The sequence below is a fragment of the Sabethes cyaneus genome, chromosome 2, assembly GCF_943734655.1.
Source record: "Sabethes cyaneus chromosome 2, idSabCyanKW18_F2, whole genome shotgun sequence".
NCBI classification, from domain to species: Eukaryota; Metazoa; Arthropoda; class Insecta; order Diptera; family Culicidae; genus Sabethes; species Sabethes cyaneus.
The window spans coordinates 13,622,501-13,759,193 of NC_071354.1; the positions used below are offsets into that span (position 1 = coordinate 13,622,501).

The 136,693-nt window shown below is 41.1% G+C and overlaps 6 protein-coding genes across 6 annotated transcripts; 4 read left to right on the forward strand and 2 right to left on the reverse strand.

The window, feature by feature from the left end:
- The first annotated feature begins 19,338 nt into the window (after window positions 1-19,338).
- Window positions 19,339-79,968, forward strand: LOC128737543 (uncharacterized). Its single transcript, XM_053832211.1, has 7 exons — window positions 19,339-19,528; window positions 52,999-53,238; window positions 71,240-71,376; window positions 71,448-71,697; window positions 71,964-72,220; window positions 79,493-79,566; window positions 79,770-79,968. Exons 1-7 carry the CDS (start codon window positions 19,339-19,341, stop codon window positions 79,966-79,968), a joined length of 1,347 nt encoding a protein of 448 aa, XP_053688186.1.
- Window positions 79,969-88,185: 8,217 nt separating this feature from the next.
- On the forward strand, window positions 88,186-90,763 carry LOC128735115 (centriole and centriolar satellite protein OFD1). The gene is made up of 2 exons (XM_053829609.1): window positions 88,186-88,342; window positions 88,398-90,763. The coding sequence occupies exons 1-2, from the start codon at window positions 88,186-88,188 to the stop codon at window positions 90,761-90,763; spliced, it is 2,523 nt and encodes an 840-aa protein (XP_053685584.1).
- Window positions 90,764-90,913: 150 nt separating this feature from the next.
- Window positions 90,914-91,511, reverse strand: LOC128737812 (cytochrome c oxidase assembly factor 5). Its single transcript, XM_053832549.1, has 4 exons — window positions 91,431-91,511; window positions 91,251-91,376; window positions 91,089-91,190; window positions 90,914-91,027 (listed from the first exon to the last, which is right to left on the reverse strand). The coding sequence occupies exons 2-4, from the start codon at window positions 91,353-91,355 to the stop codon at window positions 90,986-90,988; spliced, it is 249 nt and encodes an 82-aa protein (XP_053688524.1). The 5' UTR covers window positions 91,356-91,376; window positions 91,431-91,511; the 3' UTR covers window positions 90,914-90,985.
- Window positions 91,512-91,580: 69 nt separating this feature from the next.
- Window positions 91,581-93,561, forward strand: LOC128737477 (probable cysteine--tRNA ligase, mitochondrial). The gene is made up of 2 exons (XM_053832119.1): window positions 91,581-91,683; window positions 92,026-93,561. The coding sequence occupies exons 1-2, from the start codon at window positions 91,678-91,680 to the stop codon at window positions 93,559-93,561; spliced, it is 1,542 nt and encodes a 513-aa protein (XP_053688094.1). The 5' UTR covers window positions 91,581-91,677.
- A 1,943-nt stretch (window positions 93,562-95,504) lies between these two features.
- LOC128738936 (proteasome-associated protein ECM29 homolog) lies at window positions 95,505-101,899 on the reverse strand. The gene is made up of 9 exons (XM_053834431.1): window positions 101,785-101,899; window positions 101,429-101,673; window positions 101,251-101,369; window positions 100,815-101,198; window positions 100,493-100,756; window positions 98,506-100,433; window positions 98,266-98,449; window positions 95,867-98,130; window positions 95,505-95,804 (listed from the first exon to the last, which is right to left on the reverse strand). The coding sequence occupies exons 1-9, from the start codon at window positions 101,810-101,812 to the stop codon at window positions 95,596-95,598; spliced, it is 5,625 nt and encodes a 1,874-aa protein (XP_053690406.1). The 5' UTR covers window positions 101,813-101,899; the 3' UTR covers window positions 95,505-95,595.
- An 8,310-nt stretch (window positions 101,900-110,209) lies between these two features.
- LOC128735116 (uncharacterized protein K02A2.6-like) lies at window positions 110,210-112,348 on the forward strand. Its single transcript, XM_053829610.1, has one exon. It carries the CDS (start codon window positions 110,210-110,212, stop codon window positions 112,346-112,348), a length of 2,139 nt encoding a protein of 712 aa, XP_053685585.1.
- Window positions 112,349-136,693: the final 24,345 nt, after the last annotated feature.

The window sequence follows — 136,693 nt, forward strand, 5'->3', positions numbered from 1 at the left end:
ATCATGATTCGTAAGTCGAATATTTAAACGGTTTGCTACATTGAACGTTCTATCAAATTGATTCAAGAATACTTCGTTTGGGTGCATCTTACATTTGTGTAAAAAGATACAGACCAGCCCTGGGACCTGGTTGTAGTTAAGCAATCCTTAAAGTAAATCAAGCCCAGGGCTCTTCGCAAACTTTATTTCCAGAAAAAAACCTGTTTTTATTTTAAATTGACCAGTGTCATAAGAGACAAAAGTATGCAGAAATATTGATTAATTCTAAAGTGGATATAAATGAACATTGAAAGCATCCATTTTGCAGCACATGAATTTTGCTAGATTATTGAATAATTTAATCAATGCAAAAATTCAATAATTTCATGAATTTGCTGATGGTTACCAAACCCCAAATCACAATTTATTTGGGAAGAAGCCTTTTCTATGTTTAAACCTTTATTTGAAAGTGTTAGATTGGAGAATACCATATTTATAAATGCCCATACGCAATTGGCTACCAGTTCGAAAGCGGTAAAATTCGCCGTTTTTTCACTGGGTTATCTGAATCCACCATAAAGTGCTAATAAAGCTAATATTTCTTGCACAAGATAAAGAAGATTTTTCCAAGAGCGCGATAAGTTCATCCCTACTTATTGTATACTTGAAGAAAACAAGTTGCGCTTGAATAAAACTTGAATTATCTAAGGCAACTAGTTTTTTTTTGCAAGATAGCCACAAACTCCGTCCTTCTAGTATTAACAAAGAAAACGTCAACGAAGTCTTTCGGGATACCGGAGGTATTGTTTGTCTGGGATTTATACTTGTGACGCTGTGCATCACTATTCTGCACATCTTTGTTGTTCAAACAATTGGACTGTTAAATAAATATTGGACAGCTTTTTAGACCTGTTTTCACGAAAATGGCCATATAACGGTTGATTCTTCACAAACCACACTATTTTCACCAGTCGACTGAAAATTGCTTCCAGATTCTAGAAAAAAATATTGATATGAATAATTCCTCTCGATTAAAATTGGTTGTATTTAAAAATCTCTTATTTGAATAAGTTTCTGCCGTTTGAATTTTGCTAAAATTTTGCCTGTTGCAATGATTTTGTTTAATCCATGTAAATGTGAAGGCTTCCAGCCGAAATAAGAAAAAAACAAACGTGATTTAAAAAAACTTAACCGAAACATTCGCTGAAATGTGCTATAAATACTCTCTTACGGAAGCGACGCCAGATTAAATGTCCAAACCATAGGAAATTGAACATCAGATTCGCACTCGTAATAACACAGATGGTAAGGGTGGCCTCTTCTAACCTAACAGCAGGAAACGCAGCGTAGCACTAGTTACACGATGACCTTGAAAGTACGAACAAAGTACTTGCTTCACTGTCTGGAACTGCAAGTTAATCGTAACAAGACTAATCAAGACTAGTTAGACTAATAATAAAAACCCACTTTTATTTAATTGGTGATGATAAATTAAAACTTGTCGAAAATATCGTCTCATGCGCTCTTCAGTTATTATTAGTATATTAAATTAAGTACGAAAATGAGAAATATAATTCAATCTCTCAAACGCATAAAGTTTATTCTCCTGATCTTCCTGGGTTTCAAATAAAATAAATCTAGCAAAGTGTTCGTTGGCACACCATAAGCGCGATTTATAAGCTGATTCCAGGCTCCACCCGTTGTTAGTTAGATGTTCAAAACAATAAAATATTTTGCTCTGCGGTGACGGGAAGGAGAGAGCATTGGATCGCTAACCGGATTTTCTATCGATTCAGCAGCACAAAGATGAAAAACGATAACGACGGTTTGCCTTTCCACCACAAAAACACTTGAGATCCGCTCTGGTGGCCAGCTTTTGGTTCGACTAAGGGCAACTTAATGTGCCCTTGCCGCTCCATCGGTTCGTCGATAAAGTGTACTGCAAAACCATCCTCGCCTCGATTCGATTGAATAAAATTATTGCTATGTTCGACTGGCTCATGTTTTGCAGTATTTTATCTTATTGGCTCGCTTCGTCGAAAAATCTACTCATTGTTGGCGAACCACAAGCTAGCGTACGACGAGTACGGAGTGTTGGAAGAACGAGAATTCACCGCAAAATGCTGGGCTTCGGAACGGAGACGACTAAAGTGACCACCGTGGCTGGGCCCGGTTTGCTGAACTTTAAATGCGATTTTTTTTGGAAGTCGACCCACGGCAAAATTGAAGGAACGGCTAATTTATGGCAGCTAATAAAACTAAATTTTAACGGCTTTTTGTTGATTAACTTTTACCCGTGGATGGCGAAAATTTTATCTCGTCGTTTGTATTTTTTTACGGCAGTAGCTCAACATTCTGTCACATTCATAGTAGTAACTGTGCTTTTCGTGTTGTCTAGAAGAGAAGCTTATCATTAATAAAATCAATTTAAAGTTGTTTAATTCCGACGTCAAGAAAACTTTCGTGAGCAAATCTGCTAAACGAAATCTTAATAAACGAGCTTTTAGCACATTTTGGCTAAGCTGGAGCAAAGTGATTTTTGGTTTTTGGTGATATACTGTGAAACTTTGCTATTGTTTTACCAAACGACGTATGTACTAGATTGGAAGTTGTTCCATTGAAAATCAAAATTACTTTTCAAAGTAACTCTAACGTGCTAACCCACAGTTTTTCTGTTGTTTAAGCGAGAAGAGAAAATAATAAACTTTGTAAATTACTTAATTTAATAAAAAGTTAAAAGATTCAAGTCTGAAAGATTACAGCCATTACTATAATGGAACCATAAATTTGCGATCGTAATTAAAGACATCCGGTCATATTGAATAAAATCAGAGTTGCTTTTATGCATTTCACTTTTCATAGGCCGTTCGCCATAACTTTTATAAGGTAGGTTTGATGTCATGCATAAGCTTCTCTAGTTCGTAGCCGCTTTCACAGACTTGTTAAGCAACACCGTATCCGTCAAAGCCAGACTAATCCTGCTGTATTGAATGTATAAATCAGTATGCTATGTACCGTTTTGGTTCAATCTTAGACCAGTGCATGAAATAATACATTTATTATACATCATAGTGTTTCATCGGTCCCCCTTGCCATGTTCGGAAAGGATTTTCATTCAACTGTTCGAAATTCGTACCGAAACGGTAGAAGCATTACCATACTTTGTTCGAAGTCCGCTCACGTAAAACTTATAATTCAATTAACCGGTGAATAATCCTCCAAGGAAGAACGGGCTTCGGACCGTGGCGGTGGTGCTGTCCTGACTGGAAAGCGCATTTCATGCCATTACTTTTGTGTATCCGATCACCCGTTTGCCGCTCGAGCTGGCCTGGCCACTTCGGCTGCCGGCGCCGGCGGTCGGTAGCAGGAGGCGTTTTGAATTAAAGGATTAACTTGATTTATCGTTCGCACATTGCACGGAAATTTATAGAAATCTCGTACAGTATGGCGTTAGAGTGCTGCCATGGAAAGCGATGAATTTGATTGCAACGTGCTTCGTGCTACGTTTTTAACTACAATGGTAACCGACACTTTCGTTTTAATTAAAGTAGGAGAGGAGTAGAATGATTTTCCGTATAAAGCGCAAGTGTAAACAACTGAATTTGAATGTTTTCATTATGAAACCTTTAATTTCCGAATTTGTAAACTTGATTCTTCAATGCTTCAAATGCTTATTTCATACAAACAGATAACTCAAGTCTTCAAACTGAGGTTAATGAATATTGGTATACGGTCTGTGGTCTGCCTTGCGGCGCAGCTAAGTCATAACATTGAAACATGACCATTGGACAGCTGCCACATCGATTTTCCGGATGCACCTGTTGATACTGTAGGTGATGTCCTTGGCCTTCCACTTATCTTTGTATACCGTGGAGCTCAACAGACCAAAAAAATCCTGCCACAGATTTATCAGATTCCGAACATTGGCACATGGTATTTAGGAACGTAAGCCTTTTCTTGACGATGGCAATATGGTGCGGTAAATGCAAAGAGTATCATATGAATGACATCTGCGAGAAAGGCACTGGAAGATGCCTTCATTGTAGGGAGACGCGACACACCACATTACGCGATGATAAGGTGAAGCAGTCTTTGACAGAGTGCTCCAAACGCATCTTCGCTCTCCAAAGCACCAAATGCTCAAAAAGGTCGCTCTTAGTGATCCAATCCAATGTTGCAAACCGAGCGAGAAGCAAACGATGCCGACCCATACGCGAGCGAGTGTGAGAAGCATAACATCCAACGCTTACTCCACTGACGCAAGCGTACGACAAACAACCGCTGTTGCTGTGTTCATACAATCTGCTGCAACAGGGTCGTAGCGTCGTTCTGCGCAGCACGCTCACAAAACCAACAGCTCGTGAGCTATTAATATCCCGCGAGCGTGAAGAGGATGCATAACTGCAGATATTGCTTTCCTTCTTCTTTTCTACTACAGTAGGGTTTTTAACGCTAAAGTTTATGGGGAAAACGGTACCCCGGCTAAACTTTTAAAAACGGGTAGCGAGCGACTGTACGAAGCATTAGCATTGTCTGTATGAAGCAACGTATCATTGTCTGGGAGGAAGAACAAATGCTGGAAAAGTGGCTGGTTGGCCTCATTTGCTCTATTTTTATAAAATTTTGCCTTTAAACCGAAGTACTCTCCCAAATCCTATTCTGTAGACTGCGACCGTAATCGGAATCCTTTGTCGGTGAATATCAAGCTGGTTTTCGTGAGGGTCGCTCTACGACAAATTAGGTGTTTACCCTGCGTCAGTTACTAGACAAGTTCCAGGAGTATAACTTGCAGACTCATCATCTGTTCGTGGACCTTAAGGTGGCGTACGATTCAGTCAAACGAAATGAGCTGTGGCAGATAATGCTATAACTTTCTGTTATCGAGAATAAACCGGCAATTCCTCGTAAATTAAAACGACAGAGCAATACTTGATTCCACTATTTTGCAGATGATAATAAGGCCAAATATGTGAAAATAAGTAAAATCGGAGCACAAAGAGCAGGACAGCCTAGGTTGTATAATAGTTTTTTTAGGAAAAAACTAGCTTTTTTTACTTAATTACTTATGCAGGTATGATATCCCTTAGGATGTTACCAGTATAACAATGTTCCGCCAACATACTCGATCTCCACCATGGCACTATGGGCCAGAAATTAAAATTTCAGGACAAAAATATTTGTGGTTAAACGGCATGTCTCAGCTTAATGTGGTCTTCGGCAACTTTTTAAATGAAAAATTGATGCATATTTTGAAGGGGTCGTCCAATATTTAAGCGTTACTTAAACAACAATTTAAGTAATAACTTTTTAAGTAAACTTTTTTCATCTTTTTGGTTTCAAAATATTACAGATAAACCAATTTCAAGTAATTTTTCTGAAGATATGAAATTTCTACCTTTTATCCATTTTTAGCAATAGACCTTTGTTTCTAAACGACCCCTCAAATCACATTTCTTCTTGTAACATGTTTATTTCAACAGACAGCTTAATGTGATGTTCTAGAAAATATTTTGCACATAAAAGAGGAATATTTTTGCTGAAGACTGTTTTACTTTATATGCATTAATTAATAAGATATAACTGATTTTAGGTTAAAATCAGTCATGGTTGAGCCACCATAATTTTAAGCGCAGAAGCGCAATAATAGCTAGAGAATAGTAAGTCAGTCATGTAAAATGTGATGAAATAAAGCAAAATTAATACGATAAAAACCTAGCTTTTTGCTGTTTTTTTCATTGTAGTTGTACACTTCGGAAAAGGCTATTGTAGCAATATTGATTTTACAAGCCAAAATTTCGCAAAAATGAAATTAAAAATAGGGTATTTGTATATATATGAGCCGTTGTTCACGGAATTCATTCTTTTCATGTCTCTATATAGAATTTCAGTACGTATGTCTTAGACTTTCTGCGGTGACCCAACCTGTACAACATGGCCCGACTATGACAACATTTTTTGTCTTCACGTAAATGCCTATAACTTTTTTATTTTTCAAGCAATCAGTTCAAAACTTTCCGGAAATATACCTTATTCTTAGACCTTTGCAACGATGCATTTAGATTTCCGGCGAAGCCGCTTTTTGCGACTTTCAAACTGAATAAGCGGCGGTCTTTTGTTTCAGTATTTATAGGCTAGGTTAGAGCGAGGCTAGTTTTCAAATAAAGTTTACATAACAATTAATAACAGCAGTTAAATTACTATTGTTGTGTGTCTTATTCTTCAGTATTCCTGGGATTTAATAAAACCAAAAGCAATGTTGCAAATCGAACGAGAAGTCAACAATGCCTATTCACACGCGAGAGAGTATGAGAAGCATAGTGTTCAACGGATACATCGCTCACGCAGTCGTAAAAGAAACAGCCGCCGTTGTTGTGTGCAGACATTCTGCTACCCACACACTCGCGGACGCACAGTCTCACACCGTCTTTCTGCGTAGCTTATTCGCGAGTCGAAAAACTCATGAGCAATCAGCTGCCCGTGAAGCTAATGAAGAACTGTGATACAAATTTTGCATTACTTTTTCTTTTCTTCGTCATCTTTGCCTTCGATACTATTCATGGGCGGGAGTGCGAACCCTCGCGAGTAATTGATATCAGCAGCTCGGGCTTCCACGACGAACGAAAGCGACAACCGTAGCTATTAGCTAAACACACACTCGCAAAAATTCTTTGCTGTGCATGAATAAATAAGAGCGAGGGTCCGAAAGAATGAGTACGCGTCTGTGAGGAAATTAGACCACTCTAGTGTGGGCTTCGCAATACCGATCCGAAAGTAAAGCTTTGGTGCTACACTCCGTACATCTTCTGCTTTTATACAACAGACTTCGCAGCCAGCCGATTCCGCAACCTTGCGGTTACGGAGCTCCCAATGTTACATTCGGGATTGTGTTACATTCGGGCTCGTGCTGCATTCGGGCTTGTGTTACATACGGGCTTATGTTACTTTCGGGCATGTGTTACATTCGGGCTTGTTTTATTCGGACTAGTTGCTTTCGGGCTAGTGGTTTTCGGGCTGATGTTATAGAATCGATCCTTAGAACACTGGTGTGAAAATTTGAAGTGATCAGCCGTTTCCGAGAAATCTTGCTCGCCGACTTTGAAAACACGATTTTGAGAAACACGCGTTCCTTCTTCAGTCGCTCTGACACGTCGTTACAAATATGGGTATAACTTCGTTAATATTTGCCGGATTGGCATAAAATAACCCCTTGAAATGGTCAATTTACCACAATTTTCATATAATTTTTGTGGCCAAGTAACATTGAAAGTTCTAATAATAGGGGTATTATGGTTTTTGTGATCAAAATCAGCCAACAAATATCGTTATAAGAGTGCAATAAAACTCATTTTGAGATATGTAAAAGTGAGCCTGAGTATGTTTGTATGTTCCGCCATAACTCCAAAACGCGTTGACCGTTCTCCACCAAACTTGGTATCCATGTTTCTTCACATAAGAGAATCAGCACTGGGTGGGAGGGAGAGCCAGAACTCTGTAACGCCTGAACGGTTCTTCATCAAATTTGGCACACATGTTCCTTGACATAAGGAAATCAGTACTTGAAGGTTGACAAAAGGGTGGATAAAAGGGGTTGCGTTTTTCTTGCGATTAACGATTGAAGTTGTGACTGCCGGAGCGACTGTCGGCAACGCGCTGTCTGTTTCTATCGCACTCATAGAGTAGATAACAGTCTAACTTCTCGGCGGTAGAAACAAAGAGCAGTCATACAAAAATGCTATCGTAGTAAAAAGAGTGCGTGATGCAAATATAGAATGATGGAATTGGTGAAAAAAACAGGTATTAAACTACCTAATATCACGGCAGTAGTTTAGTTAGTAAAAGGTTCGAGTACCAACCGACGAAGCGTGGGTGCGAACCCTGCCTGCCATTGCACAAGCCGATATATTTGTGGTCTGCATCGAAATTTTACAATTCATCCAATTAATCAGTCTTCGCATCAGACCCTTCCTTCCTTTCCTAAAAAGTGCCAAATTAGATTTTCAGAAAATCCAATCCAGAAAATTAAAGTGGTTCAGTTTCAAAAGAAGATTATAGCAAAAAGCAAACTTAATAATTACAAGAATTTTTGGGTCACTGGTTTCATATTTGTAATTGAAGAATTCCAAAAGAAGATTTCAAGGCTGGTTCAGAAAAAAGAGTTGGAACAATGTCCTTTTTTCTTCGCTTCCTTCCTTGGGTTTGCATTATCCACATCTATACAGCCATTGGCTGCATACTAGAATCTCGACAGGAAGGTTTTGTTAGATTCTTTTCGTAAAAGCTCTTCAACGGCGCTAAACGTGCTGATGTACGTCGTTCTAGAGCAGTTAGGTATATCCTTTATTTGCATTCAAAATCATTCAAATCTGTTGAGAATTTCTGCTGAAAAATCGCGGTGCGCTCCAGCACTACCTTTATTCATCTTGTTCGAGAGCCTCCTGTATTATATTATTTCTTTCGCAATTTTTCACCTCGTTATTTATTCGTTTAGATAACGTTGTATAGCTTACATCCGCATTCGTAGACGCATTAAATCTTCAACGACAGCAGCTTTTCCATTCTGTAGAAGTCGAAATCAAAAAGCATAATAGTATTGCAAGTTACATAAAATTAAACATTACATAACGGTACAGTTACGATACACGTAAGGGTATGAACGAGACACTTTTGCATGCCATTTAAATTTATATCTAGCAAACTAAGCTTTAGTAATTTTGATTTTCCCATGCGCTTTTGCCCGTTTTTCACTTGTTCAATGATGCTCCTACCTCTTACCCCAAACAATTTGCAATCCTAATATCCGATGATAGCATTACTTACACGTCATTAAATGTGCACATCAGAGCTTCATTAGCGAGCCCAGAAAGATACGTGCCTGCAATTCAATAATATCTGTGACTATTCCCCATGTTCCTCACGATATGTAGCTTCGTTAGCATTCACAAAATCGTTGCGAGTTAAATAGTTTCTGTTCCCCTACCCCTACCAAGCTCGAAATTAATAGTTATATATATTTAATTAGTTGATTAAAATGTGATTCCATAGAAAATTCTCACCTTTCTAGCTTCCAACTGCTCCTACCCTCTGGTATTTTGCACTTCAAAATAATGCCTGTTGCATTGGTGTATGCTGCTAAACCTAGACCTTTCCTTAGCTCGAAAACAATGCCAACAAACCAACCGACTAGCATTAGGCAATCTAACCTTTACCTTTCCCTTGAGAGAGTCGCATCCTAGATTAGCATCTACTGTCTACCATAGAGATTAACGTCGCGAATGTAGTGAAGACTCACCGGTGCCAGCAACAGACGACGATTGTTCTGAAGTATTTTTCTCTTTCTTTTTCTCTCTCTTCTTTTCCGCCCCCCGAAACTTAATACCGAAAAATAAACAAATATCCACAACAACCAAATGACAAACAACTGCCACTAACCACGCCCGCAATGTTGCTGCTAATCGTCCTCTGGCCATCCCGAAACCCCACCCATCCGCACGCACCGTCTAACTGCTGCTGCTGCTGCTGTACGTTTCCCACCGGGCGATATCGGTGAAAACAATTGTCCCGCTGGCGGCCTACACACAAACACTTACTGCCATCGTGAAAAATTGTTTCCCACGCTGACGCCGGTGTTGTTGCCGTTTGCTGCTGCTGCTGCTGCTGCTGCCGCTACCAACACCGCCCCCGCTGCGGCTGCTGCTGCTGTTGCTACTGCCATCAACCAACCTGCCTGCCTGCCTGGCAAGCGCGCGTGCACTTTCTCTCGCATTTGGTTGCTTCATAAATTACAATTAAAAATAATTAGGAAAGCGCTTTATCATTGTCAGCGACATCAAGAAAACAGGTACACAATTTACTTTCTTCTTCCTGCGGTTAGCTCATTGTAGAATGTGAATTACGTTACATGAATAAAGTAGATTGGTTACTTTCCTACATTTTTTTTTTTCTTCGGCGAACAAATATTTCAAGATATTCTTCTTGACATTTGGTTTTGCATGTTAGTTGTTTGCATGTACGTATAACTATGTAAGATTTAAACTGAATGTTGACGCCACTTTTCTGTTCATGGAAAAAATACTTTTGACCAAAAATCAGATAACAAAAATTACCATTCAGAATGTTTGTTTTGAAATGAAGTAGTATCGTTGGGAGAAAGTAATGGAATATTAAATTAGATAGCCCTATAAGGGTGAAGCAAAAAAATGAAAGCAGAAATTCAAAGCGGAGACACAAAGTCAGATCGAGTCACGTAATAGTGTGCCCGACACTTGTAGGTAAGATATTACATTTTAAAGCTCTGAATTTAAACCATGATTGCTATCTTTGATATTGGCAATAGAGTCAATCCAAAACTGATAAAATCAATGCTAAAATTTTCAATAGGTACATCGAACATCAGTACATTCAAAATCATCCAATCACAAGAAATGGAATAGCAAATTCCACTCAGTAATATAATAGAGTATCAAAACCAGTAAAAAATAAAGCGCTACAGAATTCATCACAAAAACCAACCCTCACAGTAATTGTCTTCCCCGGTTTGATTATCCTTTTCCACCAACCATCTGCTGCTACCGCTGCTATCTCTGATGGGCAGCGTTAGTTTTCAACTCCGGACCGCACGTTCCGGTGGGTAAATATAGCCCCCTACCGAAGTAAAACGTGACACTGAAGCCTTAGCCAAGCCCGCAATGCTCGAACGAACGAAGCCCACAAGCTGATAGACAGACGTTGGTCTCTATAAAATATGGATGCCACTTTCAGCAAATTAAATTAACTTTGGATAATGCTTTCATCAGTAGCAGGAAACACCACAGCGGCTCACTGAGTCATGAAAAGCGAAACGGGACACCGAGCGCGAATAAAAACATTTCATCTGAAGCCATCTCGAGCATTTTAGATTCTCTCTGAAAATTAAAAACCATTGCAAGAAAATCATTAAATCAAAACGAAAACTGCATAAAAACTTCCAAAACGAAAAACTCAAGATGCCAGGCATTCCAAAGTGTCTATTCCACTCAACCTTTTCGAGCCTTCCAGTAAGTGTACAACACGCAACTAAACCTCACCATTGCTGCTGTTGCATTCTGGCTATCCGCCAGCATATTGGTGACAGCCATGTCCAGAGTTTGTAATACGCATTTGGCAAGCAAAGCCTGCAAGCAAAAATACCTCAAAACCATCGGAAAACAAAAGAAGAAGCCAGTTTTGGCAAATGAACGCAAATAAGCTTTTAATGAACTGTGCCTATCAACGTGCCCGGATTATGTTTACCCAAATTTAATCGCCTCTGTGTCGACAAGAACAAACCGAGCATGCTGTCCCGTGAATCGATTTTTCGTCACTGGCCGTTTCAGCTATTTAGCTGTTACAGCAGCAGAGACGGTCACTCACTCTCTCGGCTTCTAGTCGGAGCATTCTATGCAAAGTTTGAGCGAACGAAGGTCCTCCAACAGGAAGGTGAAATTTCTCACGCTATTTTATTTATAATCCGAATGTTGTCTAATTATACCCGTCCCGGCATCGGACAAGTTTCCCGTTTACTTTTTTTTGTATCCATTTGAAATTCGCCAGAGCACACACATCCCACATCGTATCACCCACCACGCGAATGTTGACGTTTTCATCTCCACTATTTGCCGACAACGTCACAGACCATCACCTCGTGAACAGACCGCGAATGTTTGATGCAATTAGACTGAGCTACCTGCTGTGTCCATCGGAGCGGAAACAGAAACCACGCGTCTCCACCGCGCGTACAGGCGATAGTAACAGTAGTGTTACGTTAGGTTGTGCCACAACGATGTCAACTGATCTGACCCCGACTCGTTGGGCGGCGGCGTAGACAGGGCGCTCGGTGCTCTGTTTAGCATGTGTCCACAGAATTGAAAAAAAAAACCAAGAGCGGTTTGCATTGAGCGAAACGATAGAACGGTTGAAATGCGACACCGCACACATCTTGTTAGCCTAACAAGATTAAACTGTAGTACTCAGCAGCGCATGGTGGGTCTGCGAGTGAGTTGGTTGGTTGGTGCTTCAAATGGTTGTAGCATTTATTTGCTTCCTGCTTTTGCTGCAACGTACGATCCCCGTTTGAAGGTAAACAGCATATTGTTCTGTTGTGCATAAACTAACAACAAAAAATTGTTCCGCATTACTATTGCAGTATGCTCGCTGCTGGCGTATTTTTTCCGTTTTCTCTTTGAGAGTAATTAATTAACACTGACAATAAAAAATACCGCAAATGAAAGCAAAGCAAATGAAAAGGTTTTCGACCAAAATTAATTTACTCTGATGAATTATGTTTTTCCTAATTCAGAGCACTATAATCCTTCATTCAGTGGATTTTTTTCTTACTATCTCAGCAAACTTTCTGAATAATTTTATACAAATTTAATAGGTATCCAATTTATAAAAACTATGAGCAATGAAAATTATTATCAGAGAAAGTATGACAGTGTTTTTTGATTCCCTACGCGATCATGACGTAAACTCTTTTTTGGGGAGTGAGGAAGTGTCTGGTGCGAAGAATGATAAACATGACGAACTATAAAATTTCGATATATAGGCTACAAATATATTGGGCCGTTCAATGGTGGGTGGAACTCACACCCATGCTCTTTCGGTTAAAACCCGAATGGTTTACTAACTAAACTACTGCCGCACCATTATGTTAGTCTAATATCCGATTTTGTTTTATTCTCCTAGTTCTATCACTCTACAGTTGCACCATATGGCGTGTTTTGGGACAATTGTTACTCGAATGGAAGCACATTTGTCTATGTACACATTTAATTTTTCTTAAGAACGTACAAAGTGACTAAACTTACTTTACTTATTCAGTGCTGATTTTAGGATACGTTTCCACATTTGTCGGCCTTGGGATGTCATTCAACATCCGTGCTTTATGGCCGTTGAGTATCACTGGAAAAATTAGCGTTCCATAGAACACGGGTTTCGTACGGAAGTCCAGGCTGTGGGACATAAGCTGGCTACGCTATCCGTAGAAGGCCTATTTTCAGCCGCCATTTCTTTTTTTTTACTTCACGGCTCGCATCTTTGGTACATGTCGCTAATGTACCAAGACAGACAAATTCATCGACTTCCTCAAAAGTATCTCCAACTATCACCGCTGCAGTTCCAACCAATGCCTCGAAGTATTACCACGCTTTATACTATCCACGCCATTTCGGCAGAATTTATGATAAACCCTATCTTCGCAGTTTCTTCCTTAGGATGCGTATACGCCACGGCGTTAGCACACATTTCCTTCAAATGGCACCTTCTAATGCAATCATCTCCGTTATCCAATAACTCACCCGCTATTCTGAAGCTTGATTTTAAACCACCAAGGGTAGCATGAATCAGTTTAATTCGTTTTGTGGTAAATCCATGTTCAAGCCTTTCGCTCAACTGAATCGTATGCTGCCTTAAAGTCTATCAGGTAGTGGCGAGTATGCAAGTTGAATTCTAGGATTTTATCGAGGATCAGTCGCAAGATGAACATTTCGTCTGTCGTAGAGACCGCAATGATATTTGCCAACCAAGGTTTCGGCCCGCAACGGCCCTTTCAGGGTCATCAATGGCGTACGCGACCTTTCAACCAGCTGGTAGGAAGTTCCTCCACAGTTTACACCTTTAGTAACGTATATGCATTAAGATACAAACTATACTACGTCCTACCGGCCTTTCGACAGTTATCCGGGACTTTAGCCATGATCAATGAAAAGATGGATGTAGGGAGGTTTTTCAACTCTTTATGACTTTGGCGATCAGCTGCTTCTCCGTTTTGGACACGAAATTATTGGAGTAGATCTTCCGCATGATGTTTCTTTAAAAAAATTTGCAATAGTCGCCGCTGGCGGACGTTGGAAGGGTTGGCGATCTTCGGTACAACGTTTATGTTCAACCCAATCCAGATCAGATTCTACCAAAAGACCACATCTTCCTTCGCGTGATACTTCTTGATTAAGGTGGCAACTACCGGCAGGCCTCTGTACTGTAATGTACTGCCCTGCCAGTCGTTGCCGTCCAGCGTCAAGTAGCGTCAAGTTCTTCTGAGTAATTGCTTGCTGCTCAAACGCGGCCGCCCTCGACTGACGCTTTCGCATAAAAATGTCAAATTTGACCAGGTACTACCGCTTGGTCGGTTACTCCGAATTGCCGGCCCAAGGCACGAAGCGATGAGGCCATCTTGCTCTAGGACTTCTCCTTCGGCTTCTGCTGCACTTCACGCAGTACCGTCGGGCAGCCGTAAGCAGGCTTTAGTTCGCCGCTCTTGCCTTTCTCCAGAAGGGACTGGATGTTGTAAATGTCGGCTATAAACGACGGACACAAAGCATCCAATTTCTGCGTTCCGTGGTGAAGCTGACAGTACGAACAAAGCATCGAGCATAGTTGCTTGACTGTTTTCGCCAGGGCTGCTGGAGCCCACAGTCGTGTGATCTAATTTTATCACACACGCGTACTTATTCTAAAGTACACACCGGCATAAGCAAATCCTTCTTTTATTTCTTCATGCATTGCGACGAGTTTTAGCGAGTGTGTGTTTAGCTAACAGCTATAGTCGTCACTTTCGTTCTTAGTTGCTGCCCGAGCTGCCGATGCCGATTACCTGCGTGCGCTCGCGCTTCCGCCCGTGAGTAGAATTAGGGGCGAAGATGAAGAAGAAACGAAAAAGTAATGTAAAACTTGTATCCCAGTGCACCTCCATTTGACTCGGGAATAAGCTTTGCAGGAAGACGATGTGAAGATGTGCGTTCGCGAGTGTGTGGGTAGCAGAATGACTGCACACAGCACCGGTGGCAATTTCTTTTACGCCTGCGTGTGCGGCGCACGCTATGTCTGAACGCACGTGTTATTTAACTTTCATGCACCTCAAATTTCTCTTCACAGGATGTTAGTATTATTCAAAACGAGTAATTTAAAAAAAGGTCTTAAAATATTCTATCTTGAATTTTTGGAAAAATTCAATTTTTAAGTTTATACGGAGGTCATTCCTTCTCAGGTGATCCTACCCATTGTAATCGACCACCTCCGATTTCAACCAAATTTGGTATTGGCTCAATTCAACCCCACATTCAATTTCCCAAAGTATTGTACGGGTTGATCAATCTCCCTTGCAGTGGCATGCAGTAAAAAATGAGTTTTTTCAAAAATCTGAGTAAAATAGAGAAGCGGCAATAGAGAATATAAACCCGTATATGACCCGTATATAAACTTAAAAATTGAATTTTTCAAAATACTCAAGATAGAATATTTTAAAACGTTTTTTAAATTAATCGTTTTGACCAATACTAACAAACTGTGAAGAGAAACCTGAGATGCATGAGAGTTAAATAATAAGTGCCTTCAGATATAGCGTGCGGGGTGAGCGTTGAATGCTATGTTTCTTATACTCTTTCGCGTGTGAGTAGGCATGGTTGACTTCTCGCTCAATTCGCAACATTGCTTCTAAATGTTGTTTTCAACATCTGGCCGCTGGCCAACGCCTAAAGCCGGAAACATCGTTCTTATAATTTTTTTTCACTGCAAGTCTATGTAGAGGTAATCAAGAACAGAAGAAGAATAATTTTTTATAACCAGAGAAACCATTTTTTATAACCTTTATTTCTTCAAAAATCTAAATAGGGTATGGGAGGGTATTTTTGGCATGTTTCTAAATTCTGCCTATTTTCCCTCTGTTTCGTTATTATTTATACTTTGCCAATACACAACTTTACCATGTTATAACAATTTACTCAAAAATGTTAGTAATTTACTGTTTTTTGTTGAAAGAACATTAAAACCACCTGTTTTTCCACTAGAATAGATGCGATCTTATGGGCTGAAAATACCTTAACATTCAAATGAAAAAGGGTTTTGTTTCTTGCATTATGAGAATTTTCGTTACAATAACAGATGTACAAGTGACTGAGAGACAAAGGGGTCGCCGAGTAAAATCGGGCAATCAGCTAGTATAGGTACAATAAATTGAACGAAATAAAAATCTTAGAAGCAATAGACTCGACCGCATGGTTTTGATTGAACTACGTTAGGTTAGCTTTAACTTTAAAAGCTTGATTTATTGAAGCAAACTTTGATATTAACTCATCTTCTAAATATCGCAGCTCTGAAAAGGGCCGTTTGGATTGAATGTGGAGATGTTCATGCTTCGGGTCGACTCTGAACTCTGAGGAAAAAACGGTTACGGAAAAATTCTAATATTGAAAATCAAATATTAGTGGTTGGATGGACATTTATATTCTTCTCAGATACGCCGATTTTGAAAATGGACCCACAAACTGATGTGCCCAGAAACTCTACGTATGAAGTGAAGTTGCACAAATTTAACATTTTTTATCATCAGTCTTGCTACCACTATACGAAGAATTGGAAGAAAAGGATCGTTCATAGAATGAATTGTTTTACTGCTGCTGCTACTGCTACGACTGTCCGCCAAAGGAATCGTCAGTTGAATGAATTGATTGCGATCTATGAGAGCACTTTTATACACGGTAAAACCCCCGGTTTCGTGTCCATGAATAAGATCATGTCATCGTAAATTTTGAAATTCGATGAAATCATCACCATAACTCATGATTTTATGACTGAAACAATATCAGCCAATAGCTCTGCTGCTTCTGAGTTTACTTACTTACTTTACTTTACTTTTTCGAGGGTATGAAATGGGGAAGGCAACTAGGAAGAAGCGCCCAACATAGCTCTAGCCATCCCAAGCCCCTACCTAGCGCCTCCACGTGGCCATACCTGGAAATACTTCAATTTGTATAATTGAGTAGCCAAGCTAGGAGGTGCGGGGTCGTGCGGTTTTCAGTTCCTAACCCTACAAATGTAGTTTTAGTCAACCATTAAACCACACGACTTTAATTTCAAGTATTATATGATTTATACTAATTTTTTGGTAAACTAATCTATTTTCAGAGAGCGAAATAAGGCGCTATATCCTTGGCCAATTGCAGCCTGGCTTCTGGTCTAAATGCCATTAGTTCATCCCTGAGGGTCCGGAGTATCACTTAACCCTTATTAGCAAAGATACTTCCAACGACTGTAAATAAATCATTATCTATGTATATGGGAAGCGTTTGGTACGGGAGGTCCGCGCTTTCTTCCTTCCCTTGATTTCAAGGAGTTTGATGGAATTAGGTATTTTTTCTAGTTCCACTTGATTCCTTGGAATTCTCTCTGCGGTACATGCTGCGCAGTTGGCCTGGCCGTTGACAAGAAAAATGATTGATTCAAGTAATCGTCATTTTCCAGGATGCCTTCCAGAATTGGCTGCGTTAGTGTGAGATTAGATTAGATTAGATTACTTTACTTTACTTTTTCGCATATCGAATTTGGGCCGAATTGAAGAGTCGTCTCCACATTACTCGGTCTTGGATTGCCACTCTCCAGTCGCCTCAAATGCCCACTGTTCTAGCATCCTCGCCAACAGTGCTCATTCAGCGGGTACGGGGCCCACCTCGAAGTCGACGGCCTCTGTCGGGTTCTCTGCTAAATATTGTTTTCGCTAGTCTCTCACCGGCATTCATGCAACGTAGTCAGCCCACTGTGCCGTGATTTAGTCGCTCCACAATATCCGCATCTTTGTATACTTTGTATACTTTGTATACCGATGATATCGATGTCGTCCGCAAATCCTAGGAGCATATGCGATTTCGTGATGATGGTACCGCTTCTCTGCACGCCTACCCTTCGAACAGCACCTTCCAATGCAATGTTGAACAGCAAATTCGATGGTCCGTCACCTTGCTTCATACCATCTAACGTCAAACACAAGTCCGATGTCTCACCCGCTATCCTGACGCTTCATTTTAAACCTTCAAGGGTAGCACGTATCAGCCTAATCAGTTCATGCATAATCTGCCACAGCTCATTACGTTTAATTGAATCGTACGCCGCCTTGAAATGTATAAACACATGGTGGGCCTGCAAGTTAAACATTTAGTCCGTCGTGGAGCGTCCCTCTCGAAAACCACACTGTTATTCGCCAACAAAGGTTTCCAGCAACGGCCATAGGCTATGAAACGGGATGCGGGAGAAAATTTAGTATGCAGAATTGAAGAGAGTAATGAGAGTAATTAGTTTACTGCGTTTAATCCACAGTCAACCAGTTCGATGTGATGATCTTATTAAATTATCAATTTTCAATATTTGGTAATTGATATCCTATCTTTTTTCCATGCGAATTGATTCGTAGAGAAATCAACTGACAGGTTGACGCAAAAATCTTGTTGATCATTGAAAGCATTTAATATCGATCAAAGTAAACAAAAGTTTTGCTAACTTGAAAATTAAAAAATACTTGAAACTTGCAGAATTGATGAAAATATGCATGTAGTACCGCGTCGTACATTGAAAAGAAATTAGCCACGTGACAAAAGGATTTTGCTGTACGACAATGGTCGAACACACACTGCTCAGGTTTTAAAAACAACCTGTAAACAATGACTTATGCACCTCCTTTCTGTCAATCATTTTTCTAGACATCACCGAGCTGATTTCTCAACAATGTCTCAAATTTTAAAAAAATATGATGATGTGTTGAGTTGTTATTCATAACGATACTAAGATCTCAACCGCCGCACTCCCCTCCAAAATTGCGAAACCACTTGTTTTAATTACCCTTTCGGCTCGACAGCACGAGAGTTTCCCGTGCGTGCTGTACTACAATTCATCTGTAAGACAGATCGGTAAAATGGGAAATGAAGCGAAAAATATCGAGCCGATTTAAATTTGCCGCGAACCGAGAGCGCAGCGTCGCACTACTGGCACTGCACTTGGTTGCCGTGTCGTGCCGTGTCGTGTCGTGGAATTATTACCGTTATTATTAGTCTCAAAAAGCCACTTTAAAATCACATCAAAGACACTTTCTTCGCGCGCGCACGTGAGAGCCAGCATATTATACTCCCTTGCAAAAATAAACATATGCTCTGCGGCTCTCGTTAGAAATCTCCCATCCCATCAGCATCAGCGGAGTGGACATTCGGTCTACGGCTGAAGTCGATTCCAACGAACTTTTTTCCTGTCTTATTTAACTGCGCGTGGTACTTAGTCTCTTCCGAGCAACGGCTCTAACCGGTCGGTCGCGTATTTAGCCGTGAAACGATTTGCCTCTGCAAATTGTGACTGGCAGGGTTGTCACATAATAATACACTTATAATAATAAATGTTAAGTTACGCGCGACAGTTGATTCTCTGTCCAAATTGAGTGTGAATTTTCAGTGCAGCTTTTGGTTTAATTGAGTGATCATAAAGCCGTGCACTTGAGCAAGTGTATTTGAGCCAAGTGCAAACCTGTGATTCACGGTTTAGGTCGTTGATTCTATCGGAAACCGAAAGTGTGGCTATAAGAGTTCCAAGATGAATTTGATGTTTCGGAAAAACATGCGCGAAGGTGGAGGGCGCACCGGTGGCGGAGGAGCCAAAAGCAAGATGAGCGGCCGTCACCAGCGGAAGGCGCGTGAAAGCATGGGTGGTGCCGGCGCGGACGAGTATCACTTTCGGACGCACATTTTCTTCTCTCCAGCACATCTCAAGATGGACAACGAAGGTTATTTCCACCCTCTTGCTTTGTCCCTTTTCGATCGTTTCCTCTTGTGATCCTTTGCTTTACGAACTTACTGACACCTACAACATGCAATTGGTTCTTCGCGGAGCGTTTTTCCCCCAAATCAACCCTTTCAGTCTAACGTAGTTTGCCCGCGAATGGAAAATTCATCGAATGTATCCACTAATAATTGCGCTGACAACCTTCAATTTGAATATTTTCCGAAATAATTTTCCAATCAACCAATCGGAACAGAAAATATTTGCTCAATGCAAATGTTTGGATGCAAATGTGTCCTTTAAAAATAAGTTTATTCACGTCCCCTAGTGCGCGCACTCTTTCTTTCTCTTTCACATACATTTACACACACTCGAGTTTTCCCATTTTTCCTTCTGGCAGAATGTCAATTTTTCAATACAGCGAAAAATTACTGACACCTTTTTTCGTTCATTTATCGGCTATACCCACAGGGTACGGTATGTCTCCACTGTCAACGCCGAGTTATGTTATTTCCCCGTAGCATTAAGCGCCAAAGGTTTACGTGCCTTTTTAATTGAAGCCGGCTGTTAAGAGCAAGTAAACAACGGATTACAATCAAGAATATTTTTTATGACATTCCTATAATAGCGAACATGGCAGGGCGACGAAATCAAAAAATCATTCAGCACCCATCATCGGGTCTTTCACTTTTTGAGAAGAGAGTGTTCAGAGCAAAGCTTATGAGACGACTCGATTCGATGGTGTTGATGGATCTAAACGAGAATGTTCAATGTTGAAAAAAAGCGTCATCACACCAACTGTGACAATCGAAAATCAACAAACACAAACTGCAATTACCAACCATAGGAGAAAACTCTTGCATTCGATACAAACCATCGCAGAAGAACACGGAAAGTTAAAAATTACGATTGTGCGAAACTTTCGCAACCGCAGGTTTATGAGATAAACTTTTATGAGGAGGACCAACGAGCTAGCGGCCACTGAAATCACTGAAACACTGACCAACGCGGATTTCACTCTAGGGATTGAGTTTGGCGAAATTAGTGGCAACGTTTGAAACTCTGAATCTGAATCATGAACTAAAAATGCAAATCTTCTCTGGGTCATTTTGACGTTTTTTGTCGGTTGATGTCTTCAGAAGCGTCATTTAATGAATATTGCTTCGCGGATTCACACAGTTATTACTGAAACAGTGGTAAACCAAGCGTCTCCATCAATTCTTAAGAAAATGGAAAGGCACGCTTAATTGTAAGCAAATGCTTACCATAGCGGGTAAATATTTTTCTAATTTTCGTCGTCGAGTGTAATCACCCAAAAAACCTAACGGAACTGCTGTAATATATCTTCGAATGAAAGTTAGTAGATAAATCTTTTTTGACTCATACAGAATGACTAGGACTATTCGTTGCTTTCTTACAATAATTAGCAGTCCGTTTAATATTCATCGCAAGCCTTAATAATAGAATCAGTTTCAGAATAAATCATTCTACAGCGGTTTCATCCATTTTTTTCGCACTCACTGCATGTCAACCGGCAAAACAAATGAAGCGCGAAATGTAATGAGCCGGCTAATGCTCGCTTTTGAATACATGAAGCATCGTCAAAAAGTCGTTTGCCCTGAGCCGTCACGCCGGAGGCTGTTTTCTTTGGTGTCACACGATAAGCACTGTAGAAATAATCTGTCCATAAACGGCGTCGACGTTCGGGCAAATGATATCGAGCACAGTTCTTAACTGATAACGAGAATTCCCCCCGTTTTGCACTCCATTAACATGTGTCTAATAGAAATTCTGCTAGCTATTCGTATCGATGAAAGGTTTGTTTTATGATAAACTTTTATCAAAACCACATTAACTTGAAATGAGTTACTTGAAAACACGACTAATAGACGAAATTCTTCGAACATTGTTGTTGACAAAGCACTAAATCTCTTCATTAAGAATTTAGTATTTTGGCCCCATCCGTACTTGTTTGTGAGTGAGGTTACCCAAATATTTATAATTTGCTATTGCGGCACAAAACCATATTCACCGTTTGTTGGGTGCAGCACACCACATTCATTTTGCTCATCTGCGCGGTCTTTTGGGTTTACTATCATGACCGAAATGAGCCATTTTAACCTCCACCAAATAGTCACCACAAAATAGTTTACATTTTCGACTGCAACATAATTTTCGTGTTGACCCCAAAAATTTGGCACTTTGCTTCGCATTGAAATGTTCGTTGTTCTATGGTTTCGATTATTTCGACACATAATTACTGTGATTTAACTCCTTTTATACCAATGCTATTTAACAACAGCTTTCCACCGTTATATCATTACAACGGAGGATTCATAAATATATTTTTTATTTGTTATCAAACACCAAAGGTTTTATTGGCATCGGTATTATATCTAGATGATGGGCTATAAGGTTTGAAGCCAGTTGACGCAACGTTAAAATAATTTTTTATCTTTAAAGGTGTTCAATATTATTTATGTAACAATGGTACGTGCTATGTCTTGTCTGTAAATATTTCTGCTTTCAAGAGCTAGTAAATGACGTTTAACGATCAAAAATATTTTTATGACAGTCCTATAAGAAAGAGTATGGCGGGATGACGAAGTTAGTTTTCAATTAGCACCCTATTTCAGACATTTCACTCATTAGGGAGAATACTTAGAGTAAAGCTCATAACACTGCTCGTTACGACTGTGTTGATGGATACTAATGAGAACGTTAAATGGTAGAAGTACTTGGCAAAAATCAAGGTTCTTCACAATAACTGTGACAATCAAAAATCACCCAGCACAAACTACATACCAACCGTAAAAAACTAAAGTATAACGAGTCTTACTTTCGATACAAACCATTACTCTAGAGCAGTACCGAATAGACTTTTCTTTGAAAAGCACATGAAAAACGACACTAGAAGCAGAAAACGGCGATACTGTGAAACTTCATTTTCATGCCAAATGTCGTTCGTATACACTTGATCGATAAATATATATCCTAGGGTTCTAGGGTTACGAGGTCGATCGACTAATGATTACAATGATAGTTGAGAGAATTTTGATATCTTTAATTTATCGGGCTTTAACTGTTATCGCTCAGAATGTATCCCTTGAAAGCGACCGTCTATCGTCTGTCCGTCAATCCAAGTAGCAATATAAGTTTTATTACATTCCTCTAGTCTCTAGTGGTTTTCATATCCAATTGCATAAAATCGCTAATAAAACTATGAACTCCACTAGAACCTTCTGATGACTGCTATAAAACTGCATACCGACCTCTTCAAAAAGTTTTCATAGCCTCTTTAAGAATCAAGTTATAAGCTCAGATAGTTTTATCACGCTCTGCTGAAAGTAACAATAAAACCGATTTTAATGCAACCATAATAAAATATCTGATAGAATAAATAATAAATTTTCAGCCCTTTCCGTAGTTGTGCAGCACATGCGCTTTAAAGTTAATCGTGCTAATCGGTATGATAGGTGGATAGAATAATGCACCATAGAATGCTTTGGGAACAACACCATAGAATTTTGCAATGTTTGAAAACCAGTTAGGTCATTACAAATATTTTATAAAGTTATTGTCCTTCCAATGTTGGGCCTCTGAAGGGGGGGTAAAAAAACAATGAGATTTTTTCAATCGCGCAAAAAATGAGGTTTTTTATGCATTTTTATTCAAGGGGACATAAACGACCAAAAATTTTGAAAAAATCATTGATTCTACAGTCTTTTCCGCTTATTTTGATACTAAATTTGTAATGATCCGTCCACGGGAAGTGGCCGAAAAACGATCATACACATAAGCATTCCAGTGCGGCGTGGAACAACCTCGGCGGAATAAAACGCCGCTCCTGAAAAACCATGATTTTAAAACTTTATGTACCTTTTTCGCAAAAACTACACAACGTATTGGAACAAACGTTTGTTTGTTTTGTTGGTAGTTTCGTAAACAAAACACAGCTTGAGAAAAATGAAAAAGAAGAAAAATAGATACCTGAAAAAATAAAATTTTGTCTTCTTTTTCTTTTTTCTCTGGCTGTGTTTCGTTTATAAACCTCATTACCTCTGATTTTATTATGGTATTATGCAATACCAAGAGGATACGAGTCAAAACACAATTATAGCTAGCTATAAAACCATAATAGAACTGTTAATGAAGCTATTTTATTATGGTTGCTTACATTACCACGATAAAACGGCTGCACCATGTCTCTTATAACCTTACCTTAAGTGTGGCGTAGCAATACAATAGAGCGCACCAATCAAAATTGATCTTAGTACGGTTGCTTGTCAAACCGCAATAAATCTGTTAACTTTAGCTATTAAAACGGCAACACCCTGACCAATCAGATTCATTTGCTGCTATTCGTTATAACGGAGCCGAAAAAGATTTTAAGGCCTGTTCGCAAGTACATGAAATCCCATGGCGAACTGTAAACGCGTGCGTGAAAACCAAAGCAAAAATATTTTTCTCCCTCTTTTGCTCATACAAAAACCAGAAAAATATCAACAGCTCCGTCATAGACAGTTATGAAGAATATTAGAGCTCAACACCGAAATCATTTTTTAATGCGAGGCCATAGTATTCTATTTTAGCTCGCAAACAAAAATTCTGCTTTATGTTGCATTAATGTTTTTCAGAAAAGTTACTATCAATCAGTTTGTCTGTCACAGGAAGCAACTTAAATGAATTTGCTAGAAATTGAGATTTACTAACTGAATACGTAACTATATTTTTGGCTGTTGGGGCAGAATAAATGCTTAATGCGAAAAATGTAGATTCAGGCAAACTGAAAATTCTTGATATTAGACCAAAAATATAAACTTATCGAAGGTGAGAGATTTTTGGTCTAATATTAAGAATTTTTCCCCAAGAGAAAAGTAAGCGGACTGCTAAACTGTAGATAAAAAAAAGAGAAAGAAATAACTAAATATAGTTATTTTGTTAAAACGACTAGTTTTCGAAATTTGAAACATTTTGATGACGCGTTGATGATCAATATGCGCATATGCTGCAAACCAACCGAGACTGCTAAAATTTATTATCTATTCTATGAGCTATTTTATTATGGTCGCTATAATCGGTCCAAATCGATCTGGATGATCTGACAGTAAAACTTCAGCTCAAATACACTCACGAAGTATTTGTAATAGGGATCAATTTCCCACAGCCATTGCACAAATTTTCCAGTTGATTCTCCAAATTAAAATAGTCCTTCAACCTAAGTAAATGTCCTGAGGCATTCATTCATTAATTCGAAGGTTTACTTTATTTAGATACGCTGAGGAGTCTATGATATTGTTTATAATTGTTGCCACTAGCGTTATCTACTAAACTTTGCGGTGTTGTTCCCAAAGCATAAGCCCAAGACAAGCAAACGATAATGTACTTTACACCGAGGGTAGATTATCCCCATTACGACTGCAAAATCTACTAATTTAGCTTTACCGGTTGTTAGTTTCATTAAATCAGAACAGATTTTATACTTTTTCTGACGTTTCGATTGTATATTTTTAGTCTTTTTCAAGAATTTCTAAAATACATTATGAGTTAGATTAGTTACACTTTTTTTTTGTTATTTTCGGTTATAGTGTATTTGCTCCAACAGTTATGGTAGCAACTAAAGTTGCGCTGATACTCAATACTGTGCAAAAAATATTTAGTTTTAGATGCATGAGATATTTTAGGTAAATTCTATGTTTTCGAGGAGCTGAATCCAAAACTGATTTCCATTTCTCTTCATCACGTACGGATTTTTTGCAAACTATGCTTCTTATATGGAAAAGTCACAAAATCGATGTAAAAATCAAAACCACAGATCCGTAATATAAAACCCAAAAAATCTATTCTTTCTTTGACAGAAAGCCCATAGAAAAACTAAAAAACAGTTTGAGATCATCAGCGTAGATAAGTGATCGTTCAGCTTCGAAAGTAAGACAATCACGTTGTTGAAGAATACGATGAAGAGCAAAGATCCCATATTGCTTCCTTGAGGAATAACGTCAATCTTCCGGAATCAAGCATGCTCGCAAAAGACTCATGAGCTCGTGCATTATGATTCCATGCGCTTTAAATATGTCAGAATAAGTAGAATGCCATCCGAACCAAGAGACTTCATTGATTCAATGACAAGGGTCAAAATGTATCCTATTAAAAAAAATTAGCTTCGATATTAAAAATGGTATGCCTGAGATAAGTTGGAATGATCAGGCACATGCCAGTTTTTAATTTTCGTGGCTATTAATGTACTGGATGATCTGTTGGTCCATTAAATTCGCCATGCTTGTATAGAGCAGCAATCGTTCAGATTTTGGAAGAGATGTGGATTCTCTTACTCGTGTAATTCGCGCTATTCTAGTAAAATAGGCTAGTAAAATGAAGTAACAATATATACAAATTATATTTATTTCGAAAAGCATTCCAGCAACCAACTTTCATAACAAAATATGTGCTTTGTTTCATTTTTGCAAAGTGGTATAGATAGACTACTTTATAGATATTAATTATAACTTTAGATAATCCCGCGGTTTCTGTATTACGGTTTTCAAAATACAGATGGGAGGTATCATCACCATCACCATCATCATTAACCAGGGGGCTGATATGACGTCATATTTTCGTTGCTCACATGAAAAAGGCGGCAAACGATTTCACAAAACGAATTTAACTAACCATTTTCACAATTTCACGTATTTTGCATCAATTGCCTGTCTGGCATTGGCTATGTGATGCTAAAACCTTGACTAAAATCAAACTAAAACTAACAAAATTCAACAATTTACACATCCTACTCAGTTGTCAGCTTGAGCCCATCTATGAAGCGGTCTATGAAGCTTGGGCCCGCTCTATGTTGGTTTTGTTTTTTTTGTACAGGTTGGTATAGGAAGTGTCATTCCTGTGCCTTTACCATATTGTAAAGGCATGCGGAAACGAATGGAGCCGTCAACTGTGTAACACTCTAAAGACCATACTTTTTTAACGCGAACAGAAAATTTATGCAAATCCAACTGTGGGACAGCAACACTACCGGCATTTTTTAAATTCAGCGAACGAAAAAGATAACCATTCGTTTGGCAATGTCTGCTGCAGTGGATGGAATAGTAATCAGCTTACACTATGTCACCACACTGATGACCGATAACAGGTGGAACATGGATCAGCTTATTTTTTTAACAAACTGTGTGACCTATCGTCACCTATCTGCGACATAGTTTATTCTAGAAATCTTGCTTAGAATTATTTATATCGCAGGACTTGATGATGAATTACTACCGATAGGAACAGGAACAGCACCAACAATAGTCGATTTTACTCAGGCCAATAAGTCATAACGATGAAATCAGCATAGCCGTAGTTGTGAATGTTTTACCACTAAAGTTAGTTTTCGAACGATAAGTGGTTGCTTGTTTTGGCATTTGTTTATGCTCATGTCTCACACGAAGATAAATCAACAATTATTTATTGCCGAGCGTGAAATGTAAATATTCTTTTAGGAGTGTGTTGAAAACCTGTTTGGCGGTAACAACAGCAGAGCTGACTGTTTTCTACCGTAATATGAAAACTGTACCGTAGAGGAAGTCAACGTTTAACGTAACGTAATTTGTTTTAAGTCGATGTGATAATAATAGGATCATTCAGAATTACAGCTGTGTTGAAATGAAATGTTAGGAGTTAAGCAACCGATTTTCAGTGCTAGTATAACAAAGAGACTCAGTTGCGATACTTTTTCACGGTTTTAGACATTTATAGAAAACAACCCTAATCAATTCTAAAAATACCTCTATTTTATTAATAGATGGTTCCAATTTACCGGATGACATCAGCGCCTCCTCGCACAACATGTCAGCTGCATCCTTCGGGACGCAAACAGGTGCCATTGAGGGATTCTCTGGACTAACGCTGACTGTTCAATCACGGCCGCCCGCTGCAGGTAGAACAACATTTCATTAAAATTTATTCCGATTCTTGGCCGAAGTTCAACTTATGGAACTGCCTTGAATCGATCGACCCTGAGCTGCACCTGATGCATGTTTGCGCCAGCTGCGAAAAGGAAAGATGATGCCCAGAGACCAATCGCTACTGCCGCATCCATCCAATCACTGACTGCCGAAGTGCCGAACGAAGCGATAATAATAAATATTTCTATGTGCATTTCCGGCCAGTCGATTCCGAGTGTTGGGTTTACTTTGTCGGATCGATAGCTAATAAATTTTTCAGTGACAGGCCGTATTTGTTGTAAAGCGGAGTGGATTAGATGCACAGAAAAATGGAAACTCGCATGTGCCTATCGTTTTCATCGCTCAAACGATGGCACAACTTCATCGGTCGAATTTGAATATGATGTATAACGGATTAACATCGGTTCAGTCAAATATGACTGCATAGCTTGAATTGTTGTTAAAGTTTAATTTATGGCTATCTAATCCCAACCGCCGGCGGTAGTTGCACTGAAGGATAGTAAAAACTTTTGTTGCTTCCCTACTCTACCGACTATCTGAGCAGAGGGGCCACTTCGGTAATAGAACACGGCAAGTTGTTGCACGTCTTGTCGAAGCAGTAAATCAAATGGCGATTGTATTGGCAGTTTGAAGCACAAGTGATTATCGACTTCGATGAGCCAGCATTTTTATGTTAGTTGTTTCTTTTACGTCTGTTTGTTGCACTAGAGAAGTCATTAAAGCATGGTTGGTTGTTTACTGCATCCTATTGCGCTGTTTCGCCTACGAAACGGTTTACTCGTAAAATTCCAACTATTTTTACCTAGGACTTCGGTGGAGGAAAAATATGTGTTAAATGCCACTAACGATGCCGTTGCTGATTACTAGGGTAGTGTGATTTAATATTAAACCGGTTCATGGTATGTTGACATATGGCGATACAGCTAATTGAACTTAATTGCCATGATTAATTTGTTCAAAGCGGCTGCGGAACGTGAAGTAATGTCATTTTAAATATACTGGCATTGGCATGCAGGCTCATAAATCTTGCATGCATCAAAATTCATTGTCGCTAAAAACCTGTCATCGTTCTTAAATTAAGTGACTTTTTACAGCACTCTCGGCAGCGACATCAAAAGTCATAACAATTTAATTCCTCTCAACATAGGTGCCAAATTTTATGGTGAAAGTTTATAATGCATAGTTTTTTTATCTTGCGAGGCTGAATCTATACCACTACAAACAGCTTTTGAAATTTCAATGAACCTTTTCTATTCGGTTAATGAAAATAATAGATTTTCATGGCCGTTGAAACCCTACCGGGATAGGCATTAGACACAAAGATTCGGTTTTTTATTCACTTGAGCTAATTTAGTTATTGAAATTAGAATAATATCTGTTGGTTCGTCAATGGTATTACATTATAAAACTAGAGTTTTACATAAAAACTGACTTTATAGACCGATTAAGTTATATTCTTAAATTTCTTAAACGAATATACGTGTTTAGCTGCTGTTATGAAAAATAGTAAACTTCAACACCGAAAACGTCTTACGGCAGGGTGTCAATTCAAAATTTGGAGTCAAGCCAGCGTCACGAAAGAATGAAAGATTTTGAACGCTAATAGCCCTTCCAATTTAAAACGCATTTTGAACGTTCGCATACCATTCGATATCGATTCATAAAAGATGCAGCAATTGTATAGCTTTCTTGAAAAGATTGTTTTCCAATCGCTAAATAGTGAAAATTAACGAAAACTTTGAAGCTATAATTTTTCCATACATTTTCCGTATAATAGTCTTGCTTCCCAGGCACGGACGGCCATTACACACACCAAGCTTGTGGCTGCTGCTGCTGTTCCAAGACAAAGAAGCAAAATAAACTTGCGGTGGTTGCGTAGTTCCGCCGTCTTGACATGTGAAGACTATTGAAATGACATAAAAAGAAAGCAGAGCCATTATCATCATTCAATTGCTGCTCGACATCCGAGCTGATCATTGCAACTTTTCACTTCAATCTAAACTTAAATATTATCGTTTGGAAATTTGTTGTACAAGCAGCATTTTCGATCGTGTTTTTTGCTTGCTACAAAGCACAGTAAAGCCTAGGTGCTACATTCCGATTTAAATTTTGATCTTCTGTTTTCATACAGAATTTCATTTTCATTTCTGATCTTCTGTTTTCATACGACAGATTTCCCAGCCACCTGCAAAAGTACAGGACAATAGTGGGACAAGTGCTACAAATCGTATTGACTTTTGCAGCCTCTTCCAGTCGAGATTCGAACATGCGACGTCTAGCTTATTAGACCAGTACCGTACCTCGAGACCAACTGAGAGGTTCAGACTTTTTGCTTTTCTTACGCTGCAAATATTATTATTAAATCATGCGTCAATAGCTGGACGCGTGAGGGAGATTTCGATACTGAAATACGATACGATTTTGGCACTGGTAAAAATATTCGTTTTTGATATCACAACCATAGCTTACCTACCATAAATACTATACAGTTTATTAAGCAAGATAGTATTATTATTATGCTATTTGTTTTTTCTCACATTACACTATTTTTCGCTATACATATATCAACATGGTGTAAAAAGCATTCTTTAATATTCAAGGTTTCTTCGCGAAAACCAGTCTAACGTAGTTCTAGTCTGAAACACAACTTTTCTGATTTGTTTATACGAGGCCATATTGCCAAATTCTAATATTTTTTAAACCCGCAAACACAAATTCATCAAAACAAAGTGTGAATTGCAGAAAGAAAATTATTATCAATTGGTTTTCAAGTCACAGGAAGTATGAATGATTTTGTTAGAAACTGAAATTGACTAACTGAATATATTTGTTTTGTTAAAATAACACGATAAAATTTAATGCGCATATGCTGCACAACTACGGAAGCTGCTGAAAATTTATTATTTATTCCATCAGATATTCTATTATGGGCGCTGTAAGACAAATCCAACAAAATGATTTGACAGTAAAACTTCAACTTTTCTGGTCAACGATATATATTTTCATGTCAATAAAACTAGCTAACTGATTTAGCTTTTTACCAGAGCAAGCCATATGCTTTATAGAACAAAGTGAAAAGCTTCATCACGTTATGGCGGTGGTTGTCAGCAAAAAGCACAATCGTGATAAAACTACTTGAGCTTATAACCTGATTCTTAAAGAGATGAAAACATTCTGGAGAGTGGGCCTCTTGGTCGAAAAACAGTTTTATAGCGGTCATCAGAAGATGCTAGTGGAGCTCATAGTTTTATTAGCCAACCACTACACTATGGGCCAGAAATTAAAATTTCGGGACAAATATATTTGCGGTTAAACGGCGTGTCTCAGGTGAATGTAGTCTTCGGCAACTTTTTGAATGAAAAAATGATGCATCTTTTGAAAGGGTCGTCCAATATTTACGTGTTACTTTAACAATAATTTAAGTAATAACTTTTCGAGTAAATTTTTTTCCACCTTTTTGGTTTCAAAATATTAAATATAAACCAATTTCAAGTATTTTTTCTGAAGATATCAAACTTCTACCTTTTACCCATTTTCAGCAATAGACCTTTGTTTATAAACGACCCCTCAAATCACATTTCTTCTTGTAACATGTTTATTTCAACAGACAGCTCAATGTGATGTTCTAGACAACATTCTGCACAAAAAAGAGGAATATTTTTGCTGAAGACTGTTTTGATTTTTCTGTATTAATTAATAAGATATAACTGTTTTAGGGTAAAACCCATTTGATGAAAAATGTGTATTTTTTCAAGGGTGGTTACTTCGGAGAAGTAAAATAATAAAATATAGCGCATCTTCCTGCACTATTAGGGTGACCATGAATTCACCTATTAGGGTGATACAAACTTTTGTTTTCTTAAAAAAAATTTAAAACAAGTTTTTTTCTCCAAAAGTTGCAAAAAATACTAAAATAAGCAACTTTGTTGAATAAAGTAACTATCTATCTCTTACCGGTTACGAAATATAATGATGTGTTAAAAAAGAGCACTTAAAAATCAATTACACTCAATAACTTTGCACACGATTATTTTATTGCTTTCAAATGCTCTACAAAGTTATTTAGTATGTTGAAATACATATCTTCTGTGAAGACTGTTTGACGCTAGGACACATATTTATTAAATTATAAAATATATGAAAAAAAATCCGCACTATTCCCAGGTATTCCCAGCCATGGTATTCCCAGGTATTCTCTGAAATACACATTTGGGCAGATAGCCTTAATAATTTCCTACAAATTGGTATGCAAACTAATTGCAGATACTTGCAGATGGCTAAGATATTCGGATTTTTCATCAGACGGTTTTTAACCTAAAATCAATTATATCTTATTAATTAATGCATATAAAGCAAAACAGTCTTCAGCAAAAATATTCCTCTTTTATGTGAACAACATTTTCTAGAACATCACATTGAGCTGTCTGTTGAAATAAATATGTTACAAGAAGAAATGTGATTTGAGGGCTCGTTTATAAACAAAGGTCTATTGCTGAAAATGGGTAAAAGGTAGAAGTTTCATATCTTCACAAAAATTACTTGAAATTGGTTTATCTTTAATATTTTGAAACCAAAAAGATGAAAAAAAGTTTACTCAAAAAGTTATTCCTTAAATTGTTGTTTAAGTAACGCTTAAATATTGGACGACCCCTTCAATATATGCATCAATTTTTTATTCAAAAAGTTGCCGAAGACCACGTTGAGCTGAGACATGCTGTTTAACCGCAAATATTTTTGTCCCGAAATTTTAATTTCTGGCCCATAGTGCACTAGAGGAACGTAATGAAATTTATACCGTTTTTGTTTTTGTTGAGGTCCATTCTAGGTTCGCTCTGGTTCCAATCGAACGGCTATCAAAGCGTTTGTTTTTTCACTCCGGCTGAACTTACCGGCTGAACGTTTGTTTATTCCCCCGAAAATGTTTGTTTATTCAGTGGTCGGGTTGGAACTAACCTAGGTTAGAAAACAAAATCGCTATTAAATTGCTACTCCGGTAGATTTACGTTTACTGTTATACTTTGAATAAGAACACTATTCCACGACTTTGACTTAAGTACAACCAATGTAGCGTAAAAAGAAAAAAAAAACAAATCGTAAATGACTTCAATGGTTTCAACTAAATTTTCAAATGCGAGAAAAAACTATTCATTTTTGTAAAGTGAAGGTGTTACTGGTGCGAAGAATGATAAACTAGATGAAACGGGCAATTTCCGATATGAAAGTCAAAAATATATTGGGAGGTTCAATGGCAGGTGAGACTCCAACCCACACTCTCTCGGTTTGTACCCAAGTGTTTTTGCAATTAAACTACCGCCGAACCCTTACATTAGATAGTCTCCTATCCTACCAGTTCAACCATTCCATACACGCACACATTCAAAAACAAAACCGAAACCTTCTGTTCTTATACGACAGACTTCGCAGCCAGCTGTTAGAATACAGGACAATGGCGGGGCCAGTGCAACGATCCTATTGACTCGAACAGCCTCTCCCAGCCGAGATTCGAACATACGACGACTGGCTTACTAGACCAGAATCGTACCTCGAGGCCAACTGGGAGCACACATTCACACGCACACATTAACTCCGTTTATATTCTCAGATTTTTTAAAAAGACATCCTGCCTTCCCATTAAGACGTACTCCTACGCAGTGCTGCAATTTTTCGACTGAAAATTCAATTGCCGAATTGTTTTTAATCTCAATGTAAAGGATTACGTTTGATAGAAAGCTTTTTCGCACTCATTTATATTTTTTACCTCTCGACTGCTTGCATCTGTTTCACTTACACACAAAGCCGTATGAGCATAGCTGTCAATGCCTGTCATTCCTGTATATTGAGCAGTGATTGACATACAATATCAATATCATTAAGATCCTGTTGATATTGAAATAGCAATATCATTGAGATGCTGTCAATATCATGAATGTTTAATATTAAATGCTGAAAAAGTATTGTATGATTCAAGAATTGAGTTAGATAATATCAATGAAAATGATAATATTTGACTTTTTAATTTCAGGCATTCGATATCATCAGCGTCTTAGTGATATTGATATTGACAGCACCATTCAATACGTGATAGAACCTAGTGAAGGAACTCGTCACTACCAAAATAATTTTGACGGATTGCACTGAAATAAACCTTCACTCGGGTTCAGCGCGTTGTTTTCTTTTTCGATTAGTGTGCTATGATGCCGATTTTGACTAATTGTTGCATTCATTTTCATGGGAATTTCCCTCCTACGCCAAAATATCGACCAGTCGAGAGAGAAACGCCTCAGCTGAGGTTTCACCTGCTATTTTTATCCACTTTTTTCGGCCAAAAAAACCCATGTCCTAGCATTATCTTTCACAGTTTATTTCATTTGACTGAATCAAACGCCGCCTTAAAATCCACTCCAAATCCATGAGTCCGGAAATTGTACTCCCAGAAATTGTCTAGTAACTGATGTAGGGCAAACTTTTGATCCGCCGTAGAGACACTGTCACAAAATCCAGTTCGGTACTTAAATAATGTTACACATCGATAGTTTTTACGCGTGAGCCAATGTCCTTGTTTAAAAATAGGATTGCTTTGTATCCGTGCTATCAGCACGGATACCATCCTTCCCAGCAGCCAATCCCTGTACTCATGTGTTGGGTGTTGCCCGTGCGTCGAATTTAAAAAATTACGAAGCGAAGAACTCCAAAGAAAACCATATGAAAACACTTTCACTATAAATTTTATTCGCGACAGATACGTACAGATACGTAACCGCTTAGTTGGTTTCGAGGTACGATGCTGGTCTAACAAGCCAATCGTCGTAGGTTCGAACCGCGGCTAGACGGTGCTGCTAGATAGAGTCAGTAGGATTATTGCACTGGCACCGTACCTGTCCTCTACTCTAATAGCCGGCTGCGAAGTCTGTCGGTAAAAAATGTTCAAGTCTTAGAAAAGACGTTTAAACCCAAGGCTTTGCTTTTTACGTATTTCGCCAATGACTTGGCAGACTTCATCACTGTCTGTTTTTGAACTTTCGTTAATTCAATCAAGTTATAACAAAACAGTTCAAAACCTGATTTCCACTTTTAGATATTGATTTTATCCCTACCTTCCTGTAACACGAAACCTTACATACGTCAGAAATACATTCCATCCGTTAGCTGAATTATGTTTTATTTTTCCTATCTTTATAACCAAAAATTCGAATTTAGAACCGTAAATTATGAAAACGAAGGATAGAATTGAAAGCATTCTTCAAAAGTTATTATGTAAAACATAGAATTAAGAATTTAAACATTTCAGAATCAATTCAGAAGCTTCTATCCGTATTTCCGTGAGACTCATCTCACTGTACTATGGTGGCGGTTCACGATAGAAGTGAACATTGATTAAACTGTGAGGCTAATTTATTGTACTCTAAGCTAAGAGCCGTCGTTATTCTTCCAATAGAAAAATGGGAAACACGATTTCCATTGAACTTCCAGCAAGCTCTGACAGGAAAATAGGAAAAATGATTTACGATAAGCAATGATGAAGAAAATTGAATATAGACTGCACGATGGATGGTACAGTGTTTTGTTTTTTATTTATTGTTTCCAAGGAGTCACTATTGCACAGTGCACTGTTTGTCAATACCAATGAAAGTTATCTAGCGGATTATTTTTCTCAAAATTCAACGCAGTATTGCTAATGAAATAAAACTTGCTTCATTTAGAATTGGAACAAACTTTTGCTCATATTGTGCCGCTCTGGGTGGACGGATTCGGAAGTTCTGGCGCCCACGTGTCGGAAATTTTGTTAGCTTCACCTATGTATTTTTGACATTCCGCAAAACGACTGTATTTTGTATACAAACAACATGGAAGCCGAAAGAAGGGAAACAATTGTGCACAGTTTTTTTTGGAAAATCCATTGTCGTCTGCATCTAGGCTAGCTAAACAGCTGAAATTATCCAGAAATACCGTATGACGCGTTATCATACGGTATAAGGAAACATTGACGACAATTTGGAAGCCTCAAGCTAATCATCGGAGTGGAACTGTCAACCGGAAACTGGGTGGTAAGATTTTGAAGACCATCAAGAGGAATTCCAATCTGTCGGGCCGTGATTTGGCCAGAAAATTCGGTGCTGCCCATAGTACCGTGAGGAGAATTCGACTCAGGGAAGGAATCAAGTTGTATCCAGCTAGCAAACAGCCAAACCGAACCATCAAACAGAATAGTGTGGCCAAAATCCGTGCTCGAAAGCTATACGACCGGGTGCTAACCAAGTTCGATGGGTGTCTTTTGATGAACGATAAAACCTATGTCAAAGCTGACTTCGGCAAATGCCAGGTTAAAAATTTTACTTGGCAACGGCTCGGGGGGATGTTCCAAACAAATTTAAATTTGTTTTTGCCGACAAATTTGCACGAATATTTATGATTTGGCAGGGCCCTTGCAGCTGTGGCAGAAAAACGAATTTTTTCGTTATAAATAAGACAATGACGTCGGAACTGTACCAAAAGGAATGTCTCCAAAAACGAATTTTGCCGTTCATTCGATCCCACCACCATCCCGTGATGTTTTGGTCAGAACTGGCAAGCTGTCATTACAGCAAAGTCGTTCAAGAATGGTATGCAGAGAAAGGGGTCCAGTTTGTTCCGAAAGACCTTAACCCACCCAATTGCCCCCAGTTCCGCCCGAATGAGAAATACTGGGCAATCATGAAGAGGAGACTCAAGGGAAAAGTTGTCAAAGACATCAATCAGATGAAGACCTGGAGGAATAAGATAGCCAAAACGATGGACGAAGAAAGTATGCGCCGCTTAATGAGCCAAATTACAGGAAAAGTTTGAGAATTCATTCGAAACCGTGACGAATAATTTTATCCGTATGTTTTCTAGTATGAAGAAAATGCTACATTTGCGTAAGAAGAGATCCCGAATTCAATAATAAATAACAAAAATATGTATACGCAATAGTTTTTGTTTCAATACTTTCTGAAGCACGCTTTATAAAAAAACAGATATAAAATCATAGCAACTATCAACAAGAAAATGAAATTAATGAAAAGCTTTGATAATCCAAATTTTGTTCATTCAGTAAAAGACCTGTTATGTATATGTTTACAAATAAGTACATTTTCGTTCTAACGAAAATTCAAACAGCGTCGACGAATTAGTAAGTAAGTTGAATGATCTCTAACCTTCCTCTTTCACAGTTGAGAATTATTTTTTCTCCAACAATTAGTTTTTTTTCACTTTCTAGTGATGAGCAAATAGTTGCTAATGAAGCGCGATTAAACAATATGATTTACAGGATAACTGTCCGGCACAATCTGTAGCTCCGTGCCAAAATCCATTTGTTACAACTCATCACAAGTTTGACTTATTGCCAAGCCCCTATCTGTACCGTCTCGGTTTCAATTATACTAGCCAGTTTATTCTATCTGAAAATGGTTGCCGTTTTATTATGACATTATCTGACAAATCCGTATGAAAAGTGTGCTGTTTAAAAATTTGTTGACATAATTTATCGCAGATAAATTTATCCTGAAGGTAAAAAAAAACTAGCAATTCACTGAAAGGTGGCACCATTTATTTCTATTTTTTGGTTCATGTATCATGGATCGATACGTGATATGCAATGTCAAGTGGTTTGTAAACTTGTAAACTTTCTCAACTGCCGTCCATTCTTCAAGTTGACACCATCTGACAGTGCGATATTTCGCTGACGGTGACACGCATTTTAAATTGGCTGCTGAAAAACAGTCGCTACATGTTTACAGGTAATGTAAGCACCATGCAGTGACACGGTTCGCCGTGGCAGAAACGGTTTCGCGGTTTACGTCAGAGACCACACTCTGTGCATCCTCCCACTTCGAGGTGCAGCCGCGTGGGCGGGTGTCGAGAAGGTAATCAAACAGAAAAATTGCCAACATGGACCTAAATTCCGCTGCAACCAGTTCCACATAGGCATGAATGAGTCTATTAATAGGTGTGACTTTGGCCAACATGTCCGAACATCAGACTGGTTGAACCGAATTATGAGTTTGGATGTGGAGCAAATTGCACTATTTGCCAATCGCACGACACCACCACTCCCTTCCTAGGCTAAATTACAGAACTTTTTACCTTTCGCTTTCATTTTCCTGAGGTGTTGCGATCGACCAACTGTGAAGCCAAATCCGGTGTGATTCACCAATATTAGTTTTTTTAATACCGAAACAAGAGAAAAATACTAAAACCAAAATGAAGGAAATGAACTAACTTCACTCTAAAGTACCATTAAACACCCGTTATTTTCAAAAACTCAAAAAAAAGTTTTAAAATTCCCTTAACTCTGGATGAATCAAATTATTTTGCTGCTATTTCAGATTTCCTAGTGTTCTCTTGATGGTAGTAAAACCAGCAGTTTTATTTCTTTCCACCCTTATTACTGCCAGACAACCACGAAAATACTTTATGCTAAACATATAGATGGCTGTAAAAGGATCGTTCTCGCCATTCTGAGCAATCGTAAATCTATCAAGTCCTAGTTGAAGATGGTGCAGTTTTTTGGCTGACAGTAAAATGGTAAAATTTAAAACAACATTCATGGTTCCTCTCTCGTATTCTACAGGAATGATCACGTGAAGTGGTGTTCAATTTCGCAAAATAAACAAATCAGAAAGCATATTTAAAGCATTGTGGCATTGTGTTGACATAACCAAACAAACAGACGTGATCAGAATGTGGCAGCTGTAAGCTTGCATTACGAAACAGCGGTAATAAATAAAGGGAAGCCACAGGACGGTAGTATATAAAACTATGTCCGTCTAGTAAATGGTATATTATACTACCAATACTTTTCCACTTTGCCCATTATAATCAACTAAAATTATATCTTCGGCTATCATTCTTCAGGTTCAGCTCAAAAGGCGGCTGCACAGTAGCACAATCACCTTGTTGTTAATCAAGCGTAGTTAATGTCACGCTTTATTTTGGGTTGATATTGCGAAAATATCACGCTAAAAATAGCGTATAAGTTCTAAAATTAAACCATCTAATGTCAGACGAAGTTTTGAGCATAGCTAATAAAAGCATTTTATCCATTAAAACCATCACATATTCTCAGTTCATTCAACGATGCAAATGCCGTACCGCAAAACTGCAGAACCGTTCAGCGGCACATAACAACCGTCAGCAAAGAATCATTTTCCCATTCCATTTCCAATTGAATTTCTCGTGATCGTAAAATTACACCAACGCAAGGCAAAACGAATGACACTCGCAAAAAATATATAATTTAGTTTTTAGTTTCGCCTACGACTGACTGACTGTAAACCTAACGCGCGCGCAGTTCGATGACAATAAAACCAGAGAAAACCGGAAATCCGAGCAGTAAAAGTAGAAAACCAGACTCACAAAACGAAGCCAGCAGCGAAAATATTATTACTATTATTATTATACGTATAAGTTTAGCATACAATCGCTTTAACCAGTTCTGGCTGCTGACCGCATCCGGGTAATTGGAAAAGAAACAACACTTCCTCACGGCAGTTCAGTCGCTCTAAGGGTTGTTGTGATTTTATTTCGCTGATTGGTACCGCCTTACTTCACAAACGAAAGCTACAATTGCACTTTTGTTGTTCTAAATAACATTGTACTTTAACCACTTCTGAGCACTACCACGGCTGCCACCGCACCGGTGTGGAATAGCTTTCAATTATCCGCCAATTAGGAGGCGTGCTTAACAGTGAGTGAGTGAGTGAGCGGACACAGAAACGAAACTGCAGCAACTGAGTAATGAATATACCTGAACACTGGTCGACGGGATTGTAACATTTTATAAAAATTGTGAAAAAACAATGGAAATTTTTTTACTGGAACATTCTATGAATGAGATTCGAATGCAACCAGAAAAAATCAAAGTACAATGCGCTAGCATCACTGTTGCAATCATGGAGACGCGTGGTTATTAGTTTCTATTTGTAAGGTTAATCATGGCCCAAATAGAATTTCTTCGATTCAGATAAAAATTTACGATTGTCTGTAACGTAATACCTTGTTTAATCCAAAGAAGAACTTCGAGAATTTGTTTCTCGGAAGCGTCTGTATTTAAAGTCTTTAGGATATTTTCAAGAGGCTGGTGTCGAATGGCCGAAACACAAACGGCTGAATCACGAATGACCGAATTTCAACAACAGTTACAGAAGGCCGAATCGCGAAAGACCGAATCACGAAAAGCCGAATCACGCCTGGGTGGGTGTGCGCCTTTGACCCACCGTCGGAAGTGCCGGCCACTGCGAGGGGCAGCCCCCTGCAGAAACCACTTCTATTTAGGTGCATACATTTTCCTAGGTTTACTTACTAGTAGGGATTATCCCTTAGTTAAGTCCGAACGAGCGGTAGCGAGTAAGGACAGCATGCACAACGTTTGTGCAGGATGAAGGCCATTAATATTTTCGGCCAAATATGACATTCGGCCATTCGTGTTTCGGCCTTTTGTGATTCGGCCATTCGTGATTCTGACATTAGATATATTATGCCATTTGTTATTACGGCTATTTGTAGGTTTCGGCCATTTGCAGGTAATCCGTTTTCACGATACGAATGCTTATACCTAATTCCGATTTTTTTCCGATTCCGATCATGCATGACTAATTTGGTCACAAATTAACTTTCAACTAATCCGAAAATTTAGCTTCTTAAGTCATTGAGGTTAGAATGATAAATGATTTTTGTGCGTTGTTGAACGACGATGAGTCGTTGTCGACCGTTGGCTATCTTCGATTGATACGTAGCGATTTCCCTTAACAGTCGAGGGTAATAATAGTAGGGAACCAGATAAAATTTAATATTGATTCTATGCTCATCAGGCATTACACGCAAAGCCTGGGTGCTAATTCCGTTATCGAAATTTGACCTTCTGTTTGTATACGCCAGACTTCGCAACCAGCTGTTAGAATACAGGACAGTGCGGGGTCAGTGCTACGATCCTATTGACTCTAACACCCTCTCCCAGCCGAGATTCGAACATACGACGACTGGCTTATTAGACCAGCGTCTTACCTCGAGGCCAACCGGAAGGTTTACACGGCCTTACATTACACAGGCATTACACGGTAATTCACGGTAAAAGTGATTCCAGTATATTCTGCTCTGCGTTCAATTAACTTGCATATTTGTTCGTTGACATAAAGGAATCATCGAAGAATCAAAGGGAGTTGATGAAGCCTGGCGACGAGGGGAGAGAGAGAGTAACAGCGACAGCGAGAACAACATCGAAAGTGACAGCAACAATGAAGCAAGCATTATGTAGTTATTCCCAGGAACGGTCCGATCACTTTGACTCAATTTTGATTCATTTGACAGTATCGTCTCAGTCGAGCAAAATTTGACAAAGTTATATATGGGACATTTGAAGAGCTAGTTAAAGCAAAGCCAAAGCCTAGGTGCTACATTCCGTTATCGAAACTTGCCCTTCTGTTTTTATACGACAGACTTCGCAGCCAGCTGTTAGAGTGCAGGACGATTGCAGGGCCAGTTGCTACGATCCTATTGACTCTAACAGCCTCTCCCAGTCGAGATTCGAACATACGACGACCTGGTTATTATCTACTATTTTGCTGAACAAAGTTTTGCTGTATCTTTTGTAGTTACGATGCTACAATGCTAATACTTCATTAGTAACTAAGCGAATGTTCATTTAAAATTGAGTCAAAGTGATCGGACCATTCCTAGGAATAATCGTCCGATCAACTCCCTTTGATTCATCGATGATTCCTTTTCCCTGGTTATTCCTCTATTCTCGAATTTGAAAGCAAAGTTTGTTTTAGCTTTCAGGTCGAATGGTGCCATTGCCTCTCGATTAATGGAAGCACTTCCATTTGTAAAAAAAAACTTGTTTTTATCAAATCGTCGTCATTCTCTTTTGCTTATATCTTCCGAAATATTATATTTAGAATGAGACTATTTTGACGCTTTTAGGAAACGACCCAAGGAATTCAAAAAAAAAAAATATTTTAAAGTGACAATGCTGCTAAATATTTTTTAATCCGATTTGAAAACTTTTTTCTCTCAATCAGTACAATTTGATCTCAACAATTCTGACCCCATCATGGCCATAGATCAAATGCACATTGTGAGATACTTCTCGGTGAAACAGGCATATCTAGCTGGCACTTCATACTGCATATCTATCCGTTCACCACAAGGCCCGAAGGAAGGAACAGTCGCAGCGGTTTGGATCAGCAGAGGCTGATCACCAATCGTTGTCGTCAGTACTAGACCGTCAAACAGGTCTCGTCATCGATAATGGCTACGAAGTCGCCCTTCGCCGGAAAGATATTTTCATCAGCACCTTCAGCCACTTCTTCCGGGTGATTGCCTGCTACCCAAACAGAGCCAGCCTCTGATGACGTTTCCACTTAAAAATATCCACTTTGGTCAGGTACTTTTTTTATCGTATGGCCGATTGCTCCGACCTGCCCGACAAAGGCGCGGAACGATGAGGTCACCTTACTCTCGGTCTTCATCTTCAGTTTCTGCGGCCACTTTACAGTCACGCAGCGCCGTTGGACGACCATGACCTGGTATCTGTTCAACGGTCTCGCCTTTTCCAAAAAGCAGAGGATGTTGTAAATGAAGGATCGAATATCGGGCGAACACGAAGTGCCACACGCTCGTTGTTCAAATTCTCCGCTCCGCGGTGGAACTAACAGTAAGACCAACGAGCGTATGGTTGCTAGACTGTTTTCACAATGGCTGCTGTCACGACTAAAATACACTAAAATATTTAAGTCGTGGGCTGCTGTAAACCAACTAATAACGCTGTCCTTTTTTCTGTAGACAACAGAGTTGCTACGATTGACGGTGCATGGTTCCAATTACTAAAACCATTTTTTAATACATGCGTTAGCTTGGTGTGGTCAATTATTCAGTTGCTATACTACACTGAGAAAACTTTTCGTATAGTTTCTATATGTCCCACATATAGATTTTTGCAATGTGCCCAGTAAATGATCTTTATGTGCCAAACAGTTATCATTTACGTGCAAGCGAAAAATTAACACATACTAATCATATGCGTATAATTTTTATGTGTATAATTGCACATACTATTCATACGCGTATAATTTTTATGTGTATGTGAAGGTTTTTATAACCTCTTTAAGAACCAGGTTATAAATTCCAGGAGTCTTGTCAAGGTCTGCTGGAAGCACTAATAAAACCAACTATGCTTTCCGCTACTCGACAGCCACCGTCATAATTTAATGAATTTAATGCATAGAGCTTGCTATGGTAAAAAACTAAATCAGTCAGGTAGCTCATTCTGATCAAACTGGTTTAAAGCGTATTAAAATGTCCGATAGAATAAATAATAAATTTTCAGCAATTTTCGAGCGCATATCAAGCGAAAACAGCATAAACAAACGCATAGATACACAGGGATTGAATATAATATACGCAGGAGTATTACACACACTAAAAAATATTAATAAACACAAATTATAGCTAGAGTCAAACGTCAGTAGAATCGATGTACAGTCACAGAAGCAGCAATAGATTCGTGTGCCGGGTTGCGCAAAAAGTTCAAAGCAGACACCAACCGTAAAAGCCTGTCGTTTCGGACAAAAACAAATTTTAAGCAAAAGTGATAGAAAACATTTAGTTAAATGCAGTAAGTAATTAAACAAATAGGGTAAGACGGGGTAAGAAGGCCCGGCGGGGAAGACAGACCACATCGATTTCGAATAGAAATCCTTTAATTTTTTGCAATTAGGTTACCGTACTTTCTTTTTTAGCGTATTTGAGTACTTTCGAAACACTCTGCGATGATTGGCCACACTAAACGTCAAAATTGGAATCAAAACAAACTATTCGCTCGTCGTGACTTTATGTGATCTAATTTTAACAGCAACAAATTTAAGGGATTTTTGCAAAACAACGGAGTACTACGACGTTCCTCCGTATCGCTGACGTTTGTAAATCGATTTCTGTTTTGTGTGTGTCGAAATAGGTATGTAATTGCTTAGGGGGGCCGTCTTACCCCGTCTTCCCCTAAACTAGGACAGAAAAATTATTAGAAACAATATATAGCCATATTAGAAGCACGCCATTTGTTTGACTGTAAAAATTGCTCAAATTGTCGAAATATTTTTGATTTACTTGATAAAAGTGAAATAAAATCACCGAAACGTCTGAGTATTAGAAGCAAAACGTTGTTTTAGCTGCTATCAATCGACCGCAAAGCCGAGAAACCATCCCAAAAAAATAAATATATTCAGCTAGTCAATTTCAAAATCATTTTAGTTGTTTCCTGCGACATGAAAACCGATTGATAATAACTTTCTTGCTACAACTCACATTTTGTTTCGATGAATTTTTGTTTGCAGGCTTAAAACTAGAATATAGCAATAAAGTCTCGCATAAAAACTTCCGCGTATTGTTTTGAAAAGGGCCTAAGTAACATTGAGAAACTCTCTTTGGGGTCCCTCTCTTTCGATTATTACGGTGACATCAGTGCAGCTCAACGAAAATTTTCTTAACGTTTAGCTAACTAGTGACGCCAGCCACCGGTTCATGCAAAGCTGCTGTTTTCTACCTATCCCTGTTTCAAAGCTTGAAACCTCTGGCCAACCCCAGGATTAGGTCAATAGAAGAGTGTTTCCATATAACAAATTCATTTATAAACCTGATTTATCTGATTTTAACCAAAGCGATATTAAAGAGGAGCTAATGAGGCTAAACGCTTAATTTAAACTAGGTTGAAAAATATCTAATTGAATTCGTATATACGGAAGAACTCATGGGATATGCAGCTTTAGGCAGAAAGAGATTTAATTAACGCTACGGACGGATTAGAACAACTGATTTATGAAATTGTTTCATGTCTATATAATCTAATTTAACCCGATGATAATGCCATTTATGTCATCCATCTGTTTCCTATGCTCGACTGCTTGCCTCGATACTCCATAAGCAGTCGAGCATTGCAAATTGTGATTAGAAACAATAATAGCATAATGCACCTACTGTCTTCTAAATCAACTTTTTTAATGATTGCTCCTAGATATATTTTGTCGATCAGGAAAATTTCCTGTGGGAAATCATCTTAATCAAATCAAGAAGCCGAGCTAATTTTACTACGTATTTTTGAGCTAATCAACAGACCATAGCACCGTGGTGCAATAAACAACATAAAAAGGAATCTGTTGGCAGAAAAGACGGTTTTTACGATTCCGCTGCACCATTTCGAGACCAATCCATAACTAAAAATGACCGAATTGGGTGCAATCCAGCCAGAAGGCAAATGCCCGGTGTGGTATAATTTATTGCTTGGAAACGCGTTCCACGGACATCGGACGTGAAACCGAACCGCGGAAATAATTTCCGAGCCGAGTGCCGAGCACTAATGAGTGGAGCTGACGAATATTGGGAAAGCAGATAGTAGAGAAAATTTTTACCGATGCTTTCGCGGTGCCATAAATTATGATCATGATATTTCATTCCCCTTTAGCGGTCGCTAACGGAATGAAGGAACCAGCGGTGTTGAAAAATTGCTGGCAGCACGTCGTCGCAAGATACCGTACGGGATATTCATGGTTCAAGAACATAATCGTTAATTGCATAAACTGAGGTTGTAATAGCATTGATTGATGATATCAAGAAACGTCAGATGGCACTCAGTGTCATGACATGCAAACGAATCATCAATTTTAATGCCATCCCGACGCGTGGGTTTTGATTTATGACAACTGCAAATGTAAAAAGGTTAGGTCACATAAAAATAAAACATTATCCCGAACTACCGAATTATTTTCGGGGCATAGACATTAAAATTAAACCCATAATAAAACAGTAAATTAAATGTGTTTCCTTTACGGTTGCGAAACAATGCATTTTATGCTGCCATATCAGCAAAGAACCGAGCTGTCTAATTTAGCAATTACGACTAATGTGCAATGAGCTTTTGTTTCATATCACCACTCACCATCAGCGGAATTTAACATGAATTTTTCAAACCTAAATTACCATACCTACAAATGCTACGGATTGCATTATATATTCCAACCGAACGTTCCAACCGTAAAGTGCTGAACGGTTTCTCCCTTTATTACCCGTCAGGCAAAAAATACGATTCGATGGCAGGTTCTGATTAGCGACCTACAAACACCGTTGAAAACACGAGCGTACTAGAATTTCCCGCGTAACATAAACTATAACATCAGAGAGAAGGTGATTGAAAGCATTCAGATTTCTGGACCTAGATACCAATCAATTACGGCACGCAACAAAGGTGTACCGAAAGCAAATTACTCGGTCCGCACGCCTGGCGTTCCGTTAGATGCGATTCTGAACTATCCCAATCAAGATTATGGGTACGCCAGCACGGGGACCGCGAACACGCCACACATAAACAAGTGATGAAATACTTGCATAATTAATTTCACTGCGATTTTTTCTGCACCTCCTACCAACACACAGACTAATCAAATAACATAAAACAGATACTAATCTTGCCGTACGCCGTGAGTTTGTTCAGCGCCGCAATATTATATCCCCTCCGCTCTCCACCCACACACCCTGAGCAAACTTTACTCATACCTTACAGGAAGAGACAATCATCCTATCTATTAATTTATCACCCATCTGGGAACAAAAAGTGCGATGATATATGAGAAAGCGTAGCCAATCGGCCTCCTGGCTGAACGTGTACGGGGAGAAAAACCCGACGAAGTTCGATCCAAACCACCAGGCTCGGTTCCCACACAGTCCATTAATCAACCGATCGGGCGTTTATTGGATTGTAGCCCGTTTAATAGAGTCGGGTTAGGCACAGCGGCGTGTCGCGCCTAGTATTTGCGCCCTGGCGGCGGCATTCAGCAGCGGAGTTGGTCCGCTCCGTGCGGCGACCTTCCATAAATAAGAATCATAATGAAGTTAAACCATCAAAATCACACGCACGTTGTAATTATTTACTGTTCGGCTAACATTGGATTAGGTGTGTGTGCCACGGTCAAATCAAAATGAATTGCTTTGCCGCCGTGATCGGTGCCAGGCTGAAATGGTCAGAGAAAAAAGCGAGAACTGGAAGGCTGCAGATTATGTCTTAATGCTTCTATTGTTTTACCTTTGTTTTGGTCAAAAAAAAAATTGTGGTAATTCTGAATTAATATGTTCGTTTTTGTCAGATTAATCAGATTACGGATAGGAAAGGAAAACCAATACGAGAGCATCAAAAAGCATTTAACATCAAAGTGACAGTTCGATTTGTTTTTTTTTTTGGAAAAATATAATGAAGACAAAAGATACAAAATACAAATAAAGAATTGCAGGAATTTATAAAATAAGAAATAAAAATAAGATATAAATGCAAAAAAGCGAAGACATAATACGTAAAGCAAGACCATGGAAAATAAAAATAGAGTTGAAAATGAAAATTGTTTTATGATCAAATGATCACTTTCCTAGATGATTCAGGGCGAAACGTCCGCAGACCACGTTTTAAGTTTTAATATTAAGAAATCGCTAATATCTAAAAGTAAACCAAAAAACTTACGAATCCAGACAGTCAGAAATGCAAAAATACAAAACTAAATAAAGAATCCAGAAATTATTCAACCAAATTCCAACAATTCAACAATATAAAATCCTTAAATCTGGGAACCTGAAAATTGCAGAATAATCAAGAACAAAATAATCAGAAATTCTTAAGTACTGAGACCCAAAATCGCTCAAATCAGAAAGCTGAAGTTCCAGAACTCTTATAATCTCCCAATTCAGAAAACAAGAAAGAATGGCAAAATCTAAGATTTCAGTCATGCAAAACTCGAAAATAATGAAATCTGAAAATTATAAATGTATCTAAAAAAAATCTAAAAATTTAGAAATCCGGAAACCCCAAAGTTCTGAAATTCAAGAGTCCACAATCCAGAAACCAAAAATCAGACTCTAAAAGCCAAAATTCCAGCAATCCAAAGTTCAAGAAATGCAGAAATACTGAAATTGAGTCTTCTAAAAATGGACAGAACCAGATATTCATAATATCATCAAATTGATTGATTACGAACACAAATTATATTGCCTGCCAATACTTACTTTAGTTTAGTGGCAACGGTCCGTTACCGATCCTGTGCCGAACGAATTATGGTCCTCCAGTACCGTCGGTCCTGGGCTGCCGTTCTCCAATCCCCACGAACACCAGCTGAACGTGCATCGTCTTCGACAGCACACACCGACCGGATGCGGGGTCTGTCTCGGAGTCTACGGCCTCTTCCTGGTTCTCTGCTGAAAATAGTTTTGGCTACTCTTTTGTTGGGCATTCTGGCCACGTGCCCAGCCCACCGCAGGCTGCCACATTGCACTACCTTCACTATATCAGCATATTTGTATACTTGGTACAGCTCGTGATTCATGCGTCTGCGCCACACTCCATTTTCCATTTTGCCACCAAGTATAGATCGCAGAATTTTACGCTCAAAAACCCCAAGCACTCGCCGATCAGCTTCCTTTAGCGTCCATGATTCGTGTCCGTAAAGGGGGAGGATTAGTGTTCTGTAGAGCGCCAGTTTTGTGCGAATTTGCAAACTACGGGACTTCAGCTGGCTACGTAATCCGTAGAAAGCCCGTCGCGGCTGCAACTCGTCGTTTCACTTCGCGGCTTACATCGTTGTCACATGTCACTTCATATCGTTCCCCATCTAACTCCAGCTCGATACCAACACCACTTGGGCTCCCACGTTCCCACTGCTCTACGGTTGATTCCGATGATATCGACGTCATCCGCAAAACCAAGAAGCATGCGAAATTTCGTAATGATAGTTCTATTCCTTTCCGCGTTTGCCCTTCATAATGCATCTTCCAAGGTAATTATGAATAGCAGGTTAGAAAGCGCATCCCCTTGCTTCAGTCCATACAACGTCACGAAAGCAGCTGAAGTCTCACCCGCTATTCTAACGCATGATTTGGATACGTCCAGCGTCGCACGAATCAGCGTAACTAGTTTCGTCGGAAAACCATGTTCTAGCATTATATGCCACAGCTCATTTCGTTTAACTGTATCGTACGCCGCTTTAAAGTCCTGTGTCTGCAAGTTGTACTCCCGGAACTTGTCTAGCAACTGTCGCAGGGTAAACATCTGATCCGTCGTGGAGCGACCCTCACGAAAACCAGCTTGGTACTCGCCGACGAAGGACTTTGCTAACGGTCTCAGTCTGCAGAACAGGATACGGGAAAGCACCTTGTAGGCAGAATTGAGCAATGTAATTCCTCGATAGTTTTTACACTCCAGTCGATATCCCTTTTTGAAAATTGGGCAAATGAGGCTATCCAACCACTCCTCCGGCATTTGTACTTCCTCCCAGATCCTGACTGCCATTATGGTACAAAAAAGTTGAATAATAGAAATAATTTTCAAAAATTCTGAAATTCATGAATCCATTGATTGTCTCAGTGCAACAATTTACATACCCGAAAATTGCAAAAAATCAACCGCAAAAACTTTAAAAATTCAAAGAATCAGATAAACGGTATACCCACCCAAGAAATTGAGGAAGACAGAAATCCAAATTACCAAAATTTCAGAAGTTTTGAAATGAAGAAAATCTGTTAAGCAGAAATCTACAAATTTTTAATTACTTTACTTACTTACTAACTTTTTCGGCGACAATCCACCTATCGAATCCAGGCCGAATGCAGCAAACGTCTCCAGGTTCTCGGTCTTGGCCTGTCGCTCTCTAGTCGCCCCTAACACCCGCCTAACTAGCATCCACGTCAACAGCGCTCATCCAACGGGTACGGAGTCTGCCTCGAAGGTGACGGCCTCTGTCGGGTTCTCTGCTGAATATTGTTTTCGCTGGTCTCTCATCCTGCATCCTTGCTGCGTGCCTGGTTTACTGTAGCCTGCCGTGTTCGCTCCACAATATCTGCATCTTCGAATACATGCCTACACCTCTGAGCCAATTTAAAAAAAAATCGATCGACGAAGTTTTGAGTTACGCCCTTTTGAAGTTTTAAAAGGCAGACTGCTTATATAAAGTAAATGAAAATCTTCAATGACACTTCCAAAATGAACATAAATCACAGCCGGTATTGATTTTTATGCAACATATGCCCATTGCCGACCATTTTAGGAGTTTTACGCTGTATTGGGACTAACCGGAAATGTTCCGGACTAAGTTATCGCTGTGGAAAATAGCCAGTATCGAACATGAGCAAATGCTTATCATGCGACACCTGAAATCACGCCAGAATTTAAAAACTAGATCACTGACAGACAGATCAACTACCTAGCACCACGTTGGTTACATCTGGACAAGTTCCGGGGACTTTCGGGAATACCCAAACAAGTGGCCAATTTCGTCCATAAACAAAAGCTTATCGTGCGACACATTAAATCACACTAGAATTCAATAATTAGATCAATGGAAGCCAAATCTGCTATCTAGGATCAGATTTGGTAATATTTGGACATGTTTGGAGGGCTCCGGAAACCCCTAGGAAATGACCAATTTCGAACATGAACAAAAACTCATCATACGACACCTTAAATCACACTAAAACTTTTAAAATAGATTAAAGTAAGCCAAATTGAGTACCAAGAACTAAAATGGCCAATTCAGAACATGTCTTTATTATCAAAAATGTACCACATTGTGTTATTGACTTCCCAGGGGTTTCCGGAGTTCCCCAAATATGCCCAGATATGACCAAATCTGATCCTAGATAGCAGATAGCATACGAACGCTATGTATAACACAACTGGTAGTTTGCTCAGTCATAACACCGATTGAACGCAGTAGAACGAATGCGTTCTAAACTTTTTTAACATTTTCGTTTCGATCAAGTTGCCTTTACGCTGTTCCTGAAAAACCGCGATTTTCAAAATTTAAGTACCTTTTTCTCGGAAACTACACAACGTATTGACACAAACTTTTTTTTGTTTTGGTGGTAGTAGGTTGACAAAGACTTTTATAACTTTTGAGCTTTGTAATCGAAACACAACCAGAGAAAAAAAGAAAAAGAAGGCAAAATTTTATTTTTTCGCCCATCTTTTCTTCTTTTTTTTTCGTTTTTTTCGTGCTGTATTTCGTTGGCAAAGCGCAAAAGTTATAAAAGCCTTTGCCAAGCTCCTACCAATAACACAAAAAAAAGTTTGTTCCAATACGTAGTGTAGTTTCTGAGAAAAAGGTACATAAAGATTAAAAATCGTGGTTTTCCAGGAGTGGCGTCTTATTCCGTCGAATGCTTATGTGTATGATCGCTTTTCGGCCACTTCGCGTGGTCGGATCATTTCAAAATTAGTATCAAAATAAGCGGAAAAGACTGCAGAATCAAAATCAGAAATAAAAAAATAATGAATTTTTCAAAAATTTTAGTTCCCTTAAAATAAATAGTTTTGCAGTCAGATGTTTCGTTTAAAAACTATAAGCGAAAATATAAAAAATACGTAACATGATTTTCTCCGGAACCGCTCAACCGATTTCAACAATTTAGAATGAAATGAAAAGTCTTGCTGCCGCAAAATTTTCGTGACGTTTTCGATGAAAACAAACAAGCAGTTGAAAAGTTAGCTGCGTGCGACTTATTTCAATAATTTTAGTATTAGGTATAGTATTATAGAGGTCTTAACGCTTTGAAAATACAGTAGGATTTCGAATTTGGCAACAAATGCGCGTCGCATAAATCGAAAATCGAAACCGTGAATATGAAAAAATTTAATGTAAATGCTTTAGAAATTGACTAAATATCATTAATCAACGATTGCAACCATTTTATGTTTAAAAAGTCCGCTAAGAACTATCCGTCCGGTGCAATTAAGTTATTGATACCCTGCGGTAAGACGTAGTCCTACGGCAATAAAAATATTTTTGTCGAAACCACATAACTTTTTTTCACGAACATACTGAGGGCATCATTTCTTCGCCATTTAAAGCATGTATGCAGAAACTGTTTGAAATTTAAGCATATTTTTGGAAGTAAAATATCTTGTGTTGCCAAAAACGAATACTTTTATTGCCAAAATCGAACCATACCAAAATCGAAATCCAACTGTACCTACTAAATTTCATAAGAATTAATGATAATTACAATAGACCGTTGTATTTTTATAAAAGGATGTGGCTTTTCGGTCTCGGATTTCTTACGAAAACTTTATTTTACTTCAGCTAACGTTTCGATTATCTATGTCTTCATCCTCGGAATAAAACGTTAACAATTGTTTTCTTAGTCACACGTTGGGATGTAAACATGAGAATGTTAACTTTGTTCGGCCCTCTCTAACTATAACCTTCAACGCATATCGTCGATTAAAAATAAAACTAAAGTTAAACAAAGTTGAGCGAAAATACATATTTTAATGACATGTTTGGGCTTTTCTTTTTCTAGTTAAGAAAAATTGACATTTTCAAATAAAGAACGTTAATGTTGCCGATATGTTTGCCATCTTTTGGGGCGAACCGACCACAGGTTGAAAGCCCCGTCAAATAGTAAATAAATAAATAAATATTTGCCATCTTAATTCATGAGAGCGTGCGGCATTTTTCACTGCAGAAACTGTCCCTCATGGTAGGTAAACTCTTCCGCTCTCTGGTTCGTTACAGAATCGCCAGCTGTGGAAGGAGAAAGTAAAACGCTCACAGCTGAATTCAGTTCACGTTGCATAGCAATAGAAACAGCACAAGTAATTGCGAGAGAAATTCATGTGTGAGTTTGCGTTTATGGTGTCATGGTTGAAATTCCGTACGCATGAGATCTCAATAAATTTTTTGTTGCTATGATTATATCAAGACAAAGACATTCAATCCAACAACCTTGTTTGTTTTGCAGTTTGCTTTCTGCTAAAATAACTTTTAGTTTTACTAGCCATTATAATTTTTATATATTTAAACTAGATATACTACAAAAATAAAACAAATCTTTCCTAAAATTTAGTAACACCAAGAATTTCAGTCCGGTTTTGCTTCTAAATTACTGTTGCATGTTATGATAGTCAAATCTAAAAAGATAGTAAATTTTAATTTTATTCAAAAATTATCATGAAGGCTTTCAACTGGAATTTTTATTTGGCTTTGGAGTTCCAATCCAATAAATAATAATTTTATCTACTGATTTAGAATAATTATACTGAAAAAATACCAATATGCGCTCGAAACGAGGCACTGTGAAACCGTTTGTTTACAAGAACGAATTTCCATTGTGATTACTTTTTGAGCATTGTGTCATTCCGCAGAAGCCAACATTTTTACACATCACAAACTACACGAAAGGAAACAGTTCATACCATAATTTGTTCCGGACAATTGCCACCATTCGCCATAGTAGCAATCTGACTCGTACGGCCCCGGAAGCCCGTACCAATAATAACAATTTACTTTGCAACGCTGCACAAAGAACCAATTTGCCCCTCAAACGCCATACAATACTTCCTTGCATCGCCATTAACCAGGATGCCCCACTCCCTACCTCTCTGCCCAGCCCGTCCCCCGCCGTTTTCCTGCCGCCGTCATAACGCCGTGTAACACTCAGTGAAAAAACGAAATGTAGAATTGTGTACATTTGTTTGCAGAACTTCGCTGCACACCCATTTCGGGTTTTCAGTTTCCCCCACAAACACCACCTGTGAACATAGCCACCACAACCATCATCACCGCCACCACCGGCACCACCTCCACCGATGGTGCAGTGGAAGCAGCACCCCTGCTACAGCCCCTGGTAGACCGTAGACCCTCCGCGGCTATGATGCGCAGCTGGGGCGGCTCTCCGGGCCGGAGAGTCGATCACGCCGCGGCCACTACTGCCAGGCAAGGTTTGAATAATTGCGATTAATAACTGCTTGCCGAACATTTCCCTAAAACCTGTCCGGTATTCCTTAAGCTTTAAAACCCTTACTACTTTTAGTGTGCTTAGGAGCGGATTTTGAAACTAAAATTTTACAGCTCGTGAGAAATGGCGCTGCATTTATGTGCGCTATATAAAAGTTAACGGCGCTCGATAATGTTGGCTACCGTCCTCTGCCGGGCGGAGATCCCTTCACGGACTCGTGATGCTGCAAATAATCCCAAAAGCTAAACCTAGTGCCTATAGGTATAGTACTAACAACTGCCGGTCCGGCAACGGTGAGGTGATATTTTATTTTATCTAGCGCTTCTCGTGTAAAATGGTTTGCATGCTGTTTTTTTTTTTTGCGAAGATGAGCTATTTTATGCTGCTGCTTTACTAATCTCATCCCTGATCGATGTTTGAATAGACTGCTATTTGAGAAGGGGGTATCTTCCGTTGTACAGATATATGTAGGTTGCAACCACAAGGCTCCACAGTGCATATCAGCAACGATGACATAATGGTTTGCAGTCGTACTCGAGGGACAATTTTAAGCCGTTTTTCGTTTCATTTCAGTACACGTGGAGGATTTATACGGTTCTTTTTTTCTTTCGGCTAACCAATGGTGACTAATACTGGTTCACTATGTTTGCTGATTCGAAGAGCTAATAGAAAGGATTATATTTTTGGACTAGTGCTTACTGTGAATTTATAAATTGCCAGCCTTGTACAAACAGACACTTTGTGATAAATTCAAAACTTTTCCGAAAATAGGATTTTCATGTAACCAGCTATTGTCGAAACATTTTCCAAAAGCTAGTTATCATCCGATTGTTTTTTATTGAATCATGCTATTTGCCGGAGATATATCGAGTGCCATTAATGTAGAGTAGTTGTGGTTTCAACATGACGGCGCAACATGCCGCATCGAGCGTGCCTTAACTGGCTTACTGAAACGTTCGGTAAACGAATAAATCACATAACGAACTGCAAGTTGGCCTTCAAGATCATTCAATAAATGAGTTATTTTCGGTCGGACCATGCCAAGTGCATATGATTGGCGCCTTGGAATACAACATTCGTCATGTTAATCAATAATACTCGAACATTGGGCTTCCTTCGAATTAGCCGAGGCAGCCATATGCAAGAAAAGTTTTAAGCAATTTTATTACAAAAGTATTTGCCGAAGACACCGTTTTTCTTGAGTATCACAGTTCTTGAGATATTTGGTGTCATGATCATGGATATGATTGGTCATTATTGTCTCCTAAAAATCAGTTTAATCAGAATAAAGGGTATCCCACATCAAATTGCACTACGGAAGAAACGCTGTAGAAAATTACCTATTGAATATTTTCTCTTGAAAATTTGAGTAGAAGTAGTTTAGAGTGTATTGTTTACACTCTATTTTTATCGCCGGTCAGTTTTTCGGATATTGGAAAAAATGGCGTCACCCGAAAAGCACCGTCGCGAATTTATTTTGCGCAAGCACCTGGAGCTCCTCAACTCTCCCATCATGAATGATGAGCCTTACGTCAAGGCGGACTTCCGGCATCTTCCATGGCTACTGTACTTCACCGCCCAGCACAAGTTTGATGTTCCGGAGGAAGTAAGGAACTTTCAGTTTGCCAAGAAATCAAACAGAGTGCGCCGTTCGTGACTACAGGGACTGTAAACGGGCGAATCTACCTCAAGGAGTGTCTACAGAAGTATCTGCTTCCTCTGTCGAAGCAACACGAGAGCCCTATGATCTACTGGCCAGATCTACCTTCGTGCCAATATTCAAAGGATGTATTGGAGTGGTACGACGGAGCCAACGGAGTCACCCAAGGAGATGAACGCCTCCAACGCACCGGAACTAAGGCCCATCGAAAAATATTAGGCTATTATGAAGCAGGCACTACGGAAGCATCCCGAGGAGGTAAAATCTGAGGAAGACATGAAGAAAAAGTGAATTTCCGTACAGATGAAGCTGCAGTTAGGTTGTACAAAATTTTTTGAGTGGAGTTAAGCGTAAGGTGCGAGCATACGGTGATATTGAAGTTGAATGAAACAAATATGCCAAAAACTTACTAATGGGTTATATTTTGTTGTCTGAAAGTTTGAAAACGATCGGTCAATTTGGTAATTTTCTACAGCATTTCTTTCGTGGTGCAATTTGATGTGGGACACCCTTCAATCTCAAAACGCACTTGCTTAGTCATTCTGATGCGAAGTCCATTAGGATTTCGCCAGCATAAAAATACTCTGTCAGCATACTCGGTCCATGGCTGTCCGTCTCCAGTTTCTTGGGTGTCCCACACTTTCTAGGCTTCTTGGTCTAACCATCTAGCACGTGGTTCATCCTTCTCCTCCATACACCGTTCTCCCATACACTCAAGTCTTTTTTTACATGGGGGATACGTGGCGCGTAAAATAAAGCCGTTTAAAAAAACAGCGTTAATTCGAAAACTGTTGTAAAAAAACCGCGTTAATTCAAAAATCGTCATAAAATAAACGGTGGTAATTCAAAAATTGACGTAAAAAAACCGCGTCAATCATCGAAAAAACGCTCAAATTTAAAAATTGCTGAAAAAACACGTTAATTCGAAAAATGATGTAAAAAAACTGCGTTAATTCAAAAATCTTCATAAAAAACCGTGTTAATTCAAAAATCGTCATAAAAAACCGCGTTAATTCAAAAATCGTAAAAATAGACCGTGTAAAAAAAGACTTGAGTGTACCCCGTTAATGATCCTAAGCACACGACGTTCGAAAACGGCCAGTTCTTCGTCGAGCATTGTCCACGTACCGTACCCGTAGAGAACTACCGCGCTATTAGCGTTTTCTACGAGATACAATATGTGGGGGTGAAGCTTACCAGACCTTAGGGTCTTATGAGGGCCGCCCAAGTAACAATTTGGGTTTTATTACATTCTTACGATGGCATTTAAGACCGAAATTGGTCTTGAAGACCACCATAACAGTACAATAAAACTCTTAAACTGGGCATAATAAGCATGACTTCCGGTAAGAATACGTCTCCGTATTTCTGTACTGCAGTTGTTATCCAACGACACCAACAGCCCAAAGTATACACATTCGTCTACCATTTCGAGCTCGTTCCCGTCGATTACAACACTCCTATTGCCTATGCGAGTTTGATCACGTTCAGTTCCTCCTGCTAACAGGTACTAGGTTTTATACGTATTCACTACTAAACCTTCTCTGCTTCAAGTTTCTGCTTGACTGCTCAACAACTACCTGGGACGTCCTTCCCGCAATGTCCACGTCGTCAGCGAATCCGATAACTTAGCCGGATTTATTGAAAATCGTGTTCCGCATGTTAAAACTCGCACGTTTCATAACACCTTCTAGCGCGATACTGAACAGGATTGTCGCAATCCTCTGCCTGTTTCAAACGGATCCGACATCCTCACACAGTACTGTACACCATTCATCGTGACCTTAATCAGTCTTGCCAGCTTCCCGGAAAAGCCATTTTCGTCCATCACTTTTCATAGCCCCTCACGGTCGATGGAATCATAGGCGGCCTTGAAATCTATGAATAGGTGGTGCGTAGGAACTAGGTAATCGCAAAACTTTTCGAGGATCTGCCGTAATACAAAGATTTGGTCCGTTGTCGATCGCTCGTCCACAAAACCTGCTGGATTACTTTCCACGAATCTACTTGCTAGTGGCAATAGACCGCCAGAAATGGACAAGATTCCTCCATCTTTATCCTGACATGTTTCGGTTCGCAGCACAAAGTTTCTTGTAGAATTTACGCGTTTCTCAGAAAACTTTCCATACAGCTGTTCCAACGCCCGCGCTGTAGTCTTTTCGTCTAACATTGTTTGGCATTCCTCGTCAAACCAACCGTTTCGTCGATTCCTCTCAGTGAACCCAATGGAACCTCCCGCTGCGCAGTTGATGGCTGCTTTAACGATAACCCAGCAGTCTCTGAAGGGGTTTCGATTAGCTCTTCCTCTCCCTGCAGCGCAGCCTCAATGCTTTGCGCGTACTCAGTAGCGACTTCAGGTAGCTTGAGTCGTTGCAGATTGTTCCGCGGCGGACGACGGTACCGAATAATATCATCAACGGTGAGTTTTTGATGCACTTTAACCATCAAAAGGTAGCGGTCAAAGATATCCGAGAAGTGTCCTCCATCAATTAAAACGTGGTCGATTTGCAATTCGGTCTGTTGTGGTGATTTTCAGATGTACCAATATGGGAGGTTATACCGAGAGTAGGTACTGCGTAGCCGCATTTTTGAAGGCGGCGAAGTCTATGATTTAAAGGTCGTTTTCTTTCGTAAGCGGATGTGGGCTGGACTTTTCAAAAATCTGTCTGAATTCCTGCTCTTGACCATCCTAAGTGTTGAGGTCTACGATGACGATTTTGAGGTCATGTCTCGGGCAGTTATCGTATTCACGCTCAAACTATACTTTCGGTTTCAATTTATTTGTATTTCTGCTACCAGCTATTTTTTAGTCTATAGGGAAGCGAAATATGCATATTGTAATACTAAATCTATCAAAAACTCGGTCTATGGAGAAGAAAAAGTATGCAGTAGAGTGTCCCAAAATAGCACTATGTCAGAAAACCCGGGGGCTCACCCCTCAAATGATAGCTTAGGGTGTCACAACAAAACTTTTATATGACGTAAACATTGGTTGCCGCGATTTAGGGGTCGCACATTTGAGTTTTATGAAAAAATGGCATTTTTCAGGAGTAAATTCAAAAAATATTTTTAGAAATGTTAAAATAGATGAAACAAGGTACCTAACTATTTTTTTCACAATCATTGGGATCTCATACATTCATAAAAAAAGTTATGGTGGCATGTCTGGAGTCATATTTGGTTACAAAAATTTATTGAATTCGGGAAAAATTTAAAATTTTCGAAATTTCATTTAAATAAACGTCAAAACAGGGTATCGAACAGTGTCTTAGAGCAACGTAGCTATACTGTATAGATGGGAAATTTTATGACGAACAACTTTGCCGAAGAAAGTAAGGAAATCAATACGCCCTTTTTTAAAGTGATTCTTGAGCCTAAATGGTGCCAAATTCTGTGGAAGGTGCATATTTCTTCCTATCCAACACGTAGGTAACGTTTAGAAGACATACTTCAAGTTTTATCATTTACCTTTTTCACGTGGAACTACTAAAATATGAAAATTGCGAAAATATGTTTGGTCCCGCCTTCAGAAGAACGTGAATACCTCAGCGAGATTTGAAAATACGTTCATACTTTCTTCGGCAAAGTTGTTCGTCATAAAATTTCTCATCTATACAGTATACGTACGTTACTCTGAGATACTGTTCGATACCCTGTTTTGACGTTTATTTAAATAAAATATTGAAAATTTTAAATTTTTGCCAAATTCAATAAATTTTTATAACTAAATATGACTCTAGACATGCCACCATAACTTTTTTATGAATGTATCAGATCCCAATGATTGTGAAAAAAATAGTTAAGTACCTTTTTTCACCTACTTTAACGTTTCTAAAAATATTTTTGTGAATTAACTCCTGAAAAATGCCATTTTTTCATAAAACTCAAATGTGCGACCCCTAAATCGCGGCAACCAATGTTGACGTCATATAAAAGTTTTCTTGTGACACCCTAAGCTATCATTTGAGGGGTAAGCCCCCGGGTTTTCTGACATAGTGATATTTTGGGACACTCTAGTATGCAGTCTTTTGAAAAATTGCGTATTTTCACGATTTAAAATATTTGTATACAGCTTTTAACTTCACTTGTTGCACTAACGTGCAAACCTGTAGTTTTATAGATATTCTGATAAATCTGATTTTTAGAGGTGTTATACCAAATATTTTAACAATTGCGATGCTTAGAAAAATGGTGTCTTCGACAAATATATTCACAATAAGATTATCTATAACTTTTCCGAAGATACTATGCTGCCGCTAATGGCATAACAGTCCCATTTATAACGAAACTTCATAGAAAATGGTAGAGGCAGAATAGCTCTATATCATAAAACATTGATATCACAGCGTACAGCAAAGGGCGAAAAGTGGAACTTTTTCCCTAGCATCTTTTGCTTTCATTTTATTATTAATGGTCTTCAGCACTTCTGTTGATATGAATATTCCCCTTAATGTAAAACTGTCCAAAGTTAGTCATCACTTGCTATAATGAAAATAAGAGAATAACTTTTTTGGGTTACGAAATATAGACATAGTTTCATCGGCAAACTTGTAAATAATGTAAAAACAAGCAATTTTGCCGAAGAAAGAAAATTTCTATCTTTATCAAATGCTGAACTATAGGGCATATTCTTTAAAACTTATTCAAAAATTGGTTTTTCATACTTAGCTTTTCTTAGTTGCATTTTACGAGAATATAATGTTCTAGGCAATTATCCAAGCACTTAGTGTTAGTAGATAGACAGATGATTTCTTCAGCAAAGTTATAGAAAATATAAAGGCAAACAATTTTGCTAAAGAAATGTCATTTCTATCTCTATCGACTTCAGAGCTATAGAGCATTTTCCTTGGAAATTCTTTAAAAATTAGTTTTTCATGCTTAGCTTATGTTGGTTGCATTTTACAAGAATATACGGTTCTAGGGGATTATTGAAAGACTCAAAATACACGTTTTTGCAGAAGATTGCAAAACTTTAGGACTTTTCCTTACAAAGTTATCGCTCTTGGCTCATGACGTTAAGGAAAAATAAAATTTAAAAGAGCGATAACTTTGTAAGGAAAGGTCCTAGAGATTTGAAACCTTCTGCAAAAACATGTGTTTTGAGTCTTTCACTATTCGTCTAGAACTCTATGCTCTATAGCTCTGCACTCGATAGAGATAGAAATAACATTTCTTTAGCAAAGTTGTTTGCCTTTATATTTTCTATAACTTTGCTGAAGAAATCATCTGTCTATCTACTAATACAAAAGAATGGACAGGTATCGAACCTATAGCGAACGCAAAACACATAAAACGTATGCTTGCCGTACTCTCTTTTGGGTGGTTGGGGACAACCGGGACCGATACAAGTTAATAGTACTTGACTTAAGCTTTAAGATGAAGTGCTGATTTGATAAATCCGCTTGCCCCATTTTACCCCATAGGCTCGTGAGGCTATAGAAATTCAGAGCTTGAATATGCGATAACTTAGCAAGTAAAGGCCCAAGAGATTTGCGGTCTTTTGAAAAAACGTGTATTTGGGGTGCTTGGATAATTGCCTAGAACATTATATTTTTGTAAAATGCAACTAAGAAAAACTAAGTATGAAAAACCAGTTTTTGAAGAAGTTTTAAAGAATATGCCCTATATTTCAGCATTTGATAAAGATAGAAATTTAATTTCTTCAGCAAAGTTGCTTGTTTTTATATTGTTTACAACTTTGCCAAAGAAACTATGTCTATATTTTGTAACACGAAAGAATTATGTTTTTATTTTCATTATAGTAAGCGATGACTAACTTTTGACAGTTTTAGATTAAGGGGGATATTCATACGAGCAAAAGTGCTGAAGACCATAAATGATAAAATGAAAACAAAACACACTAGGAAAAAAGTTCCACTTTTCGCCTTTTTGGACTACCGTGCAGCGTCACTTATGGTTGAGTTCCGAACGAAGACCAATCATCTACCGTTGGGTTTATTGCAATACAAAAATCCTTCCACTATACTGTAGCCTCAAAGGCTCAGGATTTCGAGCATTCGAACGTGCCTTGAACTGGCGAAAGATTGTTGTGCTTTATGACGACTAATCTGCCGATCGGTGCTATCCACGGACGACCAAAGTCCTGTGCAGACAGTCCAAATAGTCTGTATTAGCTGCCAGCCGGAGAACCCATTATCTGAATTTGATTTCTCTGGTTCTGGAATCGCTTGACGATTTGTCCCAGTTAAAAATGTCTGATAGTGAAGGCCCCTTAGTCGGAAGGATTGCTGGACTACTCGGTAAGCGGCCGGTTTTTTAAACACATTTCAACATTAATGAAGAGTGTTTGCATTACATTCTAGTTAACAGTGAGGTTTTCCACTTGCTTGATATTCTTCGTCGAACTCGCGGCCGTCTCCCACAGCCCACTAAAGTGAGGAACGAGCGATGGAATAAATTTGAACGTGATTTCTTCGTTAGCACCCCAATCGAAGATCAAATGACGTTCTTCATTGTAAATATTTTAACAACATGTGTATTTTATGTAAAGCATTTGCAGCGCGTTTAGAATTTGTCGCGTTATCCGAGTGCAGGTGTCGATCTCTGGCACGTCTGGCAACGAATCTATTCAAAACAACATGATGGACCATAGTTAAAAAATATCCTACTTATTCCAAACACACGACATTACATGAAATAATCTCTGAAACAGAAATATTCTTTGAAACGAAAATGACATCTTTGTTTGATTTTATTTTAAAACATAATATGGAAATAACCCTCTTTTTCTAAATAATGCATGCACGTCTGCTGATTCTTTTGCTGACTACGGTGATGAATGCGCATAAAAAAGATGGGTGTTTTTCAATACAATTAGTCAAATTATGTCATGGAAAATAATGAAAAACTTGTTTCCGTAATTAATTTGAAATATACACTAAATCGAGTCAAAATAAAAATGAAATAATCAAAACTAGAGTTACAGAAAAGAAAATCAATCTACTGTTTGTGCGCTGTGTGCTCCATCTTTTGTCTGGGCACACCAGAGCTGATAAACAATAGAGTGTCACCAGTTTTTTTTTTGTAAATTTCCTCGTCCGTTATATTTTCAACAATAATACGTTCTTGGAGTCCCTAAAACGCTTCACAAAACGTGATTTAGCTTTAATGAAAAGAAAAAATAACTACAATAGTTACTTCGCAATGAAGATTACTATGATGAATAAAGAGTATTTCATTAAAAATTGTTTCAGTGCTGTCAGGAATCCTGACTCAGGATTAACCGAACGATGAAATATAAATACAAACAGAAATTGGCACAACATCAATTCGCTTCTTCTCAAGCGTTCACTATTTGTCGTTCAAACCATTTGTGAAATTTAATCCAATAAACTCCAGCATCGGCAAGCTTAAACCACTTCTGAGGAAGCTCATTCAAGTGAATTCAATCAACCAAACGCTATCTGTCAGTTAGAATCTGACGAAATTCCATTTTGTTCTACAGTTTCACCACGAGAGAAAATGAAACTAGCAGACGGTATTGCTCCCACATACGAAACGCCCGGTAGAGTCGAAACATGAAACAACCCGAACGGAAGGAAAATTCACTAGAATTTTAAAACGCCGTATCCTATAGCTTCTTACAAACTTACAAAAATATCACTCATTTCTTAAAACCCATGTTATAAACAGAATCATTTAGTTGATCATTCCGTACAATATTATAATTCAAAATTTTCTAATAAGCATCACCGCATTATACTCGGGTCACCATGCTTGAATGTTTCCCTATCCGTTCCGACGGATGCAGTGGAAATCGTCCAAGATAAACAATCCGAGAAGCGCAAACTGCACCGGCGTTGGATGAAAACGTGTTGATTTATTTGCACAAGCCTTTGGCTGATAGTTGTCATATTGCTACATTGGCATCCGTGACTGTCCGCAGTTTGAGAAATTTAAGTTTCGTTTTTTTTCTCTCGCTCATATGGTATCACAAAACCGTATTTCGTAGTTTAGCTACACTGCTTGGGGGAAAGTAGTACAGAGTGTGCACAATTGGCAAAAGAAGATGAAATAGAAAAACCGGAAAAAAAATCAATAGCCGAAACAAGCTGAGCTTGATCTAGTTTTTGTCAATTTCCTCCAAATCCTTTCGATAGCACTACTGATTCATGAGCAATTGATGCTGATTCCACAGATTTAAGGTTGCATTTTTTATAACGATTGTTAGTGGCATACCGGATCTGCAATTCTCGTAAACACTAACAGCGGCCAAACCGAAAGGAAAGATAATTGCACCTCACCAATTATTACACGAATAATTCCTCCATCTACTAACCGCTTACCGGGCTGCTGGATTCGCACAAAGACAAAGTTCCAGCAGAGCTAGACCCCAGACCAGCAGCTCTATGTTGGCAACCATTGCCCTATAAATCATGTTTTAGCTGAATGTTAAATGTCTGTTTTCTGCGTCAGTTTTCATTACAAAAAGCCAATGGAAACCGAGTCCAAGTTTGCTTCACTACCGACGCTGCTGCCGCCGCTGCTGCTGCTGGTGGTGGTGCTAGTGCAGCTGCAGTTGATGTTTGCGGTTGAATGCACCACCCACTTCCGGCTGGCGTCGGTTCTCGGTTTCTCACCACTAATATTTAATTTTTCATGCATTATTTGCTTTTGTTCAAGCCTGGCTTGCTATCAGGAAGAGCAGTCCGCCCACTCTACGGCTCTGGCTCAAGATTCGTAAGATTGATTCCCTTTGCTTTCCTGGTATAGCGTGCCAAAGGAGGTTGCAATGCAGTAAAACGAAGCCTCTGCTGTCCTGGAAGATTGAGAGCAAAACAGTCAGTCAAGGTCAGCAACTCCAAACAACAATAAGCGGTTTTCCAAGAATGCTCGTACGTACACCTATACCTGCACAGATATTTAGACGTAGAAATGACGCTACAATGAATGATGCGATGCTTGGCAAACAAGAGGGAACCGGCGTGGTCGTGACTTTACGCCATTTCCGACGCTATTCTACAGCCGCCCGGTAAGATGAGTTGTTTTGAATCCACTGCCTGCATTCTTCTCAACGCTCGAGTGCTCTAAAAGACAACAGAATATAAAACCTAATGACGGGCACGTGGTTCCGGTGAGAGATGTGCCCAGTGTTGTTGTTCACACAGGGAAAACTGGATACTGTATTTGCGAAGAAGTTTTTTTTAATGTAGAATCGGTTGAGCAGTGATGCTGAGCGAGCAATGTTGTATGAAACTAGCATTATAAGCTGTTTAGGTTGTATAATCTGAAAACTAAAGCCAAGCGTTGTTTTAGGGTTTGGTACATGTGAACTTGCCTGCTTATATGGGAAAATAATAATTTGAATAATTTCTTTTACAAATAAACACGCCACATACTGTTTTTAAACTGTTTTAAAGTTTATGGTAATAGAACCGGGTGTTCATGTTGATATTAAATACCCAATCGACTTTTGTGTATTTGGATAGCAAAAAACAGAGATGCAACATTATAGTTCACTCGCACCCTGCACATATGTTAATAGCTTCTAATGGGAGGATGCGAAAATGGTGCATTAATTTGAGTAGATTTTTGAAATAAATCAAGCAAATATAGGTACAATATGCTATATGTCTTCATCGAGTAAAGCCTCGAATTCTTAGTCTTCGAACTTTTTTGGCTGTCCAGAGCGGGGCTTGTCTTCTTCAACACTAAAATCCCCATCCTTGAAACGTCCAAGCCATTTCATATATGAGTTATCAGTAGGAACATTGTCGCCAAAAATTTCAAAAAGTATTCTACGAACTTTCCTTTCTAGGAGAAAATCTTCCAACAGAAAGGCAAAATCGAAAGAGACTGTGTTACCACATTTCGATCGACGCGTTGTTCGAACTTCTATTTCTGTATATTAACGCCATTCCAGATGTTTTCATCTCTACGCACTCTACCTTAACAGTGCTTATCGTTTCAAATCTCGGACATCTAAAAATTACCTGTTTTGGTGATCCCTCGATACTATCACGCCCTGGACAGAGAAAACGAGTTCGTTATTCATCGCCATCGTCATTGTCATTTGACATAGAGTTTCGGTTGCTCAACTAGTCGTCTCCATTCAACTCGGTTTTGGGCCTTTCGTCGCCAATTTTCCAGGTTTTATTAGTAGTTCAACCTAACCCACAAGTAATGGGCTCCAACCCAGGGCTTGAAAAGGGATCGCAAGTTGAATGTGACTGCCGTGAATGCGAACTTTCCGCATTCAAACTCCGCTTTTTGAACGATCATTTGACTGTTTTTTCCAGTCCAGTCAATCTGCTGCTTGCGCTGCTGCCGTCTTACAATTCATGCCGCATCTCAGCAAAAGCAAACAGTCGATCTCCCGTTTTGCTTTGCGCTTTGAGAATATAAACTGCAAACTGACTGGAAGCATACGGTGACGTATTTTTTCGTTTCTCTTTTGCCTCCAAATCGGCTGCTCACAGTAATAGTTTGTCACCCGGACGTCGGTCCGACGCAAGCAAAATATTTGTTTGTGTTGGACGGAGTCCGACCGACTTCTTCCATACACATGTAGTGGTTGTTTTTTTGTAGTATTGAATCATACGATTGTGCGGTTGCTTTTCGTTAGCGTGGTGATTGCCAGTCATTTGACTGTTTTGCAGTCATTCGCTGCTCCAAACGGTAAAGGCAACTTGATCGAAACGAAAATGTCAAAAAGCTCTAGAACGCGGTAGTTCTGCTGCGTGCCATCGGCGTTTGACTGAGCAAACTACCAGTTGTGTTATGCATAGCGTTCGTATTCCACCTCGAAACGGACGGTGTGAACTTGAATGCGCGTTGGTGTGACTGCGGTAGAAAAAAAGGATCGGTCGAAGCCCTGCTCCAACCTGATCAAGCCATTTAGCACGTTGGGTCCCTGGTGGCGGTGGGGTTTTTGAAGAGAACAAATTCCGCTCAACAATCGTCCAGCACCCTTGCAATGCTGCTGGCCCACCACAGCCTGCCAAATTTTGCCATTTTTGCAATTACTGTTCATAGTTCAGACGGCTGCATCACTCTCCGCTTTCCTTTTGTACTCCACCAAAAAGAATCCAAAACAGCTTTCGCTCAAATACGGTAAATGCGCGTATATCTTCCGTATGCAAAACTACAGTCTCAAATCCCTCAACGACTACTGGTCTGATTAGCGTTGTATACAACGTCCGCTTTGTGCGGCAGTGTATGGTCTTACGGCTTACGGAGGGAAAAGTAGGTCCGACATCAGGTAGGTGGCAGTTACCAGAGATCCCAAATATATGAACTCATCAACCACTTCTAGCTGATTTGTAACCCAATTTTCCAAACCTCCGTTTTCAGCCTGGCGAAGGGAGCCTCCAAAGTTTTTTGCAATGCAGTTAAGGTCGTCTACGAAGGCTAGGAGTTGGATACTCTTGCTGAAAATCTTTCCTCTTGTTTCGATGCCCGCTCGTCCGATCACACCTTGAATACCGATGTTGAATACAGTACAGAACAGTCCGTCCCCTTGCCGAAGCCTTCTGCGCAATTCAAAAGGACTCAAGAATGTCCCCACCGACGTGGCACATAACTATTCGCGCTCGACCGTATCGTGTGCTGCCCTGAAATCCACGAAAATATAATGCATGGGTACTTTATACTCGCGACATTTCTGGAGGATTTGTCGCAGTGTGAGAGCCCCGGCTGGTACTACCCTACAAGATCTCTTACAATCGGAGAAAGACGACGTAACAAGATAAGAGCACGTTGCAGTCGGCGTTGATTCGCGCAATACTGCGGTTATTACAGCAACCAAACCGATCGCCCTTTGTATAGATTGGACAAACGACAGTTTCCATCCACAGCTCCGGTAGTTTCTCCTCCTCCCAAATCTATGAAATTATCCAGTGAAGTGCTGTGGACAGTGGTTCCTTACCATTTTTATGGAGTTCTTCCGGAAGAGGGGCCTTTTCGGCGGCTCTATTAGTCTTCAGCTGACGATCTCTCGTCGGAGCTCTCCACGATATCCGTGGCGAACAACTTATTTGTTTATTTGTTAAAACATATGAAAAAGTGTGTTACTTATTTACTTATTCAGCCGAGAGCCGGGGTGGCTCTTGCCGTATCAAGAATTCCTCTCCATTGTACTCGGTCCTGGGTTATTCGTCGCCAATTCGTTGCGCGTCTCGACACATGCAAGTCGACTTTAACCTGGTCGAGCCATCTAGCACGTTGAGCCCCTCTATTCCTGGTGCCAGTGGAGTTCTTGAAGAGAACGGATTTCACTACACAGTCGTGCGGCATCCTTGCGACATGGTCGGCCCACCGTAGTCTTCCAACTTTCGCCAGGTGTACGATGGGAATCTCCCTAAGCAGTGCCTGTAGCTCGTGATTCATACGTCTCCGCTACTCTCCGCTTTCCGTTTGTACTCCGCCAAAAATAGTCCGCAACATCTTTCGTTCAAAAACGGCTAATGCACGTATGTCTTCCGTAAGCAAAGTTACTGTCTCAAATCCGTAGAGGACTACCGGTCTGATTAGCGTTTTGTACTATTGTCGGTATTATTTTGTATTATTGTCGGCGGTGACCAGAGATCCCAAATATACGAACTCATCTACCACTACCAGTTCATCGCCGTCAATAGTCACTTCCGTGGGAGGCAAACGTTACTTTCTCGGGAGCCTCTTCCTACCATATATTTGGTTTTCGACGCATTCATTTGTAACCCTATCCTCCAAGCCTCCGTTTGTAGTCTGGCGTAGATTGCCTCCGCCGTCCCACGGTTTCTAGTAATGATGTCGAGGTTGTCTGCAAAGGCTAGGAGTTGGCTACTGTAACGCAAAATACTGTTAGTTCAAAATAACCGAATTTTGTCCGATGAAACTAGTTTACAAGCTTCGAAGAGGGTCTCAGCACACGTTGTAATGCACGAAAGTTTATCATAGACATCAGTTTCGGAGAATCTATTTCACTGCTGAGCAGTTTTCCCACAAGTAGGGCCTGTCGCCTTCCATTTGGCCTCGAGGTATGATGCTAGCCAGTCGCCGTATGTTCGAATCTCGGCTGGAAGAGGCTGTTAGACCCAATAGCACCGTAGCAATTGGCTCTGTAATTGTCCTGTACTCTAACAGCCAGTTGCGAAGTCTTTCGCATAAAAACAGAAGGTCAAAATTCGATAACGGAATGTAGCATCTAGTCATTGCTTTGCTTTTAGGAGCTGTCGTAGTTTGCGACGTCGTTCAAGTTTGTCTAGAACAAGTAAACGGCAACGATTCGGAAAAGGGGGCAGATTGACGCGATCACGCCAGGGCAAATCCCTCAAAGCTAGACGATTGAATGTTCTATGCTCATTCCGCAAGTTCCAATCAAGCTGCGAATACATTTTCAAGTATAGGACGTACAAGTGGACAGTACAATACTTTTAGGCAATGATAATCCTGTAAAGTCCCGTCCTATTTTGGCGATCAATCCAAGTTGTCTTTGAGTACGATATACGAAGTACGATTTAGCAGTGCTTGTAATCAAACAATTCGCTTGAGCTGCGTAATTGAAGAATATAATGAAAAGAAGAGGGGCAAGAATGCTGCCCTGGGGTACACATGATTTGCTTGAAAAAAAGAAAACAGATGATAAGTCCGATACAAGCTTGACTTGTAAAATTCTGTCACACAAGTGCTCCTAGGTGACAGTTGTCGTGTAGAACGCTTCCTTCTCGTCATCTGGTCTACTTTCGTGTGGACCGTACACATTTATCATGGTATAGTTGAAGAAGCGACCTTTTATCCATAGCATAGCTGTCGTTGATCGCCTTCCAGTCCGTCATGCGACCCCACATTCTGTCCCTCACTATAACGCCCATTCCCAACTCATTGGTCCAATCCACCACTCTGGTAAAATTGGGTCTTGCCGTTACGGATCCTCAGTCTCAGTCTTGTGATGGGGTTAACGTTAGCTTTAGTGCCGAGATTACACGTTCCTTAAGTAGTAGTAATTCATCCGCCTGCTCCGGATTAGACGCCATCGTGAGCCGCTCCTAACAAGGTATGCAGGAGCTCACTAAGTTGAGAAAGCGTCAAGCCGTTAAGAACCACTTCTGGTTCCACTTCAGCTGATCTGCAAAATTGAACAATGTTTACATTTTTACACTCGAACAACAAACAATCATGAATTTATCTATAGTAACTACGTCAGGGCGAACTCGACGCTCCTCCAATGAATGTCAAAAGCTTGTGCCCACTTGTGCTCAATATCCGGCATTATCGCTCGTGGAAAGCTGGAGAGCAGAGTAGCTCAATTTTCCCAAATTTCTCGAATATTTTCGAACAAACATATGTTGTTTGAGTATTAGGCATGTGAACAACATAGTTAAGAGTGCGTAGGACCGAAAAAGTACATTTTGGTCATTTTGGTGTTTACGTCAACTATGCATCCATGGGCAGTAAGTATTCTAGCTGCTACACGAAAAGGAATAGGAGTTACTGGACAAGAGTCTGTGGCATTTATTTTAATGTTAGAGGTACGCAAGGCACCAACGCAAAGGTGCACGTTCAATACTGTGTTTCGTCTAGTCCAAAGTAGATAGATCCACGTCCTATCCGGTATCCTCAATCTCTATTCTTTTCTAATCAACAACTCAGCCAACTTCCTCACCGTTTGACAGTACATCGGTATGTTACATCCAATACCTGTCCACCTCCGATCTTTCGCTAATCAAGCGCCCCTACTCAACCAACGTTGCACTTCACAAGAATTGGCATGGTTCTGTTTCTGATTCCGACGATCGTTTTATAGAGGCCTCTGTATTTGAGGATGAAAATGGAATTAGGATAAGGAAAGGATTGTTCAGGTGTTGCCTATTTTAAACAGTTGAAAATAAATAAGCTTAAAATGCAGTATTTTGTTCCTGTTTTCAGAATCTTTGATAAGAACATCATCTTGAACCATAGATATACTTCATACAAATTCTATTTACCATTTTTTCGAACAAGTTTGCAACGCATCAGTAAAATTCAGGACTGCTTTAGACAGCACCTTGGTGATTAAAATTAGTTGCATTGTCTCAATTTTTAATGTAAAAAATAAGAAATTTAGATTAATAATAGTTACTTTTAATGGTAACACCTTGAAGAACTAAACTTAAAAAGAAGATTGGTATGGCGATATGCCCCACTTAGTCAACCTAATAAGGCAAAATAACCAGTGATTCGCTTATACTGCTTAAAATAGGCTCCCACGTACTTTCATCGCACCCTTGAACTGAAGGAATGTGTAGTTGTCCCTGTCACTTATACTAAAGAAGCACTTGTCATACTAAGTTTTTTTTTCTTGCGAAAATAACATTTGGGCAAACTCTTTAGCGTTTAATTAACAATATGAGTTTTATTATTTACACACTTACTCTAATGACCAAAAATTTACTTGTACGCGAAGAGTTAATTTTCATTATATGAATCTGATATAAACCTACATCTTCCTCATATCACTACAAGCAGAAAGCAAAAGCTTTATCATGAAGTGCTTTTATTTACTTATAAAAGACAATTTTTATTTTTAATTATATTGTGTATGACATTCGTTTGGAGAGAGCTGACAGTCGGCAGGGGTGTCAGTGTCAGAAAAAACAACATCTCCCGGTGGGTAAAATTGAAAACAACAAAGAGATGTTCGCTTTCTACCGTTGTCTTAGCATTGCGGTTTTTGCGCTGAATGTTGCACGTTTTCACCCGTCATGAAACGAATCACGTCTTTGCACAGCTTCAACTCCCATTTGCATATCGCCATTGTTTCTGGTACGTAGAGTTTACTATAGTGCAAAAAAGCTTCTGAGTGGCGTTTAGTTTCTTTTAATGGCTATAGATGCATGCAGTTGCCGTTCAGTTTAGCATTTAGATGTGGAATAATACCTTTATAGTGCACATATTCTATACATAATCGATTCCAATAATAACGATATCGAACAATAAAGTACGTTTAATAGATTCTCGATTAGCACTCGGGCGCGATCGAACTCTATGTTTTTCCTAGACCATAATAGGCCTCCCACAATAAGCCAAATGTGCCAATAAAAGATATCGAAGGTTTCCTAGACCGTAATAGGCCCCCAGTTTAAAACACACAATATTGTATTTATCGTTTTAATTTTTATTGAATAATTCTATGAGTTCTCTAGTGGTTCGTATCTAGCTGCGTGATGATACCGGTCAATAAAAATAAAAAATCGCACCAAATCAGATTCACACAAAAAAATAACAACCAAGTCGACCAGTGCAATCGAGAGAATTGAAATAGAGAATAAAATTTATTATAGATTCATAATTTCTATTCCGACTGATTTTATTTTTCAATCTTTTATCCCATCCATTCCCGGTGCAGTAAGCTTCGGCGGTCAACCTGGATCCGGCGGCTTCGTTAGTTCCCGTAGCGAACCAATTTCGCTGGCAACGCTAGACAAGGACTGCTTCATCATACCGGTGCACAGTTTGGACCGGTTTCTACCCGCCGGAATTCCCGTGAGTTGAAAGTCCATCTCGCAATATGCATTTTCGTTTCATATTCTGGTGTTGTGTTCCCAACCGTTCAGCTGCCTACGCCGGAAACGACGGATGCATCTCAGGCTGGACCGCTGAGCGTGCTCGAGGTTTCCGATCCGAAAATTTGCATTCTGGCGCACTTGATGAGCCCACTGGAACCGATCGATCCCCTACTGGAATCACCACTAGCGCATCCACTAACAAAGCAACGGGCCGTTGCATCCGAGCTGCTGAACGAGATACAGCAGGGCAACAGTGCGGTTAGCGGAATGCTGCTTGCCAACATGGAGCGAAGTTCGGGTAAGGCATACTTGTAATGCAATAAGAGAAACTGATTCCACCGCCAAGTGGGAACGACACCATCTAATAAATCAGTATAACAAGGTAGAAGCGAGCTAATTCAACTAGGACTTTATAAATTTTCGTTTCGCATTCTGTTCTTCTGCTTCCTTGTTATACGGACTAAAAGTCGCTAAATTTTGCTGCATAGCTTGTCGGAATTTCATTTTTAGATAATAACATTTTGCGCATTTTTTTATTCATTTTTTAATGCCCTATTCTTTTAGCCGAATTTCCCTTCATCGCCTACTATGTGATAAACACCACCCAGACTGATCCTACGTTGTTCTACACCGGAGTTCGGGGAGCCTCCCTGTCCAAGTTCGAACCGAAGAACACGCGATACACGGCTGCCCACACCCTCGATCTGTACAGCGAGGTGGCATCCATCTGCCGGCCTCCGCTGGCGCTGGCCCCAAACGAAATCGGCAGCGTCAAGAAAGGCCAAACTCCCTCGACCGGCTACATTATCAGTGTGTATAAGGTAAGTCAATCATCGCTTAGGCACGGTAACCGGGGTTGACACAAAGGACCGGCACGGCCATATCAGCTCGCAACAGCTGGGCTATTAAACGATATTGGTCTGATTAACCCAAAACATTAGAATTGGTTTTTTTTTGTCGGTTGCTTTTTGGCCAGTTTAGGCTCGACACAGCCAAGTAGTCACAGAGGAATATTGAGGAAACAACGACCCAATCGAAAATTGCTTCACTTTTAGTGTTCTCTTATCGATGGTTTTAATAGTTTTAGGTAGTTTATAGAATAGAAAATTATTAGGGGCACCGAAAAGGTTGTTACCTCGATAATCAGCTCGGAAACGGAAAAGGTTATCCTCGTGAAGGTGAATTAAAGATAAGCCTAATGAAACAAAACGGGGAATGAAAACCCTTTAGATTCTTTTCTTGGGGTATTACTATAACTTTTCAAAACATTAATAATACAAAAATATTTATCTGTTTTGCTTATCTTTGACTCTGTCGCGGTCCAACGTAAACTATTTTATTAAAATGGAGGAGCATTTGGTGAGAAGAATGATAAACTGGATGAAACTGCGAAACTTCGATAAGAGGCCAAAAATATATTGCGTAGTTCAATTGGTAAGCGAGACTTTAACCCACACTCTCTTAGTTGGCGCCCGAGTGTTTTAACAATTAAACTATCACCACACGACACCCTATATTAGTTAGTAAACGGTACGTTCAGACTCATGGCAATGCGGGTCGCAAGTGCATACAGTACTATCTCGTTGGAGGCAGTATGCGTTATCGCCGGGATGATTCCCATCGACGTATTGCTGGAGGAGGACAGCGAGTGGTACAGGCGGAAGGAAACCAGAGGCATAAGAAAACTGGTGCGAGTGGAGTCAGTGGTCAAGTGGCAGTCACAGTGGGACACGGCCGTGAACGGTAGATAGACCCACAGACTAATGCCGAATCTCTCGAAAAAACATGGAGAAGTCAACTTTTACCTGACGCAGTTTCTGTCTGGTCACGGCTGCTTTAGACAGCACCTATATCAACTCGGACATGCAAGGTCACCCCTTTGTCCGGAGTATAGAAACGTGGATGAAACGCCAGAACATGTAGTGTTCGACTGTCCAAGATTCGAGGCAGCGCGAAGAGAGATGCCCACTCTTTACGCGGAGAATATCGTCACCGAAATGTGTCGAGAAGAGGCCACTTGGAATGCCCTTAGCGTAGCAGTGACGTAAATTCTGTCGGAGCTGCAACGTGAATGGAGAAACGAGCAGCGATCCGGCATCGGCGAGATGGACACAGTGCAGGCAGCTGTGGAAGTCGCGTATCGGTGTCGGGAGATATTCCATCGCCGGGGAAATCTCTAACGGAGTAGAATAAATCCATCGCCGGGGATTATTCGAGCAACTACGAACGCGCGCCATAGGAAGAAATCCTGCGAGGGTGGCCGTGAAGGGACGGAAGTCAAGACCGTCGCCGTCCCTACATCGAGCACGTCTCGACAGGTAGAGTAGTAGGAGAAGCACAAGCTATATTAGGATACAGGTGATTCAAATCAATCTGAACCACTGTGACACGGTACAACATAGGAAGGAAGGATAATAATATTCATATGAAGAAATCCTGCGAGGGTGGCCGTGAAGGGACGGAAGTTAAGATGGCCATCCCTACATCGGTACACATCTCGACAGGTGAAAGGAAAAAGGAAAGTGGACGGTGAAGGAGCATGAGTAGCGTAACGGATGGCAGAACCCTGAGAGAGTGGCTGAGAAGGAGTGGACATTATGACGGTCGCCATCTCGGGATCGGTTCACGTGACAGGTGCACGGAGCAGTGTACCGACACAGCCTCCCCCCGAAGTAATACTTAACGGAACTTAACGGTAGTTCCGGGGGGGTTGAGGGCAGATGCCCGTGAGGTTTTTAGTAGGTTAGAGTCCCACACTGTGCCACATCATCATTAGTGTGCCTGGCATACAGCGTTTCCTCACGTAAAAAAAACCTTTATTAGATAGTCCGATTAGATAGATAGTCCTACTGCTGCCAGCCTACGCGTCATGTTCCGTGGTCCATGCTGAACCAGGAACATGCATAATCATAGGTACTCCCATGGTTTTCCTGGTGATAATACTATTTTCTTTTTGATTACCCTCGGCTATTACTATGGTTCTTGGACAACGTAGTACGGTAGTGTTCGGTGTTTGGTGAGGTTCAAGCAGAGTCTGAATGCTCTCGCAAAGCTTGACTCTTTTAACTTTGATTAGGGTATTCGTAGTAAAAGCTATCTATGATATGTAGGTCTCTAGCTGCACTGTCAAGTTCAACTGATGTAAGTATATTAATATGTGGAAGTTTCTTCAAAAACGCGAATTAATCCACCTAGCGGTGTGACCGGTGTTACAACTATTCCGGGCAAAGGATACGCGCAAGCTTTACGAGAAGGTGAACCAAACTCGCAAAGGCTACGCACCTAAACCTGACATGTGTAGGAACGAGAGAGGAGACCTAGTGCAAACGAGCGCGAGGTGCTCGACAGGTGGAAGCAGTTCTTTGATGAGCATCTTAACGGCGACTTAATAGAAGGAGACGCAACGGACGTTATCCTAGGAGCACCTACTAACGATAACAGCATACCAGCTCGGAATCTCGAAAAGATCCGGCGAGAAATCGGTGAGCTCGCGGCGAGAAAGGACCGACTCCCGGTAGAACACTACAAGAGTGGCCCGGTAGCACCGCTAGCAACGGCATCTCACTAGATAATTTCAAGGATTTGGGAGGAGAATAAACTACCGGAGGAGTGGATGGAAGGTGTGGTCTGTCCCATCTACAAAAAGGGTGATCGGGTAGATTACCGTAATTACAGCGTTATTACGCTGGTCAACACCGCCTTGTTACATCGTCTATCCCCAATAGCAAGAGAATTCGTAGGGCAGTATCAGGCGGGCTTTATGGGGGCCCGTGCTACTACGGATCAAATTTCCACTCTCCGATAAACCCTCCAGAAATGTCGTACAACGTGCCCACACATCATATTTTTGAGGTTTTCAGGGCAGCATGCGATACAGTTGAACACGAGCAACTATGGTAGATAATGCACGAACAAACTGACGCCGTTGATCAAAGCTACCCTGGAGCGAGGAATATGCCACGCGCGCGTTTCGGGGGCACTCTCGAGTCCTTTCGAATCGCACAGAGGGTTGCGCCAAGGCCAAGGATTGTTCTGTATGTTATTCAATATCGCTGTTGAAGGTGTGATCAGGCGAGCGGGTATGGAAACAAGAGGAACGATCTTCAGCATGAGTAGTCAACTGCTAGCCTTCTCAGACGACCTCGACTTCATTACTAGAAACCTTGGGACGGCGAGCAATTTACGCCAGACTAAAAACGGAGGCTAGGAGGATTGGGTTACAAATCAATGCGTAGAAAATCAAATTTATGGTAGGATATAGACCCCAGATAACACAACGTTTTTCTCCAACGGTGAAGTGACTATTGACGGCGATGAACTGTAAATGGTTGATGAGCTCGGCATACCGGCACCGGGAATAGAGGGGCCCAACCTGCTAGATGGCTCGGCCAGGTAGAAGCTGGCTTGTGTATGTACTAGAGACCCTTCACAGATGGAGGACGAATAGCCCAGGATCGAGTACAGTAGAGAGGAATTCTTGATATGGCAAGAGCCACCTCTTTGCTGGAGGAAGGAAGAAGTAAGTTGTCAACCTGAAGCCTGCGTGCCTTGCCGAATATGTAATTCTGCCGGAAGCTCCATCCGATGATTTGATTGGCAGACTGTGGGAGAGAGGAGACATGAAGAGAAACTCTCATTTGCAGTTAGGTTCCGGTGCGTTGGAGGCGTTCATGTCCTTGGGTACGAAAGTGACTCCGTTGGCTTCGTAACACTCATATATCCTTCGAATATTGGCACGAAGATAGATCCAGCCAGAAGATCGTAGGGCCCTCGTGTTGCTTCGACAGAGGAAGCAGATGCTTCTGTAGACACTCTTTGAGGTAGATCTGCCCGTTTACAGTCCCGGTAGTCACGAACGACGGACTCCGTTTGACACATAATGTATTTCTTGGCCAAATCAAGTATTTCTTGGCAAACTATGCAGGTTTCTGTATCCTTACTTCAGTAGCCCCGGAAGCTGCCGGAAGTCCGCCTTGACGTAAGTCTCATCATTCATGATGAGAGAGTTGAGGATTTTCCAGGTGCTTGCGCAAAATAAATTCACGGCGTTGCTTTTCGGGTGACGCAATTTTTTCCAATTTTCGAAAAACTGACCGCGATTAAAATAAATAAAATTACTTCTACTTAAATTGTCAAGGGAAAATACCCAATGGGTAATTTTCTACAGCATTTCTTCCGTGGTGCAATTTGATGTGGGACACCCTTTATATCAGATCCCTGCATGGCGTAGCGAGGGCATAAATTCTGAGGAGCGCGACGGTTCGTTACTTTAGTCTATTCCTTCAAGTCTTTGCGTAATAGCCACGGATAACAAATTCACTGAAGTAGCTTTTTACATGGTTTTTTTTATGCGCCTATTTTTACACGTATTTCGAAATTTATGCGGTTTTATGCAAATTTCGGTTTCGAATTTCGGAATTTACGCGGTTTCTCTACAAGAATTTTGGAATTTACACGTTTTATACGCGATTTTTGGAATTATGTTATGCTCTACGGCTGTGTGCAGCATTCTCAAACTTTTCCGTAAGCGGCAGGATCATAGCAAACGTCGCAGTGAAATCAAGGATAGTAAACTGCATTGGAATTTGTTGAGAACGATTAGGGTAAACCCAGAGCTGTCGAATTATAATATCGTCAAGACAATTACTGCCAGCCAAAGCACCATCAGAAGAATTCGTCTGCGAGAAGGATTTTGATCTTTTCGGGCCAGTAAGGAACCGAACCGGACGCTATGAAGAAAATCTAGTAGAAAAAAGACGCGCCCGGAAGTTTTACAATGAGGTTCTTACGAAGTAAGAAAGATGCGGCTCTAGATAAAACTATACTTTCTTCAACAATATTGTAGATAATCATTAACTCTGCAAATGCCTATACACCACTTTTTCGAATTCTGAGGCGCTGTATTCAAAGCAGTATATACATATTGAGCAACAAACACCAAATGAAGCTCAATGAAGAGTTTCTATCAATCGTCGAGTCAATTTTCTGTGCAAAGCGAGTCAGTTTTCTGATTATCGAAATCAGAAATGCATAGAAATATCGTTGAAAACTATTCAATTATGAGCTCCTAAGGTAGCTTTCAAGTATAAGTAGATTATTTTTGGTACAGTAGAGAAATGACTTCGGACTTCATTATACTCAACCCACGGATAAATTAAGCTGATTAGTTATAAAATTAATTCATTTATTAAAAAAAAGAAACTTGTAGAACAGTTACACCAAATAGCAATTTCAAAAGACATTTGTTGCCTGTCAATTTGAATATCTGAAATTATTCGTATACGATAAAATAAAGGGCCAGTTAAACGATAAATTTTTCGATTAATTAATTTCCAATGTACAATTCAATATTAAATGTTGACGACTGATTACAGTGCTTTCACCGGAAGCGTACGCCCACACAGGAACTATAGAGAATAAAATGTTGTGCCCATACAATGCATAAAGAGACTTTAAACGATTTCAATTTAATGAATAATGCGTCACACGTTTTGTCCAATTTTTACTTTTTTTTTCTTTCCGAGTCTTGCTGCTTCAAAAGGCAAAATATATTGACCATCGGTGGCCGTTATCGAAACGGAACGTCAAGTAATTGTTGTACATGCATTTTTAATACACGTTGACCCATCCCCACGGATGTCAGTAGGACAGCATGTCAGGGAACGTTGATTATCATTTCGGTTTTGCTCATCACGATCGATTCATGATTTCGTGCATGATTATCTACTCTGAGCTGAAGCGTGCTCTTTTGCCCTTCTATTAACAAAAAAAATTCTGCACAATTTCTTTCTGTTAAATTGTTTGAAATGCAAGGCTAGGGTAAGGTAAGGTATGATTTATGCTAAAGAACCGGATACATCCAAAAATCTCAAGCACGGCACCATTGCTTTAAGTAATTATTCTTTAATTACCGTGTTTAACTTCAAATATAAGTACAGAAGTACTGTTAAATCCAGCGAGCCATGCAAGAGACGATTTATAGACGCACCACATTAATAGGTTCCAATAAATTCATCATATTTTAGTGATTTTAGCGGGCATAACTGTTCGATCATGAAAAACAGTCAAACGGCGGGCATGAAAACCGGGCCAGCAATTTATTCGGTACCATACCCTGCTACAGCTACGTCGGAACGGCGCACGACGACGATGTTAAACGACCGGTCATAATTCTTGAGCAAACCGACATTGTATAACGAATCGATATTGGTTTATCAGTATACATGTATCCCTTTCAAGGGTACAAAGAAGTGAGAAATTTCAATGAGTAGCATTCTGTCACTGTACGGTAAGGATGATGACAATGTTGAACGTAAGCGATGCTATGGTTGACCTTAATATAAAAAATCGGCATTCTCTGCAATCCTGCACTTAAAACCAAATCACCTGCAGCCACCAAGGAATGGATTTAAGTTAATAATTTTCAAAACGCATTCAATAGACCAAAACAGAGCTGACTACTCTAACCGACAGGGCGGAGGTTTTGCTGTTGATATATAGATATGCAAAGTAGGGACCTTTTTACTGACGACACAAACAACCCGCAACCAAGCAGCCGAAAGGGGCAGAAGTGAACGACAAAACATGTACCTACACACACCAGGCGAGATCCCTTTTTTGCCTGCAAGCGAACAAATCGAGCTTTCTTCTCCGGTACAAAAATTTGGTTAAATTAGTTAACAGCTGGTTGATTGGGGTTTGTCCAAGGTCGCCCAACTTGCAATTTCGTTAACCTCTTATGTCAGCGTCAGGGACATAAAATGGTGGAAAGTTGAATTAACATGGATGGTTTAATAAAAAAAAATGTAGAATTGAATAAAAGAAACCCGTATTACGTTTCAGGCCAATTCAGAGACAACTAAAATTTCTATAAAATTTTCCGCGTATTGATTGACAGTTGTGCAAAAAGAACAATGTTACAAAAGGCTCTTTTCAAAACGAATTTAGATAATGCGAGATTAAACCATGTGTTGTTATTAAACAGTTTTCATAGAAAAGTGAAAATATTTCGTCAATTATACTTTAGATAATTTTCGACGACACGTAAATCAATTCAACAATTAAATATTTTCAATATTTTTTTCCTTCTTCAGGTCTACGAAGGCGACGATGGCGAGCGGTTCGAGCGAAATTGGCTCTACTGGACCGGTGCCAGGATGATTTACAGGTGAGAAAATTTCAAGCAACCTCCTACACGATGGACGGACGGTCAATGGAATGAATGCTCTCTCATCCCAGCAGTGGCCACGCAGAATGACCGTCACTGGAACCAGAAAATCCACCCCAATCAGCTTTGCCCCAATCGCTTAAATTTTCCATTAGCTGCTATCGGCTTTTTTTAGCTTCTGCATTTTTTTTCCGCCCGCACAGATATCTGCCAAAAACGGCTGGCCTCCGGCGAATTACCCTCCACAAAAGCGTCTCCTCACGTGGTGACAAGATGTATCTGCTAGTATGCGAGTGTGCCGATCTGCTGAAGGACCTGTCGGCGGCGGCACTGCTGATACCGGCGCTCAGGGCGAGACTTTGCGGCTACACCGGTCTCTATCGGCCGATTCAGACCTTCTAGAAACCAACCAAAAAAAATGCAAGAAAGAAAGAAAGCAACGGCGAAATGACAATGTGACCACCCGGGGTACTTGTTACGATCGCGTTAAATTATGCATTATGTTGTACATTTTGATTGTATCGAAAGCAGTCGAATTAATTTAAAATATCTGAAGCGTACAATAATCGCTTTAAAATTAAATTTTAAATGAAATATATTGCAAAAAAAGAAGATCGCGGTAGAAAATTCGCTTCTATTTTTAAAATAATCTCGTTAGAGTAATTTTATTTCCAAATAAACGGTTGTGCAACTAAGCGTAGGTATAATGGTAAAACCAAAATCGTAAATTTTCCACTGTGAACAAACAAATGTGAGTGCAGAAAAGCATACAAAACGGTAGAACGGAGGTTTTAAACCTGATAAAAAGCTCTTTTGATCGGCAAATATGGGGTTGCAGTAAACAAGTAATCCCTTGTTTTACGCAACATAAGTTTTAATCGAACAAAAGGAGCAATAAGTTACCAGTATTTATAGTAGGAACAGAACAAATTCAACTGCCAGATACATAGAGAAGGCGTGAAGCGAAATAATTTCGTCTCCATCAGCGAAAAAAATAGAACAAATAGGTAAGCGAACAAACAAGAAAACTAATAAACACAAGCGAAATCACAAGCCACCCACGGTTTCATACAGTTATACAATCATCCAAACTTTATTTACACTATCACATAAAAAACACTATCTCGTAACAGCGACGTCTCACCAGCGAACAAACACCGACAGTAAAGAACACAAACACATCAGTACAATTCGATAAAAAAAAGTGGAAGATTAAACTACTCTAGTAAATAATACTAATATTTAAAAAAAACAGAGTACCATATTTCCAGATTAAAATTATTTTAAACTCAATTTTTCAGCAAAAGAATAAAACCGTAGGCTGATCCTGCTTGATTTGATCCAATAGATTTAGTATGCCCACTATTGAATGTGACTGTCGCAGACAGAAAATAAACAGCCTTTCAACCACAATGTCCAATGTTTTACTAATTTGGATGTTTTCGAAGTTTAGTGTCTAAGTGAATTTCCTATCTGTGACAGCACACTTCAGCTCAGGCCAAACTTACGAACGACGTCTGTAGGTCCAACCGATGTGTCATTTAGACTTTGAGTGAAAAACAAATAAGAAAAATTTTGTCAACTCCTCGTAGAACTTGTCCTGGACAAGAGTAGATATTTTTAAATACCTATATAGAACTTTTTTCGAACATTCTTCGCTTCAAAAAAAGCACCATTCGCCAAATTCAGAAAACAGTTCATAATGTAGTAAACTGACTAAGTCAAATTACCAGCTTAGGGACAAAGTAAGCGTTTAAGATCTTTACATTCGGTAGGATAGAACATAAATAAATTCAATTGAAGCGTCAACTTTTCAACTATCAGCATTGATGAACTAAGCTGCGTGATTTCTTCACCAACTTTTGTACAGAACGGAACGAATTAAATGTATTTTCTACAGTGAATAAAAGGCGAACGATTGAACTATTTCAGTGAAATAATTAAACGGACGACAATGAATCGAGCAAACTTGGATACCTTTCTCATTAACACACATCTATTGAAGCTTTAAATGCAAATGAGAAAACATTATAACAGAAAAGTTATGACGTAGACAGTCACTGTTATCAATAACAAGCAAATAGCGAAACGTTCTCGAAAACATAATTATTAAATTCAATGCTGTGATATGTGATAACGCTGAAAAATCATTCACACCGTAAGTGAAAAAGGTTACCTACGAGAAGTAATAAAAACACCCAAAGGCAAGATTTTAAAAATCTTTGCCAATTTTAAACTTTTTAGTCCTCGCTACCCATGCAAACTTGCGTCTTGGCTAGTGTAGTGCCAACACAGTCAGTCCACAATCCACAACACAGACAAACAACACCTTTAAACAATTCTGTAGAGAAAAAAATATAGCCGGAGCTTGTCGCAGATTTTTTTCGGAAATAAATAAAGTGGAACTAAAAAATCATAACCATTTAACCCTAGAGATGCTGTACGCATAGAGAGGCGGCAAACTTTCGATTCTAAACCAGTAACCTACTATGACAAAAAAAAAACTTAGATAACTTTCCAAAACAAAAGATATAAAGCAAACTAGCAAAACGGATCAAATACTAGCTAAAAGAAATTTTAAATTTTTTCCTTTAGACTTAAGGCGAGAAAAAATAACCAAATTAAAAAAACGAACATGTTTTCCGAAATTTGTTTGCTGGCGTGATCAGATACCAGAGTTGTCCCAACTGAAAAGTAAATAGTTCACTAAATCTAGTCCACTGACCAATCAGTGATGATCAAAAAGAAACTTAATTGATAAAACTTTGAAAAAGTTCAGGAAAACACGTATCCCACACCGGAGCACGCCAGCGTCAGTGATTGGTTCGAACCTGCGAACACAACAGACACACATTTTAAATCCAGTAAAACTGGGGAAGAGGATTCTCAAAAATTGTACGAAAAAAAAACAGATTTGAAATAAAACATGCTGAAAACAAAGAAAAAAACCGAAGGATCATTTTCTTCCAAAAATATTTTAATACAGGATTACTTACGTAGCTGTTCCAGAACCTTCCTGTGCCATCGAATCCTGTCCACTGCTGGAATCTTGGGAATAATTATTTCGTTTTCTCTTCCTTTGTTGGCCATCGTTTCAACTTCGGTATTTCCTGGGATACCGGTATGTTATGGTATCTAACACAATACAGAATCCTTTCGTTCCATTTCTATTTGAGCCGCTCTGATCCAAGGATGGTTGGTGATATTCCCTTGAATTACTGAAACGCAGCTTGCTGAATCCGTGAAGATCACTGTTTTGTCCCGACTCACACTTGACTTTAGAGCAATAACAACTGTAACTGTAGCCTCCACAGAAAGGATAGAACAACCATTAGCAATTCGTCGGATCTTCATCCAGAGAGCCATCCGTGAACACGTGGGTAAAGTCCTGGCATTTTTCTCGTTCGAAACCCGTAAAGAGCACCCTAGCTTCACTTAGTGCTTCACCTACTTTAAATTGACCTTTAATCAACCAGTCTGCCGTGGGTATTGCAGAGTTCCAGTCCCTCCTGATTGACACTGGGAAGAGTTTCACCGGTGATAACTTCATGTCTCTAAGATTCGCAAAAGAGATCTCAGTTCGTCTGGTTATCGGCCATACTCCATCGAAATTGGATAGTGCCTTCTTCTCCTCCAGCTTGGATTCGCAGGATGTCATTGTAGACTGGTTCTATTATTTTCAATTTAATTTGTTTATTCATCTTCGATCTTCGCACAGACATGTTACTTAGTACTAATAACCGCTAATCCTTAATCTAAACACATTTTTTGACATGCCAAAATCAAACAAATGATAAACTTCGTTGAAACGACTACAACAAACTTCCAGCGGGTTGTTATTTCCATAGGCCGTGCGGTGAGTCGATAGTCGAAAGAACTCCGATTGGCGCATCACTCGTGACGGTGCGTTGAATCGTCGTTTTTCAAGAATAGCTGGACAGTCAATGCGATCTGCTAACACGTCAAATATTATCATACGTTGGAGAAGTATTCGTCTACTTTCCAGTCGGTAGGTTGATCAGCATACACCGGTTTAAATATGGTGGCAGATTTGTTCGGTCTCTCCAATTAAGATTCCGCAAAGCATATCGGATGAACTGCTTTTGTACTCGTTCGCGTCTGTTGACGTGAACAGCGTGATATGGTGCCCAAACTTGCACTCCATATTCGAGAACACTGCGTACGAGCGAGCAGTAAAGTGTTCTGAGGCTATAAACATCAACAAAGAAATTGGTGTTCCTTCTCAGAAAACCTAACATTGCATATGCCTTAGCCGTAACGGAAGAGATATGTTCTACAAATTTCAGTTTGCTGTCGATGAGAATCCCCAAATCCTTCACAACGCCTTTACGTTCTAAACTTGTTGTCTCCATGATGTAATCAAAAACCATCGGCGCACGTACCCTCGTGAATGAGATTATGCAACATTTGTTGACGTTAGCTTTCATCCCATTCACTCTACACCATTCAATGAGCGCGTCAATATCCATTTGGAGCGCACAGCAGTCTGTTAGTGTTGTGATTACACTGTAAAATTTGAGGTCATCAGCGTATAACAGTTTCGGGGATTTCAATTTTCCGCAAAGATCGTTGATGAAAAGAACGAACAGCAAAGGTCCCAAGACACTGCCTTGAGGAACTCCGGACTGAATCTGGAACGGAGTAGAGCACGCCCCGCCAACTCTCACCATTGAGCTATGCCCCGTCAGATACGACAGAATCCATTCTGTCAGCCACTCAGGTAGTCCCATTCTCCTAAACTTCTCAACCGCCAGAGTATGTGGAACCTTGTCAAACGCCTTGGCAAAATCAACATATACAGCGTCGATTTGTTGTCGTTTTTCGATGTTATCCACAATAGTCGAAACATAGCTTAGCAAGTTTGTAGTGGTCGAACGGTTTTTCATGAAGCCGTGTTGTTCTGCAGATATTATGGACTTGACAGATTGGTAGAGCGAATCATGTACCATACTTTCAAGGACCTTTGACAGACAGCTAAGAATGGAGATCCCACGGTAGTTCTCTACTTCGTTAAACGAACCCGATTTATAAATCGGTGTGATTGAAGCAGATTTCCAAATAGCTGGGAAGCGCCTCTCGCCAACTGAACGGTTGAACAGTATACTTACAGGATAAGCGAGAGCATTAGCACACTGTTTCACAACGAGGGGAGGTAGTTGATCGGGGCCGGGTCCTTTTGATCCATCGATCCATATTTTGCGGACACCATTCTCGCTTCTGCTGACAATGCCCTATCCATGGAAAATCACCGGATGGCAATGTACATCAACGTCTTCCTCGTTCCTTCTGGAATCCTCTGTCCTAGATTCCGCAGCAGTTGTATTCCATTCTTCCACCTCTTCTTGACTATCTTCACCTCGGGGATACTTTTCTTGTCCAGACGCAGGTGCAGGTGATTAGATTTTCCCGAGACTATAGAAAAACCCATTTCGGCTGCCCAAATGGATACACATATTACAGCCTTCACATCACAACTGTGGTTCAAAGGTTTATCACTATCGGCGATCCACAGGACCTGGGAGGACGAGTGGGTTCGAATCCGGATATATTAGGCTTCAATTATAGGTAGGTTCGATACTCGAATCCCCCAACTTGGATACTAAGAAACGACACACAACTTCTTAAGTGTTGCTTCAATGACCATCCCTGACCTAATTTTCTGCTCTTTCCCCTTCACGCCTCATTCCCGTTCTGTTCAGAACTGTATCAATATCTTTGTTTCATTCAGGGATGGTTCGATCACTTTGACTCAATTTTGATTCATTTGACAGTACCGTCTCAGCCGAGCCAAATATGACAATGTTATATAGGGGACATTTGTAGAACTAGTTTTAATCTACAATTTTTCTGAACAAAGATTTGCTGTATCTTTTGTAGTTACGGTGCTATAATGCTAGTATTTTATTAGTGACTAAATGAACGTTCATTTAGTCACTAATGAGTTCAAATCTTTGTTCAGAAAAATTGTAGATTAGAACTAGTTCTACAAATGTCCCATATATAACATTGTCATATTTGGCTCGGCTGAGACGGTACTGTCAAATGAATCAAAATTGAGTCAGTGATCGAACCATCCCTGGTTTCATTACTTTTTTCTACCGTTCCATACGTTAATTGCAAAAAACCACCGTAAATTATATGCCCGATCTCATTGAAGGTCAAGACAAAAACACGAAGTTGGTCTATTCTGCGAGCTAAACTCATTTGAATCTAAGACTGGTCTATCCATAAATTTGCCGGAATCTTTCAGCGTGGGTTCGATGTACTTTCGTTTGAACTGGACTGTAAATCACAAGCAGACAGCTTTTCTAAAAGCCGTCCCGCCATAGCATTCCGGTGCCCACACATTTCATCTTTATTAGCTTCCAAGTAGCATATGATACAGTTGATCGAGACCAGCTATGCCATATAATGCACGATCGTGGTTTTCCGGACAAATCGATGCGACCAATCAGAGGTACATTGAATCGAGTGATGTGTTTCATGGGCATTTCGGAGGCACGCAAGTTCTTCCGAGACACAGCGAGCGTAGAGAAAAGGTCAGGTCAGGCTTATTATGCAAGATTTTCAACATCGCTCTAGAACAGCGGTTCCCAAATGGGGGTTCGCGAACCCCCAGGGGTACGCCAAAACTTTAGTTCGCTTCAGAATAGTATAGGGAAATCCGTCAGGGGGTACGCGAACCGAAAAAAGGTTGGGAACCGCTGCTCTAGAAGGTAATTCGACGAGCGGACATCGAAACGAGAGGCACACGTTTTAGTAAAGGTAGCTCAATACTAGGCATCGCAGATGGCTTGGATACCACAGCCAGCAAATTTGCGATGGCGAAAGCAACCTACGCTAGACTGAAAGCTAAAAGGCTAAAAAGACCACTGGGTTAAAAATTAATTCGTCGAAAACCAAATATATGAGAAGCAGATGCTCAAAGGAGACCAACGCGTGCTTCCCACGGTTCTTTTCAACTACCTTACAGGCAGCAGGAACCGAGCGGCTCAACATGCAAAATGGCTCGACCAGGTCGAAAGCGATTTGTGACTACTGAGATCCTTGGAAAATTACGACGAGTGATCCAAGATCGAGTTGATTGTAGATAACTCCTTGAAAGGTTTGCGTGAATCATAGGAGTTGACTAAAAAGTATCCCACATCAAATTGCATCACGGAAAAAACGCTGTAGAGAATTACCCATTGGGTATTTTCTCTTGAAAATTTGGGAAGAATTAGTATAGAATGTATTGTTTACACTGTATTTTTAACGCTGTCAGTTTTTCGAAAATTGGAAAAAATTGCGTCACCCAAAAAGCAAGATCGCGAAGCGAATTGATTTTGTGCAAGCACCTTGAAAATCTTCAACTCTCGCATCGGGATATCGGAAAATAACTCGGAATCGTGCAGTCTACAGTGAGTCGTGTGATTAAACTTTACTACGACATTCTGAGCATCGATCGGAATTAGAAATGCGGCTAGAATGGATGTTCCTATTAGTGATCAGGATCACAAGCGTGTCGTGAAAGCGTTTTAAGCGGAATCCCAATGCTTCGGTCAGGGTGTGGCCAAAAAGTCCAAGTATTTCGTTCAAAGAGGCAAAGACCGGGATCTAAATCGTGATGAACGGCAAAATACGGTGGGAAAGTCACGGGCGCGGGCCCGGAAACTGTACACCCAGATGCTGACGAAGCCTCATTATTTCATCACGGATGATGAGACTTACGTCAAAGCTGACTTCCGGCAGCTTCCGAGGCTACTGTTCTTACCGCCCAGCACAAGTTTGATGTTCCGAAGGAAGTAAGGAAGCAGAAACTTTCAAAGTTTGCCAAGAAATACATTATTGGGAAAGCGATCTGCTTATGCAGCAAACGGAGTGCGCCGTTCGTGAGTACCAAGATTGTAAACGGGCAGATCGACCTCTAAGGAGTGTCTACAGAAGCGTTTGCTTCCTCTATTGGAGCAACACGAGGGCCCTACGATCTTCTGGCCGGATCCAGCTTTGTGCCACTACTCAAAGGATGTCCTGGAGTGGTACGAAGCCAACATAGTCACTTTCGTACCCAAGGACGTAACCCCCCCAACACATCAGAACTAAGGCCCCTCGGAAAATACTGAGCTATTATGAAGCAGGCACTACGGAAGCATTTCAAGGACGTCAAATCTGAGGAAATCATGTAAACAAAGTGGGTTGCCGTGCAGAAAAAGCTGCAGCCGGATGTTGCGCAGAACCTTATGAGTGGAGTTAAGCGTGTGGTACAAGCATACGGTTATGGTATTGAAGTTAAATGAAATAAATGTGCCAAAAGCTTACTAATTTGAAAATTTGAAAAGGATCGGTCAACTACAAAATTTTGTAGAGCAATTTTTCCGAAATGTAATTTGATGGTGGGACACCTTTTACTCTTGGTGAAAATCGTGCATATCGGCGCTTGCATACAACGTACCATGTGCGTTTGTAAATTCCGTTGCTATAGCAACGCATGCATCCTCAAAATACAAACAAATCATTAGACAAAACATTCAGTAAATAAACTACCAACACTTGGTAAATCGATTACCGGAATAAAGAAAATAAAAAACTTAAAAAACTATGGTTTAAGTTGGCCCCAATATGGACGACCAGAACGAATTTATAGATTTAGACCGTATTACAAACTCTGAGTTCCGAGAGCAAATCAAAACGTGGATCGAAGAGCGCGGAATACACGAAAGCCTACAGTTGCAGATGAAAAAGGATCTAATCGACCAAATTAGTCGCACCGCTTTGGGTAAACCTTTGTCTCATCGGCGCATTCATTTTTTATAAGTTAATCCTATTTGTAGGTCGAAAGATGTCCCTAAAGCTGCAAACCCATCAAGGTATTATGCTGTCGCCGCTTGTTCTGGTGCTGAACACTCTAGTAGCCGAGTTCTTGTACACCCAAAACTGCCACTTTTCGCTGTCGGTGTTCAGCAATGAGGTGCCATTCAAAAACACGCTGCCCGATTTTACAAAATCTGGCCATTTTCGATTGAGTCGCATCGAGCTGCAGGAGATTTTCGAGGCTCTTGGAATTGTACATTCCAGCGAGTTGATCGAAAAGTATGAATCGAAACCAAAACAATCGGGCAAATCGCTGCTGTATATTATCTTTAAATCAATGCTCGCCTCAGTTAGAAGCTCTGAGGAGAAAATCAAGCGACTGAATAAAGCGGAAACGGAAAAAGATGCGACCAAATCGTTGCTGGATGGCTTTGGAGTGGATAAACTGCACAGGAATGTGGAGAAATTATTGCATAAAGTAAAACTTGTAAGTAAAAATATCGAGCGATTTGAATTGTTAAAAGATAGTGAAAATCACGGGGAAGATAATCGTGACGAGCAGACCGAATCGTTGAGAATTTGTACGGAGAACGTACAAAAATTAGTCGGTAGATTGGAGAGTTGTTCGAAAGTTTTTGAAACTTTAATAGAAAAGCTGAAAGAGCAAACGGAACAACCGAAAGTGGCCGAGCAAACCGAGAAAGCATCAAAACCAGAAGAGAAGGTGCAAACACCAGGTCCCAAATCATACACAGATTTCTTAAATGAACTGAAAAATAGTGAACATGGGAAGAAATACGTGGCAAAGTTGCAAAAACAAATACTTAAATTGATGGATAAAGAAAAGGCTTTGCTAGAGGCAAAATATGCGGAAAAAATTCACCGTGCTGAGTTGGAATACAAATCAAAGTTGGAGGACCTAATGACTGAGAGAATTCGAGAGGTGTCGGTTCCGGTCGAAATCCGACATTCACCTAAACCGACAAACAAGACCAGCGAAAGCGACGAAAGTGCACTTTATATGAAAAAGATAGATGAGAAATTGAACAGACTCTATCAGCATGAAAAGAATGTGGACGAAAAGCTGGTCACATTAAAAAATGACTTGCATCAGCAGGAAATCAGACAAAGTCAATACTTTAAGTCGTTAAAAGCAGCCGAAACAAAGGAAAAGAAGCTGGCAGTTCTTCAGGATGTGGAACGGCAATTACTGGCAACGTTCGAGGATGAGACTCAAACGATTGTACGCAACGCCAAAGCAACCATCCAACAGCTGGAGAGTGAGAGTGACAAAATAAACCGTTCCTTTCAGAACTACCTGCAGAAACAACGTGAGGATAAACGAAAATTGAACAATGAAAAAGTACAAATCTGGCAGAAATATAACGACGAGAAGTTAGAACTGAACCAACGTGAACTACTGGAATTGAATGATCATTCACGAGAAGTTCCCATTGTCCAAGAAGTACGTCCAACATTACATGATGGTGATCTCGCATATAGAGGCTATTTTGAAAATCCGTTTAAAAATTTTGATCCCCACAAATATCTGAAAAAAGCGACGACCAGTACGGTGCATGATTTTCCCAAATATAGCAGAGCTATCGATGTTGGAATAAATACTTCTTTTGCACAAAATAGACCTGCAGCACAGGAAATTATAGTGGAAGTAGAAAAACAATCTTCTGTTACTCATAGAAAAAATCCGGAAAATATAGCGACCGATATTGGTGGCAGACCACAATCTAGAGATGTTTTCTCTAAACTGGCTTCAAATGGCACCACAGGTTCGGATTATAATTTAATCGATTTAGTACCCGTTGAACCCTCTCAGGCACAATCTAAACTGAGCGAGCTACTCGCAAAAGACACAAACAATCTGAAGAAAAGTATTGAAGAAAACTTGCAGAAGTTAGATCAAATGAGTAAAACTTATTCCAAAGGAACATCGTCCAGTAACTCGGCAGACAAGCTGGAAACGTACACTGTAAAACTTACTATCGAACCACCAGAAACGGTAGATAAAAGCCTGGACGAATCGTCGAGCGGTCCCGAATTGAAAGGTTTATCCGACGGAGAATTAACTAGTCCACAACGTACCGGTCAAATTCCCATTCTTGACAACACTCGTGAATTATTGGCAATTACTAAAGAAACATTTTCGGATTTCATCATTGATGCCGATGAAAAAAGTTCCAACAATGTGGAAAAAGAAAAACCGGTTGAAATATTCTCGCTTGGATCGCTAAGTGATTTGGATTTGAGTGGTGATAGTGGTTCGAATCCGAACAGGATATTTACGGAAACCGCTGGCGATAGTTCAAATGATATACTTGAACAAATTTCAACTGGAAAACGATCACTGTCCGAACATAGCTGGAGTTAAATTATAAATTAAGAATAAATAAAATGAATTTTTTTAATTTGATTAAATTTTTTCAGTAGCTTAATATCGTTTTTCTATTTCTGAAGAATGCCATTATGGGATTAGAACTGAACGGTCTCAATTTTAAATATTTTTATTCATAAAGCTACCCAAAATTATTCCTATGTTACGAACCGTACAAACAAACAAGCCCTGCAATGAATTTTACTTCCGCACCAATTTTTAATAGCCTTTCCGTCCGCGAAAACGTTGCCGATTGTCCAACTGATAAGAGCAATTTGCATATCTGAGTTTCCTGTTTAAAATGCAACAATCAATAACTTACCAGCGATCGCTTGCACTCGAAGAACGTCGTTCGAAGGGCATGGCATTCATCCGGAACGGACGCATCCGTTCGTTTGAGACAGTCACGGGGTAATTGGTGTTCCTACAAAACACAATCTCATTGAAGCGGACATTGTGCATACATTTAAAGCCGAAATCGTACCTTTTTGCAGCAATCACTCTCCAAGAGACACATTTTAAGGTCAGCCCGTACTTTAGCGCAAGCAGTTTTATCCGCCAGCTCCTCGCTTCCTTCGTATCGCATCATTTTGAGGGCGGTGTCGTAAAGCTAGAACGATAAATTGTTTTGGTTGAAATAGCACAAAATATTAGCGAAAAATACCTGAAATTTCCCAACGAATTGCACAATTTTCTGTATTTTTTGGTCGCGCGCCGGTGGTTTATTTTTTTTTGTCCAGATGATTTTGACAGTTATCAAAGTTGAAAACAGGAACGATTTTGTTTACGTTTAGCAAATCCTGAGAGATGTGAGCCGTGCTATCTGATTCGTGAACACAAGTTCTTAAAGTTTTTTGGCAAATTGAGGAAAAATCAGACTAAATCTGCATTTATTACCAACTAAAACACAAATGGCTGTAAGTATTTGTAATATGTTATATAGCTAGTTTCAAAAACCTTAGCTTTACAAGGAAAATTTGCTTTAATTTTAATAAAGTGATAGTTGCTTCGCATCATTGAATACCAAAGGGCCGTATTCAGGGCAACATTCAAGGATTTGAAAAAAGTTATGGACGGAAATTTACGAGCATATTTTCATAAGCTCTCGTTAATTTGACCATTATTTATCTAGTAAAATTAAGATTGAAACAATGCAAAGGCAATATATATTTAAAAACAATTTAAACATTTTTAAACGAATTTTTTGCATCATTCTGCAATTCACAAATCAATAACAGCAAAAACTTTATTCATTTTAGAAAATTATAACGCATTTACGACACACAAGGCCATTCTGCTCAAAACCAACCTACGATGCAGCACCTCGAATTTACTCCTGTAAAACTAAGAGCAAAATCCCTCTACAACTGCCAACCGCTCCTGCCCAGGCCACGTTCTACACTTGCGGTCCAACCGTGTACGACTCGGCGCACATTGGCCACGCTAGCTGCTACGTGCGAGTCGATATACTGCAACGTATCCTGAGGCATCACTTTCGTGCGAATCTCGTGACAGCAATGAACATCACCGACATCGATGATAAAATCATCCGACGGGCCACTGAACGTGGCCGCCCTTGGCAGGAAATCTCTCGCCATTACGAGCAGGAGTTTTGGACAGACCTCGCTCGGTTGAATGTCCGTGCGCCAGACATCGTTCTGCGTGTCACCGATCATATTCCAGCTATAGTCGCATTTATCGATAAACTACTGTCCAGCGGTTATGCGTACCGATCCACCGACAACTCAGTGTACTTCGAAACATCGAAATACCCACAGTATGGGAAATTACAAAACATCCCCTCGGAAGACGGCCCGGTCGAGAGTAAGAAAAATGCCGCCGATTTTGCCCTGTGGAAAGCGTCAAAGCCAGGGGAACCATTTTGGGAATCCCCGTTCGGCCCGGGTCGCCCTGGATGGCACATCGAGTGTTCAACCCTGGCAACGCAAATTTTTGGAAGCAAACTTGATTTTCATGCGGGCGGTTTGGATCTACGGTTTCCCCATCACGAGAACGAGGAAGCACAAAGTTGCTGCTACCACCAGGTCCAGGATTGGGTTAGCTATTGGATTCACACCGGTCAACTGCATCTGGAAGGCCAAACTCACAAGATGTCTAAATCACTGAAAAATACTATCAACATTGGGCAGCTACTAGCTGAGCATTCCGCAGACGAGTTCCGAATGCTCTGCCTTCTTTCGCACTACCGCAGCGTGATTGAGTATGGCGCGGAAACAATGACGATTGCGACGAATGTACTAAAAAAGTTACGATCGTTTTTCGAAGATTCCAGGGCATATGTAGTGGGAATAAAGCCAGCAACCTCCATCGATGCCGTATTGCTGCAGACAAAACTCGCCGAAGTGAACGAAAAAGTAGATGAATTTCTGGGGAATGATTTCAACACTGCCAGCGTGGTAACAAGCCTGGGAGATTTGGCGTCCATTGTTAATAGGTCGATCAACCAAAAGATCGAGTCCGAGCTTGTGACTGCATCCGAAAGCGGAGCCGTGCAAGGTGTAAGGAACTATATCGGCGATAAACTTGCTATGTTTGGATTGCAGTCGTTTGCCGATGACTCAGCAGTGACGACTGCGGATGAAGCCGGCAAAACTGCGGAGCAGTTGATCGAAGCCCTGGTAAAGATTCGAGGAAGCGTGCGAAACAAAGCAATGGAAAGTAAAGATCGTACTTTGTTTGAGATTTGCGACCAGATGAGAGATCAACTGAAGGAGCTGAACGTCGAGGTTAAAGATCATGGAAAACTAACCTCGTGGAGTTATGTTAAACGGTGAAATTATTCTACTGAGTTGTTAGTTAATAAAGTTTCAAGCAACTAAAATTTCAATATTTTTCATGCATTTTATCAAAGCAAAAGTGACAATCGTCAGGAGGAATACCGTCCTTTCCAGCAGCCGTACCGTATTTCAGCTCACTAGTTGCCTCTAGTATCTCTATAACTTTCTCTGTTTTGACATGTAGCCACAGTGAGCATGCGACTCCTGGCCTAGTTCTTTTCATGTCATTTGGCATTCAACCAGTTGTCTTCCACACGTCGTGCGTGTGGAATTGGCCATGGAAGTTCCTACATATCCCACTTATATCTTCTTCCCTTTCTTCTTGCTGTATTGCGATTCAACGATCGAGCTTCCTGGCGTAATGGCGTATACCCCTGCCACGTCATCTGCCGTCAACCGCTGGATGTTGAAACGCAGTGTCCTCTCAGTACGAACCTTGGCCGCGTTCGGCAACCTCGCAAATTTTCCTCACAACAAAGTAGCGGTCAGAGTTGATATTGGATCCAGGAAGCGACAGTAAATAGATGACATCCGAAAGATGTCGACCGTCGATCAGGACATGAACGATCTGAGTGCTAGCGAATGCATTTCGGTGCCTCCAGGTGTTTTCTCTGACCGTGTCAAAGTTTATGAGCCTCAGATCGTTATCAATAGACGACAGTTGAAGGTTATGTCTTCCAATGACAGGACGGAAGAACTTCTCCCTCCCGATTTAAGCATTTGCATCACCAATGATAATTTTCACGTCATGTTTTTGGCACTCTTTATAGGTCCTCTAGATCCTGTCGTAAAACTCGTCCTAGGTATCATTCATCAGATTTATCCTTTGTCGATGCGTATACGTTAAAGTACTTTCCCTTAATGTTTAACCCAAACATTCGGTCATCTACGGGCCTCCACCGGATAACTCGTTGCTTTTGTTTCCCCAACACTACGAAACAGACTACACGCTCTGCCTTTCTACGACCACTGCAGCATTTTTTTTTTATTTTTTTTTTTTATTTTTTTTTTTTATTATAGTCATTTTAACAGCTTAGGTCATTCGTGACTTCTGCGGGGTTGGGATTTGAGTCCGGGTCTTCGGCGTGAGAGGCGTGAATGCTAACCACTACACCGGGATTGACCCCTACTGCAGTAGATATGGTACATGAAAGAAGTGCCTGCAATAGGATCGACTGCACGGAACTACCTTTTTCCAGAATTTGGTCATCGAACTTCCTCTATAGTAGCGATCTCCACTCCGAATCGATGTAGCTCTCGAGTAAACAAACCAGCTCGTGCCAATTCATGGAGACTTCGAACATTTCAGGTACCAAGTTTCCAATCGTTATCCATTAATCGTTTTCTTGCTCTTTGCTGTGTCCTATACCGATTGATCCGTTCCGTATTTTCATTTTCGTGGTTCGTTACCGGGATTGCGATACCTACATCCTGCTGATAGATCTGGCTTCTTACGTATAGCAAGCGGGATGCAACGTGATGATCAGCCGCTCGCTCCGAGATAGACGCTGTTTGAGCCGCCCCTCACCTGGGGAACAAGTGCTCAAGTTCACACCTCCTAGCTTAGATAGCTACTCCAGCATGTACATGAAGCATTTTCAGATATGGCCTTCGGGCGCCATCGTTTGACTTAGATCAACGAGGAGTCGCTAGTTAGGGTAGGACTATATTTCACGCCCCTTTCCAGATAACTCTCCCCATGCGAGTCCAAAACATGCCACGAAGAACAATTGGGTTCACATTGGCTTGGGAGATTCCGCGAGATCGTTGTCATTTAGCATGTTTTAGCTCTAGATTTACCATAGCCCTTTGGTACTTTTGACTGCCGTAATTTACCTCCTCGAGAACGTTCCGAAGACACGGTTCTGAATATTTCTCATATTTTCTAAATTCACTGCACAACACATCGCACATTGTTATGAATTACGAAATTTATTCTGTTGTAAATTCACTGAATGAGTTTGGTGATTGGGAATAAATTTTTATGAGATTTACTTGCGCATTTTGCTTCGAGTGCTTAGTGGCAATAATTTACTTCAATTTATCTTCAATATCCTTCAGTCGACACTTGATTTCTGGCGCTGCATCCTTCTGGAGCAAGGTCGAGATCTGCTCGAAAGTATGTCGAACCATCGCTAGCTCGGAACCAGCCTGCGATGATGAATCTTTCGCCTTTAGTTTATTGATCAAAATCAACATTATGTTCAGAGCTTCTTTCTTCAATCCGGTGTGGGGAATTCCTACAATTAATTACCATATTTAATTATAAGAAACCATCCCTTAGTTTTAGTATCTTAGTTACCTGCCACTTCCACGATCGCCGACAGTACCGTCTTGCAGATGTCCTCTAAAACAGCATCGCTGCTCTCGGCCTCAACTTTAGCCTTTTTCTCCTTATTTCCTTCCACCTCCGGCGATGCCGGTTCCTTTTTTAACAGATGTAGCCGTTCCAGGAATCTTCCCAGCGACTGCAGCAGACATATCTGTACCTGCCGGGTGTTCAGCTTCAAGCACTGTACGCACTTTTGAACGAATCGAACCTGATAGCGCTCTTGCGTTTCCATCGAGTGCTCAGGCCATGCCTTTCCCAGCGTTTCGCAAACCGTCTCTTTCAGGTTGACAAAAATCAACATCTGCTTGTTCTTCTCGTCCGACGACACCACCTCCTTGTCATCCTTATCGTCATCCGAGAGGTCCTGCTTATCCAGCAGGTACCAAACCATATTGTAAACTTCCTCGAATCGATCTTCCTTCAGCTCGTCCAAAATGTTACCCAAAGATTTCAGTGCATGGGTCCGATAGACTGGCTCTTCTTTGCGGCACTCTTTCATCACAGCGTCTATGATTCGAGTGTAGTGATTAGTGTCTTTCTTCAGGTTCTTACACAAACTCGCCAACGCTTGCAAAAGTTTCTCTTTTCCATGAAAAGTCCTGCCAGCTATGTTGGCCAGGATCAAATCAATCAACTTTAGTCTTACTTCATCATTAAGATTTGAGCTTAGCTTAGTAGCTAACGTACCGATTGCGTTACCTGCCTGTGCCTTCAACAGCCAGGAAGGATCATTGAGCTTACTTTCTAGAATTTCCAAAATTGTTGGCAAGTTCATGCGTAACCCAGCATCGCCGGTGTTTATTTCATGCCACAATTCCTGCCACAGCTCGTTAGTGGATTTGTTATCATCCGTCACCTCTTCGTGCATCGCGAAAAACATCAGCGGCAAAACGTTGGAAGAATAATCCTTCAGAACCTCCTGATGTCGCTTGTTGATTGATTGAATCGTTAGTGGAACCGCACGATTAGATGGCTGCTCGAAATACAGCTCCTGCAGTTTGGCAAACAGCCGAACGATCGACTGTTCTTTGGCCGTTCCCATCAGATGTCCAATGGCCGAAGCAAAATACTTTCGCACCGTAGCATTACGATCGGACAATCCGCTGAAACAAACGCCCAAGTACTTGCTTGTCAGTGGCTGCATTTCCGACCCAAGTTGGATGCTGATCAGACAAATGAAATGAGCACAAGCCACTTTCGTTCCCAAATTAACGCCAGTTTTAAGTACATCCAACACCGCGGGTGTCATCTTTTCCAAAGTCGCGAAATCAATGTGTCTTATGCATTTCGACAAAGTTTCCATGGTGTAGTGTTGTTTGGCAGCCTCTGCTCTCATCGAATCCACTACCTCCTGCGTGCCACTCTGACCGGCCATCATTGTCGAGATGTAGGACAACTTCGCTGAGTCCAGCTCACCAGTGGCACGCAACAAGCATGGTACCAAACTGGTTAAGTGAGGCAAAATAAGTGCTCCAGCTGAGTCAATCAAATCCGAAAGTGTTTTAATGCTTAGTTTTCTAATCTCCGGTACGGTGTGCGTAACTCCGGTCTCCAAGAACAGTGGAATAATTGAGCTAGACACACCCAATCCCGATTTGCTCCGGTCGCTAGAGGCAGCAACCACACACACTTTACTGAGAGCAGCTGCCGTGCCATCGGCTGCTAATCGAGTGCCCTCGTGAATATCGTCCATCACTCGAAAGAGCTGACTCCATAGGAGAACCAATTCCGGCTCCGGAACTGCTTTCTCATCTACTTCCATGGGTTCTACCGACTCCGCATCGGCAGTCTTCTTCGCTGGAAGCTCCTCTGAGCGTAGCTTTAGCCCAGCGTGTCGCTTAATCAAGTCACGCACAGCCAAACAGCACGCGATGCGTGTTCTCCACTCCGGAGAGGTCAAATTCCGACTAACATCCTCCAAAATGTCCCAATAGTACAGCTCAACCGTCGCCTTGCTATCGCTAACCACCGAGTCCCAAATGGAGATCATCGAATTCTGTATCTTCGGAGTCGGATCGTACTTGTAGCGGAACAGACGCGGCACAATCTTGCCCAGGTATGGTTCCATCTTTAGCTTGGCCGACTTGGAAATCGATTGCAGCCCGAAGGCTGCTCCCAGCTTGCTGTTCCAGGTGGCGTTATGGTTGGCCAGCTGCATGAATTGATAGATCATTTCCGGTTGGTTCAAATCCGATGCGAGGCTGCACAGTTCCTTGTAGGTGGTGAGGTTGCCCCTAAGGTAAGATGGTGATAAAATTGTAACTTCGGTAAGGAGAATTACAAAAATACAGGTGTATATCCACATGGAATGTACGAGAAGTTGACGTTGTTCCAGCATTATTCTATGTTAAAAAAGCAAAAAAACTTACCCAGTGGGAGCTTTCCCAAGCATTCCTTCCTCAAACAACTTTGTATCTTCGGTAACCTTCTGTACCTGCCGTCGCCCACCCACCAGTTGATCCAGCAACAGATTGGACAGTTCCTCCTGATTATCATTACTAGAGATGGAGTAAACTATTCCCAAACCACGGGAGGCTACGTCTTGTACGAGTTCTAAAACAACAACAAAATTGAAACTATTCACCAGACACGATCATTACCAAACGTACCATTGTCCTCCGAGAGCAAATCCGTGAAAGCCAATTGAAGAATCTGTCGATTATCGCCCACCGGTTTACGCTTGCTGCAGTTCTTCACAATCGCCAACAGCCAAATGGCACAGGTCTGCTTCAGATAGGCGTGCGGTTCGTTAACCTTGCGAACCAACTCAATCAAAAACCAACTGAGCAGTTCGTCACTGACATTCCCGGCCGTGTCCCGGTCGGCTTGCCTCGTGCCACTCGACAAGCCCTGTAGAGTGTAAACCAAAGCTTGTCCCATGGCAATATTCAAAGCCGGATCCTTACTCATTTTCAGTAATCCGAGCATGGCTTCCAGGAGTCGTTTTGCAAAAAACTCCGAATCCCCCACGGCCAGATATCCCAAACAGTGCGCCACATCCTCGCGGATTTTGGCTTTCGTGTGAGCACTCTGAAGTAGGGTTAGCAGGGCTTTAAACAGGCTGGTTTTTGTGTTCGGCTGCTGATCACTTTGATTGGTATCCATTGGTTCGTCAGCAGACTCGTCAGCGGAAGCAGCAAGTGGCAGCTTAGAGGTGGATCCAATTAGACTCAGACTTTTAATCGAAGCCGATTGCAGTAGCGATTGCTGGTCGTTTAGCAGAGCGATTAGAAGTGAAACTAGATCTTTGAAGATTTTCCAATCCTGCAACTCGGGGGTGAGAATTAGCTTGCGGTGGATCGCGTTGGCTGCCGCTAGGATTGATCCATGACGATTCTCCAGAGACTTATTGGTGAGAGCCAGCAGCTCTTTAATTTGCGTTTCCAGCTCGCTCTCATCACTGTTGTACGCTAGCAAAACTCCGTAAACTTTTGCGATCAGAGCCCGAGTTGGTTCGGAAATTTCCTTCAAAGACGATCCCAGCGTACCGAGGAGATCTTTGTTGTCCTTCGCTAAAACCTCCGGTATGCCGTTCACCAGATCAAACAGGCAGGTTAGCTCGGTGGTACCTTTGCGAACAATAACCAATTTGCGGATCAACTCGTTATATTTTCGAATAATCTCTTCGTTGGCACTGTCAGCAGCGAATTTCTGCAGAAATCCAGTCAATTTGAGCATTTCCTTGTCCTCGCTGGGGTCAGTATCTACACCAGCGTTGAACAGAAGACACAGTCGTAGATAATCTAAAATCTCTATATAGGTATCGAAATTGTACGGTAGTTTTACTTTACCATATCCCGGACGATCTATGATCGTTGCAGTCTTACGTTCCGATTTGGCAGCCACATATTCGACCATGTCACGGAAGCATGGCAATACAATTCGCTTTGGTTCGTTGGTAGCCGAAAACGGATTCGGTTTTTCTGGATGATCAGCTTCCTCCTCTTTGTAGTTTTCGTATGATAGAATAGACCCATAGTTTAGATGATCTTTTTTCGATACTCCATACAGATAGGTGGTCATCATTTCTCTTAATTGAGAACTTTCACCACAAATAATTAGCAGCAAGTATCTGGATGGTACGTAAAAGTCCGGGAAGCAAGTTGTTAAGAATACTGATGCCACATTCTGAACTATGGTCAACTTGGATTCAGCCTTTTCGCCCAACAAACCGAGCAACAAAATTTGATTCGAATTCGGAACAAATCGTCCGCCTGCCAGCATAGCACGATCTTTCTCTTCTTGAGGTTCGCTTCCTTTGGGTTGCTTTCGCCAATCGAATGCCTGTGCCAAAGCCACCAAAGCATCTCTAATTGCTGAGTGCAGTTCAACAGGACCCTGCGACAAATGATCAAAATACGACGCAACCAGCTGGACATCGTGATTGACCGTTGCTGGACAAACTATGGCTAACTGTGCCAGTGCATTATACGCCGCATTTTGAACCTCGTTAACTTCCTCCGAACCAATACCGATCAACTTGGAGATCCCAGTTAACAGAACCTTCGATAGTTTATTTATCAAATCCGGTTGGCCACTGCAAGTGTTATTAGATTAGATTAGAACTTAAATCATAAAAAATCATAATAAACATACTTCGTGATTAACTTTTCAGCAAACTGCAGAGCAAGTACTTTGCACTTCTGATTCGTATTCTCACCGAAAAGGGCTTCAAAAATAATTTGAATTCCTTTAGCGGTGATAATTCCATTGCCTCGACATTTCAACAGATGCTGAAACAATTTTTGACGAACTCTGGTGCTCACAGGGCTGGTTTTGCGATCCGGAATCTTAGAACCATTGCCGGAGAACAACGTATACAATGGTGCTGACAACTTTGGATCTGTCCAATCAAGTGACCTAGAAAACACAACAATTAATCGAAACTCTTTAAAAGAAATAGCAGAAGAACACCCACGAGCAAATCTTATTCAGCTCCACAATAGCCGGTGTAGCGACAGAAAAGCGCGTGTCCGCCGATGCCACAATCAGATGGGCTAACGTTTCCGTCTCGGAGAAAATACCAGCGCAAAGAATACGAACAATACCCTTCTTGAGCTGCTCCAGCTCCTCCGCCTTCAAATGTTCACTGGTAACCCGCTTGAAAGTGTAACTGCTCATCCCAGGAGGAACTTCCCGGTCCGGGATGGTCCCGTAGGGTAACAGCAGCAGATCCATCAAAATAGACAGAAATTGCAGCTTGGTGTGCGGCTTGCCGGACAAACCCAACAACTCCGATCGGTTTTCCGGATTTTCGGGAATTTTTATTTCCCCTAGCAGCGGCATAACCAGCATTAGAATTCTGTAATGAAGGAATTAATAAATAATTCAAAAGCATGTCGGATAACGTTTACTTGTCTTGATGGGGTTCTGGTTTTCCTTCTAAGCAATTCAAAAGCTGCGGAGCCATTTCGGTTTGCTCTTCTACCGTCATACGAGGGAAGCCCATCGTAATATAGATAATGGCAAAATTCTAAAACAAAGCAACGTTATTGTTCATCACAAAATACTGACCCACAAACAAAACCCTACGATCAAAAACGACGAACTGGACTGCTGATACTGTTGCAGCAGCGGACCGAGCGGAATCTGGATCTGATTCCGAGACTTCAGACGCTTGTTGATGTGAGTCAGAATTTCCATCACCTTCTTCCGGACACCCTCGTGCGGTGACGTAATTTTGATCAGCACCGGTGTCAGAAACTTGTTCACGGTGTTCTGCAGCTGTTCGTCCGTATCGGCACATCCCAACCGAAGCAGGACACGCTCGAGAAGTTCTGTAATTCACAAGCATAAAAAAAATCGGTCCGACTCCAGCAAAATAATGCACCGTCATTTAGAGGAAATTTTCACCAACGAAAACTGCGGCAAAAAGTTGCGCAGCTTACCTAATTCTTCCGCGGGATTCGAAGCCATACTGGACACCGTTTTATAAAACTTACTTCACAATTAGAATCTATGCGAAAACAATAATTATTACAATAAATATCAACTACGTTCGTTCCAAGAAAAACAGTCGGATTCAGATTTCAGATCTGACACAAAAATAGGTGAACAAAAGCTTCATTCGACAAGTAGTTGGCGCCGCGGTAAAAATGATGGTATTTTTATTTCGAGCTGTCAAAACACATAGAAAACTAAAATCATAAGAAGCGAATGTGAATTTTTTTTAAAATACGCGCTTTGGAATCAATCAAATGTTATGGTTGGGTTAGAAAATAACATATATACTTACTATAATTTTATTTGTCTGCATTTTATTTAAAACCATTTATAATTTTATTACATAATAAATACTAAACAATAAGGACATTGATTCAACATGCCTTGGATGAAATATTGTTAAAATTTTGCTTAAAATCATTGAAACTACCTTAAACAATATATAGAACACTTTCATGAATATATCTGGATCTAAATTTTTCGGTCCCGAACCTATAAACATAACCACACACACCTAAACTAAATCCGGATCTCAATTTACTTGTCCTAAGTACACATTTCATTTGCAACCACCAGTGCGCTAGCTGTTAAATAAGATTTCTAACCTGCTGCAGAAAATTTAATGTTCGCAATATTCATTTTACTGAGATTTAAATGAAAAATGTTTTGATTTGTATATCCGTCTAGCGAAAATTTGTAACTGATCATCATTTTCCTAGTTCGGACAGCCAAATGTAGGAGTCGCATGGGCTTCATTAGTTTTGCGTTTATTCGCCTATGCAAATTGCGAACTGCCGATCTGCCTGCGACAGAGATGCCATATTTTCTAAAAAAATGTCTGCAACTGCTCGAAAACCGAAAAAATCGAGCAGTTTTCTGGCTACTCGAATTTTCTGGTTTAAAAATAATCTGCGAAAATCTGCACACTTTTTTAGGAAGTCTGTGAAAGTTGAAAGAGCTTCGAACAAAAATCTGCACCAAATCAATAAAAGTCAGAAAAACTGCAAATATCTGCAAATTTATAATGATCTGCAAGACCGTTCCAAAAATCTGCAATTTGCAGACAAATCTGCAAATCTGGTATCCCTGGCCTGCGATGACAGGGCAAAATTGACAGATTAATAATACACTGAAGCAAATTCATTTCAAGTAAGTAGTAAACACAATACGCTAAATTATTCTTATTAGAATGATAGTTCCATTAACTTTGTTTTATCGTACAGGTAAATTTGGCTCAAAAATTTAAAATGTTGTGCCTACGCCAATACGCTAAATAGCTTAACAGCGCAAGCCGTGCCGCCGTGCAGGAAATTGGAACAATCAAAATAAGACTAACGTAACGAAAGCACTGGAATTGGATTGGAAACTCGGTCTGTGGATCTGCTAATGGTTTATCTTTCTACTTAGGCAGTACTCGAGTACTCTCCGACGCATTGGAGAGCCGCATATTTGGCGTCTTAACGCTGCATAAGGAAAGGCACAACGGTACGTACGTTCAGTTCAGGGATGGTCATACTATCTAGCAGTAGCCGAGGGGCAAGACACTTCATAATATTATCATAATATTAATATATTAGGCTCTATTAAAACCCTATAAATGTATAAATAAATGTAACTTTATAGGGCTTTCGGTTATATTATGGGTGGGAAAGGTCAATATATTAAGGTTGGAAAAATATTTCCATAGGGAAAAGTAATATATTTTCGACAGTTTCTTGCCCCTCGGCAGTAACAGCCCTATGAAAATGTATTCGAGCTGAGTACAGCATTAATAGTCATGTACCGGTTCCTCAACGTAAGGATTATCATCCTGTACATCGGAATTTGACAATGCACACGGACGAACTATACGCGCACTTGAAGCGTAAATACGCCACTGCCCAAAACATGATAGCAAGATCGTCATCGGGCGTTTCAACGCCCAGATCTACCATGTGGAGGTATATGGAGTCTTATCGACGTCCTGCTCGAGCCACAGATGCTGATATCGTCTTTGCCACCACCAAGAACATGACCGTAAAGGGCCACTCAATCAGACAGAAACACATAGATTGACCACGTTTTAATTGACAATATTCGGCACTGACGCAAGCCTTCGATTGTTGCGAGTATCGTGGCTTATCGCTGATATACGCCGCCTACAAGGTACTTTCTCAGATCCTGATCCAGATCCAGACGCCGGCTGTTACCGATAGCACAAGGGTTCGTAAGGAATTATCAGACGGGCTTCAAGGGAGCTCGCACCACTGCAGATCCTGCATGCTATTTAACATCAATCTTGAGGAGGTGATCCAACGAGCAAGAAACCAAACGAGAGGGACAATTTTCAGTAAAAGTAGCCAACACCTAGGCTTCCCCGAAGACACTGATATCGTAGCCCGCAACTTTGTGACGGAGCGACGAAAACGGTTCTCTTCAACAACTCCACCGGCCGCGGCAGAGGGTCCCAACTTGCTAATGAGACGGCTCGACCAGGTCGAGTTAAATGGAGACGACTGCTTGGGACAGCACGAGCCACCCCGACTCTATGCTGATGTCGACGAAGAGGACGATGACCGGCGACAGCCGCGGTTATCTCTCGAGATACTGAAGCCCGTTGATGACAAAAATTAAGCGTATTCTCTCTAAAATGCCACCGTCTGCGGGAGTCGCATGTTTGTCTCTTTGAGCCTCTCCTTTCAAGTATTTCGTCAAAGATGCATTTAATCTGATTACAATCTTCTCGAACTCCGCTTTCAGTCTGACGTAAATTGCCTCCACTGTTGCGAAGTTCCTGGTCTGTGAAACCTAGAAGTTGGCTACCTTTGCTAAAAATCGTCTCCCTCTCATTTCAATGCCCGCTCATTGGATCACCCCCTCAAGAGCGATGTTGAAAAGCATGCAGGATAAACCGTTATCTTGTCTCAACCCTTGCCACGTCTCAAAGGGACTCGAGAGTGTCGTGATACATAGTACTCGATACCATCGGTAGCTTTTCCTCCTCGCAAATTTTGGAAATGACCCCGTGGAGAGCCGTTGCAAGCGTTTCTCGGCTGTGTTGATAAAGCTCTACTGGTAGATGGTCCTTGTCGGATGGTCCATAGCGGATTTTTTGGCCTTTAAAACTCGATTTGCATAGGCGTGCCTATGCTGGAGCACAAAGGCATGTACAGCCTGAATTCGTTAATTGGGCCACGATTGCACTCCAGCTGATTCGCTAATTGGGCCGACTGACAGTTGTTAGAAATTTCTAAACTCGAAAATTCCATACAATTTTGACATTCAAGTTGTCATATAGCCCAATTAGCGAACACCCAATTAACGAACCGCCCAATTAACGAACCACCAATTAACGAAACTTTGCTGTATAACAAAGTTCAGAATTGTCAACCCGGTTGTGAATAATAAGCGATAAGAAAATTAATTGCTTTAAAATAGATTCCGCTACAAGCTTTAAACTTTAAACTTTAGTTTCGAGACGAACTTAAGTCAATTTTCAAGTACGATTTAGAGTTGAATTTAAACAACTTTCATCTTCAATCATGCTACCACCCCTGTAGCTACAACCCTGAAACTGTTCGTGCTTCGCACCGCATACTTATCGTTTATCGTTTTCTTCCACAAGTTGATTTCCATAACTGTACTTACAACATGCAGAGAAATAAATTTCAAGTTATACGAAAATAAGTAGTGTATTTACTGAAGAACACAACATATTTGGCGACGAGAAGTTGCACTAAAGGATTTTCATCAGTTCCCGGTAGCAGAATGGCAGAAGGCGGTGGAAATAGTGATGCTTTTCCTGGATTCGCAGAAACTCACACACAAGAGCTGTTGAAGCAAATGGCGGATCAAAATACACGTCTTTTACTTCTTCTGGAGCGGCTTTCTGGACAGCCGGCAACACCAGCAGTCTCTAAGCGGAGCGTTGACCAAATTGTCGAATCACTTTCATCGATAATCAAGGAATTTTTCTATGATCCAGCTGCTGGAATGACATTCGACCGATGGTTTAACAAATACGAGGATCTTTTCAGTGCGGACGGTAGAGAGCTGGATGACGCTGCAAAAATACGTTTGCTACTGCGTAGTTTAAGTGTTCCTGTTCACGAAAAGTTCACAAACTATCTCCTACCACAACACCCACGGGATTTTACCTTCGACCAGGTAATCCAGAAGCTGAAAATTATATTCGGTCAGCAGAAATCACTCTTCAGTAAACGCTACGAATGTTTTCGTGTGGTCAAGTGCGATGCTGATGATTACGTCACTGTGTGGCAGGTGGAAAATACCTGCGAACAATATATGCGCCAACAAACGGGTGCATACTGTATACACGCGGTTATCGGTTAACAGCAACTCCGACACGACAATCCGCGGATCACAGCATGCGTTGATAATCCTACGGATTAAAGCATGCTAGGAAATTCCTTCATAGAATCGACCTCTTTTCCTGCTGGACCGTCAACGAGGTAAGATGTGTGATTGATATACTCCCTGCGCTACCTGGTGAGGCCACACAATGGCGATCCTGTTGGGTTTCTGTGCATCTTGTTTCAAGATGCATATGAAGAAAACAAATAAAAATATGCAGGGAGTCTTATCAAACACATTTCAATTTCTTCAAATTAAATTTCTCTCGCTGAGGTTAATTGCGTTATTCACGCAACGCCTGCTGTGTTTGTGAAAAAACGGTATCGACACCTGTGCAATTGCAGTTAACGTGCTTACTGCAATGAGATTTGACGAGACGTACACCACAGTATTGCCGATATTTGAACATAGTCCGGTGTTACGAGACGTCAATTCGCGAACCGTTGGTTCCGGCTGTGGCCGAGTGAGACGCCCATTGGAGTAGTATTGGCTAGCAGTTTTGGTTACCAATAGCTCGATGGGGCGAGACACTCGAATCACCAATTGATAGTAAAAATAGAAAAGTCTTCATATAACGAGACGTTCATCAAAGTACTGTTAATAGGAAACAGGAAAGGTGATGGACGAGACGTTCATTGGAGGATCGGAAAGCTATTATGAAATGTGAAGAAAATTGTCAACAATGTTGATCAAATTGGCCGCAGTCGCGGTAAAATAATTGAATTGTCAGTTGCAAAACCAAATACAAGAGAGAGCCGAATCCATGTTTCGATCTTATTGGATCTCATCAGAATGAAATTACTTCAAGGAAACCGTTCATTTACTTGGTACACAAGCAGTGTTACATAGACATTGTGTCTATGGACGGTCCAAGTAGAACTGTCGCATACTGATGAGTCGAAGACGAAACGCCGCGGATAATCTAAATACAAGAGAGCCCGATAAAGTTATTGGTATGTAGTGAATAGTGATTGTATGTAGCTTGTATTGATTGGTTTGATATTTGGATATGTGCATGATCAGCATTGGAATCGCCGGATACCGTTGGTTGGCCGGACAACACAATACAGGCAACTAGAAATAGATTCTAATTTACGATTCTGAAAAGTGATTGCAAAATTAAAAGCTAGCCTGCAGCTGTAGTGGCAAAACTTAGCAATGCCGAATTGGATGGTCTGCACACAATACTTGGCTAGACCATAAGTTATTGAACCACAGATGTGTACTTAAAACTCACCTTGACTGAATGCTAGACTTTGTGGAGCCTTGTTTGAAGGAAAGGCACAGTAAAATGTGCATGTTCTGTGTAAAGCCAATAGGATGTTTTTATTCGCCAAATTATGAACAGTATGATTTTTGACTAGCCCGTTCAATTTTCGAAAGCTGACCAACAAATTTCTTAAAAATTATTGGAATCTCACTGGACTTGACCTTGTAATCGGTTGGCACATAAATTAGTTTGCGATGCTATACATATTCCCGACAACCTAACTGGAGAGAGGTGAAATATTAGCATCAAAAAAAGCAATGGTCGAGTGCAAGTAAGGACATCAAGAAAAAAGAGGTCCTAGGGGTGATTTTTCTTATTCTGATGCATGTTATAAAAATTCAGTTTCAAACTAATTTAGATTTTAACTGTAAAGTTAACTCGGAAAACGATTGAAACAGCTAGTGAAACTCAATCCGCATTAGGATTAGGATTAGGACTTCATCCTACGAATCAATGAATATGCTCGCACTTTGTTATGACGAAATAGCATAAATGTACAAGACTTTGAACGCAACATTGGGAACTTAGATAAAGCGTTTTCCGTATGGCTGTGTGACGTCCTAATCAATGATTTTCACCCTATTGACGTCTTCGTATCGAGCTGCAGTGAACAAGAGCATGATATCGTGCTATCTCTTTCACATGTGGAAGTGAAGTGAGTGTCTCTTAGATCATTCTCGGGTAAGCAGAGTTTTCCATAGTGGGTACCAGAATCAAAAGTTTGGTACCGATGAATGATGTATGGGAAATGTATGAGTTTGACGGCCACACCAACCGAGTCCCTAGACAATGAATGACAGCATGCGAATGTCCCGAAGTTTGCCATGTTATTTCGCACGCGCTGGGATATTGGCGGCAAGCACATTTCGTTTCCTAATAGTGTGTATACTATACATTTTAATACGAAGCATAAATTATGTTACTCACAATATGTTGTTTATAAAGCAGATAAAATAGAAGTGAATTTTCCCATTCTGAATTATTTGAGTGTGAAATAACAGTGAAAACGGCTAGTAAAATGAATCTATAACAACTTCACTTTTTAATGGAGTGGAAGGGGGATGTGTGGCAGGTGGAAAATACCTGCGAACAATATATGCGCCAACAAACGGGTGCATACTGTATACACGCGGTTATCGGTTAACAGCAACTCCGACACGACAATCCGCGGATCACAGCATGCGTTGATAATCCTACGGATTAAAGCATGCTAGGAAATTCCTTCATAGAATCGACCTCTTTTCCTGCTGGACCGTCAACGAGGTAAGATGTGTGATTGATATACTCCCTGCGCTACCTGGTGAGGCCACACAGTCACCTATGCCGGAGTCGTAAATCGTTATTGCGAAGATTTTGATTTGGCAAATCTCACAATCGACCAGTTTAAAGCACTGATTTTCGTCTGCGGGTTGCAATCTTCAAAGGAGACGGAGGTCAGGACGCGTCTTCTCTCCAAGCTGGAATCAGATGCTGGAAAGGAGACCAATATCGAAGTGCTCATAACGGAATGTCAGCGACTGTCTAACCTAAAACACGATACGGCGCTTGTAGAAAAGAACACATCGTCCAGTGTGCAAGTGATTCAGCAACACAAGCAGCACCATAAGCAACCGAAAGCTGCTACGAAACAAACAGATCTTCCTCGTTCACCCTGTTGGCAGTGTGGAGCCATGCATTTTGCAAAAAATTGCTCCTATACAAACCATGTTTGTAAACAGTGCAACCGACAAGGACACAAAGAGGGATACTGCAGCTGTTTCAACAGAACTGTCAAAACGTCTGGTGAGAATAAACAGTCGCAACCGCCGCAACAGCAACAGAAGCGGAACAAAAAGCATAATCAGTCGAACAGCGTATATTCAGTCAACCAGGTACGCAGTGAACGGAAATATGTGACAACGCAGATCAACGGTCACACCGTAAAATTACAACTCGACTGTGGCTCGGACATAACCATTATTTCGGAGCAGATTTGGAAAAAGTGTGGATCTCCAGTTTTCTCTCATACCGAACACAGAGTACGTACAGCGTCCGGTGAACAGTTGCCTCTTCTGGGAGAATTTTCCTGTATCATGCAGATCGGCGAAGAGCAACGTAGCGGAACTTGTTACGTCACATCAGTAAATAATTTGAATTTACTCGGTCTGGATTTCATGAATGCTTTCGATGTTTGGGCGAAACCGTTAACAAGCATTTGCAATCAGGTAAATCATTCTACTGCTAATAATCCTGTAAACTGGTACCTCACTCGTTTTCCCGAAGTTTTTAATGATTCGTTGGGTCATTGCACAAAGACAAAAGTGAAGCTTTATCTGAAACCTGATGCACAACCGGTATTCAGAGCTAAACGACCAGTACCGTTTCACGCAGTTTCCATGGTTGACTCGATCGACTTCAACGGCTTGGCATTATCTCGCCAGTAGATTTTTCGGACTGGGCCGCACCAATTGTCTCAGTAAGGAAGCCGGGCGGAAGAGTACGAGTCTGCGCAGATTACTTGACAGGACTCAATTCAATGCTCGAACCGCACCACTATCCGCTACCGTCACCAGACGATATTTTTTCGAAGTTGTCTGGAAACAAGGTATTCAGCATAATCGATTTGTCGGACGCCTATTTACAGGTCGAGGTAGACGACGAATCCAAGCAGATTCTGACGATTAATACACCGCGGGCTATTTCAATTCAATCGGTTGGCTCCGGGAGTAAAATCGGCACCTGGTGCTTTCCAGCAACTTATGAGCAAGATGATCGCGGGTCTGGAAGGAGTGGATTGCTTTCTCGACGACTTCATTGTCTACAGCGTCAACAAAGAGCAACATGACCGTAACCTGGAAAAACTTTTCAGTCGTATCCAAGAATATGGATTCCATTTACGTCCAGAAAAGTGTAGTTGCTACAAGTCCGAAATCAGGTACCTGGGCTTCATCATCAACGCTGACGGTATTAAACCTGATCCGGAGAAGGTGGCTTCAATTGTCAAAATGCCACAACCAAAGGACGTCAGTGAGCTTAGATCATTCCTCGGGGCAGCAAATTTCTACGGGAAGTTCGTCCGGGAAATTCATCGAATCAGACAGCCACTTGATGCTCTCCTGAAAAAGGATTCCCAGTTTGTGTGGAGTGCACAGTGCCAGGAAGCTTTCGACACAATCAAGAAAGTATTACAATCAGACTTGTTACTGACGCACTACAATCCGTCATTGGAGCTGATTGTAGCCGGCGACGCTTCCAAGACCGGAGTAGGAGCAGTCATTATGCATCGTTTTCCTAACAACCAGCTCAAAGCGATTGCGCACGCTTCGAAAACTCTTACCAACACTGAACAGAAGTATAGTCAAGTGGAAAAAGAGGCATTAGCCCTAGTTTTCGCAGTAACCAAATTTCGTCGTATGCTGCTAGGACGCAAGTTCACGTTGCAGACGGATCATCAACCGTTACTGAAAATATTCGGGTCGAAAAAGGGTATTCCACTACATACCGCTAATAGACTTCAACGTTGGGCTTTATCGTTGCTTGGTTACGATTTCAACGTCGAATACGTTTCCACAGATAACTTCGGGTATGCAGATGTGCTCTCCCGACTGATAAGCAATCATCAAAAGCCCGAGGAAGAGTATATCATAGCAGCCATTGGTCTGGAAGATGAGGTCAACGCAGGTCTAGCTGAGTGTTTCACTTCACTACCGGTGAATTTCAGGATGGTTAGCGCAGCTACCAAGAAAGACGCGATTCTTCAGCAAGTAGTGCAGCTTATCAATGACGGCTGGCATCGAAAGGTTGAAGATCCAAAGCTGAAAATTTTTCACGCTCGCCGTGAGTCTCTTTCGGTGGTAAACGGATGTGTCATGATGGAGGAACGTGTAGTTGTGCCCGAAAAATATAGTCAGCGAATTTTAAAACAGCTTCACCGCGGTCATCAGGGCATCGAACGGATGAAAGCTATCGCGCGAAGTGTTGTATATTGGCCAAACATCGACAACGATATTCAGGACCTTGTTCGTCGATGTGATATCTGTGCCAGTGCAGCCAAGTCACCACCACATTTCCAATCTCAACCGTGGCCACGAGCAGATGGACCATGGCAACGGATTCACTTGGATTACGCGGGTCCGCTCGACGGAATGTACTATTTGGTTATTGTCGACTCGTATTCCAAGTGGCCTGAAATTTTTCAAACACGATCGACAACTGCGTCGATTACAATCAGATTTCTTCAGGAATCTTTCGCCCGTTTTGGTATTCCCACGACCATTATTACTGACAATGGAACGCAGTTCTGTAGCAGTGAGTTCAAGAAAGTGTGTGACGAACTTGGAATCATCCACATTCGTACTGCCCCGTATCATCCGCAGTCAAACGGGCAGGCGGAGCGGTTTGTGGACACCATGAAACGGTCGTTACGCAAAATCGTTGAAGGGGAAGAAGTACCATCACTCAAAGCACTGCAAACATTTTTACAGGTGTACCGCTCTACACCTAGTGCCGCGCTTGCTGGGAAGTCTCCAGCAGAGGAAATGCTGGGCAGGCCTATGCGAACAACTCTCGATCTCTTGCGCTCCCCAGTATTTACTAACACGTCTAATCAACTTCGTCCAAGGTTTAAGGCAGGTTCTGCAGTCTACGCAAAGCTCTATTCAAACGCAAATAAGTGGAAGTGGATTCCAGGGACTGTTATCGAAGTCATTGGTGGAGTGAATTATAATGTGCTACTCGATTACCAGTCAGGTCGGAGAAAACTGGTACGCTCCCACGTGAATCAGCTGAGACAGAGATTCAACGAAGCAGTTAAACCGTTACCAGTGCCAACCCCGCTGGATATTCTGGTGGACGATTTTCAGTTAACACAGTCATCAATACAGCAAACCATCGCTCCGTCAGGATGATAGTCAGACAACATCGGACAGTGAGGAATTCTTTGAGTCGGAGGCTGGTTCAGCAGTTGCCCCTCAGGCAGTAGTTCAGCCTGAATCGACGAATGCTCCTAGACCAGTTAGGGCCAGTCGCTTACCAAAACGTCTACAGGACTATATCGTAGGTTTCACTTAAAGGGGGAGATGCTACCACCCCTGTAGCTACAACCCTGAAACTGTTCGTGCTTCGCACCGCATACTTATCGTTTATCGTTTTCTTCCACAAGTTGATTTCCATAACTGTACTTACAACATGCAGAGAAATAAATTTCAAGTTATACGAAAATAAGTAGTGTATTTACTGAAGAACACAACAAATCACAAGTTTAATTTTAAGTTCAATTTCAATGTCCCATTTTAAAGCCAATTTCTATCATTCAAGTCGAATTTTACGTCCAATTCTCGGTCTTATTTCATATCCGATTTATAGACTTGGAGCTATCGACTGTTGGAGATTTACGAATTTTGTTTTTTTCGGCAGGACAGTCAACCGGCAAAGCAAAACGACGCTTTATCTTTTCTATGCCCGACGTTTGGATGGTAAATGGTTGAATAATGCGCTCCAGAACTATCACGAAGTTCCACAGCCTCTTATTTAGCAACTCCTATCTCTACCTCCTCGTGGTACCATCCGGGATACGCTCCTTAGTGGAAATCGGACAACCGGTGGAAACTAGGGTCGTATGCGGACAGAGAAGGGGGCACTCATGCGAAGGCTGAGTGTAAACTCTCCGCCTGCAAATGACGGATCTCGGTAGAAGCATGTTCGATGAACCTGAAAATACCGAGAACCTGAGCAGAGGGTCCAAAGCCCCCAAAGGAGGATGGTTTTAATAGCTATTATCCATGGCTAAAAGTAAAAACATGAATGGATAAACCCCTAATCCAAGGTGTCATGCGACCCGTGCCGAGGGATGAATGGTGGGGGGGGTTCTATAAATACTCAGCCTCAAACGGAGCCTGTGGAGTACCAGAGCGCCCTCCACAGTAATCAGCCCTTACCGCATCATGAGGGGCTCTGATGTGGCGGACTTTTCTTTCCCCTCAACTCGTGGGATTCTTATGGAAGACAAAATCAAAAATATAACAAGTGTGGATACGGTGGAAAACCCGTTCGCTAGAGGAGGCATCCAGCGTTCTCCACCAAGGGTGGAGAAGGATGCAACTAGGAGCGCTAGTGTGGGTGGCAAAGGCAGCGGTATGCCTACCACGCCGGACACAGCGATGAACGGCCCAGCGCTTATCAGGGCGATGGAGAAAAATAGAGACGCTGTACCTAAAGTGGTAGCAGCGTCACAGCAGCTCGAGGTAATAATCGAGTTTACGTCAGGTCGCGGCAATTTCTCCAAGGACCTGAAGCAGAGCTTGCTCATGCTTCGGAGAACCTTGAATGCAGCGACCAAAACGCACAACGACCTCGTGGCGCGTGCAGGAGAGGCTAAGAAGGTGACCGTGAAGGCGTCGAAGGCAGTACAAACGGACGCTTGCCCGTTGACGGAGTGTCGTAACGCGGCCCAGGAGGCTACGGAAAGCGCTACCAGCAGCGGTAAGGCATCCGCCAAGCGCCCGAGACAGTCCCCGGGGGATAGCACCCCTGGCGGACCGAAAAAACGCCTGATCGGTAAAAGCCCTCAGGCTAGCGGGTTGGCAGAGCTAACCGATGAATCAGCGGGAAGCTCCAAGACAGGCGGCCCGTGGACCGAGGTTAGGGCCAAGAGAAAAGGCGGAGGAGGCTCCAGTAAAAAAACTGCTCCACCTAAACCGGCAAGAAAGCGAGCGAAGAAGGGCGACGCTCTTATCCTGAAAACCGACGGGTCGAAATACTCGGAGGTTCTGAAGGCCATGAGAGGAGACGCCCTACTCAAGGATCTGGGCGCGGACGTACGGAGCATCCGCCGCTCACGCACGGGCGATATGATCCTCGAGTTAAAGAAGGACGCCACAAAGAAGAGTTCCGCATACAAGCCAATAGCGGAAGGAGTGCTCGGGGACGGAGTGAAGGTACGTGCTCTCACACCAGAAGTGACTCTCCAGCTTAAGAACCTGGACGAGATCACCGAAGTGCGTGAGGTCGTACAAGCTCTCAAAGAGCAAAGTGGAGTGGTGGTGGCAACCGAGGCGGTTCGCCTACGCAAGGGTCCGGCCGGGACCCAGGTAGCCACCATACGACTTCCGCTGATTGACGGAAACAAAGCCCTGAAAGCTGCTAGGCTAAAAGTGGGGTGGTCGGTATGCCCACTGAGCGTGTCCAAGCAGTCGGAAGCTTGCTTCCGGTGTTTCGAGCACGGACATAAAGCCTGGAACTGCAAGGGGCCAGATAGGAGCCAGTTGTGCAGGAGATGTGGCAGTGCTGGCCATAAAGCAAAGGACTGCGCGGAGCCTCCTAAGTGCCTGATCTGTACCGGTAAACGGGAAGCAAAGCACGTAACGGGAGGTCCAAGGTGCCCGGCCGGTGTGCCGGCGACTAAGCCACGTTCATAGTGCAAGTGACACAACTCAACCTGAACCACTGCAGCACAGCTCAGCAGCTGTTACACCAAGCAGTTTCTGAGTCAGCAATGGACATTGCCATAGTCTCGGATCCATATCGCGTCCCTGCCGGAAACGGCAACTGGGTCTCGGATAGGTCTGCGACGGCGGCTATATGGACAACAAGCAGGTTCCCGGTTCAGGAGGTTGTGTCAACTGCAGACGAGGGATTTGCGGTTGCCAAAGTGGGTGGAGTGTTCTACTGCAGTTGTTATGCTCCGCCGAGTTGGTCTATCGAGCAGTTTACGCGGATGGTAGACCGAGTATCAGTTGTGCTGACTGGTTTAAGGCCGGTGGTTGTGGCGGGCGACTTTAACGCTTGGGCGGTAGAGTGGGGAAGTCGTCGCACGAACCATAGGGGTCGGATTCTGCTTGAAGCTCTGGCAAAGCTTAACGTAGATCTGGCCAACGTCGGCAACACAAGTACCTTCAGTAGGAACGGTGCGGAGTCTATCATCGACGTGACTTTCGGCAGTCCTGGTCTGATAGGAGACTGGCGGGTAGATAATGGCTACACTCACAGTGACCACCAGGCGGTCCGCTATGGTGTCGGTCAGATAACGAGGCGGCAGGCGGCGAGTAGGGCCAACACTCCAACCACCCGTGGATGGAAGACATCATACTTCGATCCCGAAGTATTCGTGGAAGCGATCCGGAGAGAGTGCGGTGATCGCGGTATGCCCGATCCGAACGCTGATCATTTGGTTGAGGTACTGTCGCGAGCATGTGACGCTACCATGCCTAGGAAAGGTCGTCCTAGGTATGGCAGGTCACCGGCTTACTGGTGGACAGATGAAATTGCGGAACTCCGCGGAGCGTGCTTTCGTGCGAGGAGAATTATGCAAAGAGCTCGTTCGGATGAAAGCAGGGCTGAATGTCGAGTAGCACTCGTTGCTGCACGCGCAGCGCTTAAGAGCGGGATAAAAGCTAGTAAACGAGACTGCTTTGAAAGGTTATGTGCTAGTGCCAATGCGAACCCGTGGGGTGATGCCTACAGAGTCGTAATGGCAAAGACCAAGGGTGTGATGGCGCCCGCTGAGCAATCGCCAGAGATGCTGGAGCGGATCATCGAGGGCCTCTTTCCGCGCCACGAGCCAAGGCCCTGGCCCCAGGCCGCTGAGTCGTCCCACGGCCGACGTTCCAGTATCTCAGACCATAGCGTAGGATGGTCGGCCTCCCAGCCGAACATCCAAAGTAACGTGGGCGACGGCGGTTTGGAGGTCGGGGAGGAAGTGACGGTTACGAACGAGGAACTCATTGATATCGCTAAATCCCTAAAGGTGAGCAAGGCACCGGGGCCAGACGGTATCCCGAATATGGCCATTAAAGCGGCTATTTTAGAGGCTCCCGAATTATTCGGGGCAGTAATGAATAGATGCCTGGAAGCTGGCCACTTCCCGGACAGATGGAAGCGACAGAACCTGGTCCTATTGCCGAAGCCGGGAAAACCTCCGGGTGTCCCCTCGTCATATAGGCCGATCTGTCTACTCGATACTGCCGGCAAGGTGCTGGAGAGGGTTATCCTTAACAGACTCGTACAGTACACGGAGGGTACAAACGGTCTGTCAAGGAACCAATTCGGCTTCCGAAAAGGCAAATCTACGGTGGATGCCATCTTGTCTGTCACTAAGACAGCCGAGGTGGCAATCCAGCCCAAGAGGACAGGTATTCGTTATTGCGCAGTTGTCACGCTCGACGTGAGAAATGCGTTTAATAGCGCTAGCTGGGACTCCATAGCCAGCTCGCTTCGGAACGTCCAAGTGCCGGTGTCGCTGTACAGAATTCTGGAAAATTATTTCCAGAATCGTGTGCTATGCTACAACACGGAGGATGGTCAGAAATGCGTTCCAATCACCTCAGGGGTTCCGCAAGGTTCCATACTGGGCCCGGTGTTGTGGAACGTCATGTATGACGAGGTGTTGAAGCTAAAGTTTCCGGTAGGGGTGGCGATTGTCGGCTTTGCGGACGATATCACCTTGGAAGTCTACGGTGAATCTATCAGAGAGGTTGAGTTGACGGCTGCTCACTCTATAAGCATTGTTGAAGATTGGATGCGATCCAGGAAACTGGACCTAGCGCATCAAAAAACGGAGGTTATCGTGGTTAACAACCGCAAGTCGGTGCAGCAAGCAAATATCAGTGTCGGGGACTGCACTATTTCGTCAACGCGGTTCTTAAAACTCCTTGGAGTCATGGTCGACGACAAGCTCAAGTTCGGGAGCCACGTCGACTATGCCTGCAAGAAGGCTTCCACAGCTATTTCGGCATTGTCTCGTATGATGTCTAATAGCTCTGCGGTATATGGCAGCAAGCGAAGGCTTTTAGCCAACGTGGTCCAGTCCATACTCAGGTATGGCGGGCCGGTGTGGTCATCGGCGTTAGGTACCAAAAGCTATCTAGCCAAGCTGGAAAGCACCTATCGTCTCATGTGCTTAAGAGTGGCGAGTGCGTACCGCACAGTTTCACATGACGCAATCTGCGTCTTAGCGGGTATGATGCCTATTGGTATCATCATCAGCGAGGACGTAGAGTGCTTCAACCAACGTGGAACTAGAGGCATACGGAGTACCACAAGATCGGCCTCGATGATCACATGGCAGCGGGCATGGTCTGATTCCACAAAAGGCCGGTGGACACATAGACTTATCCCGGAACTATCCGGATGGGTCAACAGGCGTCATGGCGAAGTCAACTTCCACCTGACACAGATTCTGTCAGGGCATGGTTGTTTTAGACAGTATCTGCACAAATTTGGGCATGCGGAGTCCCCCGAGTGTCCTGAATGCGCGGACGTTGAGGAAACTGCAGAACATGCTTTCTTCATATGCCCTCGTTTCGAGGGCGCGAGAAGCAACATGATGGCAGTTAGCGGACAGGACACTACTCCGGATAACTTAGTCCAAAGGATGTGTTCTAGCTCGGACGTCTGGGGTGCGGTCAATGCGGCTGCTACCCAGATCGTACTTGAGCTACAAAATCGTTGGAAAGCCGATCAACGGCGAATAAACAGCCTAACTACCATAGTCCAGTAGTTATCTAAGAGCGTGCGTTAAGCACAATAGCCCCTCCCTGAAGTAATACCGATAAGGTGGTTCCAGGGGGGATTGAGGCTGGAGACTCGAGTAGGGTTTTAGTGGGTCTGGATCTCCACGATCTTCACGGGATACCAAACCCCACTCCCTGAGCTGTCTTTTCAGGTGTCTGATAGCAGATTTCCCTACTCGTTAAAAAAAAAAAAAAAAAAAAAAAAAAAAAAAAAAAAAAAAAAAAAATGCCCGACGTTTCGATGTATTTGACATCTAACCCCTTGGAAAAGACACGAAAGGGTATAGAAAAGATAAATTGTGGTTTTGCTTTGCCGATTGACTGTCCTGCCGAAAAAACAAAATTCGTTTTATTTTCAAGTTCGAGTGTACTTCAATTTCATTTTCACCTCCGATCTCAATTCTAATTTGGTCTGTCCAACTCCGAGACTAGTTTAGTTCCAATTTCATCACCGATTTCGGGTTCAATTTCAAGTGCAATTTAATGTCCGATTTTAAGGCCAAATACAATTCTAATTTGAAATGCAATTGAGATCTAATTTCAATGCCCCATTTTATTATTGTTGCAGTTGAAAACCGTAATAATCGACGTGCGACATACGGTTTTATTCTTGTTCTGTGCGTCGCAACTACGTCGCAGGTGGTGCGCTTCAATGTGCGAACACAGCGCACCACGTGCGACGTAGTTAAAACTAATAAAACTAATTTCTAGTTTATTTAAATTTCTATTTCACCACCGATTTCAAGTCCAATTTCAAATGCATTTTCAAGTGCCACTGAGGTCCCATTTCATGTCCAATTACAATCCAAATTTCAAATCAATTTTAAAGTTAGATTTCAAAGTCTAATTTAAGTACGATTTCATGTCCAGTAATCCATTTAAGACTAATTCCGAGCCTAATTTAATTCCATTTTCACCTCATATATCAAGTTCAGTTTAAATCTAATTTTAAGTCCATTGTATAATGTCCGACTACACGTCCAATTTCATGTCCATTTTTTTTGTGTGGATATTATCACTACGACCTGCATTTTGAACTATTGTGATTTTATCCGGTTTTGTTTCGCACTTCGTTGTTATTGCAGTATCGCTATAGAGTGAGCGAACTGCTTATTATCCGTGCTTAAAGTGTCGGTGTGTTTTCACCCCTTTTTCCCTTTTCAACCAATCTCTAGCAGGAAGTGCGGAGACTAGTTATAATTTGTCCTTGGACAAGAGGCTTCATTCGCACCTCGAGCAAGTATCATTCTTATAACCAGCCCCGGCTAAAGGCATCATGGTTGGTAAAGCAGAGTTCAGCACAGAGTGAGGGTGTGTATGTGTGTTTGTATGTGTTCCTTACTACTTATTACTACTTATTATGCATTACCAATCTCGTTCCTTGAACCAGGAAGCGGAACAAGCTATAATTTGCCCTTGAACAAGAGGCTTCATTCGCACCTCAAGCAAGTACCACTCTTATAACTTGCCCTGGCAAGAGGCTTTCATTGTTAGTTCATGCAGAATGCAGTAGGAAGGATATGGAGGGCCTGAGAATAAACCCATGCTAAAGTCACTTGACATCGAATGGCCTGATTCTACTAAGGTTCGAACCCACGACCACTCGCTTGTCAAGGCAGGTAACCTTGCGGGTACAGGGCCCCCATAATTTCATGTCTAATTTAAATGCCATTTTCAACTCCAATTTGAAGTCCAAAACCAAGATTAATTTGAAGTGCAGTTTCTAGCTCAATAGTAGATACAATTTAAAGTTCAATTGTGGTCCATTTTCATTTTGATAATTCGGCATGGGATTTCGTGTAAGCGCGAACAGGCTTGAAAATCTCTGCTAGTTTCGTAGTCGCGAATCAGTCCTGCCCTATCTCAAAGGCGCTGCAAGGAAAGCGGTATGTTTTTAAATTTTACGCAGTGAAAAAACTGAAAATTTACAAACTAAAATTTTTCTTGGGGACTTGGGGTTCTAATTTTTCTGAACGAAAAAAGTGCATGGGTTTTTAAGTATTGCTTTTGTGCTATTAGTTTCACTCTGTCTCAGTTTAGTGGAGTAGGTGGGGGAGTTGGTAACTTTGCTGAGCGGAAAAAGTTACCGATTTTTCACGCCTAAATCAAAATTTGCAATATTTTATGAACCCGTTCATTAGAGATTCCCAAGGCGGTAGATATATCGAACAGCTTCACTCTTCTATTCTGCATTATCGTGTAACGAGTTTTGCGTTCATATGGCCACTCCAGAAATATTGCAACCATTTATGAGCTATGCTAATTTATCACGATTTTTATTCACCTTCTGCTTAGACTCCTAAGGTGAATTGTGCGTCATGAATTTTATTCTTACTTATTTTTATTACATCGCTTAACTTTTTCAATTTCAACAATCGTCAAACGCAATGAAATAGATTGATCCGATTGAAACTAAGTCATGTTTTTCCCAGAGACGACACTAACTAAAACAGCCTCGACACGCACCAATGTTGCCATCGCTTAGAGTTTCCACAAAGTTTTTTTCAGGCTCGTGATGCGAGAGAGTCACATTAATAAAATCGTACTCATGTTTTAATGTTGTGGTATCGGATTTAACCCCTGATTAAGTTGAAAGCTTCGGCGAGCTGGGTTATTATGTTTTGTCGAAAGACTAATATGCCTAAAAACTAAAAAATGCCAATTAACGGTTGACTTACTGCCTATGTTAATTCTTACTGGCTAGCCGGGCTAATTTTAAAATGTTTACAGAAATTTACACAAGTAGGATACCCTGAAGAACCGTTCGTTTTATGAGATACAATTTTCGAACGCTCATTTTCTATGAAACTTATCTTGACGATTAAGGAAACATACTCGTCATGAAGTAATTTCTGCTAATTTTGTGAAAAAGTTGTGTAAAAGTTAGTACCTAAACTGTTTGACATTCCGACAAACAATTGTGAAAAAAATCACAGTGATGCGTTATATTGTCAGACTCCTAAAAAATCCCGTTATGCTTCCCATGCCATCATTAAGCACCTATCTTCCAAGCACAAAACCTGCTTTCCGATTGCTCATGTCAGGTGATTTAGTGATAATTGTCCCAAATGAGTATAATTCAATCACTACAATCCGGCCGAATTGGCGACGCCGTACCCGCATGCATGACAATAATGCATTAATAAAATTAACATATAAGAAACTGGGTGCCGGTGAAGCAAGAACCTGCATTTGTACGAGCTTTCTCATGGCTATACTTGCAAGGATTCCCGCAAGTACAATTACCACGTCATTGCGCCATATTCTCCTGCTGCCACTTGTTATATGGTCGTGCTCGTGCAGTAAGTGGAAACGAAAAATGAGCCTATTGGGACGTACGTGTGTAATTTAATCGAGTAAGCAGCAGCACTCAGGGACCTCGGGAAAGAGATTAGAGAAAGAGAGAGAGAGAAAACGAGAAAGTGCGGGAAAAAACTGCACCATTTTGCGCGCAAAACTGCAAAGACCATGCGCCTCCATCGCGGTGGGGTTTCACTTCCGCATTGCTTTCTATCAAGGTAACGCATTTCCGAAGCAGGGAACCTGCCGTTGTCGTAAACGATGGGTGGTAAATGTTGGCAAGGACAGAAAGGATGCTTTATTTACTCGAAAGGTTATAAGCATTATTAAATTCCTGGAAATTAAAGCTATTTTTTTCTATCAGTCTATTATGCAGCAGGTTTTTGTAACATACTATAAAATATAAAAGTGTTGAAATTTGAATCAAAAGTTTCATCTCTCCTAATTTACAGATTCTATGACATACCAGAGAGAAATGATTTAAAATTGCATGAAACGGGCTACTGATTATTGCATAGAAATTTGCATTAAATTGTTTCACGGTAATAAACTTTTTAAGGTTAATTTTTATTTTAGTTAAATAATTTGGTATGACAACCAACCTCGCTCAATAATAATATAACTTTTCATAAGATAAACGGCATTAACACTCTGGAGTGATCAATAAATCGAAAACTCACGCTACTTCGAATGCGCATGCAAATATATCAAATCTTTCCTGAAACACCGAACACGTCGGTTCACCTCATAGCGGAACCCTGCATGGATCGATGCGTACCATTTTTTTTTTGTTTCCCTACAAGGATGTCCCGTGGTTCATAACGCAATCAGAAAGAGGTCAAGACATGCAACAAGTTTCCACCGACCGAGCCCCCTTCTGCACTGTGTATAAAGCCAAACCCCAGGCAGGCGCTGGGTGGCTTCTTCGCAACAAATTCTCTCGTGCTCCTGAAACCCAGCCGTGCAAAACGGTACAGCAGCGGAACACAGTGCCACTGCGGATTTACCAACAACCCTACAGTAGTGACTCGGTACTCTCTAGAATCCTCTGAAGTTCTGTTATTGTCACATGTGTCATATTGTTCGTTGACATCCGTCTGGTTCGCGTGCTACTCTGCTGCAGTGGACGCAAAACGACGAACGCCTGGCACGCGCCAAGGGCCTTGATGCGCATGGCCACAACAGCATAGCGTATAACATCTGTCCTGCTGCGAGAGGGAAAGTTCAGACTGGGTCGGGTCGAGTCGTCTCCGGTCCCTACAGCGATCTGCACACTGCGAATGTTCAATGACGATGATGGTTGGTTAGCTGGCAGTTTTGCAGTGTTATAGCACGTACCTGATGATTATAAGTTGGTCTCTCCAAAAATAGAATCATGGCGCATTCTATACGCAAGCCCACCTCGAAGGGAGTTTTTTTGCACCTCTTGTTTCCCACCGTACTACGACGAACAACAGCATTTAGGGTTACCGCAGATATACATGCGAAATCTGCGACAAAGCGGAACAAGTGTGTAGAGCTGTTGTAGAAACCATGCCTGAAGAATTCCAGGGACATCGTTGCGCTGCATGGTAACCGTGGAATCCGCAGAGCCAAAAAATCCGCATACCATCATTCAGGCTTGTTCTAACGACGGCACCGGAGGCGACGCGTCGGCCACACCAAAACCGTAGAGACCAAGCGGAGACGGCCAGCCAGTCAGACTGTGCACAAATACGGCCCACGGCTGGCAGATGAAGTCATATTATGTCTTGCTATGGGGAGGTTCAACTTTCCGCCCATGACCTCTTTTGGTGCACTGTTCAAATTTCAAAATCACTCATCGAAACAATGCAATAGTTTAGTAACGATGAAATTAGTTGCAATTTTACTAGAGCGATCAAAGATAGTGACGCTTACCCTAGACTATCTGTCCTTTGCCCTCCACCAAATGGAATATTTGCGGAGTGTAGGTTTGCAGATAAATTCGGAGCGTAAAAGGCCGTAATGGCTTTTGGCACCAAGCCGTCGTCGCAGAACGGCAGCATGATGGAAAACGGTAGTATTATTTGGTTTTTTTCTCTTTTTTCTTTTTCCTTTCTTCTACGGTTTTCATGGCGTACACTCATTCCAACAATGCAGAATTTCGAGAATGACAAGATTGCTTCGAGCGTTGCTGCACACCAAATTTGCATTTTCCTATTCGCAACAAAATAAGGATACGCTATTCGGTATTATCTGCTTGATTACTAAATTAAATTGTACCAATCAAGTAGGTCGCCACAATCGGCAGAAGATTGTATAAAATAATAGTAGGGAAGGTGTGCCAGTTATGGCGATAGCACCAGTTACAGTTATAGTGTAACGAAAATCGAAAATATAAGGATATCAAACAGTTTCTGGCAATAAAGCTTTACAAGCTTTGAAAAATACTGGCAAATGCATTACTTAAACTTATTTTAGCTGGTTATTATAAGTGATTTACTAAGCAGGAATTGCTTTCCTGTACTCGATTATTAAGTTGTTCATATTTCTATCAGTTTGCTAACGCACATATCATTTTGAAATAGTTACTCACAAAAGAATAAACACAATACCAGGTAGTGGATTTCACCTAAGACATTGCATAGACTTGTATTTTTGCATAAACTGTGAAATTCTTCATTATTTTGATAAATTGCTTAATTTAGCACTATTTTCATAACTGGTGCAAAAAAACGTATTGTTCTTTACTTGGCACCATGCGAAGTGGAACATAGCGCACAAAGAAATTTGCAATGCCAGTTGTCGCCATAGTGAATATAAACAAACAATGTCGACAATCGTCGTTATGTTTAATATCTGGAAAATTTAGTTCTAATTCGATAGTTGATATATAAAAAGGACGTGGTCGATATCGTCGTTATCTTTAGTACTTCAGGATAATTTTCGTGGTTATAATCCGATATTGTATCATTACTTCAGGTTAGTATTATCTATTACCACTCTTAAACAATTACAATCATTTTATTTGTTAGGGTGAAAAAATTACCCGAGCGCTGCAACAGGTGTAAGGAAGTAAAATATGACAAAAAGATCATTCAAATATGGATTGCGCTGGTATAAAGAGAAAAATGGTTTTGCCCTCTGCAAATATATGTTCCTATATCTATGGCACGGTTCCGCTTGAGCAATGGAACAAACAAGATTACTCCGGGACCACGATCAACACTGATCAGACAAATGGATCTTAAACTATTGGACAGGCTGACCAGAATGCAAAAACGCGGGTTTCCGATGTCATGATATAAACTGGCTATACCATTGAAACGCGAGGAAAACGAACGGGCTAATGCTGTAAGAAAACGGAAAAGGATCAGAAGAAACAGCATCTCCAAGCTAAACTGGATTTGCAGAACTAAATCTAAGAATAATGAATAAATTTAATACCTAATGCTATATTATAAACAAATTTCTAAATAATAAAACACTTAATAGGCAGGAAAAGAGTTGAAGAGATGTTAGTTTTAGCTTTTTTTGTTTATTGAGCATTAACACAACGTTTTAGTTCTATAGACTTAGAGCCATTTAGAATGACGTCGAAATTGGTAAACAGTGTGACCGGAACAAGTTTCGGGGTCATAAAACCGTGAACCCAAAATCGCAAAACCTTTCATAACGTTACTTTAGTTTGTGTGATTCTAGGTTTTTTGAGGTCCCTCAGACATGTTTCGGATTACACATGTGCTCCGGGGAGAAGTGACAACTTTTCCATGTAAACTAAACCAAATCGTACGATAAATCCGACTATAATGTTTATCCCTTTGCCGGTCATTTAAAGTAGTTATTTCCAGTTTTGAAATCCCTTAGACATATTTTGCACCAGTTGCCAAGTTAAACTAAAAAAAGGCATATGGACATCTACAGATTGATCTAATTAGGTTTTTAACACTAAAGACATGTCTTTACAGCATATTACTGCGTACTGCAGCGTACTTTACGGAAAATAAGCTGATTTTTTTAGAAATTACTAGTATAACCATAACTGGTACACTTTTATGGCGAATAAAAGAACACTATAGCTATAATTGGTACGTTAGAATGAAGTTTTCGAATCGCATTTAAACCATAAATTACGTCTAATTTTCGAGTTTTTCAATACATAACTACATAACATATTCAAATTTTATTTGAAAGGTGGTCTGAAGCAGATATTAGCACCTTATCATGTCGAAATATCTAAAAGAGTGATTTATCATGCTAACTATAGCCATAACTGGTGCGTTTACCCTAGTTTGAAAAATATATCAGTATGTTTAGTTATTATTCTTCCAGTAATTTTGTAAATGCAGGTGATTGGCTCCATTATATGGGACTCAAATGGGGACTCCAAGGCAATTGTTCTTATTTAGAACGCAGCAATGTACTTACACTTTATCGAAAAATACAAGTTTGGAAATATCATTCAAAACTTGCTTATTTTGTGGATGGAATTATTAATACTATCAAATTGTTACAAATTATCAACAACTTTACTTTGTAGCAAGTAAACGTTGACTATGAAAAAAATCGAACACAAGAAAAATGCTTCACTTTCAACGAGTTGGTGCTGTTACCAGAATAAACGATTCGTGGATCAGTGCGGTACACTACAATGAGTGTTTTGGTTGAACTGTGATAATTCAAAAGCCACTCCGATCCTGGAAGAGGCAAAGTGCAAAACCAGCTTTTCTGGGAAGCAGGGCTGCCGTCCTCGGATGGTGCAATTTTTTTCTAGCGTCTGCTTCTCATGTTAAGGGCGGGTCAATACTATGTCTGTCTCGGAACCAGCGGCTAAATAGGGATTGCTGTGTTCCGCAAGCTGTACCTAAGACGGCAGCATGTAGACAAACATTACGATCTCGGTAAGATCGTACCGCTATCTACCACGAAGTTAAAAATAGACAAAGTGAAGAATACGAAAACAATTATTGCGAAACGATTGAAAACTTGGTGACTGAAATGTCCGAATCCTCCATGAACAGAACATGATCAGCTGAATAATAGCCCTATCGTATGAAGAATAGCGACTATCTAATAGTCTATCGCGGCACTGGTCAACGCTGCCAACGCGAACAGCCATGGTAGATGATGCACGGGCAGTACAGTTTCCCAGACAAACTGACGCGACTGATCAAAGCTACTCTGGAGCGAGTGATGTGCTATGTGCGCGTTTCGGGGACATTCTCGAGTCCTTTCGAATCGCGCAGAGGGTTGCGGCAAGGGGATGGACTGTCCTGTATGTTATTCAATATCGCTATTGAAGGTGTGATCCGGCGAGCGGGCATCGAAATGAAAGTAACGATCTTCAGCAAGAGTAGCCAACTCCTAACCTTTGCAGACGACTTCGACATCATTACTAGAAACCTACGGATGGCGGCGGCAATCTACGCCAGACTGAAAACGGAGGCTAGGAGAACAGAGTTACAGATCTATGCGTCGAAAACCAAATATATGGTAGGAAGAGGCTCCGGAGATCGTCATCGGGGATGACGATGGTCCCTGGTCGGTAGGGAAGAAATGTATAGACCGGTGGTAGGACCGACACGAACGATAACGGGCAACGATGTATAAACTTCACAGTTTCCCGAGGCCTGGTGATCCGAAGCACCTTTTCCCGCGCAAGGATATCCACAAAGCCACCTGGAGATCACCTGACCAACGTACAATGAACCAAATTGACCACGTTCTCATAGAGGCCCGGTATTTCTCTGACATCACGAACGTACGCTCCCGACAGGGTGCGGATATTGATTCTGACCATTACCTAGTAGCAGTACATGTCCGCTCAAAGCTGTCCACCGTATACCGGACACGTCAAAGCCGTCCTCCTCGACTGAACATCAGGCAGCTAGATAACACGCAAACTGCCGAGAACTACGCGCGAATACTGAACGAGGCACTGCCTTCTTCCGAGGAGTTAGGTGCTTCAAACCTCTAAGACGGTTGGGACAGAATACGCTCAGCCATCGGAGCGGCACTAGGTATTGAGCCTCGGAGTACACAAAATGATTGGTTTGATGGGGAATACCAACAAGCGGTGGAGAGGAAAAAACTGCTTGGAAAAATTATCTAAGTATTTCCACTACAGAGAACCTGGCCAAATACCAACGAGCTAGGAACCAGTTGACCACAATCCTGACCTGAGGAGGAAAAAGCGCCAAAAGGAGGACAGAGATCGTGAAGAATTAGAACAACTACACCGAGCTAATGACACACCCAAGTTTTATGAGAAGGTGAACCAAACTCGGAAGGGCTACACACCGTAACCTGACATGTGTAGGGACGAGGGAGGGAATCTAATCTCAAACGAGCGCGAGGTGGTCAACAGATGGAAGCAGTTCTTCGATGAACACCTAAATGGCGAAGTCGCAGAAGGAGGCGGAACGGAAATTAACCTAAGAGCGCCCATGGAAGATAGTAATGTCCTAGCACCTGATCTCCAAGAAGTCAAACGAGAAATCGGGCTGCTGAAGACCAATAAAGCCGCTAGAAAGGACCGCCTACCGGCAGAGCTTTATAAACATGACGGAGAAATGCTAGTAAAGGCTCTACATTCGGTTATTTCGAGGATTTGGGAGGAGGAAAAGCTACCGGAGGAATGGATGGAAGAAGTGGTTTGTCCCATCTACAAAAAGGGTGATCGGCTAGACTGCTGCAACTATCGCGGTATTACGCTGGTAAACGCCGCCTACAAGGTACTCTCCCAGATTCTGTTACGCCAGTTGTCACCGATAGCACAAGGTTTCGTAGGGAATTATCAGGCGGGTTTCATGGGGGCTTGCGCAACTACGGACCTAATTTTTACTTTCCGACAGATCTTGCAGAAATGTCGGGAGTACAACGTGCCCACGCATCACATCTTTATTAATTTCAAAGCAGCATACGATACAGTCGATCGAGACAAGGTATGGCAGATAATGCACGAACACGATTTTCCGAACAAACTGACGCGACTGATCAGAGCTACATTGGATCGTGTGATGTGTTTGGTACGTATCTCTAGGACACTCTCGAGTTCCTTCGAGACGCGGCGAGGGTTGAGACAAGATGACGGTTTATCCTGCATGCTGTTCTACATCGCTCTTGAGGGGGTAATCCGACGAGAGGCACGATTTTTACCAAGGATAACCAACTTCTAGGCTTTGCAGATGACTTCGATGTCATAGCCAGGAACTTTGCGACGGCGGAGGCAATCTACGCCAGACTGAAAGCGGAGTCTAAGAGAATTGAGCTAAAAATAAATGCGGCAAAGACCAAATACATGAAAGGAAGAGGCTCAAAGGACACAACCGCGTCTCGTACGGACGGTAACCCTTGACGGCGATGAACTAGAAGTGGTAGAGGAGCTCGTGTATTTGGGATCGCTGGTGACCGCAGGCAACAACACTAGTAAGGAGATCCAGCGCGCATCCAAGCGGGAAATCGGGCCTACTTTGCCCTTCGTAAAACGCTACGATCAGGAAGCATACGCCGCCGTACGAAGCTAACAATGTGCAAAACCCTTATTAGATCGGTAGTTCTTTATGGACTTGAAGCCGTGACGCTGCTCACGGAGGACATACGTGCCCTTGCCGTGTTCGAGCGGAAAATGCTGCGGACGATATTTGGCGGAGTACAAACTGAAAGCGGAGAGTGGCGGATGCGTATGAATCACGAGCTGCAGGCACTGCTTGGGGAGACTCCCATCGTACATCTAGCGAAAGTTACGGTGGCAGGCTACGGTGGGCCGGACACGTCGTAAGGATGCCGGACGACAGTCAACAACCCCACCGGTACCAGTAACAGGGGAGCCCAACGTGCACGATGGCTCGACCAGGTCGAAAACGATTTGCGACTTCTGAGATGACTAGGAAATTGGCAACGAGCGGCCCAAGACCGAGTTGAATGGAGACGAGTGCTTGAAACAGCACGAGCCACCCCGGCTGAAGAAGAAGAAGAAGAAGGCTCCAAAGAAAGCAACGTTTGCCTCCCACGGATAGTGACTACTGACGGCGATGAACAGGAAGTGATTGATGAAATCGTATATTTCGATTACTTTTTGAATATTGCAAAATTCTGTTTCCTGTTTAATTTGTATGAGAGCCCTCCCCGCTTCCAGAGGAAATTTTGCCTTCAGTAAATTTGCTTGATTAATAGTCGAGTTATGAGGAAATTTGTGTTTTATTTGTATGGGAGCCCCCCCTCTTAGAGGAAGTAGGAGTTTCAATCCACCATAGAAAAAATTTCTGCCTCCAGAAACCTTCACATGCCAAATTTGATTCCATTTGCTTGATTAGTTCCCGAGCTATGCAGAAATTTGTGTTCTATTTGTATGGGAGACCCCCTCCCCCGCCCCCTTCTAGAGAAGGGAGGGGTTTTAAACCACCATAGTAAAAAATCCTGTCTCTGGAAACCTTCACATGCCAAATTTAGTTCAATTTTCTTGATTAATAGTTAAGTCGTGAACAAATTTTTGTCCCATTTGTATGAGAACCCCCCCCCCCCTCTTAGAGGAAGGAGGGGTCTCAATCTACCATAGAAAAAATTTCTGCCTCCAAAAACCTTCACATGCCACATTTGGTTCCATTTGCTTGATTAGTTCCCGAGTTATGCAGAAAGTTTAATGAAGAATTGAACCAATAGAACCCAATTTGGCATGTGAGGGTTTTTGGAGGCATGAATTTATTTTATGATGGTTTGAGACCCCTCACCCCTGTGGTAGGAAGATATGGACTCTCATCAAATGAAACAAAAATTTTTGCGTATGTGTCATATTTTCTGCTATGTAACAATCGGTAAGCTGTGAAAGTAAACTAGTAAAACCTTCTCGGAGCAAAAGAATTGAATCAACTTACGTGTCTGTTGCCATTCATGTCAAAAGGGAAGGACATTCGAATGGCACGTCATATTTGCGATAAACGTGCTTTGGATTTTAATGTTATTTGTAACCAACGACCCTTTTAAAAGTCACAAGCGAGTTAAAGCAAGATTATTGAAAAATGTCAAGCTACGTATAATCATATTTAATGCAATAATCTGTGGGGTGGTCATTCATTACTATTTCAACCTATATGATGCACACAAGTGATTTTTAAAAGGAATGTCTTTGTCTCAATGGTTGCAGGTGTACTTATGAACCCCCGTCCACATATTTTCAAAGCCACCATTCCCAACAAACATTTTATATGAGATTTGAGTAGTAGATTATTCAACTGTTATATGGCAAAGTTCTGGAATCAAGCTGTTAATAAGCAATTATACAGTAAAAATGTTTGTTGGGTTGCATTCAATAAAGAATCTGAATATTTAACTCTTTTCTTTTACACATTCACTGGCACTTCTAGATTCTTATAAACATACCTATGCCAGAAACGCAGTTCACATAAGTCTTTGATCTAACGATCTGATATAGTCCTACGTCACCCTTTCGTACAACCCTTAGGGCTATATACCTTGTAGTTTTTTCCTGTATGGACTCATTCACTGCGACCAGTATAGTTGATCTATTGTGATATCGCCCTGGTGTTTGCTGTATGACCTGCACTGCATTTCTTTTTGCTATAATCGTTATTGAATGAGCGATATACTTATTAAATTGCATGCGTACTTGTGTGTATTGGGGTTTACCCTTATTCCTTACTGCCAGTACTATCCCATATTATAGCCGTCCCTGGCGAGGACTCATTCGTTCCTCTGGCCAGTACGCTTAACTATAGGAGGGACTTTGCACTTTCAAGAGGCTTCAGTGGATAAATTTAGAATTCAGCATGAAGGAAGGGTAAATGAGGGGGGCCTGAGAATAAACCCATGCTAAAGTCACGTGACATCGAATGGCTTGATTCTAGTAAGATTCGAACCCACGACCACTCGCTTGTCAAAGCAGACTAGGTAACCTTGCGGCTAAGAAGACCCCTAAAAATGTTACTCTTAGATCCCGGACATATTCTCACGAGGCATAACTTTATCCCGATTAACATAATCAAAAATCACCGGACGAACACTCCTGGTAAATGTCATAATTGAACACTTTTTCGTGTTTATCTACGTTTTTCATAGTATTTGCCGACATGTTCTAAATCGAGGTGCAGTTTGAGACAGTCATGCATAGACTTAATGGAAAAAAATATTTTCAGATCAATGACGGATCAGAATATTTGTATGGCAGATAACTTCAGGCAGTTTGTTAATCAGAAAAGCAGTGGTCCTAAAAGTGACTTCCTTGCGATACTCCGGCGGGTACAGCAAACGAATGAACAGTAAACGAACAGGATTCATAATTGTGTGAATTTCGTTGAAACCTGTATTCGTTATGCTGTCTGTCTTTATTTTAATTCTTTAATATTTTTTCCGATTTAGCCAACTTTTAGCCGATTCAGTCAAATTTATACTATACTATTTATAAGGAGCAGCTAAAAAGAATCTAATACATTGTTCGAAAACAGACACTGAGGAAGCCTGCAAGTCGTAGGCGAAATACGTGTCTGACAAGAATAAATATACATAGTAGAATCAAATTGGATAAGTTTTCTTTTTATTTAATTCCAGGTTTCGTATTCAGGAATATTCTTGAAATTGTTCAGTGAAATTAAAATGGCAAGCATCATAATAAGTTTGCAAAAAAATAAGTGAATAACAATAAAAGTTCTGTAATTATTCTGCATCTTGGTTGAACTCCCGAATTCACAAGAGAAATTAAAAGTAAGTACATACTCTATGTATTTGCACTACATCTACAACAATAGCATGAGTTATTTTTCCTTTTTTTTCGTTAGAAACCGTTACCATTTGGTCAACCCCAAAAGCTAAAAGCAACTGATAAAATCAAATACCATGGAGTATTTGGTGCTGTTTGCTCAAACATTCTGCATTATGCTGCACCCATTTCTATATTTTTAATAAGCGAAGGTTAGTAGACAAGAAAAAGTCGGATAACGGCGGAAAAAATCGGCTGGCAAAACAAGCCCTGCTAACAGGGCCAAACCGTTGCTGCGGGGGTAATTTGCAGCTACTAATTTCTCATTTCCGGGATGGAAAAACCAGTCCGCTCTAAACCAGCAGCAGTGCCATAAACGCCACGTAATTTGCTTTCTAGCTGCCAGGGACGTAGTCGTTATTACTTCAGCAGTATACATCACACCATTTGTTCATGCGCCTCAAAGCTGAGCTGTGAAACGGTATTCATGTTTTGCCGAGTTCTCTAAAATCTCTCTCCATTTATTTATATTTCGGATTGTTTACATATTGTGAAAGTTTGAAAGGGCGCAGAGCAGCTACAGTTTTCCACCGATGATGATGAGAAAATCTACCGCTGTTTCTCTTTGAATTTTCGTTCCAATTTTACGAAAAAAAAAATATTGTAGGTACGAGAGACTCGATGACTGTTGCTGACAGTTACTTTGAGGTGACCCTTGACATCGATCTCACGTCTTCACAGAGGTTATCATCATCATCATCATCATCATCATCATTTCCACCAACTGCACCACAGATGACAATGGTGCACAATTCCAACTGTGTTGCTCTTTTCATGGTGTTGGTAATACGCTTTTCATCGGTTTGTCGTGGTGCGACGATTGAAAACAACCTGTTGCAACGCCATATTTGCACAGATTTGCGTTGGCTTTCCGACGAAAAAAAAAGTTGTTCGCCGCCGTTCGATTTGTCGTCAATGCATTGTAATAAACCTGGCTTATCATCACGCTTCGAGCACTTGTATTCTTATCGAATCATAGCCGTCAGTTTCGAACAATGTTGAAGTGTATCTCGGCAAAAATCATCATTCCACGATAACTCGAAAAGCATCCATCGAACACAAAAAAGAAAGAAAAACCCCGCTAATCAAATAACAGATAACATCTCCTCCTGACCAGCGTATTGTTTACTACTGAAGGTTTCTAACAGCAACTTGGCGCTTGATACCGGTGCTTGAGTGCACCCGGTGAAACGGAACACGGTCACACATGTACACCGTTAAGTACTTACTGCCGCTTCAACCTAGGGTGCACACCCAACCACCCACTAGGCCCGCGCCGCTACAGTAATAAACCACCCGGGGAGCTTCTCCAACTGTGCCTGTGTTGGTGACGATTTTTCGCATTGCAGGTGCGTATCAACCAATGAGAGACCACCGTTGATCCCACCACTACAGCCCATCCGCCGGGATCCAGTATGTCCGTACAGTGGCAGCGCTCACATCGAAGACACGAATACACGTGCTCCGGGGCCCGGCTCGAAATTATACCACGCCAAGTAAAAATCTGACACATGGCGTCTCTCAACTCAACTCAAGCAGAAGCACGGCATCGTCTCCGTTACTGAAACTGGCTTATGGCATGCGGCGGTGTCTATCGTCTCTGCTGCGGTTGCGGTGACAACGACTACTTCGCAACCAGAACCAGCCCTGACTAGGAATGTAGACACGATGCCAGCGACTACTGTTGCCGATGATCGGCTTCTACTGTGTCAGCTCCGCGTGCTTTGGCTGACAAAATTTCGATAAATTCTGAAACCAGCCATACGATACAATAAGCTGACACCGGACCGGGCCAACCGGGCGCTGCTGGTTGTATTGGTGCAGTTTTTGGGGCTCGCCTTGCATGGAGAGCAGAGTAGTCGCGCTCCAAACGGCCAGCCGCCGAGTTGTTACTGCTGAAGACGGACCAGGTCGAGCCGCGAACAATGTAATTATTTACACTGAGTTCTCACCATTCGAACATCCCCCCCCCCCAGCATCTTTCGTAGACGCTTTCCTCGCCTCTGCAGCATCTTGGCTTGACTGCTCTGCTGTGAGACGGTGTGGAATTCCGATGCGGCAGGGCAGCATCGAGAAGATAACGAAGAAGATGCGAAATAAAATACTTTCAGCATCGTGATAGCAATTGCCATTGCCATCGGAGGCCAATAGGAATGTAAATAATACATGGCAGCGTGAGTAGTAAAATGAAGCGAAATCTCTAACAGGAGAAGCGTTCTTAAACTGCGAACAGCAAATACGACCGACATCAATGTTAATTTATTAATTTATTTGCATATTGTGTACCCTCTACTACTCAAGCAAGTAATTGATCGTGGGATAATGCGATAGCGCAGTTTTCAGGGTTTTGCTTGAATTAATCTGAATCGGAAATCACACGTCAATCGATTAGTCATGATTTCAACCTGCCTACAACCTATTATAGAGCAGGCAGCAAAACGGTCGGAAGCACTGAACTTGCTGAAATAGCCCTGCGATCATTATAATATATTGCTACAAGGATATTTTTATTAGCGCTGAAAATGGGCCAAATGGTCCATAAACTTAATGATTTTTTTACAGGCGAACGAAAAAAGGAATTAAACAATACTTTGCTTTACTTTAACAAAGCGCAGAATTTGCAAAGTACAATTTGTTGCACAAACGTGTACAGACTTACAGAGAAAATATTTAAAAAAACCCACAAAATTTGCGGAGAAAAGCTGTTTAGCTTTTAAATTCTTGTTCTCAATGTTTAATTAGCCTACATTTTAAGCCAGAGGAATGAAACCTGAATAGTTTTCTTTAAATAAACAAACGACAGCTAAGCTATCAACATTAAACCGTTTGCTGACTTGTCAGAATTCACTCTCTGTTACAAAATTTCCAAACGGACTTGTCACTTTATTTTTGTTCTTCGAAAACTGCACAGTGCTCAAAGAACAGATTAAACATTTTCGATTATGTCGAATTTACAGCAAAATCGGAAATCGGTTTTGCTCATTCGGCATGAAGCTAAACACATATCGCGAATCTTCAGCGGTATGATCTAATAAGTAGAACTTGATAGTCGTTCAAAACCAGAAGGGCGTTGTTGACAGACTTCGAGACAAACCAACATTAATATATATAAGGAATTGGACTTTTTCAAAAATTTACAATCGGAGAAGTTTATGGCAAGGAAACACAAACTTGTTGAAAACAAACAATCCTGCCAAATGCCAAAGCTATCCAAGAAATACTTTCCTCCGGACACTTTTACTACGGTTTATAAACTAAGCAACAATTTTCCTGCAATATATTGGGGTTATTTTCGATATTTTTGAATAGAAACAGCTATGTTTCTCAAAAACATATTCACCCTGATATAATGGTAAATAATATGGAAAAATAGAAAATTTGATTTGAAGCAAAACTTTAAAAAATATGCAGTTCTCCATTTATATGTCACAATTGACACCACTACTAGTGCAGAGTCAAGTTTATAGCGTCCTTTTAATAAATATTTCTAGTAATTAGATAACATTTTGAAAATGGAATACTACATTTATCAAAATTGGATTGGCACTGACTGCCAGATAAAAAATAACCACGCGTCCCCTGTGTTGTTGTCATCGATGGAGGTGCCTTGTTTTGTACAGCTCTGAGCAAGCTGTCAGTGTTCTCTCATATAGAATTTTTCTGAAAGCTCATTGAAAGACTTGAAAGAAAACTTGAAGTAAAAAATATAATACTGCCCTGGTTTTTAAATAGTTCCTATCTGCAAATGACAGATCTTACGATGATGTGCAGGCGCTTGGAAGCATCTTTTTCGCATGGAATAATTATTGGCCTCATAGCTCATACAAAACTAGCTAATCGCCAAGAAAAACTGCATTGAAATGTTTTTCTGTCGCAGTAATAAGCGTAAGAAAGGAGACACGAAGAGCATCTCTAATTTTCCGATAGGAACTTTTTAAAAATCAGGTGAGAATTAACTAAAAAGCTCATAGTTAGTACCCTTGCAACACAATTTCTTTATTCAGTGTTCCGAAGAGCTAAATGCCGCTTTAACTATTAGGACAAGGGCTGTCGGTATTGGGCACTTTTGGTGAAAACCGGTATTTCGGTATTGACGTAGAAAATACCGGTAATACCGGTAGGAACAAGACGACCAAGAGCGTAGCGAGCAAGATGGTTAGACCGGTTGGAGCGAGATCTGGCGAAGAGTACTCATTGTTTGAGGAATTGGAGAGCGGTTCAACTGCCTTTGCCTTAGGACCGCAAGCCACCATCTTTGCAGGGTAGTTGTCCGGCATTCTTGCAACATGCCCTGCCCATAGTATCCGTAAAGCTTTAACCACCTTTCGGATACTGGGTTCGCCATAGGGCTGTACGAGTTCATGAGCTTCCTGGTAAAGCTGTTCTCGTCCATGATTTTCCAAAGCACTTTCCGGTCGATGGTATCATATGTGGCTTTGAAGTCAACGAACAAATGGTGCGTGGAAATTCTGTATTCACGGCTCTTTTGGAGGATCTGCCGCAGTGTAAATATTTGATCCGTTGTAGACCGACCTTCGATGAAACCGGCTTGATAAGTTCCCACAAATCTGTACGCAATTGGTGATAGTCGGCGGGAAATGATTTGGGACAGCACTTTATAGGCGGCATTGAGAACGGTGATTGCTCGATAGTTCTCACAGACCAACTTGTCGCCATTTTTATAGATCGGGCAGATAACCCCATCTTTCCAC

Coding starts and splice junctions, on each gene's coding strand:
- LOC128737812 (XM_053832549.1), bottom strand. CDS start 91,355: ATGATGCGATACGAAGGAAGCGAGGAGCTGGCGGATAAAACTGCTTGC. Junction 91,191..91,250: donor AGAGTGATTGCTGCAAAAAG/GTACGATTTCGG, acceptor TGTGTTTTGTAG/GAACACCAATTACCCCGTGA. Junction 91,028..91,088: donor TCGAGTGCAAGCGATCGCTG/GTAAGTTATTGA, acceptor TGCTCTTATCAG/TTGGACAATCGGCAACGTTT.
- LOC128735115 (XM_053829609.1), top strand. CDS start 88,186: ATGGACGACCAGAACGAATTTATAGATTTAGACCGTATTACAAACTCT. Junction 88,343..88,397: donor AATTAGTCGCACCGCTTTGG/GTAAACCTTTGT, acceptor TCCTATTTGTAG/GTCGAAAGATGTCCCTAAAG.
- LOC128737543 (XM_053832211.1), top strand. CDS start 19,339: ATGAATTTGATGTTTCGGAAAAACATGCGCGAAGGTGGAGGGCGCACC. Junction 53,239..71,239: donor GGCCACTACTGCCAGGCAAG/GTTTGAATAATT, acceptor TTCCCGGTGCAG/TAAGCTTCGGCGGTCAACCT. Junction 71,698..71,963: donor CAACATGGAGCGAAGTTCGG/GTAAGGCATACT, acceptor CTATTCTTTTAG/CCGAATTTCCCTTCATCGCC.
- LOC128735116 (XM_053829610.1), top strand. CDS start 110,210: ATGATCGCGGGTCTGGAAGGAGTGGATTGCTTTCTCGACGACTTCATT.
- LOC128738936 (XM_053834431.1), bottom strand. CDS start 101,812: ATGGCTTCGAATCCCGCGGAAGAATTAG. Junction 101,370..101,428: donor CCAGTTCGTCGTTTTTGATC/GTAGGGTTTTGT, acceptor GCTTTGTTTTAG/AATTTTGCCATTATCTATAT. Junction 100,434..100,492: donor GCTGAAAAGTTAATCACGAA/GTATGTTTATTA, acceptor TAACACTTGCAG/TGGCCAACCGGATTTGATAA.